Genomic DNA, 144,179 nt, shown 5'->3' with positions numbered 1-144,179 from the left:
ACTGCAATCTTAGTATCATCTGTAGTATTGGTGTAGCCATCAAAGCAATCTTTTTGTATACAATAAACTAATAAGGCTTTTTCAGCAAGAAAACCAACCCATCAGAGATTTATGAAAATTGATATCAAGTTAATCCTAGAACAAGGCTCATCTCGATATTTTGCTGCTCAAAATGTATCTTTTTGCTAATAAATCGAAAATTTGTCGCCAATCGGATGCTATCTATGAAGTGAAACGCATAAATCCATTTATTTGACTTCTATCAAAAATCATTCATTTTTTTTTCCAATCGGTATGCAAGGTCTAATAATATCAAACTCATTGTAATGTGTACCCACAGAAGATGCAGTTCCACAAAATTAAATCTGAATTGAAACATTTTTACACATTTGGCGGAGTTTTTTATATTTTACTAGCTTAATTTAATTAAACGGAATCATCAATATGTAGTACATGCTGAATGGGCGAAAATATTTCCAATTGCTTAAATAGCAGTTGTCCTTTTTGCTCCTCATGCTTTAGTTTTATATTTTAATACTTTAGTTTAATATTAATATCATGGTACACTCAATCCTGTTTTTATGAGGTCTTTTTTTTTTTTTTTTTTTTTGAGAAATCACGATTGCTTGTTGTTCTCATTTGACTGTTTTGGCGTGCTATCGTTTTATTTTCCCACCAGCACCGCCGTCGACCGGCTCCTCACGATGCTGCTCCTATAGCGAAAACCGTCTCCAGGTTGCGCCCATATCCAACACATACACGCATACACACACGCGCATACAAACTCACACACCTACACACATATCCACACACACATACGCACACTCCTACATACACACACACGAACGCCTATACACACGTGCGTACACACACAGCACTGCATACACAACATGCACACACATGCTTACATACACACACGAACACCTACACACACAGCACTGCGTACACAACATGCAGGGCCGTCCGAAGCTCTGACGGCGCCCGGGGCGAAAGTTTCCTTGCGCCCACCCACCCCAAAGATAGTAAAAGTAGAAGATTGGACACTGCGTGAGTGTATTGCCGAGAAAACAACGACTTCTAATAATGATGGTATGACACAAAAGCTAACATACAGGGAAAGTGAGCACGCGTTTGGCGCCAATGTTGAATTGGAGTTTCTCGGAATTGGCTCAGAAGTTGCTTGGGTTGCTATAGCTTTTGACTCGGAATTCCAAGAAAAAAGAGGGGCGCAAGGTTTGTTGAGGGGAACACATGACACAGACACGACGGGATACTAATTACCACCCCGATGTCCGATCAATGATAGCAAGATAGTTTGTGATCGTTCTCAATTCCTGGCTTTTTTTTCTGAAGAATGGATGCCAGATGTGTGCAGCGGGCATTTGCTTTGTTGAAATCCAACTGTGCAGTTAAATTGCGTTTGGAAGAAAAGTACACTTGCGGAATTGATGGACTTTTTACTCACAAGCATATTTCACTTCTATCTTTTCTTCTAATATTATACATAAATAGTCCAAAAAATAAACATATTTAATTTTTCAACATTTTTATCGGATGGTTGTGAAAGCACATTCACCTCCCCCCTTAGCCCTTACTTAACCGTTGTGCAATGCATGCTGTAACTTTTTAGTTGATGAATTTGACTCCCATCTGCTCACTTTAATGCCTGTAAAAGAAGCGTTCCCGAAACTAAAACATAAAGCTGACGCGGAGAACTATGACTTTTTCCAGTATTTTATTATTTATAGTCATGACAAAGCGAGTGCTTGTTTCTGATGAGATGAATTGAAAGAAATAATATAATAACAAAAAAAAAAAAAAAAAACGACTCACGGAATGCAAATGTCACAAGAATATCTGAATTAGGGAAATTAAATTGCAACCATCTGATTAACTTTTTGCATTAGTGTTTGTGAAAATTCAAATTAAAGCGAAACATAACGAGCTGAGAAATTACTATAAATTAAAGAAAAAGATTCATACAACAATGACTAGTGATACACAGGAAATAATTGCAGAGTTTTAACTTTAATAATTTGTTGCCTGGGACATACATTTAAAAATCTAATTTAAAAAAAAAATAGATTTTGAATTCCAACAAATCATACAAAATTTATAAATAGGTAAACATTTACATGAAAAAAAAATTTTTTTCTCAAAAAATCTGACGTGATACATAATAATCTTTCAATCAATAAACATAATTGAAAAGTAATTTCAATTACAAAATGGTTTTCAAAAGTAAAAGAAGCTGCAAACAGTCAGTAAAAATTATGCAACTACTGGTGAACAGCAAAAGTTGACTTTTATTCAGCTTTGTCTTGTGTGTGTGTGTTGAAATTTTTTTAAATGAATTTTTTAATTTTTTATGGTAAATTATAATTTTTAATTCAATTTTCGAATTTTTGTGTACATGCAGTAGAAAAACACGTGAAGAATGAATATATATATATATATATATATATATATATATATATACGAGTATATATTTAAAGTCACAATTCCTTCCGAACAGCAAATAGCCGCTGAACATTTTAGTCATTGGAGTCCGTTTCATTAATTTCTTGTTGTATATTGGCACTTTTAATTAAATTGCAATTGAAATGAATCTAGCAGCAGATCCTATGCCCAATATTGTAGAATGAAGAACTTTGCTTTTATATAAATTGAGCGGTAGTATTCCTTAACGCCATATCCAAATGTATACCATAAAAATTCCTGGTATATAATTTTTCTATAACAAAAGGATTTTACTCGTATGCTTTTGAAAAAAATCTTGTGATTCTCACAAAAGTGATTTATGTTAAAACTTTATTTAAAGTACATTCATATGAATACGAACTGAAATAAGATTAATTTTGATTATTGGCTCAATATGTAGTTCCAGAAAAATTCTTTAACCACTATTTTCTTGTAGCCCAATAGTTACTTCAATTAAAATGACATAACGAATCTCTCTCACCTAAGGAATCTTTGTCTAAGGAATGCCTAAGGAATCATTTATGTTGTAAGTAAGAAATATGTAATGAAAAAATAATCTAAATTTAGAACAGCAATCTTAGGAGATTCTCCTCAAATATTTTGATTATTAACTCAATATGTAGTTGAAGAGAAATTATTCCACCATTATTTGCTTGTAGCCCTATAGTTACGTTGAGAGAAACTTCATAAAAGAAACCAGGTCCGGATATATAAGTTTTGGGTCCCCCTACAACAAAGTCTGTAGGGCCCTTTCCCAGAGGTTTCTCTTCTCTTTTTTTTTTTTTTTTTTTTTCAATTTTTCGTTTCAATTTCTTAGGTAGTTGGGTTGAAAGTCTAAAAATTTCCAAATATAAGAAATCATAATAATAATAAAAATGCATTGAACTTTTTCAGAAATCACATTTCATTCAAAATTAACGGATGAATGATGAGTAGAATAATTTGGGTAATTTTTGAAACGTTGAACAAAGAAAGCTACGTGCTAATTTTTTAAACAGATAGAAACATTTCGCATGTGTTTTTGTTAAACAGAGAGAATAATATGGATTGCATTATATTTTTGAATGTTTAATATTTTTGATGTTTTGTAAGAAAAATAAACCGCATTTGATTTGTAAGAAGTTAATTTTTCTAATTATAGTAAATGTAATAAGGTATGAATTAGAAATTTTATTAAGTACTAAAATTTTTAGAGCATGTTCATACATGAAACATTTGCTTGACTCAAGTTGATGACTACTGAAATTTCCAGAGGCGATTACTGTGGTCATTTAGCGAGAAACATTTTGAAGTAATGTACAAAATAAAAGAGTGTTAAGACTCCCCCCTTACCCCACCACCATTTTGAATTTTGTAATAAAAGTGGACATTGTTATTAATGCAGTACTTCTGCTTAATACTGTTATTAGTATTTAAATTATTGATCGCTAAATAAATGTGTATAAAATGAACACAAAGATTACAAAACATCATTTAAGTTTTTAAATAGTTTTGGGGGGGTAATGCTAATGCAACTACTTAATAATGAAAAATTCGAAACCGAACAGAAAAATATTGTCAAAACAACAAATTCGACCTTCCAATTAAAACATTACATTTATTTGCATTATTAAAGGCTGTGAATTTAACAGATTTGCATTTCGTAACGTTTAAATTAATTAGAGCATGAATAAAGTATCCCACCACTTTAAATTTTTTCTAATGGAGTTAAGCCTATCGAACTGAGTCAATCATAAAAATTAGCCAATAATAAGGATTTTCTTTGTCGTTATTTAATGTTTTAAAATCAATATTTTAAGACCGCTAAAATCTTCATTCCCGTGACATTTTCCTTAAATCTTAGAACGCTTTCAGTAAAATTTAACCATTTGATTCACTCTGTTTTGGAACATTCAAATGAAAGTATTAAATTACCCGATTTATTTTACTCTTTACTTATTACAAACTAGGTAGGGTGTCCGAGAAAAACGGAAAACATCGGATAGCGGTCAACAGAAAGAGCTTTGGAACCTCTCTGTTTAGTTACAACTTGAGTTACCCGTTTGTGGCAGAGAAAGCAACGTGCAGGGGCACGCAAGATAATTTTCTTCTGCTTCTCTTATGTTCTTTATTCTGCTCTTCTATCTTTTAAGGTTAGAATTACTGCGTGAAGGAAAAAGTGTGCATTAAAAATTTTTTTATTTATCGAACAGATTCTTTTCTGCTCAATAATGATTAAAAATGAGTAAGTTATGATATAGTGCTTTCAGTTGGTTGTGATTAGCATTCAATCAGCAATAGGTTTAAAAGAGTCTTGAGTATTTGAAATTTTAAACTCTTTTGCTTATAATATTCAATTTTATCTCTCTCAAACTGTCTTTTTCTTTTTTATCCGCTACTTCTCGACCTAAAAAATTAATTTGAAAAAAAAAAAAAAAAAAATAAATAAATGAATGAAATAAAAAAAATAATTTAACAAGACAATGATATTAGTGTACAAACACGATATCGAATGCATAAGTATATGAAATGAACGGTTTTATCTCAAGATCTTTCTATTTTGATTCTTTGAAATCAGATTTTATGGTAATATATAATTTTTAATTTAATGTTTGTGATAAGCTGATTTGTAGGTTTCGTACATGCAGTAGAAAAACAGTGAAGAATGGGGGAAAAATACGAAATTAATAAAGTCACAATTCCTTCCGAACAGCAAATAGCCGCTGAACATTTTAGTCCTTAGATTCCGTTTCATTGATTTCTTGTTTTATATGGGCACTTTCAATTAACTCTTCATAAATTGCGCTTAAAATGAATCAGCAGCAGACTCGATGCTTAGTACTGTAGAATGGAGAACTTAGCTTTTATAATTTCACGTTTCATTCAAAACTAACGGATGAATTATGATTAGAATAAAATGGGTAATTTTTGAAGCTTTGAACAAAGAAAGGTACGTGATAATATTTTAAACAGAAACATTTGGCATATGTTTCTGTTAAAAAGAAAGAATAATATGAATGGCACATATATTTTTGATGTTTTCTAAGAAAACGAGCTAACTGCATTTTAATTTGTAAATATTCAAATTTTCCATTTTTCCAAAAAAAAAAAAAAAAAAACTTTTTGACAGCAAAACACCTCTAAATTTCCGAAATTTATCAAAATTTCCCAACCCTCTTTCCGTTTTTTCTATTTTTAAGCGTTTTCCTTTTAGTTTATTTACTTATTAATGTTTTTTATTTATTTATTTATTTTTAATAGTTATTATTATTATTATTTTACTAGAAAAGTTCTGTTCCAATGACAGACCACATACACACACAAACTGATTAAATAAATGAAATAAAAATGTAAACAGAATAAAATAAAAGTAAATATTTCAAATTAAAAAAAATCAGGAATTTTTTTAATTTATCTATTTGAAGAAATAAATTTAGGAATCTCCCCCCCCCCCCCGAAAATTTTTTTTCATGGCGGAATTCGCGCCATAATTCCCCCCCCCCCCCCCCCCCAGACCCCGGTGGGCACCCCTGTTGTTCAGAATAAAAAAAGTAATAAGTTTATGATATTGTCAATCTGTGATAAAATCTCATTGTAAGTCAAACTTGAAATGCGTTAAATTAGTTGCAGCTTTTCCAACTTTAAGCAGCATATTGTAATAAAAATAACGCACTAATAGCAAATTATAGCAACCGAATTCGCTGTTTTATTTCAATAATTAATATTCTTAAGCATCTAAGACTTTTAGTTTATAGCTTTTTCACATTCGCGAACAGATGAGACAGTAGATATTTTCGGAATCTTATTTTACAAACAGCTACTCTCTTGTGCTTGACGACACCCCGCTGGCGACCCTCCCTCCGAAAAACGGCTTGAGGCTTAATTACTTTCACCACCTCCAAAGACGCGGACGACACAGCGTAGCGAAAAGAGCAGCGCTTCCGTATTGGCGACGTATTGCCTCTACGACACCTAAACGCGACTTTCGCCAAAATTTTCACGCCAATCTTCTCCTAAATGTTGGCTTTTTTGTCATAATGTTCGTAACCAGTCTTCTCCGAGAAAAATAGCATAGGATTATGCTACAGTGTCCCGTCTGGATCCTCTTAAGTCTGTGGTGTCAGGTCATTTCATTCATTCATTCCACGCCGAGCGCCCGACCTTGTCGGACGTGTTTTCTCCTCTCTCGTTCTCCGAAGCCTATGCCCTCGACGCGGAAGAAACAGTGCGCAGCTAGGGATAACGGCGTAGAGGCCCTTGTCAGGGCCGGCGGGGTAACTCCCGTCAGCGAAACCGTCCCCCAGCTCAGCGCCTGGCCTTCTCCCGGTTCTCTCATGTCTTTGGCCACTATTAGGAAGAAATACCCATGCACCATTAAAAAGGGAATATCCACTCGCTTTCAACAACTTCTTGATCGCTACAAGTTTGATCTCCAGGCAACCAAGGAAAAATACGTTGAAGCTTTCGACCAGCCCACTCTAAACGGCATTGCGGACTACCTGTACGAATTTCTCGACGCCCTCTTCAATCTGACCGACCCAAGAACCTGGACTATGGAGGAACAAAAAATCTACGATGATGCTGATCTTCTCTCCAAGGAAAACCAAAAGAAGCTAGACGGACTCTTCCCCCCAGACATCCCCCTCGACAGCGAAAGCGACGAGGAGTTGCCCACACAGAACGATTTCGTAAAGGCTAAAAGAACCTGTCGGAGCCCTCCCAAGGAAAAAGTGACGGCTATCCCCACTAAAAACATGTTCTCCACCCTCTCCTCTAAAGATGACGAACCAGCCAGTCTACAGTGTGCTACTCCTAGTATGGTTACAGATCAGTCCGAACCTTCGGCCACCCAGGATGCTCCCAGAAAGACCAAGGCATGTTCTCCGCCTCCCATCACTGTCGCCAACCCCCCAAATCCAGTTGGTATCTTTGGAATTCCTGTCTAAAGTATGCGCCGGTGCTATCCAAGGAAAAATCACTGGCGATGATCTCAACATCTTTCCAGCCCTCGAAGACGACATCGACCTCATTGAGAAATATCTGCAGGAGAAGAGTCTCCAATTTCACAGTCGAGTCCTGCCCAGTAAACGCCCGCTGAAGGTAGTAATCCGTGGCCTGCCCATCAACTTCCCTACAGAGGATATTCTTCAGGATCTCAAAGGATACGGATTCGACGTTGTAAAGGTTCTCCAAATGAAGTCAGGACCCGAGAAAAGATTGCTGCCCCTATACCTGGCCGTACTAAACAAAGACGAGAAGGCCGACGACGTCTTTGGTGTTGGAAACATCGGATACCTCCGGATCAAGGTGGAGCGACTTCGTCCCAAGACCACTGTGATCCAGTGCTATAAATGCCAGCGTTTTGGCCACACGGCGGCCAAGTGTCATCGCTCCCCACGCTGCCTAAAATGTGCCCAGGAACACAGGACTTTCGACAGTACCAAGGACAGTTCTACCCCAGCCTGCTGTGCCCTGTGTGGCGGCCCTCATCCAGCAAATGCTCCTGTCTGCCCTGAAAGACCAAAACCCCGTCTACCCAAGCCCCCCAGGACCTTTTCTGCACAGGTCGGAAACGCATGGAAAGAAAGGACTCCACGCACAGCTCCCAGGACTACGGACTTCCTTCCCAGACCTGTTGCCCTGCAGCAGCTCTCTGCCCCCGACTCCAGCCAGGTCCTGGCACTTCTTACCCAGGTCCTCACACAGCTCCAAGCCCAACAACAGCAAATAGATGCCCTCGTAAGCGGCCTCGCAGCCCTAGCGAGGCCATAAGCTTTCTCCTCCCCCCCCCCTTTTTCTTTTCTTATAGGTGCGCTCCGGCGCTTTTTTTCTGCACCCACTTCTTATAGATTTCAGGTAAAAGGGGGTTCTCCCCCTCCGCCTGTTAGATATTACATGGCTTGGCTTGGCTTGGGTGTCAGGTGTGGGCAGTTGCCGTCGGATTTGTGAAATCAATGCAATTGACCAAATTTGTTATTCGAAATGAAGGAGCTGCGTTGAACATGATTGCATCGATCTCCAAACATTAAAGACAAGTTTTTGTCTGTGTGCTGTATGGAAAATCCTTTGAATCTGTCCATTAATATGATTTAAATTAAAATTAACCTTTATTTTTTGAAGAACAGTTTGAAACTATATCCTCATAACCGTACTTAGAAATCAGCTGATCCGCCGTAACCGTAGTTTACGCGTGTTTACTTTGTTTACTTCCTTCGAGTATGGCGACTTCAAGTGTGCGTGTTCTATTATGGAATGGTACAAGGATTTTAAGAAACAACTGGGTTTGTTATTCGTTCTTTTTCTTATCTAACTAAAGTAAATTTCCTAAATTTTGCAGTTTTAATTTTCATATTTTTAAGGGGAATGAGATTTCCTTAGTATAGTTATGTGTATGTTGTGAAATGTAGTTTAAATACCTATCAGACTAAATGCTTAATAACCAATTTGTTTTCTTTAAATTATTCTTCGAAAATTCGTTGTAAGGGAACTTTCAGATTCAACATTCTGCTAATTTTTTCTCAAACTGATAAGACTTCTTTCTTTCTTTTTTTTTTTTTTTTTAATTAGGCAAGGTTTTATGTTCATCAAGCAAAATTGCCCATAGCTAGCAGTCAGGTGTTTGTGAAAAGAAATGCTACCAGGAATATATTCACTAATTCACGTAAGTAGATTAATAGATCAAAAACTAAATGTCTGTTTGTGGACTTTTAAAAATGAGGCCAGTTTAAGGCAGTGAGCACAATTCATGTATGTCTTTGTATGAGTTATCTGCTTACTTGTAAGTACAGAAACGAAGAAAATAAAATAAAAAAGCTAATTGGAGCAAAAATGCCTAGTCTTTACCACAATGAAAAAATAGCATTTTAATAACTGTGATACATAATAGTTTTGGATGTTAATTTATATATATTCATGTGTAAAAAAAACAGGGTTGGCAAAAAGCCGGGTTTTTTAAAAAAGCCCATGGACCCAGGGTTTTTTGGGTTTTTTTAAATAAAACCCAGCTAAAGTTGGGTTTTTTAAAACAAATGCGGGTTATTTGTCTTTTTTAAGGAATATGTGGGGTACTTGTAGCATATTGTAGCATAAGTATATGGACAAAGTGCAAAAATTGTCTTTGGGTAAAAAAAGCTGGAAAACTAGTTAAAATTCAGCGTTTTCTGAATAAAAGTATAAAAGACAAAAAACCCAAGAATGGTAAAGTTTCAGATTTTTTAATTTTCATTATTACCAACAGTTAAAGGCTAAGTTACTTCTCAAGTGATAAAATCTATTGTTCGTTTTTAATTACTACATTTTTTTTTTTGCATTTTACTTTCTTGTATTTCATTTTGTTATGCAAAACTACTGTAGAATCTCAAGTAGTTTAAAAATCCCTTTTTACTGAATTCCAGCTTAATCAAGACATTTCTTTGAATTTTATATTGCCTGTTTTTCTATTTCTGTGTACAGAGTAAGAAATATTGAACTTTTTCGTAAGATAATGAAAATACTGTACCTGTTCTGTTTTCTGTCGACCGTTTGAAAAACCTGTTAATTTCTAAAAAAAATACCTTGTTTATTCGAGATTTGTGACGTGTTGGGACAGGACTTGGTCAAGATAATTTGAGTTATTTAGTGACCAGTTTAAGAAAAAAGTTAAATACCAGGGGTCTGTCCAGGATTTTTCACAGGGTCCGTTTTTTGTGAAAAATCAAATAATTTTGTGAAAAAAAAATAAATTTTGTGAAAAATCAAAAAATTTCGCAAAAAAAAAAAAAAAAAAAAAAAAATGTTAAAACGAAATTTTAGAATTTAGAGATGGCACAAACTGCATCAATTAAACTTAAAGTTGAGTGTTTTCCTCTTCTATGGCGAGAAAATCATTCTGGATTTTTTTTCTGATATTTGGCAGGGGTGGGGGCATCGCTCTTTCAAGTATCAATATTTATCTACCATTCTGCATTATGTTAAATTTTATACTAGATATATTTCTGTACAATATTTAAAATAATTGTAACAAAAATATAAATAAATAAAACAAAATTCAGAATAGGGTTCAGCATTCAACTTTTTGACCCAAGACACTCTTAAAAAGCACAGAATTTCGTTTAAAACTTATAAATTCCGTGATTTTAACAAAAATAAAAAGATATTTCAATTGTTTACCTCTAACAAAGCGTAATAATCATCAAAAATTCGAAAAATCGGATTCCCATAGCGGATGCAAAGAAATCGCAAAAAAGTATAAAAACGGCTTGTAAAAGAAATATTTTTTATAAAATTATTTTAAAATTGCATTTTAGAGTCCTATGATAACATATCATTAATATCTGTGGACACAGTTGACCCCCCCCCCCAAAAAAAAATAATAAAATAAAATAAACCATCTATTCAGCATTTTAATTTTTGACTCATAACAGAAAATGGAATTTTGCTTTAAAAACTTGAAATGAGAGTTCTAACAGAAATAAAGAGACTTTTCATTTATTTCAATCCTAATAAAGCGAAGTTAGCTTGAAAAAAGAACAAAATATGATTCTCATATCGGATGTTAAAAGATTGCATTTTTCAAAATGTAGACATCTAAAGAAAAAAAAATGGTAATTAAAAGAGTTTATTTAAAGTTAATCATTTTGTTAGCATCGAAAAATCAAAATCCATATAATTCTCTCCCAAAATAACAATTAAACATCGCACCGCACCATAAAAACGCAAATATTGACAAGCTGGTGAAATGATGAGAATATTTTCTAATCAAGTCATTATAAAGGTTCAACGCCAGACGCTAAGTGGTGATAGTTTTGAAGTTGGTAACACTATCTGAAGCGATCATATTTTTTCCTCATCCTTACTATCCCTTCGCAGTTATAAGTTCATTTCGCAGATATATATTATTGTTTGTTATATCATGAGCGGGGGGGGGAAAAGTGCTTACCAATGCCTTTTCAGAAAAGTTTACAACAACACCGCTGCTAATTAGCTGTGATAAAACAAACAACCATTATATTTATTTGGCAGTAGCCATTATTTATCGCTTGCAGGAGCATCGCAAGAGTGCCGATTTTTTCTTTTTTTTTTTTTTTTTTTTCAAAATTTGCCGATTTTGTATAAGCTGATCCCTCTAAGTTGACTTAAAAAAAGGTTCTGAAAATGATCGGTTTATACACAGAAATATGCGTTATTTTGCTTTCAGATTTGCTCTTTCAATAAACAATTTGTGAAAGATCCGATCTTGTTTATCAGAATTTTGTGAAGGGTCCGTTTTGTTTGATCGGGATTTTGTGAAAGGTCCGTTTTGTTTGATCGGGATTTTGTGAAAGGTCCGTTTTGGTTGATCGGATTTTTGTGAAGGGTCCGTTAACGGACCCAAATATCCTCTGGCCAGACCCCTGAATACATTTATTTAAAATCTTTGAAGTATTTTTTTTAATGCCGTTAAGAGTTAAGAAATACTATTTAAGTTCAAAATTCATTTTTCATGTTAATTGTCTGTGGTGAAGAACAAATAAAAAAGAAGTTTAAATTGTGAAAGTATTTAAATTAATAAATTTTTTAAAAAACTTCTCAGAAAATTTTTAAAAACCCAAAAGTGGGCTAAATAATGGGTTTTTTTAAATGGGTTTTTTCAAAAAAACCCATTGGGTCCAATTCGGCCAACCCTGAAAAAAAATGCTTGTTCTTGTCAGTTAAACTACTAATTTGAGCTTTAATACCCATTGTAGTAAATTCTTGTTCTAATGTGCAAATAAATCGATATGTTCAAGCTTCCTCATTGTTCCCGAAAATTTTAGTCTTCTGAAAATTTGACTTGAGTTCACTATCGCTCCTGATTACACCATGCAATAATACTAATAATGAATAGCAGTGCATTAATACTACTGTACAAGTAATAATAATCATAACTCAAAAAATGAAGAAGATGATGATAATTGATTTTGTGCAGGAGTAGCATATCAGATGGTTTTCAGTGTTTTCCTGCATGTAAAGGATCTTCACCTTTTCTTTAATCTAAGAAACCTTTTTTCCCCTTGCTTTAGATGAAGCAGCATGTTTAGGTACCATTATGTTAAATTAACTTTCTCATTTAAAATGAGAGAGAAAAAAGAAAGAATGAAAAATAAAGAGTGATGATTACTTGTACAGTAAAACCTATCAAGTTGACCACCTGTCTAAGCTGACCGCTGTTTTCAGGCACGCAATTAGCCCTAATCATATAAATCAACCTCTGTAAGTTGACCACTAAAGTAGTGCACTGCAACTGGTCAACTTACTTTAGGTTTCACTGTACATCCTAGCTAAAAAGAAGGTTTAAACTGAAGATATATGGTTTGGGACCTTCCTTGTTCATTATGCTAAAGGGATAAAAGTCCATTCATAAAGTAATATTTAGTTACCAATACTGGTCCCTTGCATCTTTCTTCAAAAGAATCTCGTGTTAGCTGCAAGATAAGTTACTCATGGAAAAACTCTCGTTATATTCTTTTTGTGTAAGTTGAATTTTGTTGTAGCGCTAGTCCATTGCATTGCAAAACTCAGGGCCGGATATAGGGGAGGGCAGGCAGGGCTGCTGCCCCGGGGCCTCCACAATAAAATTTTTACAAAATATCCTAACTTTCACAGGTCAAAAATATCGGATATATACATATATATCAAAATATTCGGATATATATCAGAGTATCGGATATTTTCCAAAATATGATGATCTTTTCGTACCCTGATTAGGGTCCTCCACTCCTTCGTTGCTCCGGGGCCTCCACACTTCTAAATCCGGCCCTGGCAAAACTTCTGGTCCCAAGGTCTGGTCTTCTATTGCGAGTTTTGGATATTGATACATATAATCGATATATATGTGTAAAAAATATTTTTTTAATCACAATATGTCCAGAAAATTTAATCCCCATTTTGTCTGAGGCATCAACAAGTTGCCGAACTTCGAAGGTCAACAACTGATATTAGTATTTCTTTCAAATAAGTAGAAATATTCGACGACAGGGAATTGAAATTGACTTTCTGGTGATACAAATTGTTCCATATTTGCATTAAAGCTGTTTGTATCATTCATACGTTTTTGGTTTAAGTGGTCTGTCAAGTTTGTTTCTTCATGGTTTTCCTTTTGTTTCTAGCTTTCTATGGCCAAGTGGTCTCATTCAATCTTTCGGACATCGGAGAAGGTATATCAGAAGTGACTGTTAAAGAATGGTAATAATTATTATCTATCTACTATGGTGTAATTTTATTTTGCAGGTTTTTTTTCTTTGCAATAATAAAATTATTTGATCAATTGAAAAACGGGATTGCATTGTAACACTACATTGTTGCTTACTCCAGTTGTAATCTGATAATTTATTATTTGTATTGTAAAAGCTTAGAAAATTCAAAGCAAAATTTTTTAAATGTACATAAGTCTAAAAAATTATTACTCTATATTGCCTAAAAGTTCTTTGTTTTGAAAAGAGGGTATGTACTAGGGTTTCCATTCCCAAGCTCGCAATTTTTTCCCCATTCAAGCATTTTCCAGCTTTTGCCGCTCATAAAACGGCTATTTTCAAAAGCATCATCTGAAGTTTGAATCTTCTTCGTATATCTGAAGAAGAGCAAGAAAAACTGTCTCATATGACCTACGATGGATTTACTATTTAAGAATACAATAAGAATTGAGTATATTTTTCTGAGAATGAATTGGTATTTTCATTCAAGAGTTCAGTTTTCATACGTTCAGCAATTGAAAAAATGCAAAAAAAACTTGATAAGCATTTTTGAAAACCATCATTAAAATTTAAAACTCGGCAAAAAATTGCCTATGCGGCGATACAGTCTTTTTTTCTCAAGTAAAAAGTAAAAGTTTATAAAAATACGTTGAATTCGGCGCGGGATTGGAAACTCTAGTATGAACACAGTAATAATACCATGGACGGATATGAGGGAGGGGTGATAGGGGAGATTGCCCCTCCCATGAGGGGCTCTACCAGCAATTTTTCAACATTGAAGTTCCAAAAGTATTTTTTAGACAACTTGCAAAGAATTTTAATGTGCTTTCAACCAGCAATGTTTCAGAATATTTCAAACTTGGAAGTTTTAAAAACACGATTTTACACCATGTTTGGAATGAGGTTGAAGCACTTTTCTCTAGTAATTTATCAAAACTGCAGTTCTTGAAATGCAATTTTAAACATTATTCAATTTAGTAAGGGGCAGAGGGTTTAGGAACTCTGTTATTTTACAAAATGGTTGTTCTAAAAATGCAGTTTTGCCCCTCCCTTGAAGAATTCCTGGATCCACTAATAATACCATAAACATTTAAACCCTTTTGCCACACTTGCTTTTTCAGAAAAAAGCATTCATGCAATTTTATTTTCATGAGTCAGGTTTTTTTCTTTTTAGAGATGTTAACATTTTGAAGTAAGCCATTCAATTCATAGATGTTATTTAAATTTAAAACTTATTTTAACAAAATTTATTACAGCCGCCCTGAGTCCTTTGTCCAAAAAAAATTTTTTACATTGTAATTTAAAAAAAAGTTCATGTTGCAGCTTTGTCGCAGAAGCATTTTGAAGAGTTTTTTTTGCCGTGCTGTGCTATCGAAACATTTCTTTCCTCTCCTAATGCTGTCCTCAGTTTTGTAGGCCCCAGAAACTGTCAACAGCACTAAATAGCCCATTTTTTAGGAGCATTAGGAGGGAGTAACTGACCCCCTCTCTCGGCTGTCAGAAAACAATGTATATATGGATTTTTCAAAGCCGGGTTTTGTTTTTGTATGCAAATTTTCGTATAAAAAGGCACGTTTTTTGTTCTTTTTTGATGTAATATGAATTGAGTATATACCCTTTGACCCCCCTCCCCCCAGAAATAATCTGCTTGAACAGTGTCAACCTGCAACCTGTGTTAATACCTGAAATTGCTTGATCAATCAAATAAAAGTTTCCAAACAGACAATTATGCTCAGTGACATTTATTCAGTTGATCAAAAGATTTCAGGTATTAATAAACAGTGGTAATATTTAGATTCAGGGGGTTTATTTTGCATAAAATTCTGCAAATGATTGTTGCCAGAAATATTTTGATTTTTTTCCCTGCTGTGCAGTGTAATTTAAACTAGTCTCTCTCAAAATTAATTTTAAAAAAATCTTTTTTACTTCCTTTTACAAAAAAAAGGAAGTATTGTATTCGCGAAAATTTTCACTCAAAAATCATCCTTAATTTCCATTTTTCTCACCCCCGAATGAATGTTGAGTTTTTTCGACCCAACCACACGTGGATATATGCCTAGGAACCTACAGACACCCGAAATATTCATTTTGACGACCCCCGAGTTAATTTCAATGAATTTTCTGGTGATGCACGTATGTATGTGCATTCATGTGTGTGTATATACAAATACAAATACAAAAGTGACGACCAGCAACAGGCTCTGGGACCAGCTAGACTGGTCCTAGTCAATTTACAATCCCCAGTGAAGATCAATGGCCCTCTTAAAACTATCTACTTCCTTGCTCATTACCACCTCTTCCGGTAAGCTGTTCCAAGGTTCCACTACCCTGCTAAAATAATAATTTTTTCTAATATCAATGTTAGCCTGAGATTTAAATAGCTTAAAACAATGACCCCTTGTCCTGTTTTCAGTGCTAAACTTCAGTCCCGTAACATCTTTCATTTTAATAAATTTAAACAACTGAATCATGTCCCCTCGGTCTCTTCTTTGCTCAAGACTGTACATTTTTAGCCTTCTAAGCCTGGAATCATAATCCAAGTGGGAAAGTCCATTTATTAGCCTTGTGGCCCGCCTTTGAACCCTTTTCAATACATTAATATCTTTCTTAAGATAAGGAGACCAAAACTGAACAGCATACTCCAAATGGGGTCTTACCAAACTTCTATATAAGGGCAGAAGAACTTCTTTAGATTTGTTTGAAATAGATCCATTGATAAACCCAAGCATCTTATTGGCTTTGTTGCTAGCAATGCTGCACTGTTGGCTAAACTTTAAATCCTGACTTATTAGGACCCCCAGATCAGTAACTTTGTCTGCCTGACTAATGGCTGAACCTTGCAAATAATAACTTGTATACTTATTTCCATGCCCTGAATGTAGCACTTGACATTTCCCAACATTAACAGCCATACCCCATTTATCAGCCCACTCCGTAATATGATCTAGATCCTCTTGCAGCTGATTTGCTTGTTCTTCATTTTCTACAGTCCCCATAACTTTGACATCATCAGCAAAACAATTCATGTTCCCAGAAATATTTTTGTGAATATCGTTCATAAAGACAATGAACAAAACAGGCCCTAACACTGATCCTTGAGGAACCCCGCTTAAAACCTCACTCCAATTAGAATAATTTCTCCTTACAACTACCCTTTGTTTCTTTCCGGTCAGCCAGTTTTTTTCCCAAATGAAAGTTTTCCCTCCTATTCCTATATCAGCTAATTTGCTAAGTAGAGCAACATGCGGTACCTTATTGAAAGCTTTTTGAAAATCAATGTAAACAACATCTACAGGCTTCTTATTGTCCAAAGCCATGGTAACTTTGTCATAGAAATGTAATAAATTAGTTGCACAAGATTTTTACCTTTCCTGAATCCGTACTGAAAACTAGTCAATAGATTATTAGTCTGTAGAAAATTTACTATCTTAATTTTCATCAATGTTTCAAAAATTTTGCAAACCACAGAAGTAAGACTCACAGGTCTATAATTTCCTGCACTCCCTTTAGACCCTTTCTTGGAGAGCGGTGTAATGTTAGCCAGTTTGTATCTCGCATAACTCAAAAACGGTATGTCCTTGAAAGTTGAAATTTGGTATGTAGACTCCTAGTGGGGTCTAGTTATGCACCTCCCCTTTTGGTTGCATTTGGATGTTCTTAAGGGATCTTGCCCCTTTTTGGGGGGAAATCCTCCTTAATTTTTGATGTAAACTCAAGTGGTGTTATAATTTGTTGGACATTTAGCGTTATATCGCCAGTCTTTTGGTCGCCAAGTTTTGTCACCAACTAGGTGACAAATTTGGCGATTTTTTAAAAAAAAATTTGGTTTCAATTTGGCCATTGTTGGTGATATTTAGAGAATAAACAATTGAATCACATTAAATTTGCGAATAATGAGGAAATTACATTAAATTGGAGTAAAAGGAAGTCTTGTGATGCACACATCAGCTCGTTTAATTAAAAAATGTATCAAAGTTCAAAATTTCAGGAGCTGATACTTCTCAAAAGTATGCTGAAAATTGTGTTAATAAGTTTTTCTCATTTCCTGGTTTTACTGTAGCTCATATCTTTGCCACCTATCTAATCAATATGCAAAAATCATATGACAGTGCAATTTACAGCACACCGACCTATCTCGATGGTTTTTCACCCAGGCTTGATTCTTCGAATAAGCACTTTACAATTTCTTAACTAATACTGAATCAGGGTTTCCGCTACGGTCGCATTTTTCTCAAAATGCGAAAACACTGTCTCAATTGCGCAAACAAAGTAAAGCATTTTCGCTTTTTTGCTCAAACAAAATTAAAGTATTAAAAAAAAAAGAGAGAGAGAGAGAAACAATGTATAATCCAAGAGAGGAAGCAGCATGACGATAGTCAACTTAATCTTTTTTAAATCTTAAGCCAAGATTTTAAAATTACTATGAAGTCACCAATACTTAGTCTTCCGGCATTATGCCCTTCTCAATAACATAGATAGTAACCCTCAATAACTGCATTATTAGGAGGAAGAGAGTACAACGTTCTAAAAACCAAATATGTAGTTTTTTTTTTTTTTTCATTTTACGTTAAAAAAAAGGATGCCATAGGGATGGAATAAGAATTTTATTTTGAACTGGAGATGAAACACACTGAGACATTTAGAAAGATATGCAAATATGTAACACTTTAGCATTTTGCTAAAACTTTTCCCCCAATTTTAGCTTTTATGCTAAAGAACTTTTGAACCCAGCTTAAACCCTGTATTTAATTGAAGCACCTAGAAACAAAAAATTGTGTGAGTGTCAAAATTTAAAATTTGGAGATGAGTACTATAAAACAGTAAAAGTGATCTCTGATCTGTTTTAAAGAAGGAGATGGTAATGCACTAAGTACAGCTGTATAACTTGATTTAGAAAATCTTTTCAGTGAAAACCTACCTCTAGGGTTTTAACTTTGCATGCGCTTTACTCAAAACTTTAAAATCCAACTACTGTACAACCTCAATCATGAGCGCCCATATGCAAAATTTTAAGGGGGGGGGGCTCAGATATTTCCCCCATGGTTTAGCAGGATATTTTCCCCATAGACACTGATTTCAGTACAGATTAGAAATAATTAAGGTTTGACATTTTTGATAAATTATTCATTAATGGCTGGAAAAGAAATGTTATTACATTTTTGCAAAAAAAAAGTACTAAAACCATGGAAGTTCTAATTTCAAGGGGGGGGGGGCTTGAGCCCCCTTGCCACCTATATGGGTGCCCATGACCTCAATGTCTCGAACCTCTTGGGAAGAGAAAAAAATCGAGCTTTTAAGTTATCAAGATTTTGAAAAATTATACGAGTAACTATCTTTATTACACACACAAACATTATCTATATATTTACTAGAGGACCTGACAGACGTTGCTCTGTTCAAACTTTGTAAATCGAAAAGTTAAAAAATTTCAATAAACTAACGAGTGTTTGAACCATTTTGTTGAAAAAAATAAGTAAAAAGAAAATGTTTTAAGCTGCTTGGTGTCAGAATGCATATATTTTTCTCCCATACTTGATGGTCTGTCCCTTCAGCCATACTCAAAGGATAAAAAGCGTCCTCAGATATTAAGTGTAAAAAACTAACTACCCATCTAGAATAAACTGGAAATCCCGCTGCAACATCCCCCATATGAAAAAGAATAAAACAGTCGAAAGGATATCGTTTAAAAAAATGATAAAGGTAAAAACAGTTCTCTGAATAAGCGAAAATCACTCATCCCCCCCTTCCAATGTAAAATAACACATTCTTTCATTAAAATGACTAAAAACTCTTTAAAAACGAAAAACAATTCTTTGCAATTTGAAATATTTTGCCAAATAAACAAAAAATACAATAAATTACATAAACAGTAGCTTTAAAATGTATACAAATGATCATTCAACTCTATTGTTTATAGCCAAAGTGGCCAAGCCACCACGTTACTGTAATCCAGCCGATCAGTGAGCAAAGCCAACTCTGACCGATTAGCGGTCCGATCTTTTGAACGGAAACTTTTAAAACTTCATATATTGCCTAATTTGTTCTTTCCATCAAAGATAAAGATCTTCCACTGCACTGATCTTTTATGCACAGAACGACTCTGTTGTAATTTATATGGACGAAAATAAACTTTGTTTTGTCTTTAAATAACATCATCTTTTCCTTTAATAATGTACTGATTAGTTTGATAATCCTTAAAGTATTCTTGCCATTGGTGCCAAAACTCAAATGGATTTGAGTTGAGAAACAAATGTTGCTAGGTACGGTACTTTTTGATCATTTGGTTAGGAAAACCTAAAGCACCAATCCGGTCACATGGTTCAACTACGACGACAGAACACACATTTTGCGTGAACCTTCCAGTACTTTACTTTAAAATATATCACGGGACCAAAAATCGTTGCTTTCAAGAAAGGAAGGCTTCACTCTCTCTCTCTACCTTTTATCTATCCTCAATTGACATATCACAGTAGGGAATTTCATTACAAAAAGCAGAGCTGGCTTTCTTATTGTCCTTTGGCAACGGGTTAAATATTTACTTCAGTTCTTGCTCAACAATAGATTAAAATAAATATTAATCATTTGGGAGTTGTAACCATCCAATGTTTAAATTAATTAACAAAAACGTTTCCGATTCAATCCATCACGCTTCTATGTAAACCATGCTTACCACAACTTAATTACACACAAAAAATTTGATATAAATTGGTCTAGCTTTTTAAAAGCATTATGGTGACAAACGTCCGCATAGAAGATTTTTATATATTTAAGATATATTGTTGCCTCAGAGTAATAGTAACATATATAATCCTAGAAATGACAATAAACTATCTTATTGTTGCTCTGAGGCAACAATGTGTACTATGTGACCACTTTTCATTGCAATTAACAAATTACTTTTCAATATTTTACAAGGTTTGAAATTTATTTACATTCCAGTTTCGATGTAGCTACATTCTAGCATTCGTTATTTTGACTGGATACTAGATATTGTTAAGCTGGATTAGTGTTACCCCCAGATTGAAAAATAGACTGGGTGCTCCCTGATAAAAAATTTTTTTCTTTTATTCAACTAAAAGGAGAAAGGGCTCTTGCTCAAAATAATTTTGTTGTAGAAAATTTTATTTTATAACAGTTATTTTTATTTCTCTGTACTAAATGCACACAAATCACAAGTACATTTTTAATAGTTATTATTTTCTTAAATAATAATAATAATAATAAATTAATGTTTAGTTTAATAAATTTTTGAGACATCATTGTTTGACTGTACATCCCTTTGCTTCTCACTGCTTTTTATACTTTTCTATACTATAAAATTGTTATGACTTATTACTTTTTTGTTAAAGGTACATAAAAGAGGGCGACCGAGTCAACCAATTCGATAGCATATGTGAGGTTCAGAGTGACAAGGCCTCCGTGACCATAACCAGCAGATATGACGGATGCATCAAGAAGGTCTATTACGAGGTGGACGACATCGCGAAAGTCGGCTCTCCTCTGGTGGACATCGAACTCTTTGAAGAAGACAGCTGTAAGTGAAAATCATCCCTGTAATCTGGAATTTTTATAAAGTTTATCATTGTTTTAATTCACATTTTAAGTTGGAAACAAAGGCTCAGTAGCCAGCATACTATTTGTGCCAGGAGCCTTTTTTAAATGAAAAGTCGACTCCGCAGCTACTGAAAAGTGGTTGCCAAAAAACATTCTGAAGGTTTAAAAATTTTTAAACCACCGTTTCAGACTCTCAATATAATAATTAACAGGCAAAATTTTTTCAAAATCAAACATAGTGAGCAACATGGCCTGTGTGATTTCACATGGATTTCTAATTTCTAATTCAAATTCAAGAGTATGCTTAGTTCACAGGTGTAAATAGGGAAAAGGGAAAGTAAGTTTCTCTGAAAATAATAAGGAATCACAGCTATCTAATAGATGAATTCCTTTTAAAAATTATGTTAATTTCATAATATATACATCACATATTTAAACTCATGCTTTTTTTTATTTTAAGTATATTTTAATGTGCACTTTTAATGCTGTATGTGATAAAATATATTTAACAGCATATGATATGATTAAATTAACATTGGCACTCACTTTTTTCAATTTCTTGACTTCTTTTTCAATGTGTCAATTTCTGGTTCATTGTGTTATCTTTTTTGTTACCTTTCTTCCAGTTGTTATAATGTATAAAAGGCAGTTTTGATAGTTAAAGGAAAATTTTGCTCTGCTTTATTTTCATTTTTCAAAACTCTTTCGTTAAATTGATTAGAATTTTCGAAGGATCTTGATCACTGAGGTCCTTTTTAATTGCTCTTGTTGCTAACCTTGTTTTGATGTCCTTTGTACCCACCAGCTAGCTCTGAAGAACAGGTGGATCAAGTGCAGGATCATGTAGCTGCTCCAGCCGGCTCTGAAGATGTTTTTGCTTTTGCACCCAAGGTTCTGACCACTCCGGCCGTAAGACGCATCGCAAGCGAAAACAATGTTAGTAGATCCGACTTTTTCAATCATCTTTTTTTCTCTTTCTATCAAGGCCGGATTTAGGGGAGGGCAGGCGGGGCTACTGCCCTGGGGCCTCCACAACAAAGGGTTTTTTTTGTAAGGGGGTTTTAAAAAAGGACAAAGGCTACAATAAAATTTTTTAACAAAATATCCTAATTTTCACGGGTCTGCAAATTTTACGTTTTTTCTCTCAGACATGTTTTTTTTTTTTTTTTTGTATTTCTACAAAGAATGCTTGCACAAAAATAATATTAGTATCGATATATCAGAAAGCCCTGATTGCAGGTATCCATTTACTATCAATTTTTTATTTGAACAAGATTTCAGTGGAAGTTTATTTTACTTTTTAATTCATTTAATTTGTAATTTGTACCTATGAGTGAAAGAGAAATAAAGTAAGTAAAAAAAAATCCTAAAAATAGTTAACTTTGCAGGTCATCCTTACAACTTCTCGCTTCTTGAGCTCAAAAATTTAAAAATTATTTGACGAAATGACTTGAATGGAAATTTTTTTAATGGAAAATATTGGATATATACATATATATCAAAATATTCGGATATATATCAAAGTATGGGATATTTTCGAAAATATGATGATCTTTTCGAACCCTGATTAGGGGGCCTCCGTTCCTTAGTTGCCCCGGGGCCTCCACACTTCCAAATCCGGCCCTGCTTTCTATACTTAAAAAGCTTTTCCTCTGTTGAGTTGGTCTGAGTAATTGGAAGCAAAATTTCAGTATTTCAACTTTAGATCCTTCCTTAACCCTGAGGATGAACTGAGAGATAATGTTCTGTGCATTGCATACAAGACTATATGCACTCCCTGACAGTAATTGTGTTTCCAAATGAAATCTGCTTCCATTTACCTCAACTTGTTCCCTATAAGAGACCAGGACGGTCATTCCAAGCTCGTCAGCTTGCGAGATCGGGATTTTTGCTCACGTGATCGGTTGTGACGTAGAAATGTCGCAAAGTAGCATTTTAATCTACTTGAACTTAGCTTGCGGCTACGTTCAAGTAAATTAGAATACTACTTTGCGACATTTCTACGTCACAACCGATCACGTGAGCGAGAATCCGAATCTCGCAAGTTGACGAGCTTGGAATGACTGCCCAGGGATAAGTGAAAACAGTAGAGGTTGATGAAGGTCAGGGCTGTCCAACTGGCGGCCCGCAGGCTGCATATGGCCCGCCAACACATATTGTGTGGCCCACCAACATCTTATTCAGCACGTTTCTTTTTTCAACATTTTATGGTGTCAAGAAGCATCCAAGACTACCTATCTTGGTCAAGTCGTGGTCCCCAAAATTTCCTCTTGATCGCTTATTTACACCTTTCATTGTATTGGGAGAAAAAGGTACAGGACATCTACAGGTCAAGGTCAAGTAGTCCTACCTTGCACGCTGGTGTTCAAACGAATTCCTAGAAATAGCATTGCCTCGTGTTGGTGGGGGGAGATAAGGAGGGAAGAGAGAAACATTTCAGATAAGCAAAACCTGCCTGCAATTGGTTAAAAATAAAGACCCCCCCCCCACTGACTCTATGGACTTTGTTGATTTCAAAAAAGAAATTGAGAACTTGCTCTCATCAACTCTCCGCTTTTTTCTGTTGTCTATTGATGTTGACATTCCTGCCCTTGTAAAGAATGCGGATCAGCCTCAGTTTTCCCATTAAAATGTAAGCAAATTGTTTTCTAATCCTTCTGTTTCATTGTTTTATAATTAATAATTCAAGTATTGATTGTTATTGTATAAGAAGTAAGAGGTTGTTGTTCAATTTTTTCAAACTGCAGCCCAAGGAGTTACAGAACTCACTCCATAGGAATCCAACCTCCAAATGCAACCTAAAGTAAAATTTAAGAATAAATTAAGTGTTAAATTTATATGAAATACTAGCAAAAGAACAATGTACTGAAACATCCAATCTGTATTGTCTTCCAAAAATGCAGGAAGTATGACAAGATTAGTTGTTTTTGATTATTCAATGTTGCAATATGTATGGGGGGGGAGGGGTTAGAAGTACCAAATTGCACAGCAAAAATAGCTGGGAAGGTGAAATTCACAACTACCGTATTTTCCTGCGTATTATCCGCGAGTGAGCTATAATCCGCAGGTCCTTAAATCGGCCTGAAGAAAAAAAAAAGCTTTGTATAATCCGCGGCTAATACGATGTAAAAAGAGAAAGTTTGAATTTAACATACCATTTGAGCAACTAAATTAAAAACGTGAAAAAGTAATTACTTTGAAGGCATAATCAAAATTAATCTGAAATATAATCTAAAATATAATTATTTCATTTTGAAATCTTGATTATAGTACGCTAATTACTTGAAAAACAAAGAGTCAAGACAAAGGAGCAAACGGTCAAATCTTGTGCAAATGGCTACCTATTTCACTGTAATCTTGCTTATTTTACATGACCTGAATCGCCGAGAGGAACATTCAAGCAACGTAAAATAACCAACATACAGGCAGGCAGCGAAGAAGAACATGCATGCTTCGTAAAATAAACAACATGCAGTCGGCGTACGGTCTCGATCAATCGATTGATCGGTGAATCCTACTGTAAAAATATTGAGATTCAATGCGTTGGTGTTAAGGGGAAAAAAAATCACAGATAGTCCGTGGCTGCATATAATCCGCGGATTATACGCAGGAAAATACGGTAGATGCTTTTGGTAATCTTCCCCAGGTTGGCACCGTTTTGGAAAAATCACAGTAGCAACAGTGGTTTTCACTGTCCTACCCTAAACTTTTGTGTCTAAAAGCGTTTTTCATGTCTTTAATATAAGGATTCAGACATGTGCAAATGATTTTATTTGCTCTAGCAAGCAAGAGAGCTTCAGATCTTTTGAAGCGGAAAAGTTATGCTCTTACATAAAAACAAATCATTTTTCATGTTTTCAGCATGGTGTGCCATTATTTAAGAGACTTCAAAAAGTGCGCTTTACTGTCTATTAAATATTAGAAGCAAATTTTGTTCTGCAATCTGAAAAATATTTCTGCAGAGATGGATCAAATTGTTATTGAACATTTTTCCTCAAGAAAATAATTGTATCTGTCACATGGGCTTTAAATAAAGATTACGTTGAAGAGGTAGCAAAATCTTTCTGGTTCATACGAAAATGTGAGGAGCATTTGAAACTCTTTGCAATTATTTTCAAGGGCGCCCATATAGGGGGCAAGGGGTGGGGGCTCGAGCCCCGCCTTTGAAATTAAAACTTCCTTGCTTTTAGTACTTTTTTCTTTGCAAAAATGTAAAAACATTTCTTCTCCAGCCATTAGTGAATAAGTTATTAAAAATGTCAAATTTTAATGACTCTAATCTGTCCTGAAATCAGTTTCCACTGGGAACATATCCAGCTAAACCACTGGGAAAATATTTGAGCCCCCTTGCAACTTTGCATATGGGCGCCCATGATTATTTTCATTTCAATTCAGTGATTAGACATTGATTTTCCATTTGTCCAAACTTGACAGCTCTTTAAAATGAAAGAGTAAAAGCATAAATTAAGATCATCTCTTAGTTGTTGAGAAAGAAATAAAACAAAATTTGCAAATACATTTTAAAATTTGTATTTTTTATGCATTGGTTATTAGCAACGCATTTGTCTTTTCTCTATTTCTCCAACATATTTTTAATATCATAGAGTGCGTTCAAGGTAGTGCTGCAGCAATGTCTGCAAGGCTGCAAACTCACAGCCTTTTTCTTTTTTTTTTTTCTGTTTTGTTGAATATCAATATGAAAGCTTGAAAATGTATGAGTAAGGGCAGCAGTTTCAAGTTTATGTGGCAAGAATATTTTTACTTAAGGCAAAATCCGTTATTTTGCACTCTTATAAGGTGATAACTTCAGGTTCATACTTTGTGAGTAATCATAAAATCCGTTATTTTAGGTTAAATTGAGTGAAGTTAAAGGGACAGGAAAAGATGGCCGTATATTGAAGGAGGATATTTTTGCCTATTTAGAGGAACTAAAAAGGAAAGAACCAGGTAAAGAGTATTTCTGTAGGCTCTAGTTTCTAAATTGTGCTTTTTGTTCCCAAATTTTCACCAAGATTTTCAAAGTAAAAGGAAAATAATTATGTGCTTTAATTTATTCTTTCAATCTTGTTTTTTTTTTTTATTTAGTGTACTCCTTGATTTTGGAATCAAAAGGAAGCTCAATTGAAATGTTTATATTCTTAAACTCTTTTTTTTTTCCAAGTTGGCTAACTGTACCCTTTATAGTATTGTTTTGGCCTTAATCAGCTTTAGGACTCGACCGATGCATCAGCGCCGATGGTTCAACAATTTAGCCATCGGCATCGGCGGCTGATGCTAACTTGCAGGAAATATCGGCCCATCGGCCCTAAAAACATCGAAAAGCCGATGGAATTGGCCGATGTTTTCGAAAAAAAAGGACCTTTGCTGTTTTACTTTTAATACAAAGTAAAGGAAGTTATTCTTTTTATATAAAATTGCTTACTTAAATTTCAGTATGAATTTCTATTTTAGTTACCCCTGAAAGACTTTTTAATACTGCATTCAGGTACCAAACAAATTAATTATTGCGTTTTTTTTTCCGACAGGATGTACGTATGTATCTGTCATAAGTCATAACAAAAATGGTAAGCTGTAGAAGGTTAAATTTCGTATGGATGGGGGGGGGGAGGGTGTGTACGTTCCAGTTGTGCACTCCCCTTTTTGTTTTCGATCGGGTGTTCTAAAAAGCCTATTTACTTATTTTTTTGTGGCTATTAATTACTTATTTCAATGCAAAACTAATATAGCGTCTCAGACTAGGCGATCATTTGGTGATACATTTTTGCTGGATTGGAGACCAACTTGGAAACAAATGTGAGATGGCGAAACTGTTTTTGTGTCATTTTGTTAGATTCCCGTTCAACCGACGGTAATTTTTAATTTTTCGATATTTGTAATATGAATCACAGTAATGAAGTCCTTTCTGTATCGCTTCGGCGGAGTTACAAGTTTGGGGCCAGTCGAAATACGTTTCGGGGCCCTATTTCTCCATTATGGAAGTTGTAAAACATTTATCATAAGCATTTTTGTAACTCCTACGGTGCCCCTATGGTTATGGGTCCTCTCGCGCTATTTGCTATATTTTAAATCCGCCACTGCACGTCAAAACAAACTCGGGTGCAAGTTTTAAAAGGGTTTTTCCGCTCAATACTTATGATTACTTTGAACACAATTTTTTATGAGTATTTTTTGTATTTCCGAGAACACTTGCGTGCCTCCTTCCAGTTCCTTCTATTTCTGAAATTGAACTCTATTTGTACTTCTGAGTTGTTTTAAAGCTAACACCATTCATAAAATTAGAATTTTTTTTTCAAACTTTATCTATTGTTTCGGAAAAATTTTGAACATTAATGTAAGAAATTGATTAAAGACGTTTTGAATAGAGACATAATTCGGAAATCAAAGAATCTTCTGAATTTTTTCTTCGGAAGTGTTGTAGTAGGTTCAGAAAACCTTCCGACGCACATAGGCGGATTTAGGCCGAAATATTTGGGGGTGCAACAATAACAGGGATCTGAGGGGGGGGGGGGCTATTTCCGGAATAACAAGGCAGTGGCGAAATCAGAAAATAATTTTAGGGAGGGACACACTTTTAAGTCTAAAAAACGCGATGTAAACCATATTTAGTAAGATTAGGGGATGGGCAATTCTTAACGTTTCAAACTGCAGAAAAAGTCTTAAACGAAAGTCGATATTAGAAGCAATGGGTGAATCTAGCTACTGGTTTGGAATGGGATTCACGCCCCAAAAAAATTTGAAATAGTAGTTTTGAAAAGGCAGTTTTACAGTTCTTGGTGATATTTTAGAGGCAAGAAAGGTACGTGTGGCTCCAAGGCTATTTTTAGAAATTTTAGTCTTATAAATGTGGTTATAGTCCATATTTATGGTTTGGGTTATGAATGAGACTCATAGACAGTCTCCAATCGAATTTTTGAAAAGCAGATAGAAATACGTAACCCCCTCCCCCACGCTACCTCTTTAACTTTTCATAATTGAAGTTCCAAAAATACTACGGAGGACAATTTTTGATGCTGTTACCGGACGGGGTGTTCTGGAGCTCTCGCGTGGAAAATTTTCGAAATTGAAGTCCTAAAAATAAAGTTCTTCTGCAATAATCCATGGTATTAAAAAAAAGGATTCTCCCACTTAAATGTTTCGAAATAGTAGTTTTCAAAACAAAAATATATTAACATTCTTTGATGATAATAGAGAAAGGGGGATCAAAGGCCCTTGTTCGAATATTTTCCAAAATTAAAGTCTTAAACACATGAGTGTAAGAACATATTTGGTAACGTTAGGGACACTGCAGTTTTTCAAAACTGAAACTCCAAAAACGAAATTTTAAACGATTTTCGATGTATTTAGGTGATTAGAAGATCTTCCTTGGAAATTTTACGAAAGTGAAGCCCAAGATTTGGAGAAGAAACATTTTGAGGACTAATAGATAAAATGAAAACGAAATCGAAAAAAATATAAAAAAAAGGGAGGGGGAGATATGAAAGAAAGAGAATTGTGCGAGAAGGCACACAATTCGCCGCCAATAATCTAAAGCTGTTGAAAAATTTATATGTCAATATTTCTTTTTGAAAGAGAAATTAAGATTTTTTTCCCAACATTCTTTTTTTTTTCCCGTAAAATAACTGCGTTTTCCCAAAATGAGATCTTTTCTTCTCTTCAATAATACAGAATATTTTTGTAAAAACTTCTACTCAGCATTTTGTGGGGAGGGTCACCAGTTTTGTGCCCGTTCCTCCCTGGATGCACAACTGCAGTAAATTGTCCGGTAGTCCTCCTTCAAAAAATTTTGATATTTTACCTTAAAATTTTTGGTTTTCGGTTGATTTCGGTGTAGATTTTATTGATCAAGTTTCTTGCAATAGCTATGTTTTTTTTTTTTTTTTTTGAACTTTATTAGCCATTGTTGTTTTAAAATAGAAGAATTTGTATTGATATACGAATAAATACCCAATTGCAGAACATGCAATTATTCTACACAATAACACGGCACTGAACAATAAATTCTTTGAGAAGTTTCTTTATTTGCATGAAATTATTTATTAGATTTTTTTTCCTCCAAATAGATAAATTTACTTTAATTCTTAATATGAGCACGGTTATGTTTTTCTTTTACTAGGGACGTGTGGTGATACACTGGATTTAAGTAAATTTACTAATATAGCAGCTATGATTTTTTTCCCCCAACTGCGTTTCTGAGTGAAATATACTAAACTAATTTTCTTTCAAAACCCAACCAAAAATGTTGGGGGTGCGGCGCACCCCCTGGCACCCCCGTAAATCCGCCTATGCCGACGCGTTGGTAGTAGCGGTTCTGTACTAAAAAAATGTGGCCGAAGTTGTGTGTGGGGGGCCGACGTTTAATGTTGCCATAGTTTCTCCAAAATCAGAGGGTGATTCTCCCCCCCCCCCCGCTGCTCGTTTCGAGAATTTCTTAAATATTTAGCGATTATTTATTTTGCTCAAGAAATGTCATTTTGCGTTGTATTTCTCATACTTGTTTCATATATATCTCGTAATGCGTTATCTTTTTTGCATCATTTATAGCGATCGAGTTTTTTCTATTGTAAGTTACTATTTTCATGTATTTTTATAAAATCAACAAATAAATTATTTTTATTTTCATCATATTTTTAATAATATGTTATTGAAAAGTTTCAAGGATTTTCTATTATGCATTTTTTTAAACTTCAGAAAATTATTGTTAAATTGAAAAAATTAATTAGAACCTTTTTATAGAGCTTCACAAAAGATTAAACAATCAAATTGTTCAATATTATGTGTGCAAACATCAGATCAAGTAGTACATGTATTCGGTTATTATTAACTTGGTATAAATATCGAGTTTGTTTATTGTAGCTGCGTATTAAGAACCTCGTTTTTTCCATGGCTATTTCTTTTTTCAGCAAAAAAATTATGTCACTGTTATAGCTTTTATGAAAAATAAACTTTTCTATTCATAAATTTTAAATAAGTATAAAAATATTCCTATTATGATTTAATATTGTAATTTATCTGTTACCCTTTTTGTTTAATTTGATGACTAAAAATGTCTACGTGCAATCTTTCCACTTTAATTGCATAATTTGTTGACAATTTCATATTTTTATTTATTTATGTATTTATTTTTTGAATGATTAAACAACCTAATTTATTTTTTTTAACTATGTATAGTGTACCTAAATCCATACATTATTACATTATTACTGAAATCGTAATTATGTGTTCAATTTAAAAAAATTAATCAATTGGTTATCTTTCTTTCTTTCTTTCTTTTTCTTTTTTTTTTTGGCTGTTGCTTTCTTTCTCTTTTATCATACAGCAGTCAAAAAAGGAGAAGCAAAACTACACCCTATACAGATTGTACGTAGTACGATCCAAAAGTTCGGGGACAAGATGTTTAAAACCTTACCCAGGATTAGTTCACATTACCGAAACATCCACCTTCAAAGGGTCACCTTGAGGGACTATGTACTTCTGCAAAAGTTCATATAACATTTGGAAACACTCCTGAAAGCCATTTTAATGTTTTTTTTTTCTTTTTTTTTGCTGGGAACAGGTAAAAGTCACACGGAGCTAAGTCCGATGAAACGTTATGTTATTTGTTTGTCATATCAGAGTATTGACCAATCGAATCGTGCATCCTTAACATGAAAGTCGCCTTCATCAGCAGGCAGCGCAAGAGGTCTTACAGGAGGTTGCGAAAAATGGCTGCCAGGAGTGCTTCTAAAAGCTATACGAAAATTGGCAGAAGTGCATAGTCATTCAAGGTGACTATTTTGTAGATAAATGTGCTTCGGTAATGTGAACTATTCAGGGGAAATTTTTATACAGCTTGTCCCCCTATTCGTAGAAAGGAAGTAAAGTGAAATGAATAAATGATCCTTTAAATCCCTGACAATCTTAGCAATTTATTTCTGTTAGATTTTTTTTTTTTTTTTTTGCCATCGGCCATCGGCAATCGGCCATTTGGAGAAAAACAATCGGCCATCGGCCATCTTTGAACAATCGGCCAACAATCGGCATCGGCCCATCGGCCAAAAAATGCCATCGGTCGAGCCCTAATCAGCTTATGGCAATTTAATGCTCTATAATCAAATGATGTATAGACATTTAATTTTTTTTTGTACCAAATAATAGCTTTATAAAACCTCCTAGATTTGTGTAGTCCTTGAATATCTTCATATGTTAAAGAAAAAGTTAACATATTTCTTTAACAGAAATATGTTAAAGAAAAGTTTAAATACTTAAACTTCTTAGGTTTTCTGCACTGTACCCAGAGCCGTAGAGAGCCAAGGTGGGCCCCTAGTCAATTTCTTTACTGTGGCAGGGCATCTTTTAAGGAAATTTGACTGTGTGGGCAACTCCAACTTCCTCGGAAGGGGGGGGGGGATTGTAAATGTACAGTTTATGTTCCACAAAAGGCTGTTTACGTATTACGTGACGCCATCTATGAGTTTTGGAGTGCGAGACATCGTTGTTTAATAGTTTTATTTATTTAAAAACCTTTTGCTTGTGGGAACGGTTAGGGATCACGCTTCCATTTTGTTTACAGAAAAATAAAAAATACATAGAAACACATAACCGATGGAAAAATTTAGGAAAATGTAGGTAGGCAATTTTATTTGATTGTGTGGGCAATTGCCCCAAAAAACCCCATTAAAATATGCCCTGTACTGCAGGCTCCCGTTCCCCCTCCCCCCTCAGAAAAAAGAAGAAAGAAAAAAAAAGAAGAAAAAAACAAAGGGAAAAATTAAAACTACTTGTTGGAAAACAGTTAGCTGTAATTTAAGTGAGGAGACAAGAGTGAATTTTTCTAAATATCAAAATTTTAATTCAGGAATATACTGTTTCCTAATTGATTCAAAAAAAAAAAAAAAAAGACGCAGAAATTCACACATTAAAACCAAATTTCCATACATTGAAACTATGCACACAATATTGAACTTATTTCAAAGCAACCTTCCTTGTATTTTGATTTGCGAAATGATTTATAACTTCATCAAAGTTCAAGTTTCTTGTGCTAAAACTCCAAGACCCGTTGCAATGTACATTAGGAACGCTATTTGACAATCAATCTAAAAATAAGAGTGTTTGATTAACAGGTAGTATTTTATCACTAACTAATCTTTGTTTATTATGTAAGATGAGAAACTAAACCAACTTATATTCAGTAAATTACCGCCTATTAGCCAGGGCTAAAGCAGAAATACATGAAATACACCGCCAGCTCAGTCATTTCCAGCCGAGGACTGCAGTTTCGTGCTTATTAACCAACTTAGTTTTAAAATAAAATGCCTTTTTACAATTCTATGTCTAATGTCTGAAGACAATCCTTTAAAGAATCTTCAATCTTGCTTTCTTTTATAAAGGATCAAAGTTATAAAAAGTACATTTTTAAAAATATTGAAGTTTTATTTCAGAGTGATAGACAGGGAGATTGGCCAAAATACATTGAGACGGGCCCCCAATAGTGAAAACATGCCCTTGACGTCAGTTATATACTATTTGCAAATCTCAATTCAACACGCTCTCATGAGTTTCATGTTCGTTTTTTTTTTTTTTTTTTTGCGAGGGTGTGGGGGGGCAAACTTATTATACATATATATATACAAAAGGTTGCATGCACGGAACGATCAACGTTTATTTCACCACACACTTTTACCCTCTCTATTATTAGTGAGAACAGAACATTTTGTTATTTGCGAATACTCGGGCAAAAAGAAAATTTTATTCCTGACGTTTTCTCTTATTCAGAGGGTTTTTTTCTCTTTCCCCCCCTTTTTCGTCCTTTCGATTTTTGAGCAATCACGATTGCTTATTGCTTTCATTTGACTGTTTTGGTGTCCTATGATTTTATTTTCCCACCGCCACCCTCTGCAGCATCACCGTCGACGGCTCCTCACGATGCTGCTCCTATAGCAAAAGCCGTCTCCAGGTTGCATCAATATCCTACACTCACGCGCATACATACACAACTACACACACACAGACACCTAAAAACACACACACCTACACACAAACACCTAAAAACACACACACCTACACACAAACACATACACATACACACATATACACCTACATATATACATAAACACATACATACACCTACACACACACACACAAACACAAACACATACACAAACACCTACACACACAACTACCCACACACTCACGCCTGCGCACAAACATATATGCCTACACATACATACACATACCCCCCACACACAAACACACACGCCTACACACACACCCTCGTGATTGCGAAAAACATAATTTGAATTCAAGATGTCAAAATTCTTCTTCTTATTTTTTTTTTTGAGAAGGTGCGTACGCATTTATACAAAGAAAAATGATCATTTCACATTAGAGGGGGAGGGGGGCGTTAATGTTTTTTATTCTTTCTTTTTTCCTTTCTTTTTTGCATCAGTGTCACGGGCCCCCTCAAGACTCAGGCTCCTAGTTTCCGACTAGGCAGACATGGCCTATCGTCAGGCCTCACTGTCAAGGCCGTAGCCAGGAATTTTTTTCGGGGGGGGGGGGGGTTCAAAGTGAACGAAATTAATCTGTGAAAAGACAGAGTTGTACAAAAGGTTACTATGTCTTTTGACACAATGGGATCATAGGCTGCTCGTACGGGAGAAGAGGAGGGTGCTGTTAGTATTCACTTTTAAAAATGGTGGGGGGGGGGGGGGCTTGCCCCGTTTTTTTTTTTTTTTTTGAGTGATAAATTAATGGTCCGTTGAAAAAACGATATTTTGCTGGGTAGGCTAATTTATTTTCCGAAAAAAAAAACTTAAAAATTTCAGAAGTTCTTTTTTTTCTCATGGCATTACACATGCACAAGTATGGAACTTTTAATTGGAATAGAGATTTCTATGGTGGTCATCCGACCTGTTTTTTTGAAGCTGTACTCCATTTTTAGAGGTCGTTTAATCAGTAATTCTTAAATCCAATAATATGACCAAATTGTACAAAAAAAAAACACAGCTATTAAATTCACAGTTTGCACTTCTTTTGACTCCCCATTTTTTTGGTTCACCAGCCGTCTATGATTGAGAGTATTTTGGACTTGTGATAGGAAGGAAAGGTAATGGACAACACTGTACTAGAGGCTTTTGGGAAGAAGGGGTTGAGTCACTCTCTTCCCCTGCTTCATTTTTAAATAACTGTTGAAATAATTATGAAGACTTCATGTTCAAAAAACGGAAGAAAAAAAAATAAGAAACTTCAAAGCTTTATTCTTTTTATGAAAATTTAATCTATAAAAAACTAAATATACTAGTCACAGAAGTGAACAACAGACATTCCTCATACATGCTCCTTAAATTCACACCAAACCAGTGGCGGATTTACTAGGGGGGCAGTGGGGGCAATCGCCCCCTCCATGACCGTCATTCGTTGAAACCAGTTACATTGATATTACTAGCAATCGATAGTATTTTAATGAAATAAATTCCATAGTTTTGCTATAAACTTGTTTTAGGCAGTTTTGTAGTCCAGGATGTGCGGCATTACCCATTTTTTCACGTTCGCCGAGCTCGCACCCTCCCTGTTTAAAGTTTAATAATTTTTATATTTGTATATGTAAGTCCACTTTTCCATCATCATCTTCCAGGACCAAACTATACATGTACAATAAGGCGTTGCTATGATTTAAAAGGTAATGTGAGTAGTGTGGGGCAAAACTAGTAGATTCAGACTGGGGGGGGGGGGGCAAACCCGTCATTTCGAATTTCTTCGGGGGTGGGGGCATTTTAAATTTTATCGAAAAACAACAAAATCCACGCTCACTTACATAAAAAAAACATTAATTTTTCAAATGCCGAGGTGAAGAGGGGGGGGGGGAGCAATATACTCCCTACCCTACTGTGTGACGGATTTGGGAGGATGGCTTTAACAGTTTTCAACCGCCACCCCCTTGAATAGACTCTAAATCCGCCTCTGCACCAGACGTGCTTATCTTGGGACAGAGAAGACCTGGGGGACTTTGCTATTATCATCCCTTCCTCACACCTGTTGTCCATCGGTAAACAAAGCATGAAGGTCGACTGACCGGTTTGGAATGTGGATTTTTCTTCTTTCTACTTTTTGAAGGGAAAAGAATCCAGAAAAATTTTCGGACAACGGGTGAGTTAGTGGTCGTTTGTGCGCGAAGAGTGAAGGAAAGATTTTCGACTGGTTTAGTGGACAGTAATCAAGTTGATTCCAATGATTTATTATTATTTTTTTTTATAGCATCAAACATTTCACACCTCCAGAAATTTCAGGAAGCTGGGAGGGGGGGGGGGGTCACACTCACTGACCATCCGACTTTTTTTTAATTTTTTTAAAGCATTTAAAATTTAAAAAATTTTGGGGAGGTTCTGACCCCCGGACCCCCCCCCCCCCCGCTGGCTACGGCCTTGCTCACTGTTCCCTAAAGTCCTTGATCTTGTTGCTTTTGAAGATTAGTCCTGCCGTGGGCAGGTTAACGGAATTGCCGGAAAAAAGTGCGATGTATGGAAACGATCTTATTTTATCATAAAAGTATCCTAAAACATTAAAATAAAAGCTAATTTTCGTGTATGGAACCCAATTTATAATTTATACGAGCATAGGATTAAATGAAAGTTAATGATTAAAAAATTAACAGAAATTACATTTTTACGCCAACATACATCTTCATATTCTTCAGCAATTCAACTTAATTGCAACAATTAGAGCATTTTCGTTTTAACAGTGTGATAGAGAGAAAAGTAAAAAATCATTCTACTTAACTTGAATTATTTTTACTGAAGCTAAATGGAAAAAAAATCTACGAATGTCTCAAATTTTTTTTCGATGTATAGAGATTTTTTCGATATATAGAAACAATTTTTCTGTATAATGAACATAGAAATTTGCTGGGATTTTGATGTATGGAAAATTTTGATATGTGGAAGTTTGATATAAGGAGGTTCGACTGTATCTGCAGAAATGAATTTTCAAGATATTTCAGGAAACGCGTTTTGGATTCCGTACTAAAAATAGGGCAATGTAGGAATTAGACGTTTTTTTGTGCTCTTTTTTTCAGTGGAAATCAAATAAGGAATCTTGTTCAGTAGTAAAACTAACGTACAATAGATGACAAAAATGCAAAAAAATGAAAAATGAAAAATTTGCAGTTACTGTCCTTACGCTAGAGTAGTAGTTATACTCTTGAAAAATTTGGAAAAAAGAACCATTTGTTTTCATTGACTGTTTATAAAAATTAATGTGCTAAACCTTTCAAAGCAAGCAAAGTCATACATTGTGTTACTTTTGAAAGTTTAATGATTCATTTGTTGCTGCTGAAATATTCCATTTATATATCTACATATAATGGTTCCACTGGAAAAAGGGCAAAAGGTCACACTTTGATGAAATCTTTGTTTTATGTTTTGTTCATTTATTTTATACCACAAATGTTAATTTTAATAAATTTAAAGTCTGCATTTAAACACAATTTTTTAATTAAATAAAATTACATTTTTTAAAATTCAACTAGGGGGCTCTGCCGCCTGCTCGCTAACGCTCATCAAGCCCTGAAGTTTGCTTTTCAATCTTATTTGATTCACGAAGATTTAAATCGTCAATTAGAAAGAAACAGATTAAAAACGCATTATGAGCTCCCTTTGGAACAAAAAACACCCCTTCCCCGGGTTTCAAAATAACTTATACCAACTTGCAGTGCCGTAAGGGCTAAGGGGCTCCTGAGCATTGCAAAACTGCAGTTTTGTACCTTTGAAAAGTCGCTTTCATATTCCTGGTCTCAAGTAATATATTCTGCTCTTTAGTTCAGGGCTTGAATTGAGTTGAGCCTAAGATTTTCTGTTAAAATCGAAACTCTTAAAGTTTGTGAATGAGAAAGAAGAAAAAAGCGAATCGAAAAGACGTAACTATGGCAACGCCAAATAAAACATCAATAATTTTAATGGAGATCAGATTATTCGAACTTGATTTTTAACGTCTTGTAACTTTTTTTCGTTTGGAGATAGAAGCCTAGTTTTTTGACCAAAGTTCGAGTTAGATCTGAAGTAAAAAAAGCTGCTTTTTCCAGTGGTTTTAAAAAGAAAACTGTGGGACCATTCCTTTGCTTTTTACTGATTGATTTAATGAAGAAAGTAATGCCTAAATTTTGCCTAAGCCTAAAAAAGTTCAAGGTGAAAACGTAAATAATTCCTGCCGTATTTAAGTTAGAGCATTGAAACAAATTGCGTAGAACACGGAAAATTCTACCCTTTCCAACGATATATAATACTAGCAAAAATACCTGGCGTTGCCTGGGTTAGCAATATTTATGAGAAACAATCGTTGCTTGCATTTGTTTTCTGTTTTAAGTGAAAGAACTTAAAACACACCTTTTTTAAGTGATTTAAAGTCTAGCTTCTTCCTTACTCATAAAACTAAAGTAGCAGAAGGAAAAAGAGCAAAATAAAATCTCTAATCATTTAGAAACGAAAACACGAAATTTAAGCGTATACAAATTTGAAAAATTTCCGAAATATGAAATTAAACTTCACATGTTTAAAAAGATTTATCAGTTAATATATTTTTTTTACATGGAGTCTTACCTTCTCTGTATGTCTATTGAAGAACGAACTGTTTAAAAAAAAATGTAGCCGCGCGCCCGTGATCCCCTTAAACTTGCTTTAGTTATTTTGGAAAATTTCAATTATTGTGGGTTCTTGGTGCGATTTAAAATGTTACCAAATTTGCGGGAATCGTTTTGGGATACCTTGGATAATGCTCCCCCTCCTTACTTTGTAAAACGTTATGTTACTAATTTTTGTTAAAGAGATATTGCTAAGATCTCTTATCCATATGCTAAGATACTTTTGGTCACCATAAAATGGCGCTAAACAATTTCATCCGAAATGTTTCCAAAATAAGTAGTAAAATTTGGAGATGGTTTGAATTTGTTCACAAAGTCACATTAATGGAAGTTTTTGTGCTGTTTATGGATTTGCCTAATTTAGTTGCTGGATTATTTTACCTATCAAAAAAAGTTTTTAAAGATTCTTTGATTGACGATATCTTTTTACATGGTGAAAGCTGACAAACATTATTACGTAGTCTTTGACTTCAAAAACCGCGACAGTTGAAAAAACTGCCAAATGCATCCGCTACTGAAATCTTTCTACATAAATTTTGGCGAGGTTTCTGCTGTTAGATTGGATAATGATTAAAAAGTCCAATCAGCACAAATAATAATAAAAAAAAACCATTAATTACACTAAAGTTCCGTTTAAATGGAAAATAATCAACCAAATCTAGTTATTATTAGCCAATCTTGGGGAAAAAACGTTACTTTAAGATTTGACTTGAGAAAAGCCTCAAACAGTCAAACGAAACACAAAAACATTCAACAATTCTAACTATGAACTGGGAGTTGAGATGATACACTAAATAATGAATTGGATTGAGGAAAGCCTTCGAACATGGAACAAAAAAAGCTCATAACTCGTTTTTCATACAACTTAGAACTTTCTAACAGATGCCATCTTCAGCAGAAAAATAAGCGCTTTCGATGGACACATAATTTTAATATGTGCACGTATTTTGTCACCGTCATATTGGGGCATTTATGCGAAAATTTGGACAAATTAGAATAAAAAAGGAACTATCAATCGGATTTTTACCGAACTGGTCTACAAACCTCCCCAGTACCAAAAAGAACAAACGGTGAAAGTTTCAGCCAAATCTGCCGGGTAGTTTCTGAGATCTTAGGGAACAAATTTACCAAAGTCCAATTTTATATATATATATAGACTAATACGTGCAAATAATTTTTCACCCGTTTAACTGGCAATAATAGGCAATTTATGCAAAATTTGAGCTTAAAAAAATAATTACTAAAAAACTAATTTGAATTTTAAGATACAAAACCCCAGATGCACACCCCGGGGCTCAAAGTAATTTTGTACGAAATTTCAAAGCTGTAGGTGCAATGGTTTCTCGTGGATGCTGGCCCGCCACAGACTTCCTTCCAGAATGTCTTTGAAACCTTTTATTTACTATAAAGAGATGATTGGACTTAGGCTGTTTTCTCTTTTGGACCTTTCATATATAATTGTTGTGCAAGTTCTATTTAAACTTAATTTGCTGAGTAAGTTGCAGATTGAAATGTTCTTGTTGGACATAATGTATTTTGTGATGGGAAGCGATTCGAGTGGGCTTAATTAATATTTTATCTCAAATACTTTTCTGAGATCTTCAAACTTTGCTTTGTCACACCGCAATCTCTCTACGCTGCATGATTTCAATGCAATATACACTTTTTCACTTTTACACACAGAGCCTGCCCGTCAAGAAATGGAGGAAATTAAAGTCCCGAAACCTCCCCCGAAAGAAGTGCCTCAGAGGCTGATGCAGGAAGCACCAACACCCTCTCTGAAGGACAGATCAGAAGTGATCAAAGGGTACAAAAAGGCCATGGTCAAAACAATGACCAACTCCCTCAGTGTTCCGTATTTCAGTTACTGTGACGAAATCGATGTGACCGATTTGGTACTCATGCGTGCACGGTTGAAACAGATAGCAGAGGGAAAAGGTGTTAAGTTTTCATACATGCCTTTTTTCATAAAAGTAAGATATTTTCCTGGGAGTTTTATTACTGTAGATGGTGCTTACAGTACCAATCTTGGTGACAGTTTTTTTTTAAATTGTATGTTGTAGATTTTATTATTGTTTTATGGATAGTTAACCACTTCAGACCTGGTTGTCCGGTATACCAGACATACACTTTAAACAGCTGCTAATCATTTAATAATTGATTTAATTAGTTGATTTTTTTCGTAGTTGACTCTTTACATTCTACTTATTATAATCTGCGAAATAATTTTTCGTTTTGGGATTGACAACACTGACATATAACTATTGAGAGATAGAGAATGACTCATTTTTCCAACCATGGATTTTCATCTGAAAAGCGAGGTTTTTTTCCCTGATTTTTTAAAAAATATATGATCTTTAATTAATCGTTTCAAACGCTTATATTGTGTTTGATAATTGTTTGTAGAATATTTTATAATGAAGTTTATTTGGTATTTTATCGTTTTTGTATATGAAATATTGATTTCAAAAATATAAGTCTGGAATATTGGACGTGCTATAACTCTTTTAATTTTTCTCCTACAACTTCAAAGTTTTTGTCTATAAGATACCCTTTACCATAGTACACTGTGTACCAAATATCAACATTTTTGGTCCAATATTTCATAATTCCGACTGAAGGGGTTAACTGAACTCATAAACAGAGTCAAGGACATTTGAAATCTTTAAATGCATATTTATTTGAACAGTATATAATACATCATTTTAAAACACCAATATAACCATTCATTATTGTACTGGATTAAATATTCTGCTTCATGGAAAGTAATGCCATATTTATTGTGAATTTTATATAAAATATATTAATAAAGCATGTAGCATAGCCTTTTGTGTTTTTACCTGATGGGTTGTTTGCTAGATGCATGTAGAAAGTAGGGACTGCGCCGATGAATTGGCAGAGCCGATTAATGATCATAAATATTATTTTTAATGCTACTAATTCCTCTGTCATTTTTTTTATTTTATAATTTTGACTTTGGAAATAGTTAATTCACCCTATAGTCAACATTTACCCTATTTCTGTGTGTGTGTGTGTGTTTTTGTTGAAACTCGGTTTAAAACAAAAACTTGAAAAATATGGGTAAGGGCCGTACTTTCAAGTTTTTGCCCTAATTTGGAAAAATGGTAGATGCAGCACTTTGATCTGTCTTAGTGAATTATCACCTGTCTCTCCATTGTTGGTTATTATCCTTTATGAAATTTTTAGAATTAGATTAATCTTTTTGCTTATACTTGTAATTAGACTCTAGTATATTCAGATTATGTTTATTAGTAGTTCTTTTTAAATATAGAAGGTATTTTATATTTTTTTCACAATTTCTCTGGTTATCGATTAGTATGAATAATGGCTAATATGAACTAATTGGTGAATTTTTGATTATTTGTATTAATAGGGTTCAACCCTCGTTGTATTAGATTATTTTGTTTGTATTGAAATTATTGTCAAAATGTTTCAGCTTTGTTGTAGAGTATTAAAACCTTTTATTTCTGCAATTGAATTTATGCATTAATATGTTAAATTTGAAATGTAAGTTAAGTTTTACCTGTAGATGCAGATTTGCAAAATTGTAAATCAGATGAACAAATTTGTGTGTTGTCTTCACACATTCCTTAGTAGTTTGGTGGCACTCTGTTATTATCATTATCAGGCTACCCATTCAAATTTGTTTAAAGTTGTTTTATTTTTTTTTTATTGAAAATTTAGAATTATGCATTAAAAGACAACATAATATTTTTTTTGGAGAAATAATCCTACGTCAACTAGGCTGTGGCATTATCCGCCATAAGCTTTCTAGCAGCCCAGTAAAATTTAGCCTTGGTAAAGTTGTTAGGAGTAAAATTCGTTAAAACACTGGTTAGTTCAGAGTAAATCGTCAAGTTCATAGTTTCGTCCGAGGAATACAAAGGACAGTTATTATTGTTTGTGTGTGCTACACCGATACGGTGAAGGTGTCCAGTAAAAAGTCATGTCCTGTAGTTGCTCTAAAATTTGCTCAAAAAAAGTTAATAAAAATATATACTGATTCTAATAGCTACTTTTTATAGCTATTCGTGAAATATTGGTATCAGCCACTTTATGCTCAGGGCTGTATTGTAGGGAAGACTGGTTGTTTTTCCTTCATAGACACTGAGCTGACTGATTTTTTTTTTTTTTTTTTTGTGGAGTGCATTTGTTTGTTAATTTTTAAAAACAGAGTTTACTTCTGAGGAATTTGACTCTTGGTAACAGAATCAGTGACAAAACCTTAATAGTTCTAGAAAAAGGGAGATATCAGTGGAATGTTCTAGAGCTAAGGTATGCAATTTTCTTCAGAATCTTTCTAAATTGATAGGCTACACAATATTTCTGTGGGCAAGTAAATGGCAGTATCTGTAGAAATAAGCTTTTGAGATATTTGAAATGCGTTTTGGAATCAATGCTAATGATAGGGAATGTTGGAATTAAACGTTTTTTTTTTTGTCTTTTCTTTCATCAGAAACCAATTGAGCAAGCTTGTACAAAAAAGCTATGTACAACAGATGACCAAAAAAAAAAAAAAAAAAAAAATCGCAGTTACTGCTGTTTGCCTGCCCACAGCAGAATACACATATAGAAGCTATGTGCCAGTGAGAGAACAAATTAGATGGAATTTTGTAAATACAATCGAATCTCTCTGCAATTGTTTCTGTACAAAAAATGTCTCCCTATAAACAATTTCAAATTGCAATGTAAACTAACATTAAAAATAATCTTAATAGAAAGATGTGGTTGCCTCCCTTTAAAGTTTTTGTCAGACATTTATCTTTTGGATTTGAGGGATTTTTGAAGATGATTTTTAATTTCTGAACCAATCTGTAATCAAATCTATACAGATTAATGACCTTTTCAAGTAAAATAAATGCAAATAAATACTAGCACAGATTATTTTCTACCTTTTTTTGACAAAAATTTTCACTTTTGTGAGCTTATTTTTTAGCAAAAAATTAGTATAATTATAATAGTATTTATAACATAAAGTAGATATTTTTTTAATTAAAAGTCATGATAAAAGACTTTGAATAAAATAATTGCAAAAACATCTTACCTCTTTTAGCAAACTTTTCTCTTTGAAGTCTGATCCTTCTTGTCGTCACCCAAAGGAGATAATACATTACAACGCAAAAGCATTTAAATATACTGCACAAGAAAATATTTTTTAGATACATCCCTAATTTTATAAAACTGTCCTTCATTTTGCATAAATATTCATTCGATTATTTTTTCCTCTCACCAGTACATATGACCTGTATGGGTCATTCTCCAGAAAACGTAACTTTTGAACGCAAATATTTTTCAATTTTGAAAACTTTTTTTTTTCATTCTTACATGAAAGTGTTACCTACTAGAAGTAAACATAAACAATGGGCTAGCTAAGTTCCAATTATTTTACTCATAAATAAAAAAAATTAAAAAAAATGTCTTGTTTACGGAAATAAAAAGAAGAAAAAACTTTTAATATTTAAAAATCGTAGTCAATTTAATGTCAAAGTAGTAGTTTTGTTAATTGTGCAAGCAAACAGCTATTTTAATGATTAGTGGGAATATAATATTAAGTTTACTTAATTAAAGTAGTAGTTTTGTTAATTGTGCAAGCAAACAGCTATTTTAATGATTAGTGGGAATATAATATTAAGTTTACTTAATTAAAGTACGTCTTATTAGTAGTTTCGAATGCATGTTAAAAAATAGTATTTAGTAAATTTGAGGATATACTGGCAATTTATAATTTTGGTAGAATGCCTATTATTGATGTATTTCCCCTCCATCATTTATTTTCACCTCAGAAATAATGACATTGATAAGGTCTATCACAGAGATGAGTATCTTTCCATTAATGTAGGCCTAATAGATACATTTTTAATGGAAATTTTTTTTTTTCTTCGCTGCTACAATGTGCACATGTTAAGCATAAGAAAACATGTTCTTTTCCTTTTTCACATTAATTTACACCCCTAAAATTCAAGTTCAGGGAGATCAGAAGTCAGAATAACTACACTAAGTTTTTTAAGCAAAAACTATCTTCTTGTGTTTCGACAAAAATCTCACAACTTCAACTGTGGCTGAAAATAAACAAGGGGGCTCCTTTGTATCAAGGAAAATAAAATTTGATGTATTTAGTGCCCTGTGTTAATGAGAAATGGCATTTTGTGTTTCGGTAACGGAGGTGAGAATTTATTGTGTGACATGACTCCTTGTGCTTCTAAAATGAACTAAAACACAATTTAAAAAAATTAAATTTACTAAAACAATTAGTATTTGAGACACTTGTGAAAGGAATAATAAATAAAGAAGTGTATACTTAAAATACACCACCAGCTCAGTTATTCCATCCGAGGACTGCAGTTTCATTCTTTTTAGCACTCATCAGCCCGGAATAGGAATCACATGAGCTGGTGGCAAAAATCACCAGCTCACCATCTCCTCTGATTTTCGCCACCAGCTCATGTGATTCCTATTCCGGGCTGATGAGTGCTAAAAAGCACGAAACTGCAGTCCTCGGATGGAATAACTGAGCGGGTGGTGTATTTTAAGTATTTCTGCCTTCGCCCTGGCTTAGGGCGGTAACTTACTACAAAATAACTTACTACAAAATAAGTGTATACTTTTAATTAAACAAGTTATTAAGCAACATAAACAGTCACACAAGGTGTGTGACATGCCAGGGAGGTTAGAATTCACATGTTGTGATCCAAAAATATACTAAAATAAAAATTACAGTAGAACCTCTCAATAAGGGACACTAAGGGGACCAGACATTTTGTCCCTTAAATAGAGGTGTCCCTTATTCGGAGGTGGATGAATTGGTGCATGCTGTGTACTAGGTAGTATAATATCACAATAAGCATTAACTATTAACGCTTAAGATTAAATACTGAAAACGTCTCATTATGTTAAATAAAATTCATTATTATACAAATGCCTAAGTTTATATTATTTTATAAAGAAAAATTTTATCAAAAATTTTGTAATGGCAAAGATTTGTAGCATACAGAAATAATTTTGAAGTCATTCATTACATGCTTTATGTTATGTAATTTACAATGTAATACTATGTGAATTACAATTAATGTTCAAGTTTTTAGTTTTATATACAAAGCTTATTAGTTGTTGAGCACTCTCCGTCGACCCTGAACCTACTTGAATAAATTGTTGAGAGGACAAACCATGCATGTTAATTTCAGCAAGTTTTTTTACAACACATTACTTGTTTCCTTCACATGTGTTTATGTCAATTTTTTAGAGAAAAAGTGAAACTTGAATTCTAGTAAATTCACTTTTTCTTTTGCGTTTATACATTATTTTTTCCATTTTTTTGCTTTGTGACTGTCCCTTAAACAGAGTGTCCCTTAATTAGAGGTAAATATATGGAAGTCCCTATTCAAAGGGACTGGGACCAGAAAAAATGTCCCTTAAATGGAGGTGTCCCTTATTCGGAGGTGTCCCTTAGCAGAGGTTCTACTGTATTATAAAAAAATCATCGGCAGCGTTAAATAGGTATATTTTTGATGAAATTAGAAATCATTGTTAAATTAATTCTTCTGTTTTTACTGTAAAAGGGGTGTGACAGAAAAGCTACACTTTTTGAAGAATGACCCGTATGTGTACATAGGAATGCATGCACTACATTTAAAAAAAAATGTTCAAATATCATTTCCTTGATTAGTATTTTGAGATGGTTGGTTTTTAATGCTCTTCAAAGATACATTATGCTAAAAATAAATTCATTTTTATTCTAGGCTTTATCTTTGTCCTTACTGGAGTATCCAATTCTTAACTCCTCAGTTGACCAAAAGTGTGAAAACATCGTTTATAAGGTGAGAATTCAGAAGTTAGGAATAGCATTATATTTACGAGGAAACTTTTGAGAGATAATGCAACTTTTACTGTATGATTTGACATGACTGATATTTACTTGAAAAACACCGCCAGCTCAGTCATTTCCAGCCGAGGACTGCAGTTTCGTGCTTATTAGCACTCATCAGCCCGGCATAGGAAAGTGACTGAGCTGGAGATGGAAAACCTCTTGAGGAAGCCAAGAGTGTGAAACAAACTGGTAGCTAATATAGAATTAGCAGACCAAACGAGTGACCGAAGCAATGGTTCGGTTCAACTCGAAGATTGAACACGAGGCAAGGTATATTCAGTAAATTACCGCCCATTAGCCAGGGCTAAAGCAGAAATACGTGAAATACACCGCCAGCTCAGTCATTTCCAGCCGAGGACTGCAGTTTCGAAACTGCAGTCCTGGCTAATGGGCGGTAATTTACTGAATGACTGATATTATTCTGTTAATTTTTCCCATGAACTTATTTATCAGTTCTCAATGGTAATGATTTGTCAGTTGTTTTAAATATTTTCATTTTAGAAATGTACACTTCGCAGCTCAAAGCTTTTAGCTAATATTTTTCAAGTCTAAAGATTGCTGCATTTATTGATTTAAAAGGAGGAGAATTAATCAGAAGTGCACTCATAGAATAAACCTTCCACTTTTTCCTAAATTTTTCTTGATTTTTATAATTTAGTACCAAAATAGTACTGTACTGTGTTGCTGTCAGTTCTCTAAAATCTGGGCAGTTCGAGTCCATGCAATCAGGGCTGGATTTGGAAATGTGGAGGCCCCGTGGCAACAAAGGAGTGGAGGCCCCTAATCATAGGGTTCGAATAGATCATCATATTTTCGAAACTATGCAATACTTTGATATATATCCGAATATTTTGATATATATGTATATATCCGATATTTTCAATCAGCACTTTAATAGTTAATACATCCTGAAGTTACTGCTATTTTTTTTTCATATTATTATAATTTATAGGGTAGAAAAAACGTAAAATTTGCTGACCCGTGAAAGGATATTTTGTGAAAATTTTAATGTGGGGGCCCTTTTGTTGTGGAGGCCCCGGGACAGTAGCCCCGCCTGCCCTCCCTTAAATCCAGCCCTGCATGCAATTTACAGGTTTTAGAATTTTGTAAATGTCAGGTCACCGATTTGTTAATGTATATTCTAATATTACATTTCACAATTATTGCCCTTTTTTTCATAAAAAAAAAGGATCATTCATATATTATAGAAAATATACTATAGCACCTAATAAAACTACGCTAAAAAGCAAGATTTTCACAAAAATATTTTAGTTCAAACCATTTTTAGTTTGTTGGCAGCTCTTGTTTGCTTGAAGATTCTGCTCTTGTCTTTACTTTTTAGTGTCAAGTATGTAGTTGACACATTTAAATATGTATTATTATGTTTAAGAAAGAATACATGTTTAAGAAAGTAAATGAATAAAGTGGAAATAAATTCTCTAAAATGACAGATTAATCAATAAAAGCTGTCATGTGGCGACAGGAAAGAAAAGCCTAAAAATAATTATGATTGACTTTTAACTCAAATTATATTCATGCAAAGTAAGCCTCAAAATAAAATTAAGACTTAAATAGAAATCGATTCCTTCTTTTTAACAATCAAAATATTAGATCCATCTTAAAATTTCTCAATCTGTCTTGCTAATTTTTTTCAAAATAGATACTAGTTGCTTCCTTGGCGGCTAGTATGTTTACATAAAAAGGTATAATGTAACTTTTTTTGATCATTTTTGTCTGAAGCTCATGATCCATTATTTCCACATCCAGGCATCTCACAACATAGGCATTGCCATGGATACAGAACAAGGCCTGATTGTGCCAAACATAAAGAATGTCCAGAATCTCAGCATCCTACAGGTGGCTTCTGAACTGAACAGGCTGCACCTGGCGGCCATCAAGGGCTCTATACGGCAGAACGACGTCACAGGAGGGACGTTTTCCATATCCAACATTGGAGCTGTAAGTGATTTTTTTTTTTGTTTCAGGGGACTGATCTGGTTTTTTAAGGTTATAAACAGGAAACCTCTCTCCTATCAGCTCAAGCGTGAATACTGTGTATATGATTAACCACTTTTACCTTGCTTTTGGATTCATATTTTTATTCCCCAATTTATTAAGAACATAAGAAGCAGTACACCCATCTTACTTTTAAATGCATTCTGTTGCTACGAGGGTTAATCTTTACTAATAATAAAGCTGAAAGTCTGTGTCTCTGGATCTCTGGATGTCTGTTATACGTGCATAGCGTCTACACCGTTCGGCCGATTTTCATGAAATTTGGCTCAAAATTAGTTTGTAGCATAGGGGTGAGCACCTCAAAGCAATTTTTTGAAAATTCGATTTGTTCTTTTTCTATTCCATTTTTAAGAACATTTTACCGAAGAAGTTATTCTAACTTGGATGAGCAAATTACCATAACATAGACAAGTAAATTACTGTAACATGGATGAGCAAATTACCATAACATAGGCGAGAAAATTACCATAAGGTGGATGAGCAAATTACCATAACAAGGGCGAGAAAATGAACATAGCAAATTGGCAAGAAATTCATCATCCATTATTTGTAAATATGCATGCGAACCAAATAACCTTTTCATTTTCTACTACGGGCAAAGCCGTGCGTGTACCACTAGTCAAATATAAACAGGAATTTCTTTTAAAAAATTGTTTGTATCAACCAAAAATTTTTTACACCAGCTATCCTTTTTCTACATAGTGTCCTTCCTCTAATACACATTTTTCATATAAAATTGCCAAGTTTTTGATGCCGTCGTGATAGAAAGAAGAGGAACAAGTGAAGAGGCAATTATGCACAAACTCCTCTATAATTGCATCATCATCAATTTCTTTGTCCTCCTAGGTCTTTTTTGAGTGTTCCAAACAAATGGCAGTCACAAGGCAATAAATATGAACTGTACTGAGGGGTTTCAGCTGCGTCCGATGAAAGTTCTAAAATGTTTCTTGCTTTAAAGCGGCAGTATGTCGCCTTGCATTTTCTTAGAGAAAAATGACATTACTTATCGCTTGGCGTCCTCGTCTGCTGAGATATGCAGCTTCTGCTTCATCCAAATGATGACATTAGTCGCCTGCATTAGTTGTCCTTTGTCAATAATGTCATGAATAGCAACAATGTTGTCTACAGTGATTCTTGTCTGCAGTCTCCTTTCATCAGATTTGTTTTTTACAGCGGCAATGTTTTTTTTTTTATCCTACTCATATGCTCGAGTGTGAAAAATGTTTCTTTTACAAACAGTGCATGAAACAGGCTCCAAATTTCAGAGGGTTTGGTGTCTTCTTTTGTGAGAAATTTAATAATGATGCGTTGCGCGACAGAGGTATGCACTTCTTGCTTATTCTTGGCATACTGAAGTAGCCCAGATCTCCAAAGTGTGTACAAATGCAAAAACCTTTCTTCAGATATCCTCACTAACATATTGGCAAAGTACCACCCCAGATTTATTACTAACAACAGCCTTAGAATCAAATTCCGATTTATATTTGGTCTACCCTCGTATATGGCAACATACCATCTGAGGATCAGTCAATAAATAACGACACAAAGGCTATAAAACAGATTTAAAACCGACATTCTTCAAAAATACTAACCAAAATTGTTTGAACACTTATACCCCACCACGAAAATAGTTGCATAATTCCATGCTCATACAAGTCCTTTGGCTGCTCCTAGCACCAATAACGCATGCACTCCTTTACTTCATCGTCCAAATGAAATCGTTGTCCCCAAAGTGCCTTCTTGAGTTCCCCAAAGATGTGGGATCATATGGGGATGGATCTGGACTATAAGGAGGGTATACGCCCAAAATGTCGCGGCCAAAATGTCGCGGGCCAAAATGTCGCGGCCAAAATGTCGCCGTCCCAAAATGTCGCCGTCCCAAAATGTCGCCGGTCCAAAATGTCGCCGTCCCAAAATGTCGTCGGTCCAAAATGTCGCCGGTCCAAAATGTCGCCAGTCCAAAATGTCGCCGGTCCAAAATGTCGCCGGTTCAAAATGTCGCCGTCCCAAATGTCGCCGGTCCAAAATGTCGCCGGTCCAAAATGTCGCCGTCCCAAAATGTCGCCGGCCTAAAATGTCGCCAGTCCAAAATGTCGCCAGTCCAAAATGTCGCCAGTCCAAAATGTCGCCAGTCCAAAATGTCGCCGGCCCAAAATGTCGCCAGTCCAAAATATCGCCAGTTCAAAATGTCGCCAGTCCAAAATGTCGCCAGTCCAAAATGTCGCCAGTCCAAAATGTCGCCGGCCCAAAATGTCGCCAGTCCAAAATGTCGCCAGTTCAAAATGTCGCCGGTCCAAAATGTCGCCGGTCCAAAATGTCGCCGGCCCAAAATTCGCTAGTTCAATTGGTACGAAAAATTTAAATGTACGTCGATGCTTTTCAGCATAAAAGTTGCGAAAGAATATTAGTTGCCTTTCAAAGTAAGTTCCTTCAAAAATTCCAAACGTTTTCTCCTGTCTTAATTCGTAAGCATCAGATAAATTCCAGAAAATTAATAGTTTTCAGAAAAACATACGTTTTTCTGTATACTATTAAGAACGTAAACATGCGAAAGGCTGCTGCAACGGATTTCTCTTTCTCGTTTAATCTGATTAATAATAATACTCAAGATGTAAAGCAAAGGACCAAGATGTGACGCAAGGATTCAGACAAAAAATTGGTATGGAAGTAAAACTAAACTGTTCTAAAGGCGAATGAAAGAATAGTGAGGCGCTATGTGAATATGGCAAGAGAATAGGCGGTTTGTATTTTTTAGCGTAATGAAGTAAAAACAAATAACTCCTTCACTCTAGCATATTATTACCTTAGCGACAAGTCAGTAATTTAGGGGATCAGGCGGAATGGCCCCCGACTTTGAATTTTTTTTTTATATATACAAGTGTAAGTGCTTTTTATAACAATCCTATGAAATTTGCATTGGTTATATGCCCGTTATCCTCCCTCTCCCCTTTCACTAGAAAAATTCGAAATCACGGGCCAGGGTGGAAATCAAGTAGAAAGGTATCTTAATGAAATTTAATTTTCTCATAGATTTTTTAACATTACCCTAAGAACTGTAAAAAAAAAAAAAAAAAAAAACTGTACGTTTTCAGTGAGATATACGTTGGTTAAAGTAAGATCAAAACTGTTCTGAGACTTTTTCTGGAAATGAAACTGAAGAAGTTTAACAAGACTGCTCGAGACCTTCCTCTGAGAGGACATTTGTATGTCCTTTGCGACCGGGATTTTGGGACAGCAAAACAAATGTTTAACAGAGATGACAGATTATTGCCGTGGAAACTCTGTCTTATGAGTAAATTTCTGAAATTACGTCGAAATCTTCACCGTCAAATCTTTTGAAATCAATGAAACCCGTAATTGCTAAAACAGGTGTCTTTCACTCAGATTTTTGAAAAACGACTCTACGCGATGACAAATATTTTCAATTCTCAACATTCATGAAATTTATATATTCGATAGAACATCAAGGGGGACAATTTCAGAACAGCTATTTTATTAGAGGTTTTCAAGAGGATACTTTCATGCTTGCGAAGTAGCGCTTGTCAGCTGAATCACATTTTCCAATTTTAAATAGAAAAGAAAAAATTTCACAATGTAGGGTGAAATAACTGATATCAATGAGATTATTCAGATCAATTTTGACCTAGACTTATTTTTAAAATGAGTTTCAAAAAGTAATAGTTCTAGCTCAATATAGCTTGGTAATTCAGAAAGAAAAGAATACTGATAATAATAATAATAAACAAATAAGTTTTTCCCTCTCAGAAAAAAATGCTGTTTTAATTATTGAATTTTTACTACGCAAATTGTATAAGAATGCAAACTCAGTTTTTATTTAACACCCACGCTAGTTAAAGTGCTACAAAAATGAGAGGAATACACGGCTAATTTAGATTTTATTGATATCTTGCTCAACCTCTCATATTTAAATTCAGTATATTTTTCATTGTTTATTTAATTACACTGACTCACGTAAACGATTACGAAACTCAACTTAGAACGAAAATAAGGCTTGTTTTCGTTTAATTACACTTGCATACTACATTTTTGTATGAATCCTCGCATTACTTCTTGAGATATAGCAGTCACATAAAACAATTAAAAATATTCGGTGATCCATCTTTTTGGGATGACTGAAGCCAAAAATAAATGAGCAACTCGCCCTTTAAGATATACCTGTAGACCAAATTTTGTCTTAACCCTTGTACAGTAGACCCTCGTTTTACGCGGGTGTTATGTTCCACGGAAATGCTGCGTAAATCGAAACCGCGTAAATTGAGACCTAATATCAAAAATAGGGAATGGGTTCAAAATAGGGATTAGGTTCCGTAGATAAAAAAATACTTCATTCTAGTGATGACTAATTGTATGAAAAGTTTAATGTGTACTTATATCGATTTTTATGCAGAATATGCATAAAGAAAACAAACTAATTTCGTGTTCTGTTTATGCAGAAGAGCTGGCTATGATAGTCTTTTGGTAGTCATTAAGAATTTTTCCTCTAATTCTTTGATGAGCATTAACGCATCCATGACCACTTGCGTCATTTCCTTGATAAAATCTTCCTTTACTAACAAATCAGAAAAAAGATAATTTCTATTGTCTACGAATGGTTCAAAATTTTCAATGTGAGCGTTTTTGGTTGTGTGTCACCGGAGTCGGTATCCTCGTTGGTTTTGACCTCCTTTGTCACTCCTAAAAGCTCTTCTTCCAGTGAGTTCTGAACTGTGTGAGTTTAATCACTTTACTTCTATAATGGAAAAAGCTCTGGAACCAATCGCATAAAATGTCTCCAAGGACCCAAGTTCGATTATTAGCACGCCAAAATGCAGTTAGTTACGAGTAATCTGCAATCTATAGGAGCTTGGGTTTTGAAAGAGAGGAAAATGTTACCTGTTTGCATTGCCGCATCAGCGTAAAACCGAAACTCATCTGTGTAAATAAAATAAAGGTGTCAAATCTTCAACCGCGTATAATCGAAACCGCGTAAAATAAACCTGCTGAAAACGAGGGTCTAGTGTATTACTTTTTGAGATATATCAGTCACAGATAAAAAAAAAAAAGAAAGGAAAAAAAAAACATTCGATTGCTCCACCCTCTGGTGTTATTGGCCCCAAAATCTGTCCCCCCTGCTGCTTCCTAACATTTTATTTGATTCCGTTCATCATTTTTTGAGCAATGACAGTCACGCATATCGATGAAAACGTTCAGTTACTCCACTATCTTGAACGAATTGACGCAAAAAAACCACGCAGCCCTAAATCATATATGGGTACTTGCGGGTATCGTTCGAATTCTTACCACAGGTTTTGACGTAGAATGGCCCCAAAAAATCGGTCACATACAAACGCACACTATTCTTGAAGAAAAGTTTTAAAAAATTTATCGAACGTCAGAACTGAACGCCGTCAGAACGTTTTACAGTTGGTAGATAGCGAGTCACAAGAAATAAGATAACGTAACGCTTGTATTCTATTTGTTTGCTGAAAAACAGCCGAGAGTTGCGAATCAAAACGGAATAATCTTTTTAGAATTCATCAAGAAACTCAGTTAGTTCAGTCCCATTTTTAACGAAGGCATTCATTAAAGGCAGTAATCATTTATTCTGCAAAATTTGGTGTTAAACAGCATTTTTGTACATTTGCATTTTTCTTACCAACTGAATGAGCGAATTTTGGTTCTACGACATTTTGGAAAGGCGACATTTTGGCCCGGCGACATTTTGGCCCGGCGACATTTTGGACAGGCGACATTTTGGCCCGGCGACATTTTGGACAGGCGACATTTTGGCCCAGCGACATTTTGGCCCGGCGACATTTTGGACCGGCGACATTTCGGCCCGGCGACATTTTGGGCCGGCGACATTTTGGCCCGGCGACATTTTGGACAGGCGACATTTTGGCCCGGCGACATTTTGGACCGGCGACATTTCGGCCCGGCGACATTTTGGACCGGCGACATTTTGGCCTGGCGACATTTTGGACAAGCGACATTTTGGACCGGCGACATTTTGGCCTGGCGACATTTTGGACAAGCGACATTTCGGCCCGGCGACATTTTGGACCGGCGACATTTTGGCCGCGACATTTTGTCCCGCGACATTTCGGTGGCGACATTTTGACCCCAAACCATAAGGAGGTGGTTCAGGATTTCCCTCATAAATTTCCTTAAAAGTTCTTTTTTTGCATTGGCTGTGTGTGATCTTGGTAAACTTTCACTTGCTGCCATTGGGTTACACAACAATGCTAGACCATCGTCAACAGAGAAACTTTTCTGCAGTCTCTGGATGTGATACCAGGATGTTGGTATTTTGCATATAGTTTTGCATTGGCCCTGGCTTAAGGGGGCTAACTCAAAGCTTAATAATTACTAATCAAATAAATCACTATCAAACTTATTCAATTATTGCATCTTTTGAATAAAAAAGTTTTTTTTTTGAGCAATCACATTGCTTATTGTTCTCATTTGACTGTTTTGATGTTCCTATGATTTTATTTCCCCCCCGCCTCCCTCTGCAGCATCACCGTCGACCGGCCTCACGATGCTGCTCCTATAGCGAAAACCGTCTCCATGTTGCGTTCATATGCTACACACACGGTCATACATACACAACTACACACACACATACACACACAAACACATACACTCAAACACATACATACACTCACACACAGACACAAACACACACACAAATACACACATACTCACACACACACAAATACACATACCCCATGCACATATATACACACACATACCCACACACTCATGCCTAAACACAAACACACGCCTACAGGCACATACACACACACGCCTGCACAGACACACACACACATACCCACACACACACAAGTACACACATACCCACACACACACAAATACACATATATACACACACATACCCACGCACATGCCTGCACACAGACACAAACACACACCTACATACACACCTACATACACACATACCCACACACACACACGCCTGCACACACGGAAAAAAACACATGATTGCGAAAAACATAATTGTAATTCAAGATGTCAAAATTCAAATTATTATTTTTATTTGTTTTTGTTTTTTATGAAATTGAAATTTTTATATTCATATGTATTAATTCCTTTTTAAATTTAGATTGGTGGAACCTATGCAAAACCTGTAATTCTTCTTCCTGAGGTCGCTATTGGAGCAGTAGGAAAAATACAGGTAAGTTGGTTAAAGTAAAAAGAAAAAAGAAACACATGATCATAATTAAAATTGTGATAAGAAAATAAAGATGGGATCAGCACAGTTTGAGACAGATTATTGATATCTGTTTTTGGATGCTAACCCACCCTTTCACACACCGTCTTTAATACATTTTTAAAGCTATGTTCAAATTTCATTGAATTCTTTAGAAACTACCTAGTAGATTAGTATTTCCCAGTAAATCAATCCTCGGCCGACCATAGAATTCTGCTTAGAGTAATTTACAAACTAGATAAGTATGTTATAGGTGCTTTATTTACACACCCCTAGCCCTCCCTAATAACCTCCCTATTCTAACTGAAGTAATGTAAGAAGATATCATTACGGAAATAATCAATACAGCACCAGGCACTTGAAAATACTTAAATAGATTATTACAATCACCTTTTTTTTTTTTTACAAACAAAGGTTTAGCTTATCTTGTATCAATTGTTCACCATTAAAACACAGAAAAGAATCCCATCTGTTAAATTTTGTTTAAAAGAAAGTATTTAATTTTTTTTTAAAATTAATTTCCTCACATTTAAGTGATATTATTTCCCAATCATTTTTGTAAAAATTAGTATCTATAGAAGCTATGGGGCTGTGACAGCCGTTTATGCCAGGGCCGATTTCTTTAAGCAATCTGCCACTGTACATGCCTTCCCTTTTATGCACAGAGAAACATTAGTCACTGATCTTTGTCTTCAATAAAAATGTTATGTTTACCATGTATGGATTGTTCTTTTTTTTTTTCGGTGACAAAAGTTTTGGAAAAGAAAGAGGTAAAATATGATCAAACCAATTAAACAATATTCGTTTTTATTGCTTGATTAAAATTAAAACTGGCCCATGATTTTGATTTTTTTCCCCCGGGAGTGGTTAGTGAAGGATGTATACTAAATGCAAATTTTATCTGAAAACAACAAAAACCGCACAAACTTGAATGGTTAAGCATTATTTTTCCAAAGCTGGGGAGGGGAGAAATTGGCCCCCACTGATCCTCATAAAAGACGTGCCTGAAACAAAATTTATGTTGAATGCTAAAAATACATAACATAATACAAACCCACTAGTTTACTTATTTCGTTATTTATTTCTTTTAATTATTTTGTTATAACTTTTATGTTCCATATTTAAAAACAAATTTTATTTTATAGTTCTGCATTTTCAGTCTTTTTCCTTTTTTTTTTTCAAATTCAAACATCTGCCCCTGTTTATGCAAGAATGCATGTCAGCTGCTGATTATTTTTAACTAAAACTAATTTAATATTTGCTTTGCTTTTGTATCATAGTTTATGACAACAGGAGCTGAAAGTGTTAGTATTTTCAAAGGATAAATGGATCGCAAAGGAATTATTTCGTTTTTGACAAAACAAATCTTTAACAAAAATGGTTTTATTGCACCAAAATAGGAGTTTTATTATTATTATTATTATTATTATTTATTTATTTATTTTTTTATTTGCGATCGCTATATTGCATTTTATTCTTTCAAACTTAACATTTTTATTACTGTATTGTTGAAAAGTGTTTCTGTATCTGGATTTTATTTTCATATTTTTGTAATTAATATCTTTGTTTCCACCAGTTTATTTTTCATACTGATGATTGTCAGCTTGTTTCTTTCGTTTTGTTTTTGCGACTCGGTCTTTCATTAAATCCTTTTAATACTTCAAAAGCACTGTTATTTTATTTTTGGGACAATTTTAAATCAACAACACTGTTAGTTTATTTTACATTAGGAATAAAATTTATGCTAAATTTGTTTCTTCTTGACGTGTGTGTAGTCCTATCTCTTCGTCTTTTTTCCTACCTTTTTAAGTGATTTCTTTTCCTACTTTTCCTACTTTTTAAATTTTTGATTCCTTATTTCCTACTTTTCCCCCCAAAAAAACTACTTTGGGGTCTGTTTAATTATGTCAAGGGACAACACTCCCCCCCCCCCTGGAATTAATTTTCTAAATTAAAATGCTAAAAGCCTATTTCTTGGCTTTTTCTTGATGAAGTTAAAGGATGGTATGGGGTTTAGGACTTACCATACCATCGGGGTTTAAAAAATCTCCCACAGAAGTTATTTGAAATTGAAGTTCCAAAAACAATTTTGGATGATGTTAGAGGGAATGGATTTGGGACTCGTTTTGCAGAATTGGTAGAGATTGAAGTCCTTAAACCAAAGTTTAAGATAATCTTAGAGGACGTTAGGGGATCAGGTTCTCTAGCATGAGAAAGGGGGGGGGGGGGTTCAGCCCCATAGCTCTTCTTCTAGATTCGCCATTGTGCTCAAGGATTGATGCTACTCTAAAATCAAGCTACTTTTCCCCTATGTATTTCAATTTTTCAACTATGAAATGAAATGATAGGGATAATGTTGTGACCCCCTAATAAATGCTTCCCGACCACCTTGGGAGTTGCGACCCACAGGTTTTGAACCCCTGATCTAGTAGGACAGGAGACAGGACTGAATAGTGGATGATCAACAATTGATTTTACGCATGACATGTGGCATTGAAGGAATGTGAAAATAAGCTTTAAGTACTATGTTTTCAACAAGTAAAACAAATGTTTATAATTTTAGGCATTTAAAATGTAGAAAAATTCAAAAAAAGAAATATCTTTTTTAAAGGTTTTTCTTACCTTTTTCTCTTAAGGGAAAAAAGTTTTGGGATTCTGAAATTAGTTATCCCATACCATGGGCACCCATATGCAAAATTGTAAGGCGGGGCGACTCAGATATTTTAACCATGGTTTAGCAGGATATTTTCCTCATGGAAGCAGATTTCAGGACAGATTAGAGTCATTAAAATTTGACATTTTTAATAACTTATTCATTAATGGCTGGAAAAGAAATGTTTTTACATTTTTGCAAAGAAAAAAGTACTAAAAGCAAGGAAGCTCTAATTTCTAAGGGGGGGGGGGGGGGCTCGAGCCCCCCGTGCCCCCTATATGGGCGCCCTTGTCCCATACTGCATGCACAGTTGACCTTAATCTAAAATGTAAGAAAATTTAATGTTTCACCCAGAGAACTAATCGTGACACTGTGTTTTGTTGTAGGCTCTTCCTCGCTTCGATGAGAATGACAGAGTGGTGAAGAGACACATCATGCAGGTGAGCTGGTCTGCGGATCACAGGGTGATCGACGGCGCCACCATGTGTCGATTCTCTAATCTCTGGAAATCCTATCTCGAGAGCCCCGTGACCATGCTCATGCACCTCAAGTGAGACCGCGGGCAGTGCTACGATTCACTCCCCTGTGAAGTTTTCTCCTTTTCCTTTTTCCCCGTTGTAAATCTGTAAGTTTTGCATAAAAGATATTGAACCGTTTCAGAAGAGGTATTCATATTCCTCTGATTGAGTTGTTTGCTAGAAAATACTTGAAGTTTGAGACTCGTTCAATCTCAGTAATACACTTATTGATGCATAACAATGCATGTCTCATTTTGTTCCTTCAAAAAGAGAACAATCAAATTATTCGATATATGTGCCTAAATTGTAGTCATTTTGTAAAACTAAATTTTTACAGTCTTCTATGAGATATTTTGTTTTAACAGTAAAATTTTGTAAAATTACTGAGAGTGAAATTTGAATCAATAATGTTTCAACATTTATGTTACCTTTTATCAACCCAAATCTTTTCTCTAGAATCCTATTTGCGCTTCATTTATGGTTGGGGGCAGTTAGTTTGAAATACAAATTAATCTTAATGATCGTCCAAAAGAGAAAAAAGAAAGTTTTTGAATTTATTAATAGAAAACTGTTAAATCCGTTTCAAAAAATTTTTTTTTTCATTTTTTTTTTAAAATTTAGAGATATCTTGTTGCTTTTCTAGGTCAAAAAGAAGACTAAATTATGAAAGCATTGACGGCATAAGCAAAAAATATACAGTAACTTCTCATTAATCCAGACCCAATAAATCTGACTTTCCTTAATTCAGACAGCCACTTAGATGTACATACTGTATAAATAGAAAGTGAATTAGCGCAATAATGTATTTTTGTAGGCAGGGGTGCCCATACCTCCCAAGTTCAATGGTGTACATTCCCTCCCCCCCAAATTTGTTCAGTCCTCTCTCCCTTTTTTATTTTTAAAAAAATATTTTTATTTATTTTCTTTAAATATTTTTTTTAAATTTATTTATTTGTTTTTAATTATTATTTTATTAGAAAAGTTCACTGCTACGTCAATAACACACACACACACACACAAACTAAATAAATAAATGAAATAAAATGTAAACAGAATAAAATAAAATAATTTAAATTTAAATAATACAGGGTTCGTACGCTCCTTCAAAACTCCTCCAATACTCCTTCATTTAGGGAAAATTTTTGAAGCGCCCTTCAAACTCCATCATTTTGGTTTTAAATCCTTCAAAACTCCTTCTTTTTTTAGTTCATGACTACATAATCTTCCTCTATGACAGTAACTTACAATCCTTTGATTGTAGTAATTTCGTGTATATATATATATATATATATATATATATATATATAGATAGATAGATAGATAGATATGATTTACAAATTGATCATAGAAGTCATAAAAGTTGAAGGTGAAAATATTATTAGATGACTAAGACATTTCATAACTGAAGTAAAACATGCTTAAATGGCGCTTGGCTGTTATTTTCAAATTTTATGATAATTGCTTTTACCGCCACCACACTCTCAGCAGCAAAAGTCAGTTTGTCTAATTATTATTTAAATATTTAAAAATACATAAGTAACTATAAAGTAAGACAAAACAACGTTCTATATTAAGTGAGTGTTTTAAAAAACAATTGTTTAGTAAATCACAGTTATGATACTGTACAAAGGGTCATTCACAAGTGATGTCATCCCTTGAGGGGGAGATGAGTTCACGAAATTGTGACAAGGGGAAGAGAGCGGGTGACAAAAAGTGACATCACACAGTTATTGTAACAATATGTTTTTAAAAAATATGACATATGACAAGAAGAGGAGTAAGGTGAAGTGTGACAGAGGGGGAAGGTTGTCGAATACGTTGAGAAAAAACTGCAACATCATTTAATGACAGCCCATTAGTACTCCTTCAAAATCTCATTCTACTCCTACAAAACTCCTCCAATACTCCTTCATTTTATTTCTGAAATTGAGTACGAACCCTGTAATAAATGAATGAAAATAAATTTAAAAAAATTAAAAAATCCCCCCTTAAAAATTTTGATGGCACAACTTTCACCATAATTCCCCCTCTGTGGGCACTCCTGTTTGTAGGTCTGTAAAATAATGTGTGTACTACACACTATACTTAATTTTCTCTTATGTGGTTTTATATTTCATTCTCTTGAATTAAAAATACAATTTTTACTGTGTACAATAGCTTTTTTCAGCACCTTGGCTCAATTAAGATATTTTGTTTCATCTGTACTTGCATTAATTTCAAGGGCCTGGATCCTTGCCTTTAATTAATACAGAGTGGCGACAGATCAGGGAATCCTACATGTTGATTTCCTACAATATTTCTCTGTCGATAATTTAAAATGCTATTTTTACCAAAAAAAAAGAGCATCTTTTCAAAATATATTTTTAATTAACAGCTTAAACCGTTTTAAACACTGCATTTTATTTAAACTGAAATACTTTTCAGGTAGGGCAAATAAATGGAACCATTGTAATTGGTAACGTAAATCAGGGAAAAGTCGGGGAACTTTTTTTTCCAGTTCCTGACGCCACCCTGTAATATTAATGTCATCAATAGAATGCTAACACACGAACCCTTCTACTGTAAGATCCCTGTTAATGATTTTTCTTTGTTATTGCATGCTAGCTGCCTCGCACGACTTTGCATGGTCTACCTGGAAAATAAAAGTTAGGTCACGTGACGCATGTTCAACAATCAGCCTTAAATAATGGAAAAAAGAACAACAAAAATACTGCTAAATTTCCCTTTAAAATGCCGAATAAATTGATTGCAACTCTCCATTAATTCTTGATTATCTTTCGCTGGCTGTACATTGTTTATTTACTACAGTATAACCTCGATTTAACGATTTTCAGGGAACTGGAAAAAGTTATCATTAAATCAAGGATATCGTTAAATCGATGAGCATAGACAGCCAATGCAGTCAAATCCAGACCAGTGAAATGTTTCTTTAAATTGAGGAGGAAATCTTTAAATCGGGTATCGTTAAATCAAAGTTATACTGTGTATTATTATTTTACTATATTTATAAATAAAACAATATTAATGATGCTGAAGATTATATTATTCCCTTTAACGTAGCATCCTTTTAGGAAAGGTGTTTGTTTTAAAAAGAAATATTGGACAATTCATTTTTGCATTGAATAAATATATTTTAAACAAGCCCTTGACATATTCTTGTTATCTCATTAAAATACTTTTTGTCAAGTGTTGCACTGTTATATTGAATAATTTTTGTTATCTTTTTGAAAGTATTTTATTTTTCTTTTAAAACTCAATTAAATACTGCTGGAAAATGTTCTTGCATCACATGTATGAGTTGAATTTCTGCACTATTTGTCAAAGCAATGCATTTATTAGTCTTGTTGCTTTCTAGTCCTATAGTTGTTGTTTTATTGAAATAGATTGAAAGCTAATTTTTATTTTTTCTTCAATTTGTTTCGTTTGTGTGTAAGAAAAAAAATAAGATCTTATTATCAAAGTGCCAATTAGAAATATTTCAGATATTGCGCATTTGAAAGAAGAGTGCCCTAATACGAAGAAATGAAATTTTACAGGAGTAGCGTCTGAAGTTGAGACTCTTCATGCAATTTGCATTAAGAAAAGTAAGTTTGCTATGCTCTCCAGTGGTTAATATTAGAAAAAAAAATCTCATTATTCTCAGAAGAAGATAACGTCCTTTGAAGGCCTTTAACCCCTTCAGTCGGAATTATAAAATATTGGACCAAAAATGTTGATATTTGGTACACAGTGTACTATGGTAAAAGGTATCTTATAGAAAAAATTTGACTTTGTAGGAGAAAAATTAAAAGAGTTATGGCACGTTCCGGACTTATATTTTTGAAATCAATATTTCATATACAAAAGCGATAAAATACCGAACAAACTTCATTATAAAATGTTCTACAAACAATTATAAAACATAATATAAGCGTTTGAAACGATTCATTAAAAATGTGATGAATCGTGATTTGATGTGTGATTAATCGTGATTGCTCAATAAAAAATTTCGTATTGTGGCACTCGTTTTCCAAACGAGCGATATGAGGCAGTGAGAAGCAAAGGGATGTAAGTGGACATTTTCAAGTTTTGAGTAAAACGCGCTTTAAGTTCTAGTACTGGGTAGGCTTTCATTGAAAAGTTTTTCCAAATCATGCTGTATAGCAGCACCTACCAGGGTTTCTAGTACTATCTCTTGCCCCAAAACAGAGGAGAGGTTAACCTACCATTTGTATGGATTATCTCCAAATTTTTAATTTTGTCACTTACATCCCATTCCTTCTCACTGCTTCATATATTGAACTAAAAAACTATTATTAATTGGTAAGAAAGTTTCCAAATGTGTTTAAAATCGTTTTTTAAACTACTTTTCATCTTGTAGCTCTTACTGTTTTTTTTTTTCGATACAAGTGTAAATTCTTTCCCATTTCCCTTGAATAAAAGTTATGGAGAAAATAATGCTTTAACAAAATGTCTTAGTCGTGTTTCCAGTTCTTGTATTTAATGTACAACATTGTTGTACATAAATATTTCTATCACTTTGTAAATGATGCCGTTTCAAATTGTTTAAAGAGATATATTCTGTTTGGTTTGATTATGCAGTTTATTTCTCTGTATTACTTTTCATTAATAAATTGACTATTGTTCTGCTTTTTCATACCTTATTGCGATGAAATGCGTACAAGTGAATGTTTAATAATGTGAACACATACCCCTTATTTGGTCAGAGGCGATGGATTCCTTGCCTCTTGCTCTCTTAATCAGAAACGTCATAATGATAATCAAACCATAAAAATGATTTTTTCAAAAAGTTGAAGAGTTACTGAATTCTTATCTCTCTTATTTCTGAATCTACAGAAACTAAAAATATAACACTCCTGTGGTTAAGGAAAACTGAATCGTAAAGCAAATTAAGAAATTCAATGAAAAATCTGTTTTAATGAACACTTTCTAGCCTAAGTTGTTTTATCTACATGGGTCATTCTTCAAAAAGTAACTTTTCTGTCACATGGCTTTTACAGTAAAAACTTAAAGGAACAATTCATTTAACAATGATTATTAATTTCATCAGTAATATATCTATTTAACCCTGCCAACAATTTTTTAATAATAATTTTTATTTTAGTATATTTTTGGTTCACAACATGTGAATTCTCATCTCCGTGGCATGTCACACACCTGCAGCTTAATAACTTGTTTAATTAAAAGTATACACTTATTTATTTATTATTTCTTTCACAAGTGTCTCAAATACTAATTGTTTAAGTATATTTAATTTTTTTAAATTGTGTTTTAGTTCGTTTTAGTAATACAAGGAGTCATGTCACACAATAAATTCTCACCTCTGTTACGTAAACACAAAATGCCATTCCTCATTAACACGTGGCAGTAATGACATCAAATTTTATTTTCCATGATACAAGGGAGCCCCCTTGTTTATTTTTAGCTATAGTTGAAGTTGTGAGATTTTTGTTGAAAAACAAGAAGATAGATTTTGCTTTAAAAACTTAGTGTAGTTATTCTTACTTCTGACCTCTGTGAACTTGAATTTCAGGGATTTAAATTAATGTAAAAAAAGAAGTGAACATGTTTTCATGTGCTTAACATGCGCAGATTGTAGCAAAGAAGAAAAAAAGTTCTCTGAAAAAATGTATCCATTAGGCCTATATTAATGGAAAATTCCTCACCTCCGTGACCGACCTTATCAATGTCATTATTTTTGAGGTGAAAATAATTGATGGAGGGGAAATACATCAATAACAGGCATTCTAACAAAATTATAAATTGCCTGTATATCCTTAAATTTACTAAATACTACTTTTAACATTCATTTGAAATTACTAATTAAGCCGTACTTTAATTAAGAGAGCTTAATATTATATTCGCACTAATCATTAAAATAGCTGATTGTTTGCCCAATTAACAAAATCACTACTTCGATATTAAATTGGCCTCAATTAATATCGAACACATTAAAAGTTTTTTTTTTTCTGTGAACAAGGCATGTTTTAATTTTTTTAATTTATGAGTAAAATAATTGGAACTTAGCTGGGCCATTGTTTGTGGTTACTTCTAATAGGTAGCACTTTCATGTAAGAAAAAAAAAAGGTTTCGAAATTGAAAAATATTTGCATTCAAAATTTACGTTTTCTGGAGAATGACCCACATATAACTCTCTAGACTAGGGACTATCAAAGTTATCTTTCTGAAAAAATACACAATAATGCACTGAATAGTGCATAATTGACTTCCTTTTTGATTGAATAAAAGCTTTATTTTATAGCGTTTGATTTACATGTTCAGCGGAAATGATGGACTATTAAAACTTGTTTGTTACTCACTGTAAATAACGTGCAGGAAAGGCCTCCATGTGTTGTGTAATAAATTATTATTCGTAGTGTATAATGAAAAATGGTCAAAGTGAAGCTTGAATTAAGAAAACTGTTCTTGTTTGTTTTGTTTTGTTATTTGTTACAAATGAAAGCTGTTTTGAATATGAAAATAAAAATATTTTTATACTGCATAATTTTTGTGTATGAGTATGTTTTCAGTTCAATGTTTTATTTATTTTTTAAGATTTTATGAACTTTATTCTTGTGGCGATCTGTTTTCTTCCCTCCCAAAACTGGCCCTGCAAAAAAAGTAAAAATTAAATAAATGAAGTTAAAAAAAAAAGTCTAATGAAAAATATTATTATAAATACTATATCATTTTCTCATGTTTAACTTAATATTGAAACATTATTTTTTACACATATTTTTTATGAAAAGAATTATTTTCAGATTAACCACATTTAGTTAAAAAACTGCCAAATTTATGTATTAATAAATATTGTTAAATTTATTTAAGTGAAAGGTGTTAATGGGCTTAAAATCGACCTCCAAGAATTTCAAGATGAGTCAAGGCATTCCCCAGGGCTCGGGTTTGAGTCTCTTTTTATTTACACTTTTCATTGCTGAAATCGAAAAGGCTATTGGGAACTGTGAAGTAGGTCTGTTTCGCAGACGATATTGTTCTATGGAGTTCAGGCTCTGATATTCAAAAGGTTGAAGAGACTGAATCTGGCTCTGTCCGAGATATGGAACTTTGCCTTGGACCACAAACTGGACTTTAACCCTTCTAAATCAACCCTGTTATTCTTCACCAACCAACCGAAAATTATATAACTTTCAATTTCATCCAAGCATCTTTATGAACGGACATCTCCTTGTGGTGGAGAAACACCCAAAGTACTTAGGCTATATATTGGATCCTGAGATTTTGAGTAATGGTTACTTGAAACATCTTGCTTTGAGAGCTAGGAAGCTCTCAAATATACTTAAATACATTTCAGGCCGTGATTGGGCTGCCGACGTTAGTACCCTTAGAAACACCTATGTTACTCTTATTCGACCCATTTTGGAGTATGGTTTTCCCATCTATCACAGTGCTTCCAATTCAAACTTTGAGATAAGAACGTGTTCAACTGAGCACTGCAAGGATTATTGCGGGTTTACGTAATTCTTGTCCAAATGACATTGTAGGGTAGACCGGGGCACGTTTATGCATTGGGCACGTGCCCTTTTTCCAAAATGAGTTATAACTGGAGAGCCAAGAGCCATACCAGATTAATGCTGCTCCCTAGCAAATATTCTCCCAAGTTTTTGAGCATCAGTCGAGCTTCGATTAAGCATGTGGATAAGAAAATCTGTTTTCTATCAAGTTGAGTAAATTTTGTGTTGAACGTTTTGAACCTTATTGTGAATAAATAATACTTGGTTAAGAAAAAATAAAAATATAAAAATTAGCAGAATTTTATCCTTTTTTGAGAATTGTATTTGTATGAACCGAAAAGTTATTAAATTTTGTTGCACGTTAAAATTAAATCCAAACTTGGCAACGAGGCACATTTATACGCACGTTCTTACTGTGTCTTATTACTCTGTCTTACTTCTAAGCGGGCCCCGGACGCTTTTTTCGCTCTGTACTGTCTCAAACCTTTAGTATTTTCAGGTCATTGAGTTTTGAAAATCACTTTTAATTTTTAATGAAGTAACAGATTTGTATCTTATAGCTTACAATCATATAGTGTTTTCTTCATACCTGTTCAGCCTTAACTTCATACACTATTCAACCAATTATACATTTTCCTTATTTTAAAGTTGGTAAAACATTACGTTCAAAACACTAACAGAACCATGTTAGATGTCAAAATAATGAAAAGGCTTATTGATAATCCAAGTATTTCTCTCACTAAACCTTCCACATCGTCACATATGGACTACCCCAACTGAGACCATTTGAAAAAGTAGGATCAAAGCTTAGGATCCAGGAAAGGATTGTGAGCATCCTCCTTTTTTCCTTAACTGATACTCCGATTAAAGAAGCCCTCAGACAAGAGCAGTTAGAAGCTACAAAGAAAAAAACATAATAGTCAGAACAAAACAAAAAGGAGAAATTACTTTAAGAATTACAAGTTTCTATTTAAACAGAAATAGAAGACATCAAAGAAAAAAGTATGAAACCAAAACCTACGACAGGGAAAAAATTAGTAAGCACTCTGTAAAAAGGAAATTAGTGAACGATTCTGTTTACGAAGTAGAAAATTGTGCTTGCAGCTATTGTTTGAAAGTATACAATCAATTGAAAAAAGGACACAACAGGGTTCAATGTCTTAGATGTCAATACGCAGTCCCATGACAGGTATGCGAATTTTTTTTTTTAATTTTTGTTAGTAGAATCTAACAGTGATGAAGAAGATGACTAAATAGTTTCTGTTTTTAATTAGCAGTAAGCCCAATGATTTTAGTTTAGCCTATAAAATGTTCTTTAATTAATTATTTGTGATTTTCTTATTTTTAAAGTGTTTTAAGATAAATAAAATATTTAAATTTGGTTAAATATATATTTCACTTACTATTCAGTATAATTTTTACCATGCGTAAACGTGCCCCGGTCGATGCGTAAACTTACCCCGTATTCGGGGCAAGTTTACGCAACCGACTTGCTCTCAAAGAACATTTTTTTACGGCTAAAAACACAAGCTGAGCAACAACTGAATGTACAAATTTTGACTTCATACCCTGCTTCATAAAACCACAATGTCTAAAATTTCCTAGATTAAAACATAAAAATTAGAGAACTCATTTAAAAAAAAAATCCTCGTAACGTGCTCCGGTCTACTTTACTCTTTCAGACTAATTTGCAGCCTCTGAGTCTTACAAGAAAAGCAAGTTTGGCGAAGTACTATAATAAGCTTTCTGGTATTGGCACAATAGATTTAATTCTGCGTTTTGAGACCTTGTAAAGCATAATTCTGTAACTACATTTTCCAAATGTTCAAGGTTTTCTAGCACTTAAAAATGAAAGTTTTTTTTTTTCTGACATTTTTAGGAACGAGTCATGCAGTTTTTCCTGAGTTGGAGTCCCCCAACAAAGCTGGGTCTCTAAGCTATAACTTGTGCTGCTTATAGATAAATCCAGGCCTGCCAGCAACAATTCGTAAATTTGGAGACAAGTGCGGTAGAGGGGTGGGGAGTCGGGAGGAATGGGACAGCTGCATTAATAAGCCGAAGTAAAATGAGAAAAATAAATTTCTAGCTGATCCGGTAGTTGTGTAACAGCTTTAAACTCTTGAAGGACTCGACTCTGCATCTGCAACAGCTACTGGACAAGATAGAAATACTTTTTCACGCTTTATTGCGGCTTAATGCAGCTGTCCCACTTCTCCCGCAGTCCGATTCTTCCCACCTCTCCCGTAATTACTGTAATTATTAATACGTAAGTAAATAAACCGTTGAGGAAAAAACCCCCCAGAAAATTACAAAAAGTAATCACAAAATTAACGTAAAAACATTGTATGAAATCTATATATATAAAAATGGAGTTTGGTAAATTTGTTCCCTAAGATCTTAGAAACTACCCGGCAGATTTGGCTGAAACTTTCACCGTTTTTTCAGTTTGGTACTCAGGGCCCGATCAAAATAAAGTGGTGCCCAGTTCCTGAGTAAAAATTGGTGCCCCCCCCCCCCAATGAGAAAATCAACACAATTTCAAAGTCAATGCTTTATACTAGAAACCTAATACACTAGAAACCTACACATTACTACAGAAACCTGGGATTTGAATACCAAACACTTGATAGTCACCATACTAATCATAGTTAAAATTGCCTTACCTTAAGCTGAAAATAAATTGAAAAACAATTTAAAACTGCAAAAATAGCAAAAAAAAAACTAATTTTGACATTAAGCTTTAAAAGGGCTTCTTTCTGGCTTTAACAGAGGCAAATGTGTCGATCACATCATCGAAATCTAATTTTGATGTCACAGAATTTTCAATGGTCAATAAGAAAAACGCCTGTAAATTATCCTGAGAACCGCAGCTTCTCAAACGATTTTTGATTCTTTTCAAAGCTGAAAAGGAACGTTCACTTTAACAGAAAAAAAAGGAAGTAAGTAAGTAAGTTAATTTAGGCTATTTTAGTGCCCCTAAATTTGTGGTGCCCAGGTCCGCGGACCCGCCGGACCGTGCGTTAATCAGGCCCTGTTGGTACTGGGAAAGTTTATAGACCAGTTCGAAAAAAATCCGATTCCTTTTCATTCCAATTTTTGTCCCAATTTTCGCATAAATGCCCCAATATGGGGGTGGAAAAAAACGTGCACATACTAACATTATATGTCCATCGAAAGCGCCAATTTTTCTGCTGAAGATAGCATCTGTTCGAAGTTTCTAAGTTGTATAAAAAACGAGTTATGAGCTTTTTTGTTCCCTGTTCGAAGGCTTTCATCAGCCCAAGTGATTATTTAGTGTGTCATCTCAACTCCCAAGAACTGTTGTATTGTTGAATATTTTTGCGTTTCGTCTGACTTTTTGAGGCTTTTCTCAAGTCAATTCTTAAAGTAACGTTTTTCTACAAGATTGGCTAAAAATAAATGGATTTGACTGATCATTTTACTTTTAAACGGAACTTATGTAATTAAGGGGGTCCGGGACACATTTTGAAAAAATTTTTATTATGTACTTTAGAGTTTTGAAATTTTTTGAACTGATTCATCATTTATTTAATAAGCAAAATCATAACAATAATATGAAAAAAAATTATTTTCTTATTTAAATTTAATTAGTTTTTTTCAAAAAAATGGGGTTGCTTTAAATTGCTATAGCTCAAAATATTGTTGGTCAATTTTCAATTTTTTTTCAAAAAAGTATGCACAAATATCTAAGCTTTAATTTTTATTCGGCGATTTTAAAAATATTGATTCAATAAAAAATAAAAAATATTTGAAGAAAAATTTCGAAAAATTCGAAGATACTTTTTTTTAAAAAAATCATAATTTTTGCAGTAAACGTTTCTTTCAAATTCGCCGAATAAAAATTAAAGTAAATTGCTTGAAAAAGATATGCTCCAAGTTTCATTACTTTATCTCTATCGGTTCCTGACTTATAAGAGTTTGAATGCAGGAAATCGGGAAAAATTGCATCATGGAGAAAAACGCGCTTAAAGTTTTAAAGTTATGTACACATTCGTTAGATGCATGCAACAAAAATAACTATAACTTTCGTTCTATTTAAGGTAGAAACAAGATTCAAACGTCCTCTTAAGCAGAAAAAAACGGAGCAATTTTTCAAATTATAAAAAAAATTTGCAAAATTTGAGGATTTTTGTGTCCCGGACCCCCTTAATGGTTTATTATTATTATTTATGCTGATTGGACACTTGCTCGCCAGAATTTTTTCAGAAAGCTTTCAGTAGCTGATGCATTTGGCAGTTTTTTTCCACTGTCGCTGTTTTTGAGCCCAAAGACTACGTAATAATGTTTCTCAGCTTTCACCATATAAACAAAATATCGCCAATTAAAGATACTTAAAAAAAAAAAAAATACTGTGTAAAATAATTCAACAACTAAATTAGGCAAATCCATAAACCGCACAAAAACTTCCATTAATTTTTCTTTTTGCACGATTTCAAACATTCGCCAAATTTTACTACTTATTTTGGAAACATTTCGGATGAAACCGTTTAGCGCCTTTTTTTTTTTTTTTTTTTTTGACCAAAAGTATCTCAGCATCTGACAACAATATTTCTATAATAAAAATTAGTAAGGAGGGAGAGTATTATCGAAAGTGTCCCAAAATGATTCTCGCAAATTTGGTAAGATTTTAAACCGCACCAAGTGTTCACAAAAATTGAAATTTCCCAAAATAACTAAAGCAAGTGTAAGGAAAACACGGGCTGCTACATTTTTTAAAACAGTTCGTACATCAATAGCTATACAGAGAAGGTTTTAAATTAAAAAAAAAGTACTAACAGATAAATCTTTTTAAACATACTATTGCTATTTTAGTTTAATGAGTAAGGAAGAAGCTCGATTTTTAATCACGTCAAAAAGGTTTGTTTTAAATTCTTTCGCCTAAAACAGAAAACGAGGGCAAGTAACGATTGTTTCTCATAATTATTACTGACCCAGGCAACGCCGGGTATTTTTGCTAGTATTACTATATAACTATAACTTAATAAGGAAATGGTTTTAACGCGGGCCAGGTAAAAAGCTCCCAGATGCGATCGCATTTTTCGCAGACCGTTGCCCAATTTCTGGAGCAGAGGTTGAGAATCCCTGTCTTAGAAGACATGTGAAATTTCAAGGCAAACACAAAAATATTCCCCCATCCCACATCTTTCCCGAAAACAACATCTGGGATTCCTATTCCTATTCAGAGTCACAACTGACTACAACTGTATTTATGTCGAGGACTGCATACTAAGTGCCTTGCCTCCATTATTTTATGTACCGATAGATGGCAGCACCATCACCGGATCGAACAGTTAATGAGAATTTAGAACTAGTCCAGGAGCTAATAGCTACCTGGTGCTAGCACCCCCAGAGGTATCGTTTCACTTGGAGGACATTGAGACCACGAGCATATTTAACGTCGCCCAGTCCCCTTTAATGACGACGGTGGGTCTTCGACCATCGAGGTTCGAACGCAGGACCCTCCGGTTCCCGAATCCGACACTCTACCGATCGGGCTACCACGGCCCCAACATCTGGGATTAATCTTCAGGGCCAACGAGTGACAGCGTCAGCCTATAACTAGAAAATTGGGGCCTGACCCTTGGGGGAAGAAGGTGCACATTGGAGCTGCATTACTGCACAGGTGAAGGGGCCCTACCAGATCGAAGGACCCTGTTCGCTCTTGTTTTGCATGCACTTATAATGGGGCCTCACGTTTAACAGAGCCTTCAATTAGGTCAAACTTGTTCTAAATAGGCATAAAAAAATCGGGAAAAAAGTTTTTAAATACAATTCAGCGCGGGGCCCTCTAGCCGCGGGGATCTGTGCGGCCGCACGGATTGCACGGCCCTGGAGCCGCCCCTGGTGATGTTATAGGGTGCTAGCATATACGAAGCATGGACACCCCCAATATTGATCCACAGCACCATGACAACCTAACGGCACGTCAGTGTCATGCTTCAGTCACATGTGTTGGCACACATGGCGAGGCTCCCCAGAACCATTTTTTAGCGGGATAATGCTCGGTCACATATGGTAAGGGTGTCAGGGAACTTCTTCTTCCACATTATCACTTTCTCTGGCCTGCGCGATATTCTGATTTGCCACAAATAGAGCATATCTGGGATCACATGATTACGGTAAATTGGACAGCCTTTGAGTTAGATCGAATTAGTCGTGAGTTTACAGTAACTGTGGTACGAGATGACGGAGGACATCGTTCGAGATTGTTATGCTTCGATGCTGGCCTGTATTGCCTGGTATCTTCAAGCTTAGGTGGCTCAACAGGGTACTTAAACCTCCATTTATTTGGGGTTTTTCCAGTAATAAATCAGCATTTTGCTTTCATTTTGCAATCAGTTTTTAATATCAATGCTGCCGTATCGTGTGTAAAATTTAGTTTCATTCTGACTACTTGTTCTAGATGTCTAATTTTGTGTGGCTAGAAGTACATAATTCCAATCGAATAGGGAAAAAGCCCGTTTTCAGGGTGTACCGACGGATAAATATGTTTATATTATGGCTCTTTAAGCTTTTTAGTAGACGTTACTGGGAGACTTTCAAAAGCTTCTAGGGTCGCATGCGGCCCGCAGACCACACGTTGAGTAAAGCTCTTCAATTTTGTATCAGCTTTCGGTATTTGAAATGCGGAAAAGGAAGTCTTGCTAATCTCAAGGAAACCTCTTTTCATGATTTTGTAACTGATGACTTAAAATTTGTTTGATTTGATTCATACTAGTATTTCATATTTCCATAGCTTTCAATTCCAGCTGACATTTCACAATCTCCGGATTCTTTGAGGAGCGCCATTTCTTCAAATAGTCATCTTAAGCAATATTATGTCATTATGTAAAATCCCTACTAGCAAAATTTCTTGCATCAACCTTGACAGATCTTGATATTATACTGACGGCGTCAATATTGACGTGTTTCATACTGCATAAAGCTTGCATAAAGATTAAAAAGCAATATTACAATAACAACACGTATGCAACATTGCATTCATCTTAAAATATCAATATTGATATTATCTTACAATAACAACATTGCATACATGTTGTCGCCGTCAAGATGATATTGATTTCATGCTGTCGCCGTCAAGATGATATTGATTTCATGCTGTCGCCGTCAAGGTAATTAGTACACAATAGAACAGGTGGACCTTCGTTGATACTTGCGCATGCGCACAGTTCTTTCTGCCCATGCTGGCACATTCTTCCTGCTTCGACCTCAATCGGTTCAGAGGTGCTGCACGTGGCGTTGCATTCTTTTAGGCTTCGTTAAGTTGGTTGCTTAGATATTAGTGTGGAATAGTATTGTTTTAGGAAAAACTTATGAATGACTGATAACTATATTTGTTTATTAATATAGTACTAAACAAGTCATATCGCAGACGATGTGCGATCAATGTTAGAAATGGCCGAAAATAACTTTTTTCGTCCCTAGACTTTGAAACAAAGGACATGAAGCCCAGAATTTCGTATTATCACTTCAATCTCATGAGTAAGATTAATTTTATTCAATGGTTATTTATGTTATTCTTTAAGATAAATTCATGTGTTTTGTCCATGGGATATTTTCAATGCTGACATCCATTTGGAAATGTACTTTATTGTATTTATTTACTTATTTATTATTTTGCTTTCTTTATTCTTAAATGTGTTATAAAAACTTCCGCAATTATTCCTAACTAGGCATTTTATGTCTTTATAATACAATTAGAAGCATGAATTTATAAAATAAGTCAAGTATTACGCAAAACAAAGAAACTTTCATTTTTTAAATTAAACTGCGAGTACTATTAATATCTTTATATGAATTTCCGATCAGATGTCAGCTTTAAGAAAATATTCTCAGGCTAGAAAACTATCTTGAAGAGTAACAGAAATAATTAAAGAATGAAATTTAATTCTCGAGTTTGAAGTGAAAATAATACAAATAAATAAATGGATAAAACACCTTGCAAACGTGCTGATTTCATACTGTCATGTCAATGTATCCTGATATTTTCCTGTCATATCAATACGTATGCAATATTACAAAAGCAAGATCATCTTGCCTAGACCTTGATTTCATGCTGTCATGACAACATCTTGATATTATCCTGTCATATCAATACGTATGCAAGATTACAAAAGCAAGATCATCTTGCCTAGACCTTGATATCATGCTGTCATGACAACATCTTGATATTATCCTGTCATATCAATATGTATGCAATGTTACAAAAGCAGCCTACCTTGATATTTTCCTGATATTATGCTGCATACACCTTGTCAGTCAATATTGTGGCAGCATGCTGACAGCATAAAGGGAGTAACATAACAACATTGAGGCAGTATTAATGCAAGATGATTTTTCTTGCATGTCAACCTTTATGCAATACTGAGGCAAGATATTTTGCTTACTGGGATGTAACATGCCTTGGTGTCTTCTGACCTAAGAGGCAGCTGCTGGTCCAGAAGCGTAATCCTCAAACAATCCTTACCTTGTCCAATTTGCGAACCTCAAATACTTTTACTTTTCTTATCTTAATTAATCCCCCTTTGTAGGTAGAAGAGGATTCCCCATGAAAAGTAAATTTGCTTCGATTCCATTCGACCCAGCTAATTGTTCCTTATTAGCCTAATGATGGCAGCTGGCTACATACCGAACGATTGCTTTAAAGGTAGACCATCCATGGATGCTATGCGTTAGGGAATTTGAATGTCCCAACATGAGGTCGCTACTTTTCGTAGTGATCTGTTCTGTGATCTGCAACGGTAAGTCCTGTAGTAAATCACAATTTTTTTCAAACATTTTTCAGTGTCCTCCGGTGGCTAGATTATCCTTTTCCTTGCACAGTAAATTCTCTGTGTAACGAATCTCGTATTAAAGAATGTATGGGGGACTCTTAATTTGTTTTTAAAATTCCAATTATCTGGCATTTTGCTGCTCGATCTGTTAATTAGTTGAACATGCAATCTTTCAACAACGAACTCATAATTAGAATTCCATTAGAGTCCATTTAAATTTCTTTTAAAGTGCATGCAATAAATTTTCTGTTACAAGCGTGCAAAATATGCACATTCAAACATATGCCCATAGTTTTTATTTATTTGGCAACACTAAATCATAGAAGTATCTCATAGATGAATTAGTGTTCTGCAGTCATGTTGATTTATTGTTTTCAGGTACTTTCTCTGTCTCTGATAACGATACTTTTCTTTTTTAAAACTTTGCAAGAGAAGTACCGTTTGACCCATTGTTTTCGAAGCTACATTTTTCAGCTGGTCTACAAATGACAGCTTCATTGCCAGAACAAATGCAGAATTGCAAGCAAGAACCAAAAAACACTTTACAACATCCAGTGACTGCAGTTTCGCTCTTATTTTGAGCTCAGCAGTCTAAAATAGTAACCTATATAATATATAGTATATATGTATATATATAGCATAAGAAATAGAATCCATCATTGCTACAAGCAAAAACCTTCAATGCCATTCCGTGTTTGCAAACCTCTACTGGTGTGATAAAATATGAGGCAGTGAGAAGCAAAGGGATGTAAGCGGACATTTTCAAGTTTTGAGTAAAACGCGTTTAAAGATAAGATCATGGGTAGGCTTTCATTGAATTGTTTTTTTTCTAAATCATTCTGCATAGCAGTACCTACCAGAGCTACTTGTACTATCTATTGCCCAAGACATAAGAGAGGTTCACCTACCATTTGAACTGGTTATCTCCAAATTTTAATTTTGTCCCTTACATCCCTTTGCTTCTCACTGCCTCATATGTTTAGCCAGAAATGTGAGGATATACTCAGCTGTTTTGTGAAGTGTTTTCCTTCAACTCTGCCATGGCTATTGCAGGATGATGAACCTAAAATAAAGTAAAAACCTCAGTTTCACCAGCAGGTTGCAAAGAGTTGTTTGGTTTTTGCTTGCTTTTTCAGCTGTTGAGAGTTTTTCATCTTGTTTGATCAAAAAAAAAAAAAAAAAAAAATATTAATTTGAATTTTTGGCATTTTGAATTTAAATTATGTTTTTCGCAATCACGAGCGTGTGTGTGTATGAATGCGCGTGTGTGTTTGTGTAGGCGCATTAGTGTGGGTGCGTGTGTGTGTGTATGTATGTATGCATGTATGTGCGTGTTGTGTATGCAGTGCTGTGTGTGTACGCGCGTGTGTGTAGGCGTTTGTGTGTGTGTGTGTGTGTGTGTAGGAGTGTGTGTTTGTATCTGTGTGCAGGCATGAGTGTGTGTATGTGTGTGTACGCGTGTGTGTAGGCGTGTGTGTGTGTAGGATATGGACGCAACCTGGAGACGGTTTCCGTAAGAGGAGCAGCATCGTGAGGCCGGTCGACGCGACGGTGGAGCTGGCAGAGGGTGCTGGCGGGAAAATAAAATGATAGGAATTCAAAACAGTCAAGTGAGAACAATAAGCAATCGTGATTGCTCAAAAAAAACTTAACTACAGTTTGTACTTTTAATTTGTGCTCTGGGTTCTGGTGCTACTGAATGACATTTTATTTTTAAATGCCTCATGTTTTTTTAGTTTTTAGTGTTTTTAAACATTTTTATTAAGCATACGACGCCTGATATACATTTTAAAATACATATCGCACACACTTCTAAATAAGAGCGACATTGAAACTTTGCATTTAGCCTCATATACGATGAAAATTTATCTCTATAAAATTTTATTTTATATCTCTCCTTTTCTTTTCCCGATTTCAAGAGTAATTTTCATGTAAATTCGCTAATATGAAATTGAACACAGTGCAGCTCATTTTCATATTCCACCATTTTAAAACCCTCTTAAAACTACAACAAGCGATTCCCCCCCCCCCCCCCTTTTTTTAGCCTTGTACGATTAGAACGAGCATAATAGTGTTTAAATCCTTTAAACAACACTAGTTAACTTTTAGTCTAATTCAAGGGTTCCCAAACTGAGTGACACGATACTCTGGGGTGTCTTAGGAGGAGGTGAGGGGTGCCGCGAGGTGTCCATGGTATCGATGTATGTGTATGTAACAGAGACAGTGTAGCGTGCCGTGAGAAAATTCTAACTCTTTAAAGTTCGCTCTCCGTGTCGCGAAACGGAAAAGTTTGAAACCCCTAGTCTTATTCATTCAAAATCAGAAAAAAGACTGGGGGGGGGGGGCAACTGTTAAGTAACCTTTCCTGCCTATAGTTGGAATGAATTAGTACTATAGTTTATAATGTTGATTTAAAGGTTTGAATAAAGAAATAATGCTATTAATACTTTCCTGCTGCATGATTTTCACCCTTTGTGAATTCAGTTCAAAACTTCTACTTGCACTCTCAACTTTATACTCTTGGCCAAAATTTTTATTCGTAGTTTTGTGGTGCATTTTCAGCAAGAGTGCATTAACAAACCGTTTTTCACATATATATTTTTTTCTTTCTCACTGTCGTTTGGGGAACAATGATTCGATTAATTAGGCAAAAAGCACCTTGCAGTACTAGGGCTGCCAGGTTCGACTACTATTAACCATTTTGGCTATTATCGATTACACTTGGCTAGAAAAAAGTTAAAAGTATTAGCCAAACCGATCTACATTTTTGCTTAGTATTTATCATTCACAACATGATTAAGACTAAGAAATGTAAAATTTATTGATCAGAAGATTTAAATATAATAATGAAGCAATTATTTAACCAATATATTGAGAAAAATGTTCAAGCATGTAAACAATCATATCAATCAATATATCTGGCACATAAAAGAACAGGTAATGTCTCATAAGTCTTTTGGTAGCCATTGAAGACTTCCAATACCCAGAAGGGATAGCGATTTTCCTACAGATTGATTATTTTTGGCTAACTTTTTCACGAAGCAGTTTGGCTATTATGGCCAATACAGGGAACTAACCTCATACATATGTTGAAGTGTTAAACAAAAATTTCAATTCCACACACACACACACACATGACGTTTTCAAAGTAAAACAATCTAAAAATTGGTATACAAATTTTCTGGTTCAACTAGATCAATTCACTTGTCTTGTCAAGAGACATTTTTTTTGTTCTATTTTATGGGGAGCTGTGCAGTGTTGCAGCTAGTCATTGATATAAGGTAGGGCACTTGACTTGCACCAACTTAAATTAAAATATTCAGGGGGGATTGGGAGGGGCATACCGGGGGTCTCGTCGCGGGAAATTTTCTAAATTTGAGATGAAAAATAGTGAGTTAAAAAAAATAAGCATTTTAAAGTCATATAATTAAAATTAGAGCCCCGAAAACTCGACAAGCCTGACACATGTTTTTTGGCTTTGAAAAAAGGAAAAAATAAATACAAACACGCATAGTATTTTTGCAAAAAGGTACTTTAATTTACGCATTTTTTTAAGATCAGTTGTTTTTTCTTTAGTGATATCGGCTAACGTATTCAAGTGTAAATGCAGTCTCTCACAAAACACACACACACACACACAAAAAAAAAAAAAAAAAAAAAGGCGAAAAATTTTACCCCATGTATGGGCCAAAGTGAAAAATTAAATATTTTTCAAATGAAATATTTTCTACTTTGTTACTGAAAATATTTTTTATCAAATGAATTGATAAATAAACGAATGAATGAATAAGTAAATAAATAATGAAGTACAAGTAGTTAGTTAGTACAAATTATTCAATAAGAAGTTAATTACTTACTAATATGGGAAACAAAAATGAGTAAATAAAGTATTTAATGAATTAAAAAATAAGCGAATTTGAATTTGTTAATTAATGAATACATAATTAATTGAATAAGTAAACGAAATGAGCCATTTCACTTTGCCCAGTGTGCACTTCAGAAATTCTGAAAACATTTAAAGTCAAAACATGCCTAATATTAACTGAATAAGTACTGCACTAGACAACAGTATGCCTCAATCTTAATATATAAAAATCTTCTGTGCGGACGATTGTCACCATAAGGTTTTTAAACGGCTAGACCAATTTTGATCAAATTTTTTGTGTGTAATTAAGTTGTGACAAGCATGGTTTCGAAGCGCGATGGATCGAATCGGAAACGTTTTTGTTAATTAATTAATTAATTTAAACATTGGATGGTTATATCTCCCAAATGATTATTATTTATTTTAACCTATTGTTGAGCGAGAACTGAAATAAATATTTAACCCGTTGCCAAAGGACAATAAGAAAGCCAGCTCTGCTTTTTATAATGAAATTTCCTACTGTTATATGTCAACTGAGAATAGATAAAACGTAGAGAGTGAGAGTGAAGCCTTCATTTTTCTCTCTTGAAAGCAACGATTTTAGGTCCTGTGATATATTTTAAAGTAAAGTACTGGAAGGTTAACGCAAAACGAATGTTTTGATTGGCTGGATTACAGCAACGTGGTGGCTTGGCGACTTTGGTTATAAACAAGAGAGTTGCAAGATCATTTGTTTACATTTTAAAGCTATTGTTTATGTAATTTATTGTATTTTTTGTTTATTTGGCGAAATATTTCAAATTTTCAAAGAGTTGTTTTTCGTTTTTAAAGAGTTTTTAGTTATTTTAGTTGAAGAATGTGTTTATTTTACATCGGGAGGGGGGGGGGATGAGTGATTTTTGCTTATTCAGAGAACTTTTTTACCTTTATCATTTTTTGAAATGATATCATTTCGATTGTTTCATTCTTTTTCATACGGGGAATGTTGCACCGGGATTTCCCGTTTGTTCTAGATGGAGTTTTTTTACACTTAATATCTAAGGACGCTTTTGATCCCTTGAGTATGGCAGAAGGAACAAACGATCAAGTACGGGAGAAAAAATAGTTAATAAAACAACTGCTCAGTGGGTATTAGATAAAGCAAGTTGTAATAAATATACGCATTCTGACACCAAGCAACTTAAAACATTTTCTTTTTACTTATTTTTTTCAACAAAACTGTTCAAACACTTGATAGTTTATTTAACTTTTCAATTTACAAAGTTTGAACAGAACAACGTCTGTCGGGTCCTCTAGTTATTACTTAAAATGTTAATTACGAAAACTTAATCCTTTTACAGACCAAAAATTATTTTTGAAAGACCACAAAATATTGCAATTTTTGTGTCGCTTGTTTTGAAAATTACAGCACATAAAAAAAAAAAAATAATGTAGTATTTTAAAATAAAACTTGCATCGAAACGTATTTCATTTTATTTTTGGCAGTAAATTTGTATTTTCTAAATAATTGGAAAAATTTCCTTCTTTTCTTCATGGGGCAAAATGAAAAATAAAATATTTTTTTCATGAAATATTTTATATGAATTTATTGAAAATATTTTTTATTCGAAAAAAAAAAAAAAAAAAAAAAACGAGTAAATAAATGAAAGACTGAATAAATGAAACAATAAACGAACAAATAATTATATAAATTAATTAATATATGAGAAAAAATAAATGAACGAATAAAATAGTGAGTAAGTAAGCGAATTATTAAACGAAGGAATGCAAATGAAGTAATAAATAAATGAATAAATAAGTGAATTAATAAATGAATAAATAACTGAATTACTAAACGAAGGAATGCAAATGAATTAATTAATAAATGAATAAATAAGTGAATAGATAAATGAATAAATAAGTGAATTGATAAATGAATAAATAAGTGAATTACTAAACGGAGGAAATCAAATGAATTAATTAATAAATGAATAAATAAGTGAATTAATAAATGAATAAATATGTGAATTACTAAACGAAGGAATGCAAATGAATTAATTAATAAATGAATAAATAAGTGAATTAATAAATGAATAAATAAGTGAACTAATAAATGAATAAATAAATGAATGAATTAATAAATGATTGAATAAGTAAACGAAATGAAATATTTCACTTTGCCCCGCATGCACCTCATCTTCACTAATTTTACAAAACATTTAAAATAAAAATAAGCTTAGTGTATTAAATAAATAAATACTGATCCGAATATTAGTAGGTCTCAATTAATATTAAAATGCTAACAATAAGAAGTTGATCATTTTTCAATAGCAAAACTAATTTTTGACTTACAACAAAATATCACAGTATGAGTATCTAATTTTGAAAATTGTTTGTAATATTATATGCTTCGATCTTTTAAAAGCTAAATAACTGACTAAAATAAAGTAGGAGAATGCAGGGCAAAGTGAAATAGTGCAATAGTTACTCTGGTTTTAGCTCCAGCTATCTAGTAATAGTTTAACTATGTAGTATTAGTAACACGTGTAGCTTACTCCAGTCAAGAAAACGTAAAGGCGATAAGGGGCTTTCAGATGAGTAAAAATTGGTCAAACAAACGTTTTTTCATTCATTATATTTCTAAAAACTACACCTTTAGCTGTACCGTAAAAAAAAAAAAAAACTGAATCGGTTGAAAACTGGCGAAGTTATGACACTTTTTGTGGGAGCCACGCCCCCCTTTTTTTTACTAAAAAATGCATATAAAATTGCATGTAAGAAATGCATATAAAATGCATGAGTAAAAAAAAAAGCATATAACATTTAAATTTTTAATACTAATACCATTTCTAATGAATCATAAGACCTTATTTGTGGTGAATTAGTATTAAAAACTAAATTGTTTATTCAATAACGAAATTTGCAATAGTAAAACAGAAAATGCTGATTTCCTCAAAACCTAATTTTCGACATAATTACAAAACTCAAACTGCTCCTTGCAAACGAATTATTATTTGAATCTGCTGAAAATTTTATGCCAAGTATTTAAGTGGTTTGTTTTGTGAAAGATTTTTCTGTTTGATTTGTTTTGTGGAGTTTATTTGCTATATTTTATTGAAATATGAACATATTTTATCGAAAACGCCTAGTTTTTGGTTTTTTTTCTCATTATTTATCTTTATTACAAAATTTTGAAAAAGTAATTCCAACATCCTAATTTCGGTTGTTTTACGTATCATATTTAGCTAGTATTTTATAAATTTGATGAATTTTCGTTTGCAAGGAGTAATATGACAAAAGCGTTATAAAATCTAAATTTAAATTTAAAAATAAATTAAATTTTAAAATAATTCAATGAAATTTTATATTTTAGTTGGTATTAGCATCATGTAACTATGCTGAAAATTTCAAAGAAATTCATTGAAAATTACTTGAAAAAAAATTGAAATCCCCGTATCGCCTTTATGATAGTGAAAGAAATACCCGATAATGAGTAGCTCTCGCATATGTTCAATGTAAAACCAAAATTTCCTTTACAATTTTCTTCATTAATATCCGAAAAATGTTTACCTTGATTCGTTTTACGAAAAAATGTACTTTTTAAAATCGTTTGGTCGAGGAATTAATTTTACTTAGGGAAACCATTTCAACATCTACAAGTAGTGCTATGGAACGCTTTTCAGGCAATTAAAACCACTTCCGAAATAGAACAAATTCTTAGACTTCCGTACTGATGGTCATGCTGATTGAGTAATTATGAGAAGCGAATCTTCTTTTACATTCTAGGAACTCCGTGATTTGTTCTAGAATTCTTTAATCTCATTAGAATCCCGTGATTCACAGGAAATGAGATCTACCGACAAGCAAATGTTCGAATTGACATCGTTTGAACAGATGATTAAATAAAACTTTTTTTGTGATCCACTGTAGTTTTTCTCGAGTTCTTAGATTAGCATTAACATAATTGCGGTCTTTTAGAATATGTCTTAAAATTTCCTCCATTGACAGTAAGATGCTGTATCTGGATTTTGGTATACTTTTCTATCCATACACACAGGCAGATCAGCTAACTTCAATTTTACTTGCCCATAAAGTTATACATTGCTTACTGTTAAGACTTGTATAGTGCGTTCACGGGAAAGATAAATTAGATGTAAGCAAAGAAGTGCGCTATTTGACAATGTCAATCACATATTTAGCTAGGAAAAGAACAAATTAGTGCAAGTAGATTTCAAATGTGAATACTTCTTGGTTTATTTTTTATTTTTAATTCCATAGAAAATCTCCAAAAGTAGCATAGGGGTAAACCTTCTGGCAAACTGTTCGTTTACTTTCAGTCCATCTTTTCCGTAAACAGAGTATAGAGGCATATTGTGTGTGTTCGACGCATTTTGGGGTTTGATGTGAAAGTGGTAATAACTGAAGTGGGTGAAGACGCATTATTGCCTCTTCTTTCTAAAAATTTTAAAGTCAAACCTTTGTATATATTTTAAATATATAGCTGTTTAGTTTTAGTTGAGTTTTAGTGTTTTAGTATGACATAGGTGGCCCGCAAAGCTGTTCCATGCTGCCCGTTGTTGTGATCAATGTTACAAATCAAAAAATATATTCTGGAACCTTATTCCGAAACAACCGATCGTGTTCATTCGGTATTACGAATGACTGTTGAGGTTTCTTCGGCCTCGGCAATTCTCGGCTTGTCATTTTCTTTTCCCTTTCCACGTCTTCCCATTGTTATCTAAAGAAATTTAGCGTATTTAATTTTATATCAACATTGGCCCTTCAGATTCATCTTTGTATGAAGTACGGCCCTCGGGTAAAAAAAAAAAAGGAAAAGAATATTTAAGGGATTTTGGCACTGGAATTTTCATGCATATAATTCGGCTTGCAAAAGGGCGCTTTGATTTTTTTTCTATAACAAATTAATATGATTTCAAGTGGATTTATTATTGTGAATTTATTTTAAAATGAAGTGGGAATTTGGATGGCATAACTTTGCAGACGGGGATTTTTACATTGGAACCATTTATATGTGTAATCTCATCTTGGAAATCTAGCACTAAATGTATTTAACTTTTCTGTGCTTCTTACACATGTGTGTGTGTGAAATACTATGTTTTCCTTTCCAGAGGCTGTGACGGGCACTCACAAGAGCAAGCCCGGAGGATACAAAAAAAGTAAGTATTTTTTTTCTTTTCTTTCTTAAGAAAATAAATAAATAAAACTCACTTATAGAATTTTAAACTCGTACTCTATTTTCTCCTTTTATTGTTGCTTTATTCATATGGCGAATTGTTCTACAATAGGCTTGTTTTATTTATTTGGAGGATTTATTCAACATTTTATAATGGTTTCATTTCTTCAATTGGCGGATTATTTTATATTTTAATTGAAATTTTCTTTATTGAATCTTTTTACTTCCTTTTACAAAAAAGGAAGTATTGTATTTGCGAAAAAATTTTCACTCAAAAATCGACCTTAATTTCCATTTTCTCACCCCCGAATGAATGTTGAGTTTTTTTTTCCTATCCGACCGCACGTGGATATATACCTAGGAACCTACAGACACCCGAAATATCCATTTTGACGACCCCCGAGTTAATTAAAACGAATTTTCTCGCGACGTCTGTATGTACGTATGTATGTGCGTATGTGTGTATGTATCTCGCATAACTCAAAAACAGTATGTCCTAGAAAGTTGAAATTTGGTACGTAGACTCCTAGTGGGACCTAGTTGTGCACCTTCAATTTTGGTGGCATTCGGATGTTCCTAAAGGGGTCTTTTGCCCCTTTTTGGGGGGAAATCATCGTTAATTTCGATGTAAGCTCAAGTGGTGTTATAATTTGTCGGACACTTGGCGATATATCGCCAGTCTTTTGGTCGCCAAGATTTGTCGCCAACTTGGCGACAAATTTAGAGATTTTTTAAAAAAATTTGGTTTTAATTTGTCCATTGTTGGTGATAGAGAGTAAACAATCGAATGACAATAAAATTGCCAATAATGGGGAAATGACATTAAATTGGAGTAAAAGGAAGTCATGTGATGCACACATCAGCTCGTTTAAAAGAAGCCTATCAGAAAGAGAAAATAATCTATGCTCTAGCCAAATAAGTAGTTTTCATGTAACGAAAATATGACGAAGAATATTCAAGGCTGCCGTATACAGGGCCTGATTACCCAACAGGCTCAGGAGCTTAAATTTCCCCTCAGAACTAACAGGTGACCCAGAAACGACTCAAAATTTTCAGTTTCTGCAATTGAATGTATTTTTAAAATTTTCCAAACATTATTACTCGCTATATAAACATTTTGGAAGAATTTTATAAAGTGAGGAAACAGTTCATAAAATGTGGTAGCAAGCTATTCGTAACTCCAAAAAACTATAGGGGGCGCTGCAGCTACTGTATAATGGCGGATGAAAAAGGTAAAACAAACAAATGCCGTAACTTATAACTTGCTTTGACGCTTAGTGAATGAGTGACGCTTAGTGAATTCATCGTGTTTGTGGGAAACTTTCTTTTCTATTTTTCTGAAATTACATTACACCACAAACTGGCTGAAGCCTGTAATTTACCCCAAAGAAAACACGTGGAATGGAATGTTTTACCTTTTTCGGTAGTAATGTTAATCACTGCAAGGTAGCATATTCGAGCTCTGGAGTTGCGAATTTTCATCTTCGGAATTTGCCCAACGTGCTATCAAATACTTTATCGCACTTTAAATTTTATAAAGTGATAAATCTGAAACAACTAACCTTCTTTATCTAGTGCGAATGGAAGTACAAAAATATGCAATGTACAAAAGTTCGATATGTCTTGGATGTGGGGGGAGGGGGGATAACTTTAATTGATAGTCTGCTTGGCTGTTTTTGGAAAAAATTAATATAGCATATATTAGGGAGTTTTGTATCAAGTTTTAGAAAATATGCACTGAAAACAAAAGGTGGGGGGTCCTGAAACGAGACTTAGCTTCCCCCAACTCCAGAGGTTAATCGGGCCCTGACCGTACACAGTACGTAGAATGTTGCCAACGTCATAAATGCTTTATGTAGTCATGTTCCCCTGATTTGTGCTCTAACTTTCGGGTTGTAATGCTGACGTTTCAGTCAACAATTACAGTTAAAATTCAATAAATTACCGCCGTATAGCCAGGGCTAAGGCAGAAATACATGAAATACACCGCCTGCTCAGTCAATTTCAGCCGAGGACTGCAGTTTCGTGCTTATTAGCACTCATTAGCCCGGCATAGGAGTGACTGAGCTGGAGGTGGAAAATCTCTTAAGGACGCCAAGAGTGCCAAACAAACTGGTAGCTAATACAGAATTGGCACTGATCAGACGAGTGACCGAAGCAATGGTTCGGTTCAACTCGATGATTGAAGGCAAGGCAGGTATATTCAGTAAGTTAACGCCCTATAGCCAGGGCTAAGGCAGAAATACACGAAATACACCGCCAGCTCAGTCAATTGATGAGTGCTAAGAAGCACGAAACTGCAGTCCTCGGCTGGAATTGACTGAGCTGGTGGTGTATTTCATGAATTACAGTTATAGATAAGCTGAGATGAAATGTCTGGGAGGTCTTTGTGACCACGAAATATTTAGTGTGCGACAGTCACCATTAGCGAACACGGAGAATCGCCAACCGGTCGACATAGAACCCGGAACCCCCCTGTTTCGAGTCCAACGCCTACTGATTAGGTCACGACTACAGCCTTACAAAAATCTATTGTTTGCTAAACTGGTGTTTTCAATTGCAGAGCAGTGCGGCCGGGACGAGCAGTATTACGACCACATACCGGACTGCAAGAACACCTGTGAGAACTACGACAATCCGGCCGTGCTGTGTGCCATAGGAAAACCGGGATGTTTCTGCAGAGAAGGTTTGGTCAAGAGGAAGGACGGCAAATGCGTGCCTCCCAGGGAATGTCCGAGAGGCGGACGTAAGTACCCTCTGCCTCAAAACTTTTTCTTATTTCAGGTCTACAAGGAAATACATGTTTGAACAAACTTTTAAAAATTCCAGTTGCGTGTAAGTGGTGCTTTGGTAACTAACTGCTTGACCTTGGACGAGCTCATTGACGTTTGGTTTGAAAGAAGGAACTCATAGATTGGTACACGCCTATAATCGGTATCGCAACGTAAACCGGTTTTTCACCTAGCAAACTAAAACTTAAACAAATTTAATTTGTTTAAGTCTCAGTGGATCGGAAGTCAACACATCAAAGCCTGACTATACACACCTGTTCATTGAGGATCAATCACGTTATTACAAAATTTCTTTCTTAATTGGTAGGGAGAACGCAAATATTATAAACTAGTGGTACCCGCACGGCTTTGCCCGTAATTGAAAAATTAAAAGGTCTTTTGGTTCGCCTGTATATTTGCAAATAATGTATGGTGAATTTTCTCGCTAATTGGATTGTACCCATGTTACGGATCCACGTTATGATAATTTCGTATCTCGCCAATTGGCTTGTGCCCATGTTACGGTTCCACGTTATGATAATTTCGTAATTTATGATAGTTTTTTTTTTCTTAAAATTGGAATAGAAAAAGAACCACATCGAATTTTCGAAAAATCGCTTCGAGGTGCACACCCCCATGCTACAAACTAACTTTGTGCCAAATTTCATGAAAATCGGCCGAACGGTCTAGGCGCTATGCGCGTCACAGAGATCCAGACATCCAGACATCCTACAGACATCCTCTGGACAGAGAGACTTTCAGCTTTATTATTAGTAAAGATAAAGAAGTCGGCTAAATTAACTGAAAGGGCGCATTCCCAATGCCATAGCATTGAGTTCTTGCAATATTGTACCTATTGAAGTGTATGACGAGATGTTCAACAACCGACCTTTCTAAGCCGCTTTGTATATTTGTATGACACAAGACAGGACGGGTTCGGAAGAAGATCTTGGTCCCTGATCAGCTAGAATGGGAGGAACGTTGTTTCATAACACTCAAGGCGCACCCTATAAGCCGCGTTCATAACGCACTTTTCGACCCGGTAAATCCCCTCTCTGGCTCGACAAAAAACCGATTAAAAAGTTCCCCGCTTCCATGTAAAAAGAGGTTCTCTCATTATACCAGAGAAAGCTGTTTTTACCCATCATCCTGAGCGGCTAGTAGACGAACTTGTTTCGTGTAATGCATTCTGGGTAAAAACACCGCTTTCACTGCAGAAGCTAGCAGGAAGAGAAAGATTCCACATAAACCCTGCAAACTACAGGAATGCGGTGAAAAGCAGGTTTTTTCCGGGGTCGAAAGTGTCCATGGAAACGGCCCTATACAGTTAGCTCAGAGTTGCGTCTCAATCGACAATACGAAACAGGTTTTTGATTATCGCTAGAAATTCCTTTCAATGGAGTTGGAATGCTATTGATGGCTTTTTTGGTGCCAAATGTTGATGATTTGAATTGACATAGTTGAAATCGAGGGGATTGATCGCGCCTAGGAGAATGTGAGGCATGCCATGTGACAATGAATCGTTTGAGTAAACATTTGCATCTAACCCCTTAGCATGCAATGACGTCTCAGAGACGTCAAAGATTATGTTATGGCTCATGAAATGAACGAGGACTAGGAAGCATCGAGATCCACCCTGGCACAAGGAAGGAATGACGTGTTGCAGGATGTCTGCCTAAATCGAATGAATAACGTCTCGAAAACATCGAGGTCCACAGTGTCCCAAGAAACTAACGACTTCTTGGAGAGGTCAATCATAAATGACACTAGAAACGAACTACATCTCGGAGGCATCGAGATCCACACTGGCACGAGGAAGGAATGACGTGTTGCAAGATGTCTGCCTAAAACGAATGAATAACGTCTCGAAAACATCGAGGTCCACAGTGTCCCAAGAAACTAACGACTTCTTGGAGATGTCAATCATAAATGACACTAGAAATGAACAACATCTCTGAGACATCGAAGGTCCGCACTGACAAAGAATGAATGACGTCTCGGAGATGTTTGTCTACAGTGACGAAACGAATTAAAAACGAATGACTTTTCGGAGATGTTCATCAGCAATCATATTTGGACTGAATGACGTCTCGGAGAAATCAATATTTACAATGACACATGAAACAAATGACGTCGCGAAGATGTCCATTCACAATGATACTTGAAATTGGTGACGTCTATGATACATCAAAGTCAACAATGAAACATAAAACGAATGATGTCCGTGAGACTTCATTCTATGCGAGGTTTCAGTCATTTTAAGTAGTAATTGTAACTGTAAATAATTTAATAGTATGTTAAGGGATGGAGCTTAAGTACTGTCCAACCACGGATTCTATGGAATTTTCAAACGTCCAGATAAAACGAATCTACCTGAATGAGAGGGAAAAGTAAAATATTGATGCGCGTATTCCACTCATCTGAATGAGACTCTGCTTCTGCAAAAGCTGACATCACTAAAAATAATAGATTCGTCCTTTTCCGGCTGTAAAACGGATGTTTGTCTTTCCATACAATCCGTGGTCAGACAGTACGAAAGCATATCTTTGCTCGGTAATATTCAATGTTTGGGAACAGGGGCGTGCACAAGAGGGGAGAAGGGAGACCTGTTGGCCCGGGCCCGAGCCTGAAGGGGGCCCAAAATTTTTGAAATGAGGGAAGAAATATATATAGGGACGTTGGGGTAAACAATTTAAAGGAGGGCCCGTAAAAGTCATTGGTGATGGACATCAAAATTTCTGTGCACATCCCTGTTTGGGAAGTAACTTGAATATTCCTATAACTTTTACTGAAAATTGCATATCATTTTCTCTCTCCAGAGAATTGCAAGAAGGACGAACAATATTACGAAGCCATGCCGAGCTGCAAGAACACCTGTGAGAATTACAACAACCCGGGTGTGCGCTGCGCACCCGGTCCGCCCGGGTGCTTCTGTAAGGAAGGACTGGTGAAACGGAAATGCGGGAAATGCGTCAAGCCATGTGACTGTGGAAACGGTAGGAAATTACTTTAAGTTCTGTCAGTCATAATAGGGAAGTTTTTGATTTTTCAATTTTATTTTTATATGATAGAGTAACATGTATGAACATCATAGGTGAAAAAAATTTTGCGATACGATAAGTAGTTTTTTTTTAAAAATAATTTTTTAAGTTCAAGCGATTATGACGTCAAATGGCACAGGAAGTGAAGTCATGCGCGCTTCCGCCGCGGGAGAAGCCGAAGGACGTGCAGTTGGCTACGAAGACGAAACGTAAGGCTTACCTCCTCGCATTTAACTCCTCGCGTTTCTGGAACATTAAACCTCTCATCCCTCTCGGAAATATTCGAACACCATCATTGATGTTACTTGAGGAAGATTATTAGATCGTGCTTTAACGAATCCGGCCTCCATAGTTTGTTCAAAAGGATTATTGAATTTCTAAAAAATAAAAATATCAGCGGGCTCAAAATGTCCGTAGCGAAAACAAGGCATCTTCGGCGGAAGGCTGCCCATTAGTGCCCTGTGACGTAAGCTCGTAACGTTTCAGAAGAGCGCACTTTTGCGCGTGGATTTTAAAAAATTCATTAAAAATCAATCACGGTGTTTTAAAATTTGGCGATGGTGAATTTTTTTTAGTTTTGAGGGTCAATTAACAATATCCAATAGTCAAAATATGAACATTTAATAGGTTGCAACTTTCCTATTAAACCTATCCTAAGTTATCATTTGCTTCAGTTGTGATGAGATACGTACCAGCTCTTATCACCATATCTTCTGTCTTAACTGTCTGCAGATTTTTTTAAATTATTTAATGCAAGAGAGTTTTAGGAATGTTCCTTATGTGCATTCTATGCAATGTGTAAGCGATGTAAAATGAGTTTGTTTGATGTAATAATCCAAAATAAAATCTGTATGGTAAATGGAATATGTCAGGTGCCGCTACATAAACCAAAGTTAAAGGTTAAAACGAATAGTTATTAAAAACTGATGTCACTTTTCCAATGTCCCTATTTGCCGTATATATAAAATTAAATGTAGGATACAATACTTTAAGATGTTATTATTAAATTATGATCGAACAATCTGGTGATGAACAAAATATGGACGTTTCTGCAGCAAATTGCTAGTATTCAGGAAATGAACTAATACATGGGACCAAAGTAAAAGAAGAAAAAAAAAAAATCTGTATCTTTCTCTTAGCAAATGGAAAGTTTTATTACAGTACAATCATATTACCTGTCGAGATTTTTTATTTCTGCGATGGCTCTCGATATTGGTAAGCATTGAATGTACACTCTTAATTCAAAAGAGTGAAAAAATAACTCTTAAAAAGAGTGAAATCTATTGCGGGTGCATTCATTCTTTCTGAGTGCTAGTTTTATCGAAAAAATACGCTTTACGAAAAAACCAAGATAAAACTTTTCTTTATTCGCGTGAAATTCGGAAACACTCCGTTGATGAGCGAAATATAAAAACATCCTTTAAAAGAAGGACTCAAAAACATTTTCATTGGTTCGATTCTGTCACGTGATTTTGTTTAGGGAGAATCTTCTATGCCTCCACGTTAGGCTTACCCAACGTTAGTCGCGAGTAACAAGTGGATGTCGCATTCTAAATGTCTTCATTTAATGAATTAAAACAATATTTGTTGCCGAATGAGGTTTCTGAAGGAAGTGCACAAAAACTGCATGGTAAGTGCGAAGAATTTTCTTTTTTATTAAAACTTGTAACTGTTAATATTTCTTGAACTGCTCGTATATCATTACAAATCAACCACGTGCAATGTTACGGCGAACTTTTTGCAACTTTTTCTTCCAAATGAATGAAACTTTCATCAACAATTTTATTTCGATCATCGAATCAAAAATATGACATTTGAAGCAGTCGTTACCATCTTTGGTGTGTGTGTACTGTATATATATTTTAGGCAGGTGTTACAGACCCGACCATGCGCAAATCTATCGGTCGGATACCGAATCCGCTCCCGATGGTCGGAGCTCCAACCACTGCGTATAAACTGTAAATGAAACGTGTAAAATATAATAAAAGAATCGCACTGTGTTTTGCATGTCTTATTTTTGATTATTATCGCATCATATACAAAAATTATTTGTCAAAAAACATTCGGTCTAGATTCCTTAAAAAAAATTTGAAAAAAATGATAGTTAATTTAAGAACGATCCCAGTGATGTAATATTTGTTATTTTATTATTGTGAAGAAAAAAAGAATCTTACCTAAGATGGGGGGGGGGGGAGTCTTACATACCCTTACATAGGGGGAAGGGAAGGTCAAAAATTGCCAAAATTGTCCTTACGTAATTAATGAATTGCCTCGAAGAAACAAAATTGAATTCAAACGTATCTTGTCACAATTTATGAGTGACTTTTTAAATTAATTTGAACTGATGCAACTTTTAAAACATTATTAATGTTAAAAGGCACACCAAGAATATCAATATAGAGTTTCAAAATTTTAAATCTATTTATTTGGAACTGTGTGGGTTTTTTAGTTTTATTTCAATCTTTAGATTCGGAAATGTACGTAATATTGCACGTGGGTGATTTGTAACGATGTACCAGTAGTTCAAGAAATATTACCAGTTAAAGTTTTAATAAAAAAGAAAATTCTTCGTATTTGCCATACAGTTCTTGTGCATCCTCTTTGGAAACACTAAAAACATTTTTTTTTTCATTTTTTAAATTAAAAAACTAAATTTTTTTCAAATGAAATAAGTTTTAAAAACAGTTTTAAATTCAAATACACAGCATAAGCACATGAAAACACGTTTAAAAACCTATTTCACCAAAGGAAAGTGAAATGATTTTACCTATTTTATTCTAAAAAAAGAGTGAAATAGCGGCTTTCCAAAACAGAAAGCAACCACTCATTTAGGATATTAATTTAGTCTTAAAAAGAGTGAAAAACACTTATCAAAAGGGAGTGAAATAAGCTTATCCAAAAGGAGTGAAAATAACCGCTCCGCAAAAGGAATGAAATTCACTCCTATAAGGAAAGTGCGTTTTCGACACTGGAAAGGAGTGAAAATTTACTCAGTCTGAGTTAAAATCGCTGGAATTTTTTAAGAGAGTAGGCTCGTTTAGTCTAAGACGAACTTTTTGCTTCTTTTTAAATTTGCTCTTAGGTTTTATAAAACATCGTAACTATAAAAATGTAACCTTAAATTGGTTGTCCTTAAATTCTTGTATTGTAACATGCTGTAACAATTTTGTTAGATGTCTTTTCCTTCATAAGATAACCTCTTTTGTATTGAAAAAGGGATTCCTTGTAAATTCGGAACCAGTTTATGTAGTTCTTAATAAATTTGATAATTTAGTGTTGTAATACTTTTTTTTCCAATGGGTCGTTTCCAAAATTTTAAAAGTATTTTTTTTCTAAAAGAGCATGCTTAAAAACATCGGATCCGACCATTTTTTAAGTAATTTATTTAAGTTTTATATTTTTGAAAAAGTGCTTAAATCGGTGCGCTTTCATTGTTTACACTTCAGTCGTGTGAAATCACAAATGATGAAATGCCATTCAATGTTGCCATTCACAGAACAAAATATTTAATTCGCATCTTTACTCACGTGTATTGGCAACGATAGGGTTGATAGCAAGTGTAGAGCGCAATTTTAATTCGCTGCTTGATTATCATAAGGTGGAAACGCGGTACAAAGATGCGCCATTGCATCATTTGTGATGTCATAAAGACTACGATTTGTTTGAAAAATCGGACATTTTAAAAAATTAATTAAAAAGAGACTGTTGGGAAAAGGAAAGTATTTTCTGGGTCCATGTAATTTTTTTTGCTCATTCTATCCATTTCAATGACTAAAGGCAGCACTTTTGACTGAAGTGAAACCTCCATTCTGTACGGAGGTATTTCTTTATTTCTTATGTTGGTTTAGTCGGTTTTTTCAATTTTCAATCGATTAATGCTTAAAAGTTACTATGTGAGAAAGATATAAATATCTTATCGCATAATCGATGGTGCAACTTGTAGTGTTTCACCTGTTGCCTGAATTAAGGATCGCCTTACGTTAAGCTTAAGTGCTCAGCTGCTCGTTCTATTGTTATCACATCTGAGTTAAGGTGCCAAACTATTTGCAACCGACATTTGCGATTTAAATTTTTCGCATGATGAACGCGCTGAATCCAAGCATTCTGCTATAACATAAGTTGCAGATACGATTCCAGTCATGCTAATTTTTTATCGAAAATCGTAGCAAAAAGATTACCTTTGTACAGAACAATAAACACAAAAATCAACGCTTGATTGAAATAGCGAGTAAAATTGAAGGGCTGGGGGTTAGAATGTAAAATGCGACATGATGTGAATTTTTCAGCAGGCCAATTTCCAACTCATAAAAAATATTTGTAGGACCCAGATATGTTTTTCTCCAAATGACATAACCCATTGTCATTTGGATTTCAATTTTAGTTATGAGAACTAAAAATTTTGATCGAAAAGTCACTCCTTGTGGCTTGTCACATTTCTGCTACGAGCCCTTCAATTGCAGACACGCGTTTAGGGGTTACATTTAATCTCCTTTTAATTAAAGCAAAGATGTGATTTAATGATGGAGGACAAGACCTACGACAAAAGCGATGAGACAGATGCAGGTTAAATAATTTTGAATTTGATTGAGTATGATTATCGCAGCAGTGAGTGGTATTTTCAGTCAAAATTGAAAGAAGCTTTATTCCGCGGTACGATTTCAAGTTTATTTTGTTCTTTTCTAAGTAGAGTGCAAAAAGAGCAAAATACATTTTCATGTGACTCCTACTGTCTGAGCACGGATTGTATGGAAAGACAAACATCCGTTTTTCAGCCGGAAATGGACGAATCTATTATTTTTTAGCGATGTCAGCTTTTGCAGAAGCAGAGTCTCATTCAAATGAGCGGAATACGCACATCAAATTTTTATTTTTCCCCCTTATTCACATAGATTCGTCTTATCTGGACATTCGAAAATTCCATGCAATCCGTGATTGGACAGTAATAAACTTGAATACTGAGCTTTTATCACAGTGGAACTATCAATGAATATTCACTGCCTATTTAAAAACGTGCTTCGTAGAAAAAACGCTAAAAATTTTAGTTTCGAGATCGAATGTGTCGCTTTATTTGTTAACAACTCCCTCTTTACGAAGCCGTGGCCTTATCTTGCAGTTATTTTTATTGTGCCAATATCAGCAAAAGATTCAGCAAATATCTCAATATTAATCAATATTAATCAATGGGTGTGGTACATCTGGGATGTTTCTGGCTTTGATATTATCGCTTTAAGATCATGTCTAAATGAAAAAATTGTTTTAAAATGTATCTTCGGCAAAAAAATATTACTTATTTTTTAAAAATAACTTCCCCTCTCACCCTAACTTCTGCTTCTTTGCTAGCATCAAATTAATTTCCAAAACGCTTAGCATACACTTATTTCTTACATTTTGCGCTAAGGAACCGATAAAGACAAACATAGGAACCCCCCTCCCCCTTATTTAATCTTTTATTCTTAGTACATATAAAAAAGTAAACCAATATTGATTTTTTTGCTTGTTTTGCCTATTTCGGTCTTCACAGGTTACAAGAAGAAGCCAACACACAGCCCTGGTACTCGCCCCCCGAAGCCCCAATGTTCCATGCCCAAATGCGACGAAGGATGCACCATCAACTACAAGAGCAAACCTTGTCCTTCTTGTGACTGTAAGAACAAACCGCCAGGTAACGTACGCTTACGAGTCTGCCTTTGCTTCAAGTGATGGAAAAGTAGATGACTTAACTCATTTAGAAACACAGCAGATTCAATTACCGAAACTAAAAATAATTTGCACTCACATATCCTGCAATTAATGCAAATATTATAAGCACATTAAGCTCAACGGCAGGCCGCCTTGTCTAGTGGTCAGAAGAATCTGACTGCGATGGGGAGGTCTTGGGTTCGAATCCCGGCTCGAGCACGGATGTACTTTCTCTCTCCTGTCCTTGTACGTTCTTTGTGGGAATGTATTATTGTGTTGAGAATGGTTGCCCACCCTCTAAACGGGTTCTTGGGGCCTGTGTGACTGTGGAAGTCGGATTTCACACCATATTACGAGACAGGTGGACAGAGGCGTAGGAATTATATAAAAGTAGGGGGAGCTGGGGCTCATGATACGGATCCAAGGGACAGAAGAAGTAGCGCCACCAGATTTTTTTTGTGGGTGGGAGGGGCACTTGAAAAACTTTTTTTTATTTGAAATAGTCGTAGAGCCTTCCATTTCCATCTCTCTTTCTCCCAGTATTGTTTTCAATCATATCTAATATATAAATTGTATATGGAGAGAATGAGGTGATAAAACTTCTGGTTTTTGGAAGGGGGTCGCCGGTCAGTACTCGAAGGTGAGCACGTAGAATAGGTGGGTCCTGTTGCTTCATCCCCGGAATATTTCCGAAATTTTAATTCTAGAAACGTAGTTTTAAACGATTTTTTGGTGATGTTAAGGCGAAAAAAGGTTCGAGGGCCCTTCCTGGAAATTTTTCGGAATTGATGTTTTCAAAACGCAATTACAGACCATATTTTTGACGTTAGGGAAAACGATATGACTTAGGGATTGTCCTCGATCGATTTACATCTGTTTCCCAATGTTTCAAAATTGAAGTTCCAAAAACGCAATTGAAGACAATCGTCAATGAAGGGGAAAGGTCAAATGTCAGGGAAAGGGGGAGGTTCTAGGGCTCTCTGGAAATTTTTTGAAATTGAAGTCTTAGAGAGCGTTCTTCAATGAGGTTAATGGAAAAGGTTCTTTCCCTTTAAAATTTTCGAAATTGTAGTTTTAAAAACTCATTTTTCATCCTTCTTTTGGTGATATCAGAAAGAGAAGTTTCGGGTGTCGTTCTCCGAAAATTATTCGAGATTGTAGTCTAAAAAACACGACTGTAGATCATTCTTGTTAATGTTCAGGCCCAGCAATTTTTTGAAATTGAGCCGATAATATTATATAATCTACCATATTGTTGGAGGGCATGATGTTTAGTCATGGGTTCTAGAGGAATAAAATAAGAGGAGGGTGTAAGGAGAAATAGTACGCCTGAAATGTGTTTAAATAAAATGTTCGTTGTATAGTTCAGATAAATGTTCATAAAATTACTTCAGAGAAACTATAAAATATTGTTGGTGCTTTTTTCTAACAGTAATAAGTGAAAACTAAAATTTTTAATCGTGAAAATGGATATGAAAAAGTTACCCAGAGCCTCAAACTTTTTGAGGAGTGCTCGAGCGCCCTCGTCCACGTGTATTTTTTAAGCATAAAAATATGCCTGTAAAAGACAAAAAAAAAAAAAAAAAAAAAAAAAAAAAAACCTGAATTTTGAGAAAGCAAAAAAGAAGAATAAATGTAATTTCATTCAGTCTATATGTTCAAAAAAAAAAAAATGTTTGTCTTCAATATACTCGCAATATTTAAACTGTTTTTACTATCGTAAGAGTGTTTACAATTATTAAAAGTTTTTACGCATGCCTTGTCTAGTGGTCAGAGAAGTCTGGCTGTGACAGGAGGGTCCGGGTTCGAATCCCGGATCGGGGATGGACGTAGTTTTTCTCTCCTGTCATTGTCCTTTCTTTGCGCGAATGTGTTATTGTGCTGTAAAGGGTTACCTACTCTATAAACGGGTCCTTATGGCATGTGTGTACTGTAGAATTCGGACTTTACACTAAATTACGGTACAGTTGGAAAAGTGAAACAGCGCACCCCAAATTGCCTGCCTAGTTGGCACACGACAACAACATTAAAAGTTTTAAAAAAATATTCTAATGAAGATTTCACCGATTTTGATTAGTGAGAATTTTTGTTTCTGTAGTACCTTAGAATTCTTTAAATTATATTTATCTTAGCAATTTTATAACTTCAGGAAAAAGAAAAAATCAATCTCTCAGCCCTCTCGGTTTTAAATACAACAAAAAATGGATAAATAGTTTTTTTTTTTTTTTTTTTTTTCAGTTTTTACCGTGGGATAGTTCTGGAAATTGCGTTTTTTTTTTATCACAGCAATTATATGCATCTGCAAAAATAATTTCTGGGTATGTTACTGATTGAGGTTGGTTCTTTTGGTAATATTTCCAATCAAAAATAATAAATGTAATTTTTATAGTATTTAAAAAATTGCTCGAAGTATATATGTATCTCAGCCTTTTAGTCTATGTCCCCTGACAACAGATTAGTTTTGGTTTCTAAAGATCATCGAACAATGATATTTTCGCTATCTGATCGTGTCTTTTGATCAAAACATAAAATTTAAAACCCGAAACATATGTTCATAATCCCTCGATAATTAGTTTAGGACTATTTTTTGTTCTGTAACTACATTATTTGATTTTTGGGAACTCGTTACAGAATTTTCTTTGGTCGGGGCTGAACTTTTTATGAAGAAATGAAAAAAATATAAAAGAGAAAGAAACGATGGATAAAAAAACCTAAATTTTGTTTGTAAATTGGGTTCTTTTCTTTTCTTCCTCGCATTCTGCGTTGTTTTGTTTTTTTTCTTTCGTTTTTCATTCTTTCTTTCTTTTCTTTTTCTTTTGATAATTTGAATAAACAAAAATATTGTGTGACCACTCGGTATTTTAGTTTAAATTCCGTGTCATATTTTGCAAGTTTGCTTTAATTAATGAATTTAAAAGGATTCCCTGGAGATTCCTCAGATAGCGTCCGGGAGATCAAATAACTTAAAATGAGATAACTTTCTGGAAAGTTAAAGTTGAATTAGTTGCTTACCTTAAAAACCGTTTTGATACGTGTCTAGAGCACCTTCCATAGTATTCATATTTATATGCCAAACTGACACTCACGATTATTTCTTTTTTGTGAAAGTGTGACATAAAAATGGTCTGCAAAACTATGAACATAAACTGAGCTGCAGTGTAATACACTCGCGAAAGACGAGCTCTTAGTAGGGAGGGAGGAAAACATCCCTATGCAGATAACTTGTCTTTAATACTTTTCTTTTATTCCGGGAATTGAGAGGTTTGTAAGAAAGAGGGAAACCCAAGTGTACTGACCGTACTGACCACTCCATCTCTCTCCTTCCTTTGTTGGTTATTGCGTGGAAATTCGTAGAAAAGGTAGATCGTATTTTTGGAATCAGGTTTGAGGTAGACAATGTACTGCAAAAAGCTATAGTGTGAGAATTTTTCTGGGGGAGCTGAGTCGGTGTGAAATATTATGGAGAGAGCTCAAGCTCCCCCAGCTCCCCCGCTTCCTACGCCTATGTAGGTGGAAAAGTGAAGCAGCGCACCCAAAATTGCCAGTCTGGCTGGAACCCGACAACAACAACAGTAAGCACAACGGTTAGCACGTATTTATACAGGATGTCCAGGAAAGAACTCCCTGATTTCAAGATTAAATATCTCGAAAACAAAGACAGATATTGGAATAAAATAAACGGTATTTTTATTGTGAAACTCATAAAAATTGTGTACAGAAACACAGAAATTAGTAACAAAAATTGCCGACAGGGAGCGCTGCATGCTGTAATTGCTATAGAAAGCCCATAAATAGTGCTGCGAAGGGGTTAGGCGCTTCGGCAATAAATTTCCCTCTCACAACATATACGCTAGGAATTATCATCCAACCCCTTCGCAGCACTATTTATAGGGACTTCTATAGCAATTACAGCGTGCTGCGCCCCCTGTTGGCAATTGTTGTTACTAATTTTTAGTTTCTGTACATGATTTTTATGGGTTTCACAATAAACATACCGTTTGTTATATTCCAATATCGACCTTTGTTTTTGAGATATTTAATTTTGGAATCAGGGAGTCCTTTCCTGAACACCCTGTACATCCAAGTAAAATAAAACACTAAGACTCATTTCAGCTTAAACAGCATTTATGCAACAGAGCTAGGTAAACACAATCATAGCAATTGAAAACTAGACTAAACTAACTAGCATCTGAGCGGATCCTTATAACCGAGAGAAATTATGCAAACATTCTAATAAATTCTATTCTTTAATACTATTCTAGTTAATTCTAGATGTACTGGAATTAGGTTCGAAAAACTAAAGTTATAAGTTAGGCTCGAAATGTCTGCAAGTTCGGCTACATGGTTCGATTTCTCGCCAAATTTGGTTTCAAAAATAATGATGCCAACTTGGCGATAGTTCTTAATTTTTTCGCCAAGTCCATTGACATAATACTAAATGGCAAAGTACAGAAAATCAACATGCAGGTACAACTTCAAGAGCTAAAGTAATTTTGTATGAAAATAATTGCAATAATGCCAGATTTAGCAAGGATTACTACAAATCAAGCACATAGAACATAAAAATATCGAATGTATACATAATTTGTAATAATACCTGTTGCGAAGGGGTTTTAGGTCCCTTTATGTTATTCCTACAATGTACGATAAGTTTAAATTCACAATACTGGCCGACCTATATCAACCCGACCTACCAACTGTTAGGCCTGACCTACCAATACCTGGTTCAACGTAAGAAGCAATCCTATATCTTGTAGAATGGAACACAGCAGAGGATGAGAGGCAAATACACTATTCCTTGTGTTAATTTTTGGGTTAGAATATTCTTTAAAAAAAAGAAATCTCACCTTCACGTATACAAAGTCTTTTTTCCAAAACTGTTAAAGTGTCTTGAGAACGTTTTAAAGAAAGTGACTCCGACAAAATTTAAAAAGTCAAAAGATTTCACGAATCCTATAATATTCCATAACACTTTGAACACAGAAGAAAGTACAAATTTACGTTAAGTGCGAACCAAAAACGCAATATATCATGTTTTGGTGATTCTTTTGGTTTGTCTATAACAGGTGGCAAGAAGCCCACACACGGCCCTGGTACTCGCCCCCCGAAGCCCCACTGTTCCATGCCCAAATGCGACGAAGGATGCACCATCAACTTCAAGAGCAAACCTTGTCCTTCTTGTGACTGCAAGCACAAACCACCAGGTAGGAATCCTTCTCTTATTGCAAGTGAACTTTATATATGTCTTCGTGTTCTTCAATGGCGCATCTAGCTTTAACACATTGACTGCTAGTCCTCCAGAATTATGTTGTATGCGCTAGAGACGAGATAACTCGTCCTCTAGCCAACACGTTGCTATATTTTTTCAGCGGGTTCCATTGGATTTCCTGGCTGTTCTGCCGCGCATAGACGAACATTTAGACAAGGTTCAAAAAGAGAACACAAGATCGGGTCTCTACTGCGTTTGCTAGGAAAACATTTTCTGATGCAAGGAGGCGTGCGCGCGATCAAACGAGATAGCGCGTGAGTTTTTTTGTGCTGTAGTCTGTGAGTAAATAAAAACGTAAAATGAGCAATCGTAAGTATATGTCTTACATATGAGGCCCCTAGTTTCAAAACCGGATACTTGTAGAAAACCAAATTTTACAGGAGACGTAAAAGTCCGGTTTTGAAACTGAGGCAGACCTTCCCGCCCCATTTCAAGGGGGAAAGAAGCGGTTTTTGAACCTAATATTGAGCAGGCAAATAGGCCTTATGATTCTCTACAAGATTAACAAAAAAAAAAAAAAGAAAATCGAATTTTTGCAAGTATCCGGTTTTGAAACTAGAGGCCTTATATGTAAGTATATGTAAGAAAATGCGTCGTCTGCCATTCTCTGAACATTCGAAAAGAATTGCGTTATCAATGCAAAACATGAGAGTCTAAACCTACCTTATGTGTTGTCCCTTGCTTTGAAAATTATCAGTGCGGAAATTTTTTAGAAAAAAATATATAGAATTTGCTTTGTATGCTGTATTATTCATAAAAAAGTCCAATAAAACTGTTTTCCTTGAAATTGTTTCAAATAATTAGCTTAGCGCAAGGAGTCCATATATAGGCTGTCGACGACGCAGTCAATGTGTTAAATTTGTAGGATGGGGTGTCGTAATAGGGAAGTTGCAACCTATTAAATGTTCATATTTTGGCTATTGGATATTGTTAATTGACCCTCAAAACTAAAAAATTCACCATCGCCGAATTTTAAAACACTGTGGTTGATTTTTAATGAATTTTTAAAAATCCACGCGCAAAAGTGCGCGCTTCTGAAACGTCACGAGCCTACGTCACAGGGCGCGAATGGGCAGCCTTCCGCCGAAGATCCCTTGTTTTCGCTAGGAACATTTTGGGCGCGCTGATATTTTTATTTTTTAGAAATTCAATAATCCTTTTGAACACACTATGGAGGCCGGATTCGTTAAAGCACAATCTAAATAATCTTCCTCAAGTAACACCAATGAGATATTCGAATATTTTCGAGAGGATGAGAGGTTTAATGTTCCAGAAACGCGAGGAGTTAAATGCGAGGAGAAAGCGTTTTACGTTTCGTCTTCGAAGTCGAATGCGTGACCTTCGCTTCTCCCCTATCGGAAGAGGGGATGACGTTACTTCCTATGCCATTTGACGTCACAAGCGCTTGAACTTTAAAAATTAATTTAAAAAAAAAACTACTTATCGTATCGCAAAAATTTTTTCACCTATGATGTTCATACATGTTACTCTATCATATAAAAATAAAATTGAGAAATCGAAAACTTCCCTATTGTCGTTCGGGGCATACGGAGGGGCGGAGATTGCACTATCAAAACAGGTTGAAACATTTAGTTAGTTTAAAGGTGACAAAGTGAAATTTAAAAGCTTGTCATACACATTGTTGATCAAAGATGTCTTTTGTGAAAACGCCACAACTTCGTCAATAATTCATCGGACTTCATATGTTCGCTGAATTATTGACGAAGTTATGACGTTTTCATCATTTTAAAGATTCTTTTCTCCGCTTTCGGCCAAAAATAAAGAGGCAACTAAAATTGTGGTCTTTTCCCGAAAACATCGTTTTTTCCTATTTTTTTTCACTAAGCATTGAATCCTCCCTCCCCCTTTCTTTGTGAGTGCTTTCTTAATAAAAGTAACGCACAATTTTATTTTATTTTTCGCAGCCTTTTCGGCGGAAAATAAACAAACAGTTCGCATTGTGGCTCTTTTAAGAAATATTACCATTGAAGAAATTCGGATTTTTGAATTACCGCTGTCAAGAGTGAATGCTAGTTCTAAATGAATTCTTCATTTGAATTTCTTTAGTTTAAAGAATTCTTAGGTCAAATATGATAAAAAAAAAAAAAGTCAGGTATAAGTACTGCATCTAAGCATTTAAATTTAAGTAATAAAAAAAAGTGAAAAAACATCATGAAATTGCCCCCCCCCCCCAAAAAAAAGATACTAGTTTTATTTGGGAAACGCAAAAAATCTTCCAGTTTCAATACCGTTCCGGTAAGTAACTTTTAAAGCATATAGACCAGACAAAATTCAGAAATCGAAAAATTGTACGTGTCCATTACTTTACTTCATTACAGTGAACTCTCGATAACTCGAAGTCCCTAGGGACCGGCTAAAACGTTCGAGTGTTTGGTAGTTCAAGTTATGGGAAGTTTCCACAACAGTCTCAAGAGTTTGGGACCCAATCAAAGCTTCGAGATAAAGGATTTATCTGGTTATTTACAAATTTTAGATTATGTGAAATTCTTAATAATAACGATAATAATAGTAATTAAAATAATAATTAACAAAATGAAATGCTATCAGTTATGCCAGACGTATCTATAAATTAATAAGAAATGCTTCACTTGGATAAAATCAGATTCTTTGCTAATTTGATACAATTTAAAATTACAACTAAATTGAAACCTTATAAAAAAAAATTTTATAACCTCAAAGGCATTCGTGTTTCCCTGAAACATAATTAATAACTAATATAAATGGCATTTTTGTTAGATAAATATTCCATTTCATTACAATTAATTTTCTTTCGGCTGGCTAAAGTTGAAAGAAAATATAACAATGGTAAAAAGAATGATTTCATTCACTTACACTGTTAAAACTAAAAGTTGCATTGTGCACCTTTCAGGGGTGAAATGCTTGTAGCATCAGCGGCACCCAATACGGAACCGAAATGGCACCTTTTACCAGGGTGAAAAAAAAAGGAACATTTTAAAAAATAGGCAGCGGGGGTGAAAAGAAGGAACCTTCGGAGAGAAAAATGGCGCTCATACTGATTCCTACTGTAGATCCTCCTCCCCCCTCCCCCGTTTTTTAATACAGTTGTGTAGTTTGTTTTTCTTTTTTTTTATTGTTTTGATTCATGATATTCTAAGTTTTGGACATTTTTCAAATTGAATTGCATTCTGGAAATGATTAAAATTACGGATATTACAATTACGGAAAAATAAAATCGTTTCATAAACGTTCAAAATTTCAATAAAGAGCAATAAAATAAAATGCACATGAAGCTTTTCGACAGTTCAAAACCAAAAGAAATTTCTAACGCTATATTTAGGGGCCATTCATTAATTACGCAAGGGTCTCGAGGAGGAATATTGTTGGGATTTACTAGAGGGTGGGAGGGGGGTCAGACCCATTCTTACGTAATATTTTCCAAGTCGATATTTTATTTTAGAAATCGCGCGGTCAATTGGTTTGGCAGGGATCATAATTCATTTGCTTCTGAAAGGTAAAAAACTTATTGGGCTGAGCTGTTTTCTACTTGTTTTTCAAAGAATGAATAGGGTAAAAAATTTGTAAAAGAATCGCACTGTGTATGGCATGTCTTATTTTTAATCCCTTCAGTCGGAATTCTGAAATATTGGACCAAAAATGTTGATATTTGGTACACAGTGTACTATGGTAAAGGGTATCTTATAGACAAAATTTTGAGTTTGTAAGAGAAAAATTAAAAGAGTTAGGGCACATCCAATATTCCGGACTTATATTTTTGAAATCAATATTTCATATACAAAAACGATAAAATACCGAACAAACTTCATTATAAAATGTTTCACAAACAATTATAAAACATAATATAAGTGTTTGAAACGATTAATTAAAGATTATATCTTTTAAAAAAAATCAGGTAAAAAAACCTCGCTTTTCAGATGAAAATCCATGGTTGGAAAAATGAGCACTCTCTACCTCTCAATCCTTATATGACAGTGTTGTCAATCCCAAAGCGAAAAATTATTTCACAGATTATAATAAGCAGAATACAAAGAGTCAACTACAAAAAAAAAAAATCAACTAATTAAATCAATTATTAAATGATTAGCAGCTGTTTAAAGTGTATGTCCGGTATACCGGACACCAGGTCTGAAGGTGTTAATTAGTGTCGCATCATGTACTAAAAATATTTGTCGAGAAAACATTCAGTCTAGATTCCTTTTAGTAAATATTGCTTTCCATCAAAATATTTTTAAAAATATTTAATAATAGTGAATTAAAAAGGATTCCAGTGATGTAAGATTCGTTATTTTATTAAATTGAAAAACGAAATGGAATCTTACGTAAGATAGGGGGGTGGGTGAAGAATCTTACCCTTACATGGGGGGAGGGAGGTCAAAGATAGCCAAAATCATCTTTACGTAATTGGATGCCCCATTTGCCAAATTTATTAACTCCATGAAACAAAAAGTCGAGAAACGTGATGAAGAAGATAGTAAGATAAATAAATACCTTTGTGCTGATCAGTAAAGTAAGAGAAACAACGTTAAAAAAAACACACAAATTTGCCAGTTACAGCACACGTGTTTCGGCGCTACGGGGAACGCCTTTTTCAATGCAAAAAGTAATGAGCTTATGGATGAAAAGACATCCGACAAAAGCCAAGAGCAGATAAGCACGCAGCTTAAAAGATAAAAATAGCGGATTAGCCAAACACCAATGAGAAAATTACAAACCGATCAGGAACCAATAGGAATGCAAGCAAAGGCCAAGAGCTTTCTCTTACGTACGGAACCCAGAAAGAAAGAATTCAATTGGACAAAGATTAAGCCGAAGCGTAAACAAAAAGACTGGCAAATTTGTGCTTTTTTAATGAAGAAGATAGTGTTATCCATAGGAGTGAATGGGCCCTCGCGTAACATTTTCTGCCATCACAGGATCAGAAATGTACTGAACTAAAACTTTAATATAAATCCACAAGCTAAGCATTGATTAAGCACTATTAAAGCAGAAATGAGGATTTTTTTTCAAAAAGTGGAGTTAATCGCTTTGGCAACTGAGGCATCCAATTAATGAATGGCCCCTTATGCCATCGGCTTCACAAAATGACACCATTGAGATATTAAGCGCTAACAGGAAATGACTCAAACACTTGAATGAAAAAGCAAAAAAAAAAAAAAATATATTAATTTGAATTTTTTGCATCTAGAATTCAAATTATGTTTTTCGCAATCACGAGTGTGTGTGTGTGTTTGTGTAGGCGCATGTGCGTGTGTTTGTGTAGGCGCATGTGTGTGGGTGTGTATGTATGCATGTGTGTACGTGTTGTGTATGCAGTGTTGTGTGTGTACGCGTGTGTGTGTGTGTGTAGGCGTTCGTGTGTGTGTGTATGTAGGCATATGTGTTTGTGTCTGTGTGCAGGCATGAGTGTATGTATGTGTATATGTGTGTGTGTATAGGAGTGTGTGCGTGTGTGTGTGCGCAGGCATGAGTGTGTGTGTAGGATATGGACGCAACATGGAGACGGTTTTCGCAAGAGGAGCAGCATCGTGAGGCCGGTCGACACGACGGTGGTGCTGGCAGAGGGTGCTGGTGGGAAAATAAAATCATAGGAATTCAAAACAGTCAAATGAGAACAATAAGCAATCGTGATTTCTCAAAAAAAAAAAAAAAAAAAGCTCGGCAGAGAGTTTTTTTTTTCAGCTTGTTTTTTTCGCTTGCTCTTCTGTTATATCTACGAAGCATGAGAATTAGCATTTTTGTTCAGGTTCTCACCAGTTGATTATTGCTAATCTTATTGCCGGTTATTATTTTGATGATTAAACGTTGTTTATCAAGTACTCAAGAAAATAATGACACATATTTTTAATAGCGTTTTGAATGATTACAATAAAACGGTAAACTAAACAATAGGAAGCATTAAACGTACTTTTAAACACTTTTAACTATGTTTGAAAGCTCTAAAAGCTACAAAGTGATCAAAAGCTGTACTTTCTTGTTATTCTGGAGATTAATCCTTGAAAAGTTGAGTTTTAATCCCATATTGTACTTCATTCAATGTAAAAGTCGCATCGTTATTGCAACCTATCCTTCGTCCGCCATATTGAATTGGTTGAATGTATGTCAAAGCCAAAACGCATGAGCAAGCGGGTCGTTCTGCGGTTGCGTGATCTTTTGGCACCCTTACTCAATTTCCTGGCCAGCATAGCACCCTTGGGCACCATGCTTTCACCTTAGGGGGAATATTCACTCGGCTGGAACTTGTAGTTCTAACAGTGTATGGGTTTGATACACATTAGTCATCACATCAAAAAGACTCTATCATCCAAGGTGCACATCGCTATTCAGATATGTACCTTCAGAAATTAAAGGTCTGTCCAATCTGTACAGGCTTTTAACTCTATAAAAAAAAATCCATATTCACTGTGACTGAGCATACAAGCAGTCTTGGGCTGATTAGTATTAATAGAAATATATATGTTTAGTTGGAAAAAAAAAACCAGATACAGTGTGTTAGTTAAGGCTCATTCTCTTAATTTACTGTTAACAGGAGGAAAGAAGCCTACTCATGGCCCTGGAAAGAAGCCTACTCATGGTCCTGGAACGAAGCCTACACATCATCCTGGAAAGAAACCAACTCACGGCCCCGGAAAGAAGCCTACCCATGGCCCTGGAAAGAAACCTACTCATCGTCCCGGAAAGAAGCCAACTCACGGCCCCGGAAAGAAGCCTACCCATGGTCCCGGAAAGAAGCCAACTCACGGCCCCGGAAAGAAGCCTACCCATGGTCCTGGAAAGAAGCCTACCCATGGCCCTGGAAAGAAGCCTACCCATGGCCCTGGAAAGAAACCAACTCACGGCCCCGGTAAGAAGCCAACACATGGCCCTGCTACTCGGCCCCCGAAGCACTGTTCCATGCCTAAATGTGATGAAGGATGCACCATCGACTACAAGAGCAAACCTTGTCCTTCTTGTGACTGCAGAAACAAGTCGCCAGGTAGGATTCAATAATTGTTTGCTATCGCTTACAACAAGCCCTGTTTTAACGAGAACTCTGACTTAGTGAGGAAATCAAAAACTTGGTTGGTAAAATGGTAAGTCTGTGGGAGCATAACTCGCTTTAAAAGAGCTCACCCCGCTTAAAGCGAGCAATATTATTGTCATTCATAAATTTTCTGTTGATATTCTAATCAGAAAAAATTATTTTATTTTTGGAAAATTAAATTAACATTTTGAATTTAACCGAAAGAGTTGAGAGATAAGACATTAATCCTAAAACAAGCGATAACGCCGCCTTTTTTTTTTTTTTTTTGAAATTATGGAGTAGAGGAGTATTTAAGAATTATATATTTGTTGAAGCGAATGTTATCATTTATTAAATATACTTCCGGGGGGGGGGGAGGATATTGTAGCTCAAAATCAAGCTCATGCAGATTAAAAAAAAAATAATGAAAGTAATCACAATAGCGACAAATATAAAGAATTTTAAGTTTAACAATTTTCGACTATTCAATGGCTTCTAAAATGCAGAAAACTATTTTGAAGCCACGTATGCAGTAACCAATTCCTTTGGTGCTGTGGAGAAATATAAAAATAACAAAGCAAGCATGTATAAATTTTTATGATTTTGTTCTCGAATCCGTTTTTTACGAGCACTCGGGTATATTGAGCAATAATCGCAGTCCCTTCGCGCTCCTTATAAGAGAGTTCGACTGTGTTAAAACTTGTAGAGACACGATGTACAATTCACGGGGTGAGTATACTACAGTTAAGTAACTAAAAATTTGGCAAAATGGACTTTTTCATTTTTGTTGTGTTGAATGTTGTGTTTTGTTTTTTTTCGACTGAAGACATAAATGCTTCTAATTCAGAAAAATTTAGAAATAATAGTCAAATAACATTTAAATAATATTTAATCAAGTTTTCACATTCTCCAAAAATCTTGAAAAGAAAAATCGTTTGTTGAGTTTTTCTCGAAATATCTGAATGGTAATTATCTAGTTTTAGTATTCACCCCACGAATTCATAGCCAGTATTTCAAGGTTAGAATGGACATTTTGAATAGTAATCTGTCTTCTGCAGGTTTTATGTAAGGTTTTTCTGAAAATGGGGTGGTTTCCTTCAGTCAAAAGTACTACTTTTAGTCATTGAAATAAATAGAATGAGCAAAAAAAAAAAAAAAAAAAAAAGGACTCGGAAAATACTTTTATTTTCCCAACAGTTTTTTTTTTAATTATTTTTTTTTTAATGTCCGATTATTCAAACAAGGCGTTTTCTTTATGACGTCACAAATGATGCAATTTGGCGCATCTTTCTACTACGTTTCCACGTTATGATAATCAAGCAGCGAATTAAAATTGCGCTCTACGCTTGTTATCAACCCTATCGTTGCCAATACACGTGAGTAAAGATGCGAATTAAATAATTTGGACCGTGAATGGCAACACTGAATCGCATTTCATCATTTGTGATGTCATCGGCAGAAGCGTTAAACGATGAAAGAGCACCGATTTATGTAATTTTTTAAAAATATTAAACTTAAAGAAATTATTTAAAAAATGGCCAGATTCTATATTTTTTAAGCATGCTCTTTCAGAAAAAAATACTTTTAAAATTTTGGAAACGACCCTATTGCAGAAGAGTTTTCCTACGTAAATAAGTCATTTTCAACCCCCAGACACACAAAGGAAGGTGGTTATAAGTTTGACGTGTCTGTGTATCTGTTTGTCTGTCTGTGACACTCTAGCGCCTAAACGGATGAACCGATTTTGAAAAAAAAAAATATATTCGAAAGGAGAGTTGATCGAGAGTGTTCTTCGCTAGGTTACATCTTTGGATGACATTAATTAACGAAGATATTAATTAAAAACCTCTAAAAGGCTTTTCGCTATTTTTGCAATGAAAACATAGTTAACATTTTAAAAATTTAATACCAAAATAAAGATAATTTTTTCCACCTCTGATAGAATAACTTTGAAACTTCCATGTTTCATAGAACTCGAATTATAAGGTCTTTTTAAAGCAGATTTTAATAACAGCTAAGCCTTTATTCACGCGATTGATAACCGAATTGGACCGACAAGGAAGTAAAACGCAATGATTTAAAATTTTTATCTGTTGCTAGTTTCTATTTAATAGCAAATAAAATACCTGACATTGATTTTTAATAACATAAGGCTTTTTAAAGGATTTTCAATTTTCCCTCTTGATTCTACAGATGCGACTCAGTCGGGGTTTTTAAAATTTTTAATTTTATCGTTGCTTGTGTAAGAATGGTTATAGAATAGACTAGCTGCGTTGCCCGGCTTTGCTCGGTCTACCTTGTAAAAAAAACAAAAAACAATTGCGTCACGTGAAGTATCTTCAAAAACCAGGATAAATGAAAGAAAAAAAACCATCATGCAAAATTTTCTCGCCAAACAGTGACGACAGACACTAAAATACTTTTAAGAAATTAAAATAAAATGAGAAAGATGGATTTAAAAGGCGTAACCATAGAAACACAAAATAAAATAAGTTTAAGAATTGAAAATGAGAAAGATGGAAATAAACAATGGATTCAAAAAGCGTTACCGTGGAAACGCAAAATGAAATGGTTAAAAACTTGAATAGAGAACAGATTTTTGAACTTCATTTAATTCGCTTGTAACTTTTTTTCTAATGGAGATAGAGGGTTAAACTTTCGACCTTAGGTCGAGTTAGATCTGGAGTAAAAAAAGCAGCTCTTTCCAATGCTGTCAAAAAGAAAACTGTGGGACAATTCCTTCACTTTTTATTGATGGATTTAATGAAGAAAGAAGTGCCTAAATTTCAGCTAAGCCTAAAAAAATTCGAGTTGAAAACGTAAAAAACTCCCGCCGCAATTAAGTTAGAGCATTGGAACAAATTGCGTAGAACGCGGAAAATTCTTCCCTTTGCAAGGATATATAATATTACTATTTGCGAGTAATTTTTCACCCCCACATTCCGGAATTTATGTGAAAATTGAGCCTAAATTGGAATAAAAAAAGAACTATTTATCGAATTGTTTCCGAACTGGTCTGCAAACCTTCTCAGGACATAAAGGAACAAATTGTGAAAATTTCAGCAAAATCGGCCGGGTAGTTCTCGAGTTTTGCGAGTTCAAACACACAGACGCTTTTTGGAGACTTCATTTTATACTATGTAGAGAAGAGGTGTTATACAGGGTGCCCGCTGAAGACCAATGAAGTGATCAAAGCTAAGCGAGGACTCGAGGGATCTTTTTCGTGCCGCATACTCGAACGGCATGAACACTGTCGATTTTCTGGATCTTGAATAGAAACCGACTGGAGTCAGGTTCGAACCTGCGCCTTAGGGTATAAGATGCCAACGCTTAACCACTACACCACTCCGTCAGCGGTCACAACCAAAGTACCTCAGTATAGTCTGACCAGCGATGAGATGGAAAGGCAAACATCCGGTTTATAGGCGAAAATGGTCATATCTTTTAGGTTACAGGAGTGGTAAAGTCAGACAAGACAACGTAAGTAGAAGCACAAATTTGTAAATTACAGCAGACACGTGTTTCGGCGTTACAGGGAACGCCTTTTTCAATGCAAAAAATAATGAGCTTATGGATGAAAAGACATCCGACAAAAGCCAAGAGCAGATAAGCATGCAGCTTAAAAGATAAAAACAGCGGATTAGCCAAACACCAATGACAAAGTTATAAACCGATCAATTTATCTTACAGGAGTGGTAGTTTCTTCGTTGGAGATGCGCACTTTTGCCTCTCAATTCTTTAGAAGCAGTTGTGTAAAAGTGACAATTTGGTCACGGCAGTAGTTTTTAAAATCTAAACTATATTCGCTCTATATTTTCACTACAAAAATTAATTGATTTGTTTTTTTACTGCATATTTTTGAGCTTTCCATTCAGCTTTTTTATTTCCGGATGAAATCAAAAACATTTTCTTTTCTTTCTGCCGTTTCCACACAAATTGTTTTTTGTTTCACCTCATTTTCAACTTTGAGAATGCAATAAATTAATAAGAACCTAGTGACATTATAAAACACGTGTATCAAAATCCCATCGCTATTTTCCCTTCTCTCCCGATAAATTTATTTAAATGGAATCGGCTTAAGTCGGCCGCTTGCCAGATTCCACGTCTCCTGTGGGTCAGACTGTACATTTATTCACCTTTAAGGGGTTACAGTACCTCAAAAATGATGAAACAATCAAAAAATTTTTTATTGCTTATTTCAAAACTAAAAACTATTCTAAACACAGGGGGAAAAGTTTCATTGCTTTAGTTCAAATATTTAAAAAGTTGTGAGTGGTTTTAGGCCATGATCGCTATGTGTTCTTATGCAAAAAAAAAAAAAAAAAAAAAAAAAAAAAAACTTTAAATTGCTTTTTCTCGATGATGTTTTTTTTGTGTTTTCATGTCATTAGAATTCCCTAAGGGTTTTTTTCTATTAAAGATACAACTTTGAAGTAATACTTTTTGCAATTGGTATAACATATTTGACAAAACTGTGCATTGGACAAGCATTTTATAAATTACTCAAATGTTTAGAGCATGTTAAACCTTTAAAATCCAAATTAAAAAAAAAAAAAAACTTTTTTACATAATTAATCACAGAAATCTTTTTAATAAACTCATAAGCAAATGAATGCACAGGTTTTTAGAGATGATTATAGTGATCGTTTAGCATAAAACCTTTTTAAAATTAGTGCAAAAATAAAAAAAGCCTTAGGGATTTTAAAAAATTGAAATTTTCTTCAAATTTTTGAATTTTTGAAAAAAGTAGGCAATATTTTTAAATTTTGAAAATAAATTATTGATTAAGAAATAAGTATGCATGTTATGGTTTCAAAAAAATATAAAATTTACTTAAATTTAAAAAAAAAGTTTGAAAGGTACTGTGACTCCTTAAACATAACTAATAATAAGTAAGTATTAATTAATTTATCTTCCAGAGTCTTGTGGAAAGAACCAAGTGTACAAACCATGCGGCAGTGCTTGTCCGCCGACTTGCGAGAACAAGGGAAAGTCGGTTCGCTGCACCAGACAATGCGTGGCCGGGTGCTTCTGTAAGAATGGTCTCGTGAAGGACAGCAATGGGAAATGTGTGAAACTCTACGATTGTAAGAAAGGTAAATGGAATTCTAAGACGCTTGCCCCACAATGATGTAAACCAGGGATTTACGATGGATTTTATTAATTCATTGAAAATCTTGTTTAGTTCAAAAATATGACATTTTATTAATCGTTATAATTGCAGTGAACTATTCATACAATTTGGTTTATTCATTTATTTATTTTTTGCTTCACGTCATCTAGTGCCAATTTGATTTGCTGTCGAATGTCGTTTTTTTCGCACTTGTATTGTGCGGCTCTGTTACATTGAAGCTTGCTCTTGACAGTGTTTACTTCGTTTTGGGGTAGTTTGGAAGGGCTGACTTGAGTTAGGTTACGTTTGTAGTTGTTTTAACCCCTTCAGACCTGGTGTCCGGTATACCGGACATACACTTTAAACAGCTGCTAATCATTTAATAATTGATTTAATTAGTTGATTTTTTTTTGTAGTTTTGACTCTTTACGTTCTACTTATTATAATCTGTGAAATAATTTTTCGTTTTGGGATGGACAACACTGACATATAAGAATTGAAAGACAGAGAGTGGCTCATTTTTCCAACCATGGATTTTCATCTGAAAAGCGAGGTTTTTTTCCTGATTTTTTTAAAAATATGTAATTAATCGTTTCAAACGCTTATATTATGTTTTATAATTGTTTGTAGAACATTTTATAATGAAGTTTGTTCGGTATTTTATCGTTTTTGTACATGAAATATTGATTTCAAAAATACAAGTCCGGAATATTGGACGTGCCATAACTCTTTTAATTTTTCTCCTACAAACTCAAAGTTTTGTCCCTTTACCATAGTACACTGTGTACCAAATATCAACATTTTTGGTCCAATATTTCATAATTCCGACTGAAGGGGTTAAGAAAGTATTCCAACTCGAATCTGCGCCAATAACACGTCCCTATTTTACTGAACTTCTCAAGTAACTGTTTCTCCCCTTGACAAGTGAACATTGTCAAGCTCAAGCTTCAACTTATTAGAGTCACACAAAACGGAATTTCTCAAATACTACACGTGTAACAATACACTAAAATTGCGTTTGAATTTCTGCTTCAATAACATTGTGTTTTTTCACTTATTCATTTTTTACAAAAAGTGATTTTTGTCACTTATTTTTTACTGTTTTTATTGACAGCCGGAAAGAAGCCTCCTGGTCACCACCCACCAACGCACCGCCCCCCACATTGCGACAGGCTCAAGTGTGGAAAGGGCTGTCACATCGACTACAGCACCAAACCATGCCCCAGTTGCAAGTGTAAAGGTGGTACAGGTAGGTACCGATACAGAATCGAAACTGACATTTTTTCGGTCGGGCGGAAAAAAACCCCACCAAAAAATAATTTATTTATGATTTTCTGCCGAAGTAAGATTGTTTAGCTTTGTATGCTGCCCCATTTTAGAGTTTCAAAGCCCCGATGCTAAAAAAGGGGTGTTGAAAATATAACGTGTGTCTTCCTGGTATCGTAGCTCCTTAAGAGATGACTTGATTCTGAAAAATCTTCTTTTGCTTGAAAGGTGACTTGATCAAGAGTAGTAGTTGTTATGATTAATTTTCAGTTAAATAAAAAAATAATTTGAATTTTGACCTCTTGAATTCAAATTATGTTTTTCGCGATCACGAGTGTGTGTGTGTATGTAGGCGTGTGTGTTTATGTGTGGCGGGTATGTGTGTTTGTGTGTAGGGGGTATGTTTATGTGTGTAGGCATGTGTGTTTGTGTCTGTGCGCAGGTATGATTGTGTGGGTAGTTGTGTGTATGAGTGTTTGTGTGTGTGGGGGGGGGAGAATGTGTATGTGTGTGTAGACATATGTGTTTGTGTCTGTGTGCAGGCATGAGTGTGTGGGTAGTTGTGTGTGTATGTGTTTGTGTCTGTGTGCAGGTATGAGTGTGTGGGTAGTTGTGTGTATGAGTGTTTGTGTGTGGGGGAGGGAGAATGTGTATGTGTGTGTAGGCATATGTGTTTGTGTCTGTGTGCAGGCATGAGTGTGTGGGTAGTTGTGTGTGTATGTGTTTGTGTATTTGTGTATATGTGTGTAGGTGTATGTGTTTGTGTGTGTGTGTACGTGCGTGTATGTATGCGTGTAAGTGTAGGATATTGATTCAACCTGGAGACGGTTTTCGCTATAGGAGCAGCATCGTGAGGAGCCGGTCGACGGTGATGCTGCAGAGGGTGCTGGCGGGAAAATAAAATGATAGCACATTAAAACAGTCAAATGAAAGCAATAAGCAATCGTGATTGCTCAATAATGATTAATTTAATATTAGCTCTTGTGACATTCACGCAATGCATCTAAAGGGTTCTGTATCTGAAGGTTCAATAACGAATTCTACAATTGATTCACATAGACAACATATTTGAGTTTTTATACGACTTTGAGTGAATCAAGATTTTAAGGATAGTTAATTAAAATTTCAGACGCTTTGCACGCATTTCTGACGGAGTAATTGCTTTTTAATCAAGGATGACTTGTGAGGAACAAGGCATTAATTTCGTTTGCACTGTAGGGTGATTCGTCCAAGGAGTTTTGGATATCTGCAAGTCATTTTGTTTAAGGGATAACTGAAGTCTGTGAGTAATTTCATCAGTGCCAGGAAAATGTAACTTAGCTATTATTGCAAGGCAAACGTTTTACAATGGGCCGTCGATGTAAATTACTTATAGTTACTTTTTTTTCCTTTTTTTCCTCCACTATGTATAATAAAAAAATTCTTGAACCTGTAAAGTATTATGGCGCAAACCGCATATTCATCCGACAATTTGTTGTTTTTTTAATTAAATTCAAAATGTGTCAGGGGCTCTTCAAACACTCTATATATTGTTAAGAGGTCGTGATACAACTTCAAACTTTCTTGAAATTACGATATTCTTGAGAAAACACAAGAGATTTATTTACAGCTATGTACAGGAAAGATCGTTAACAACTGCTAAATTAATCATCAGCAATTAAGCAAATATCACTCAACACCGTAAACTCAACGGTTACACACGTATTTTCATCCAAATACGCAAAAAATACAGCTCAAAGGCTTAGCAAAACAGAGCTAATACATGCTCTCCAGCAAACCGCTGACACGATTCACAAGCAAAAACTCACTCGAGACTAACTTTCTATCATGTGGCACGGCTGTTTATAGACATCGAAAGAGAGCTTCTCAGATATTCCAGAAAATCCTACTGGGCAATTCCACAGAAAAGGGGAAAAGGTGGCAGAATTTTAAAATAATCTTTTTCTCACAATTTTGGTACCAATGGAAAGGTAATTATCTGAAGTGTACGGAAATAACAAAAATATGCAACAAAAGTAAAATTAATTAGAGTTCTGAGGCTTCAAATCAGGTTGTTATGATCATGTTCTTACGAGTAACTTTTTTATACGACTTAAGAATGGCTGTTTGATACTTACATTGTCTCATTTTTCAAATATTCTCTCTAAAATATGCTTCTCAGAACTCTCTAGAAGAGTTATATACAAAAAAAATTGCACTTTAACTGCAAAACTTAATTTTTAGGGATTTTTTCATATAAGGCATTTTTGTAATTCTACGTCCGACACCAAATTGGCTGAAAGTTTATATTATGTAAAACTGAGTGGAGATTTTTACAAAATATTTTGTCTGCATATAAAGATTTTATGTGCAATTAAAAATAACCATTTAAATTAAATTTCAAAAAACTAGTTATGCTTAAATAAATGGTCAGAAAAATTTCTACGTCCGACACCAATATTTTCCTAACTGAAACTAGGTTATTAAGTATACGAAAATTCCTGGTTAAATTAAATAATTCACACATACTATTCATGCCTAATTATGTATTTATATTTATATTTTACAAAACATAAATTTAAAGAACATATACACAATATTTTGACTGGGGAAAATATCTGAAGATAAGAAATGAGTCTCATATGTTTATCAATAGCGATTAAAGTAGTTATGTATAAAATTATGAATATTTAAGAAGCATTATGGTTCTCAGTTCAAAAATAACACTCCTCCCTTCCCCAGTTTTCACTTCAAAACTCTCAGGTATTTTTGGTGAACTCACAACAACCCCTGTTTGTGTCTAGAAATGCTCAGTTTCGTTTTCAACAATTTGTAACCAACATCCAAATTTCTTATTATTTGTTAATAAGTTAGATTTTTCTTCATTAAAATTCTACAAATCAATCTTTATTTCTTTACACCCTAGAGATTGAGTTTTTTGTTGTTCACATAGAGATTGTAAAAAAAAAAAAAAAAACTTGACAAAATGCATCTAATCTCTCTTTTTCTCGTTATAGTATTTTCCTTATTTTATGAGTGAAGACTTAAAATACAAATTTCCTGGAATGGTATACAGATATTGATACCTTAGAGGTGTCCATCTCCCCAAAAGCAATGAGATCCCCCCTGCCCCCCCCCCCAAATCCCTGAAGAACACTCAGAAGAATAATATTTTGTCAGAAAAACAAAGAAATGTCTTGAAAAACATTCCTTGTAAACAAGTTCTATGACATAACTTGGGCCATGACCCCCCCCCCTCCCTACATTCTTTTTGCATAAAATTTTTAGTTTCAAATTATTTCAATTTTCACAAAATTATTTGATTTTTCACAAAAAATGGAGCCCTGGGGAAAATTCTGCACAGACTCCTTTTATGCATATTTTCCCCTTTTTTATGCTTTAAAATACCATAACATATAATTCCATAAACAAATTAAGAGTTAAACAGCTTTTTAAGATGTTTTTTTCATGTCGGATGTTGTCTGCTTTGCACATTCTACGTCCGACACCAACTATTCTACATCCGACACCAAGGGAAAAAAAAAATTGTGCTATTTATCCGTGAATTAATTTGGTGAAAAAGAAAAAATTATTCATATTTCAGCTTTACTTTTCAACATTCAAGTAGTCAAAAAATCTGAAAACAGTTCATTGAGCTGAAACTTGGGTTTTTTCAACGCACGTCAATTTTCAGTTCCCCTTTCATCTATGTCCGACACCATGAGGTTTTTTATTTTTAATATTTATAGTTTGAAATTTTTTTCAGAAATTCTATAAGTTTTTATATTGTTCCTACATACATAAGTATTGAGAAAAAAAATTGGCTCAGTTCATCCATTTTTACTCTGAAAAATATGAACCTTTATTGGTAAATTTCGTGCAAATTCTACGCCCGACACCGTGGAATTGCCCTACTCCGTTCTACAACTTTCTTATTTCTTTCCATTCACAAATTTTATTATTCAGAAATGAGGGGACCGTATACTACAGCCGAAAGTACGGGGGCTGTATATTCATTACAAGAAACTATTTACAGGTTACGTTACTACAATAATTTTAGATGAAAGATAATTTAATAAACGCCAAATTTAGCTAGATTACGACAAATTAATCACAAAAATAATTACTATTTACAGAATTTGTGACAATATATTAATTTTATATTGAAAACAAACAGCAATCCATGCTTACTTTAATAAATCCTATTTTATCAAACAACTGATTTTAAATGTTTTAGAATGTTTGCTTATAATTATTGCTCTTTCTATTTCCAAAACATGTGCTGGGTTGATGATCCTGTCTAAAATACTCATTTCTTCTAGCTTATGAAATGATTTTTAAAAATGAGTTACTATCAAAGATCAGTGTTTCAGTAGTAATATGAAACTCAAAAATGCTCCATTATTTATAGCTTAACGTTCTTACGTAAGAGAAACTTAGAGGTTTGTTCCCCAATGCCTTAATACTTAAGTCATTCATAAGGTATGTCAAAGGATCGAAATGCTAAACTCCTAAAAGTAGTAACGATTATGCAAAATTTTAACAATTATGATACAGGACTTGAAATTATTGTCGAATACCCAGTCTCCGTACACCTCACAGTTTTCCGCATATTGTTATACTTTTCAGTGATTTCTGCAAAACGTGTGTTCGTAGGTTCCTGTGGAAAAGAGGAAGTGTACCAGCAGTGTGGCTCAGCTTGCCCACCCACATGCAAGAGCCAAGGAAAACCCGCGAGGTGCACCATGCAGTGCGTGGCTGGATGTTTCTGCAAGGGGAAGATGGTCCGAAACGAGCAGGGAAGGTGCGTCAATCCGAGAGACTGCAAAAAAGGTGAGAAGACCGCTAGACGAAGATATTATCAGATGTTTTATGCTGTTAAAGACCTAATCTTAGCTATAAATTACTTTATTAATGTCGAAACCTGTGCCAGCTGCTGCAGGATAAACACTGATGTCGGTGAAAGAATACATTTTGCGCACTTAGCTCGATAGTTACGGATTCGAGTGAGCTCTTTGTTCGCCAAGTATGTTGCTGAAATGGAGCTTGAGTTCGATTCTGTTTTTATTGTTAAATCATGTGTCGTATTCTATTTTTCTAACAGCTGAGGCCAGTGCATCCTATACAAAATCAAGTAAGATATTTTCCCTTTCATTTGATGTAGCTTCAGTCAGCGCTCTTTTTCTTTTCGCGTATCAGCTGACCTTAGAATTTTTAACGCTCAGATCGATTCTCAGATAATACATACCGCAGTATAGTGTTTTCATTGAAAACGTAGAATCCGACGCATCCCAAAAGAGCGCTGACGCAGGTTTTCGTAGCTTAATAAGCAAACAATTTATGTTATCAATTTTAATGGACCTCTGTTGATATTTTGGCTCTGTTTACGAAGTCAATTGAACAGGCGGATTGTCCTAAAACCCCTATAACTGGAGAGGCCGACGCATCCGCCATTTTGGAGCAAGCGTACAACAGGGAAAGCTACCTTTATTGGCAATCATTCGCCAAACAGGGAACGAGAGAGTCGGAGAGCGAAGGTGAACATTGGCGGAATTTTGGGAACGGTTGGCGTCGTTTCCAGGCTGCCAGTCACTTCGCGGGCTATTATTTATCCATTTCTTTTTTCTTTCTGCATCTGCTGGAAATCTGAAGAGCTGAAATACTTTTTTGGAGCTGTTAACAGCCGAACAACCACCCATTTGACTTAATTTGACACATGCTAAAGAAATGTAAACATCAGCAGCAACGCTTTGCTTCCGGTGCGATTTCAATCGGTGCCCTGTGTGTTACTTCCTTCTCTTAAGTGCTGCAAATCTTTCCTGTGCTGACCGACGAGAGGCCTAGTAAAAAACTAGGGGCCCGGGTAGACAACTTTTGTTAACTTTAATTTGTCTCTTTCATTGCAACCCAATAAGGAGGACAGGACAATAAATGTGAGTTGTCTTTTTTGACAACGTCATATAACATGACATAAGTCACTTCTCCTGTTTTAGGTAACAACTGTCCTGCCATTGATTGTGCTGAAGGCTGCTGGCTGGATGAAAGTGCGAAACCTTGTCCTCGCTGCGTATGCGACGACGATGGAGAAGGTAAGACTTGATTTTTTTCAAGTACAACAAGTAGTCCTTTTACTACTACTGATATTGAGGGTTGACTTTACTGCAGAAAAACTTATTTTCTAGAAAAGAGGTTTCCAACCTTTTTTTTTTTCAGTGGGCAACCTGCCGAAATTTGCTATTTTTCGTGGAATCCCTATCTAGGGCTAGCTCAAAAAGTAGTAACGGTTTTTTAATATTTTGCATTAGAACATTTTCAAATAGAGGGAATAGCATAGTAAATTTTGTCTCAATGTATTCCAAAATATTCATTTGAAAAACTAAACCAAACAGAGGATTATTTTTCTTACAAAGAGAGAGAAAGAGAAAAAAGCACGATTCTTGAAAACTTTAAAATAAAATTACTTATTTTGATGAAGTTCAGGTTTCTGATGTTCGAGATCTAGAGTATAATTAAAAACGAAGTAGTCACTGATGGAATGATTCTTTGAGCACTCGATCGACAAAATGCGGCAATGTGACGTGTCGATCAACTCAGGTAAAACCAATGGTGGTTTTCAATGAGCCTCATAATCTAGTACACTCGCTGACAAAAGTGATACTGTAAAGAAATCTTGAAACTTTTGGTACAAAGCTCACATGAGCAGAAGCATCACTGTTGTAATTCTTCTATTCAAAACATTATAATATTTTATTTCCTTTTTTTGAACACACTAATACACAATTTCCAATGTTTATTTATATTTTCTGTCATAGAATTGTAGTTATGGAATTTATATTTGTGTCCGGGCGTATAACACTATTACTGGAGCAAAGAGTTAAAATAATAAGAAACATTTAAAGATGTACCATTTTCATAACAAAAATCCTACCTTGTGTACATCCCTTTATTCTATTCTATTCTGTGTTCATTATTTAACCCCTACTATACCATTCTTCTGATGTAAAAATTATGTTGAACAATTGGACTAACGCATATATTTTTTAAAAACTTTAAAAATTCTTCGTGAATTTAATTAAAATAGGATTTCCTCTCCATAAAAGAATTTTTGATATTTAAAAACTGATAAATGCGTTTCAGTTTAATTTTGACAGGGACAAAGTACTTCCTTGACAAAAGGTTCAAACTTTGCAATCAGAATCGTTCTTCTCTTTGATTTTATGCATTTGTCATTTGCAGGTGGACAAAACCCCCCTACAGGTCAACCTCCGGTGCAATGTTCACCGCCCAAGTGCTCTAAGGGTTGCAAGATCGACTATTCCACAAAGCCATGTCCAAGTTGCAAATGTCACAATTCACCAGGTATGTTTTTTTTTTTTTTTTTTTGAAAATTTACTAGAGTTTACCGTAAAAGTTTATCTCATCAAAAAAACCCTGTTGTAAAAATTTCCCCGCCAAGAAAACCTTTAACTTTTCCGCACAAAAAAGAAGGCCTTCATTCTAAATCCAAAAACCCTCAGCCTTAAAAAGTTATTTCTAGTTTGCCCGCCAAGCATCTACCAAACTATCATCCTCCCTCTTCTCCTCTTTCATCACACCTACTCTTCCATTAGAACCTCCTTCTGCCTTCGACTCCTCTAAAATATGGATAGATCCTCTAAATTGTTTATCCTGTTTTGTGCGAAGCTTTTCTTGGCGGGGAAATTTTTACAACAGGGTTGTTTTTGATGAGATATCACATCTTTTTCGCATTGATATTATTAGTGTCTGTATTTTTAGAATTGAGAGCTTCAAGTCAGAAAATGTTCAATTGAAACAACGCTGTTTTGTGTTTTTAAGGAACAATAATGGCAAGCCTAATTTTACGTCAAGTTATTTTCTGACCATTTGAATTCTATGTTCGTTTTCGAGAATTGGGCCGTTTAAATTTTATTGCAATCCTCTCTGTTGCAAAGAAAACTTCTTGGATAATAAAATGCTATATTTAAAATTATATTGCTTTCGAGTATTTTACAACTTCGTAAGAAATTCTATTAGTTTCTTTATTTGACGGATTGTTCAACATTTTCATGAAGGTTTTTTTAAATGTTTTACAACTTGCGGGCTATCTTAATCTAACTTTTCCCTTTTTATTTAATGACTTTTTTTTCTTAAACCTTATATTATTTTACGTTTTATGGGATAATTTTAATTGTTTGGAGATTTATCTTTCTTTTGATAGAAGTCTTTGTTAAAGAGACGAAAAAAAAAAAAACCTAAGCCATTAAATATTTTAAATTTGAATGTGTCAGAAGATCTATACAACTGTACTCCACGTCAAATGGCGGATATCCCAAATTTGCCACAGTGACTGCACAAGATGCACGCAGACTTAGTTCATTAAAAGTCCTGATTGAATTAATTGCAGAAATTTTGTCTGTTAACAAATTACTGCAAAACACGGATATCGACACACGTATTTCATATTTTCAATTCATAATGTGTTATGTTTGTGAAAAATGCATTAATTTAGAAAATAAGCAAACCAATGAAAAAAGGGCTATTTTTCGCTTTCAATTATAAAGTTAGATGTATCATTTTCATACGCGTCTAGTTTTCATATAATATGTCACGCAAAATATTCTAATAGTTTAACCCCAGTTTCGCGCCGAGATTCAAAATTTTTCCCCTCCTTAAATATATCAAAACTGAAAAACAGGGGGAAGGAAATTTCGTATCGGCAAAACTTAAAGGGGCAGCATTCTAATCCCATTCATTAATTTGTTTCTCTGCTTAAATATAAACAAACAACATGGAATCTTAAAACAGAAAGCCCAATGAGTTTTGCGCGCATGCGCAGTCGCTGTGGCAAATTTGTGATATCCGCGATCTAACGTCTAGTTGCAACTTTTGGATCTGTTTTAGTCTTGATTGAATTTCATTTCCTAAGACAACTTTTGAATAACTATTAGATCTGTTCTAACCTTGCAATTGCAGTCAGAGATTAACAAACCCTATGAGCTGAGAGTAAGTAAATAAAAATTTAGGTGAAATTAGTGATTTTCAAACTTTCATTGCTCCGGCCCATGATGTCCCTGAGGGTTGAATTTTCGTATGTGTACTCAATGGCCCCCCAAGAATATGTATACCAAAAATCATTACCATAGCCCCCCCCGGGGCGCTGTGACAGGAGCCCCGGGAAGGTACAATATGGGGGTAAAAACGAGGGGAAGGGGGAGGGAGGGGTGTCAAATGGCACGAAAGGCACATCAGTAGGGCACAAGGAATGTGTGTGCGAAATTTCAGCTTGATTTCTTTTTTCGTCTAGGCTGTAGCCCTGTCAAAGAAAGCGAAAACTTTTTTGAATAGCGATTTTCTAACTTAAATTCCTCCTCCCCCTGATGGTCCAGGGGATCGTGTTTTGGTTTACGTCGTCAGGGGTCACTAGAGATGGAGTATACCAAAACTCAACTCCGGGGGTCTTCATGTAGCTGAGATACAGAGGGGTGACAAACCCACAGAAAACCCCAACTTGTTCTGTCGTGCAAATTGTAACTTAGCCGTGTTTATTTTCTTTCGTCTTTCTTGGCGGCGGATTTGCTTTCGTTGGCTGCTGACGTTTGGTTTTCTTGGCGGCCGGGACGCTCCCGCGTCCCATGATGTGAATCTAGGATCCACCGTGGGTGTAATGGGGATGGATCAGAACAAATCTTCCCTTTCGGCGTAATACTGCTGAAGAAATGCGCAATCAGTTTGTATCTACAGGACTAGTTTTATTAATCATGTACTTTTCTCCGCACACACCCCACCACTTAGCTGTAAGCCTTAGGTTCCACCGTCCGGGAGGTCCGCGTAGCGGGCCCCCGCACGGCTGGAGGCGACGGTCGATAGTTGTCTGGTTGCTACGGACGGTCTTGGTGCTCATTGCGCCGGGGAAGGTCCCCGTGCTGGGCGTCAGTCCAGCTGGGAGTTTACCCCTTAATGCGTGAATCTTGCTCGCCATGAGATACGGGATACCTCCCCATACCTCTTTGTATTAATCATGTATTGAGTCTCTTCATGTTGAAGAAACTGCGATCTCTTTAAAGATAAGCTTTTGAAGTCCTCCGGATTGCCTGCAGATTTAACAGCGAACGTCTGGAAAGTTTAATAAAAATTAATAAGGAATACCGTTTTAACGATTCATTTCTCATTTTAACTTTCAATTTTACGATTTAATTAGTGAATAGCTAATTCAAATTTACATTTCGAAACACATTTTTAAGTGATTTGATAAAATATTTCCAATTATACGCTGTATTTCAAACAATCATTACAAATGTTCCTCCAGACTGTTAACAAAAGGGAAAAAACAAACTAGAAACAAAATTTATTTGAAGAGTCAGTCAATAAAAGGAAAATATTTTGAGATGGGATAATGTATATGCATATCGAAAATCGTGGAAAAGGGCGAACTTTTTCTCCCATTGCAAAACAAAAATTTGGAAAGAACGAACAATATAGCACCTACGTGAACCATTGCAACAGATATGACATCATGGACAAGAAAGCTGAAGGTAAGGTTCCAGATAAGGTGCATTTTGTGCAAGTGTTGATTTGCTTATCACGTGTATTTCCCTCCCCATTTCCTACAAATTCCATTTTTTTGGTTCTTTACACCAAATGGCATCAATGTTGAGCCACAATTTACTGTTTCAAGGTAAAGATGTCAAAGACTACATGTAAACAAAATGAAATGCGGCATTTGTAGTAACCATTTGTCGAAAGTGGCCATAGTGACAAACTTTCTGACAACCTATTTATTTAATTTCGGTCTATCTTCTCAGTGAACAGTGTATAGATGTCTTTTACTTTCCGTTGACCTGCCTTTCTTCGTGCCCTGGCCTTCAACGAGCCATTTCCAGACGCGGATTCCATTTTCAAAGAATTCTGGTTTTCCTGCCCTCCTTTAAAAGTTTGGCAGATATTTCCTTAGCAGCCTGTACACTAGGGTGGAACGAAAATGACCTTAATTTTTTTGAGCAATCACGATTGCTTATTGCTTTCATTTGACTGTTTTTGACGTTCCTTTGATTTTTCCCACCGCCACCCTCTGCACCATCACCGTGGACAGGCGGGCTCCTCACGATGCTGCACCTATAGCGAAAGCCGTCTCCAGGTTGCATCCATGTCCTACACACACGCGCATACATACACAACTACACACACACACACACACACACACAAACACATACACACATACACTTATACACACCTACACCTACACACACAAACACATACACACACAAACACATACACACACAAACACACACGCATACATACACACAACTACCCACACATTCCTGCCTGCACACAGACACAAACACATATGCCTACACACACATACACATACCCCCCCCCCCACACACATACACATACTCCCCCACACTTATGCCAGCACACAGACACAAACACACATACCCCGTACACACAAACCCCCCCCCCACACACACAAACACACATGCCTACATACACACACTCGTGATTGCGAAAAACATAATTTGAATTCAAGATGTCAAAATTCAAATTAATTTTTTTTTCAATTTTTTTGGTTTGCCGTAGGGGGAAAAGTTGTCATTTAAGTTTAAAAAGAAGCAGAAGAAATTTCATTGCTTTACTACAACATCTTTAGGTGCCGCAACGAGCTTAAAGTTTGATAATAACCGAAATTTCCATTTAACAGTGAAATTCCTTTTTATGCTTTCCTACTGTATATAACGGCACAAAATATGACAGTAAATACATTTTTAAGCATTATACTAGGAAAACAAATACTAATTACAAAATACATTTTTAAAAAAAATCATAATCTTTACTAATAATAAAGCTGAAAGTCTGTCTGGAGATCTAGATCTCTGTCTGGATCTCTGTGACGCGCATAGCGCCTAGACTTTTCGACCGATTTTCATGAAATTTGGCACAAAGTTAGTTTGTAGCATGGGGGATGTACACCTCGAAGCGATTTTTCGAAAATTAGATTTTGTTCTTTTTCTATTCCAATTTTAATCACATTTACCCGAGCAAAATTATAAGATGGGCGAGTAAATTGCCAAGTTGTCATAACGTGGAACCGTAACATGGGCAAGCCGATTGGCGAGAAATTCTTCTTACATTATTTGTAAATATACAAGCAAACCAAATGACCTTTTATTTTTTCTACAACGGGCAAAGCCGTGCGGGTATCACTAGTATACTATAAAAGACATTAACAATTCCATTTTTACCATTTAAAGTGTTCTTAATGATTGTAAATAAATGGTTAAACCTGTATGATGCTTGTGTCTACTTCTTTGACACATTAAAGTGTTTTAAAGTGTTTTTTTTTTTTTTTTTTTTTTTTGTACCAAATAACTCTTTCTTCCAAATAACTCTTGAGTCAATTTTTCGTCTCCTGCAACTGAACCATACTTTTTAAGAGCCGCTTAGGGGTTACAAGTTTCACTTTGAGGGATTCACTAGAGAAATGTTTTACCAAGGGGGGCTCGGTTATTTCATTTTCACCCCACGAGATCAAATCGTTGTAATCTTTGGCAGCAAAAATTATTTGTTGAACTTTAAACTTCTTAACCCCGCCTCTACTTTGTGTTCTTGCATTCAACACACGTCGTAATCAAAGTTCTCCTACATTTCTACGCTCTTTGCATAACATAGCCAAATGGAGATTATTCTGTTGCATCAAAATACCCATTTCTTTATATAACCCGGTCTATAATGTTCTTAAAATTATGAGAGAGGTATCGTGAATGTAAGATAAGTTTAAATAAATGTTTAGAGCCGTAAGTACGAGAAGGTTTTAACTTGATCTTAAACCACACAGGAGCATACGCTTTGCCCACTTGATCCGTACAAGAAATGGATCCTTTCTTGAAAATGTATGAATGAATAATGATTACTATTAATATATTTCAGTGTTATTATTTGTTTCAAACCATTTTAGCGAAATGCCACGCCCATATAAAGAAAACTATACTTTACTACACTTTAACAATGTACTGAGTCAGAGTCTTGAGATTTTCAGTCGGATTTTTAGTTGCCACGTACAATGGAAACATACGGTTTGCAAATGTATGTCATCTGGAGTGGGGAAGTTTTCCCAGGTTCCTTGAAGGTAAATCTAGTGAGCAAGTCCCACTTGATATAGTGACACACATATCCAATACATATTTGTGATCGGTACTTATGTCCTGTATGTTCTCAAAAAGAACGTTATTTTCAATAGGTAAGGAAGTAACCACAGGAAGATTATAGAACAGGTTTCCAGCTGTTGACCTATTTTTCTTTAAATTCGTTTAATTCTTTTGTTTTACCATCTAAGAATCCATTAGGTTTCTATTCTGTTGTCTCAAAGATGCTCTTGACCAAATGTAATCTATTCTGGAAACTAAAAAGTCATATATTTCACTTACAGAAAGATCTTTTCCAGCCGCACTTTTTAGGCCGTGTCTAATAAAACAGCAACATTTCATTACATCTTCGTAAGTAGGTATTAAAACTTCATTGAAATCGCTAAAGATTCCAAAAATGGGACATTCTGACGTTTATCTCGTCTGCACTTGTTTAGACTGAGCCATTGCAACTCACGACAATGAAGTATCTTACCAACTAACGAAATTTTACGTTACTCACTAACTCAACTCGACAAAGAAATTGACACCTGATCTGAGCTTGGCCCCACTTACACAAATCACTGCTGACCAACCCCGCCCCATTTACACATCTGCTGCTGCAATGACTCAAGCTCCCAGATGCCAGTGCATTCGGCAAAAAGTACGTTTTTGCGAAACCTACTTCGCTCTTGCGGCACCTCAAGACATAATCCGAACAACAGAAAAAAAAGTTATTTTGCGACCTGTTGAGCATAAAAATTGCTTTTCGACAGCATTTGAAGCATAAAGATAGATTTGAAATTTAAAAAAAAAAATTTTAATGTCGCAAAATTGCAATTTTGCTAAACTTTATGCTCTTTGCGGCACCTCAAGACGTGCTTCAATATTTTTCATATTTTTTTAACATCTTGTTTGCATGAAAAGGCCCGCACTACGGCAAATTGAAAATCAAAAACTTTTTTTTTCGTTCCACCCTACTGTACACCCATATTCATTTCTCCAATACTTTCTTTAGGTTCCTGTGGAAAGGATGAAGTGTTCCAGCAATGCGGCTCAGCTTGCCCACCCACATGCAAGAACCAAGGAAAACCCGCGAGGTGCACCATGCAGTGCGTGGCTGGATGTTTCTGCAAGGGGAAGATGGTCCGAAACGAGCAGGGAAGGTGCGTCAATCCGAGAGACTGCAAAAAAGGTGAGAAGACCGCTAGACGAAGATAGTATCAGATGTTTTATGCTGCTAAAGACCTAATCTTAGCTATCACATACTTTAATGTTGTTACCTGTGCCAGCTGCTGCAGGATAAACACTGGTGTTGGTGAAAGAATACATTTCGCACACTTAGCTCGACAGTTACGGGTTCGAGTGAGCAGAACATCGCGCTTTGTTCGCCGAGTATGTTGCTGAAATGGAGCTTGAATTCGATTCTGTTTTTATTGGGAAATCATGTGCTTTATTGTATTGTTCTAACAGCGGAGGCCAGTGCATCCCATACAAAATCAAGTAAGATATTTTCCCTTTCATTTGATGTAGCTTCTGTCAGCGCTTTTCTTATTTCACCTATCAGCTGTCTTAAGAATTTTTGTTTTTAATTTCCTATGCGTAACAAAGACGGCTGCCACAGTTTTCGTAGTTTAATAAGTAAGCAATTTATGTTATCAATGTTAATGGACCTTTCATGAAATTTTGGATTTGTTTACAAAGGCAAATGAGTAGACAATCCCGACAATTTCGCTACAATCCATTCTTCTCTACATAGCAGCAGAGCGGGTAGAGCTAGCGTTTGGGGCCTCCGGTGGCTAGGTTCTGTTTGTTAGGCCGGAGGTCTTCTGTTCGATTCCAATCGATGCCCTGGGTGTTATTTTCTTCGATGTTGTACATCTTTTATGTCTTTCTCCGGAGACAAAGGTGCTTTCTCGCGGTCGACGTATGTGAAGCTGATTAGTTTCTGTACAAATACAAGTAAAATAAAATTTGCCCTCCTTTCGTCTGTGTACACATGCTCATTAAGTCATTCGACAGACTTTTACCATTGTCATCCTAGCATCTACTTTTGAGCGGCTTTTACTTTACATGCTTATTTCTTATCAATAACTTGTTAATTGAAATCTGCGACAGTTGATTGAGGCTGGTTCAGTGACTACAGGAGATTACAGGGTTAAAAATTTTCCGGAAAATTTACGGTAATTGTTACTGGCATCCATGTTACTAGTAACTATTACCGTAAAAATCAAATGTTACTGTAAAATTTTACGGTTTCCGCGGTAGGCCACAGCAACCAATTAGATCTGGGATCGCTTATTTCTCCGGTATAAATTACCGTAAAAATCAGCGATGCTGTAAGTCCGCCATTTTACAGTAACAATTACCAGAAAATCTTCCTGAATTTTAACCCATCTAATGTTGCTTTATTTCTACGCCGTCCTTCAATGACCCCAACATTTGGGATCTGAATGCACGGTTAAGAAATTTTCGAATTTAATAATCATATACTGATTTCTTTTAATTGAAAAAAAAAAATTGAATTTTGACGTCTTGAATTCAAATTATGTTTTCTCAATCACGAGTGTGTGTATGTAGGCGTGTGTGTTTGTGAGTATGGCTGCTGGGCTGGGGGTTTGTGTATGTGTGTGTGGGTAGTTGTGTGTATGAATGTCTGTGTGGGGGGTATGTGTATTTGTATGTGTGTGTAGGCATATGTGTTTGTGTCTGTGTGTAGGCATGAATGTGTGGGTAGTTGTGTGTATGTGTGTGTGTATATTTTTGTGTGTGTGTATGTGTAGGTGTCTGTATGTATGTATGTGTGTATAGGTGTATGTGTTTGTGTGTGTGTGTGTATGTGTGCGTGTGTAGTTGTGTATGTATGCCCGTGTGTGTAGCATATGGATGCAACCTGGAGACGGCTTTCGATATAGGAGCAGCATCGTGAGGAGCCGGTCGACGGTGATGGTGCGGAGGGTGGCGGTGGGAAAATAAAATGATAGGACGCCAAAAACAGTCAAATAAAAGCAATAAGCAATCACAATTGCTCAAAAAATAAATAAATAATAATAACATCATATTCTCTAGAACTTCAACTTGAGAACAAATTTCTGATCATGGGACATGACCTGCGAAAAAGGATGTTAAGGCGATCATTTATTGTTTTTCTCTTTCTTCGCATGTAGTTTACTGGAGTTAGACATATTTTTTGAATTTCATATGTGTAACATTACAACCTATCTCGTTTAAAGCACCACTTTTGGTTAACTTCATTTTTTGTATTTCATTGCATCCCAAAGGAAAGGACAGGACAATAAATGTGAGTTTAGTCACTTTTGACAACGTTGCATAACATGACACAAGTCACTTTGCCTATTTTAGAAAACAACTGTCCTGCGATTGATTGTGCTGAAGGCTGCTGGCTGGATGAAAGTGCGAAACCTTGTCCTCGCTGCGTATGCGACGACGATGAAGAAGGTAAGACTTGATTTTTTTCAAGTACAAAAATAAGTAGCCTTTGTATTACTACTGGTATTGAGAGTTGGAAAGGTAATCAAGGCAGTGCACTTTACTTCAAGCAAACTTATGTCTTAAAAAAGTGGTTAACCTTTCATTTTCAATAGAGCCCTTGCCGAAATTTTCCAGTTTTCGTGGGACCCCTTTCTAGGGCTAATTTAAACAAAGAAAGTGACACAACTTTCACACACACACACACACACACACAAAAAAAAAAATGCTTCGGAGGAAATCAAGGTGAAATAGTTTTGAGCGACTGAGCGCACAAAACATTCTAATGTGATGTTTTTTGGTAAGTTTTATTTTGCCTAAATTAATAATGTGTACTTAAAGTTAAAAAAATTTCTACTAAATTATAATGTTTTAATGATGATTTACTACTGATTATATCGTTTTTACGGCACCACGCATCAGTTATGTAAGCTATTTTTGTGCGAATTTTATGGAAAAAAGAGCATTAAATGTAAACTTTAAATCAATAACTTGTACGTTTTTCCCAATTTTTGAGTTGTATCACTTTCCTTTCCGGGATGCGATATGATAAAAAAGTACATAATATATACAAGATGTCATAAAATTTACCTGGTTGCAATAACATTCAAAGTATCTATAAATAAAATAATAGTGTAAATCAGGGGTAAATTTGTAACTTTTTCACTACAGGAACGTCAATGAGAAATAATTAAATCATTCTGAATGGTGGCTAATTCACCCCAGTGAAAATAAAGCGTAAGTTTGGAACGATCTTGGGATTTGTGAAAGAGATTTCAAGTTTTAAGGAGACATTTTATTTTCAGATTTAACGCCAGCACTTTGCTTTAGTGCGACATAAAATCACTCCATCGCAAAAAAAAAAAAAAAAAAAAAAAAAAAAAAAAAAAAGAAACACATATTTTGTGTCTCCCAAATTGTTATGCCCTGAGCCAGTAACCCACGTCTTAATCTGACCCTGATACCGAAGCAATAAGTCAAATTATTAAGGAACATTTAAGCATGTGTCATTTTTTTTAACGAAACACGTCTCTTGTGATCTTGTGAGCACCTCTTTATTGTGTGTTCATTCTTTAACCCCTATTTTTAATTTAATTTATATATATATATATATATATATATATATATATATATATATATATATATATATATATATATATATATATATATTTGATAGCAATATAAGGATTGAACAAGAACGAAAAATTCTTATAAAAGATGGAAAAAATGAAAAAATCCCAAAATACCCTGGGGCCTCATCAGGGGGTACTCCCCAAGGGTAGGGAAAAACCATGAGATGTTTCGTGAGTGCTGCAGGCGAAATTTGCCTAAAAAAACAGCACTAGTCCCCTACATCTCACAAAACAAGCAATTGGGTTACTGAAAGTCCAGAATATCAGCATGACATGAAATACAAACATTGAACCTTTAAAAAAAACGAAAAATACAAGTTTTATCTAAAGAAAATAGAACAATATATAAGCTACAAGATTTTTATATAAAGAAAAGAGAACAACATTTAAACCACAAGAGAAACAAAATTCATACCTGAACTCAAAATCAAAGGAAAGAACGCACAACCATCAAATTCATGGAACAGAAAAATCAAGGATCTGACAATTGACTATCGCTAGTCCTCCACAAGACTGCAAATGAAATGCTTCGTAAGATGCTCCGGATATTGGTTTTCAGTTAGGGTAGCAGTTAAAATTCGAATCGTTTTTTTTTTCAGATTTGTTTTATTATTGCATATTTTTTTATATCTAATAATTTGTGAAATGATTATATTTTTGAACACTTTTCTACTGACACAACTGTGAAAATGAATTAAAGAATACACTTTAAAATCAAAATCCTGACGTTTATCATACAAAGCTATACTGGGAACTTTATTATTCAGTTGAATATTGAGATCAAGGAAATTAACTGACTCATCCTTATTTGTTTGTTTCAGCAGTAGTTCATTTGGGTGAATTTCTTTGTGTAAATTGTGAAAATCATTGTTATTGAAAATAATAATGTCATCAATATATCTAAATGCTTCTATATTGTTGTTTATTAAAAAAATAGATTCATAAAAATGCAAAAATAGGTTTGCAAATGCACTAGAAAAAGATGTGCCCATCGGTATTCCATTGATCTGTCTGTAGAAATTGGAACCATTGTATAAGTAATTCTCAAAAATACAAAATTAACAAGGTTAATCCAAGAGTGTTTTTCTAAATTGATGTGTTTTTCATATCTGTCGAAAAGTCTATTTGAAACATCGATTATGAGTTTGTGGGGAATGTTAGTGAAAAGATTTTCAAAGTCAAAAGTATTAATACTATGAATATGGTATTTACCACTGTTTATGAAATCCAGAACTTTCTGGTTATTCAGAATTATAAAACTTTTTTCTTCTGCAATTTTGGCCAAGATCTTTTTTAATTTTTCGAAAAAAATGTAACCTGCTTGATTATTGTAGGAGTATGTTTCACTAGTAATGAAATCTGAACTTTATTGGATTTTTATGAAACTTAACCGTTATAAAAAGGAAAGGAAAATTGAAATTGAGATGCCGTGTGTTTAGAATTTTTGTCGAAGGCTAGGATTCTTTTCTTTAAACTAGATTCAGCTTCTGCGACTTTTTTGTATGTATTGATATTCGTATATTCCTTTTGAAGCATAAGTTTATAAAAAAATTTGCACATGATGGCAAAATTATTTGCCGCTTTGTCAACTGTGGTTATAATAAAACTATTTTTTAGGTCCTCTATACTTTTTTTAGGTTTTTTGTCAATTATGTTGTTGTTCTGAATCTCCTGAAAATTATAGCAATAACTGAATTCATCCAAAGATTCAGAACAACAACATAATTGACAAAAAACTTAAAAAAAGTATAGAGAACCTAAAAATAGTTTTATTATAACCACAGCGGCAAATAATTTTGCCATCATGTGCAAATTTTTTTATAAACTTATGCTTCAAAAGGAATATACGAATATTAATACATACAAAAAAGTCGCAGAAGCTGAATCCAGTTTAAAGAAAAGAATCCTAGCCTTCGACAAAATTCTAAACACACGGCATCTCAATTTCAATTTTCCTTTCCTTTTTATAACGGTTAAGTTTCATAAAAATCCAATAAAGTTCAGATTCGTTACTAGTGAAACATACTCCTACAATAATCAAGCAGGTTACATTTTTTTCGAAAAATTAAAAAAGATCTTGGCCAAAATTGCAGAAGAAAAAAGTTTTATAATTCTGAATAACCAGAAAGTTCTGGATTTCATAAACAGTGGTAAATACCATATTCATAGTATTAATACTTTTGACTTTGAAAATCTTTTCACTAACATTCCCCACAAACTCATAATCGATGTTTCAAATAGACTTTTCGACAGATATGAAAAACACATCAATTTAGAAAAACACTCTTGGATTAACCTTGTTAAATTTTGTATTTTTGAGAATTACTTATACAATGGTTCCAATTTCTACAGACAGATCAATGGAATACCGATGGGCACATATTTTTCTAGTGCATTTGCAAACCTATTTTTGCATTTTTATGAATCTATTTTTTTAATAAACAACAATATAGAAGCATTTATATATATTGATGACATTATTATTTTTAATAACAATGATTTTCACAATTTACACAAAGAAATTTACTCAAATGAACTACTGCTGAAACAAACAAATAAGGATGAGTCGGTTAATTTCCTTGATCTCAATATTCAACTGAATAATAAAGTTCCCAGTATAGCTTTGTATGATAAACGTCAGGGTTTTGATTTTAAAGTGTATTCTTTAATTCATTTTCACAGTTGTGTCAGTAGAAAAGTGTTCAAAAATATAATCATTTCACAAATTATTAGATATAAAAAATATGCAATAATAAAACAAATCTGAAAACAGCGATTCGAATTTTAACTGCTACCCTAACTGAAAACCAATATCCGGAGCATCTTACGAAGCATTTCATTTGCAGTCTTGTGGAGGACTAGCGATAGTCAATTGTCAGATCCTTGATTTTTCTGTTCCATGAATTTGATGGTTGTGTGTTCTTTCCTTTGATTTTGAGTTCAGGTATGAATTTTGTTTCTCTTGTGGTTTAAATGTTGTTCTATTTTCTTTATATAAAAATCTTGTAGCTTATATATTGTTCTATTTTCTTTAGATAAAACTTGTATTTTTCGTTTTTTTAAAGGTTCAATGTTTGTATTTCATGTCATGCTGATATTCTGGACTTTCAGTAACCCAATTGCTTGTTTTGTGAGATGTAGGGGACTAGTGCTGTTTTTTTTAGGCAAATTTCGCCTGCAACACTCACGAAACATCTCATGGTTTTTCCCTACCCTTGGGGAGTACCCCCTGATGAGGCCCCACGGTATTTTGGGATTTTTTCATTTTTTTCCTTCTTTTATAAGAATTTTTCGTTCTTATTCATTCCTTATATTGCTATCAAATGTGTTGTCTACCAGTATCATAGAGAAGCCTGTGGCGTGTATTGAACTGAGTAGTGAAGTTCATTTTGGTTGACTTGTCCAGATTATAAATACAATATATGATAGTGTTTCTTTATATATATATATGTGTATAACGACTTTAAAATTATATTTCATCTCTCCACAAAGGAATTTTAGATATTTATAAATGTGTCTCAGTTTGTGTGTTTTTGACAGTGAAAAAAGTAATTCCTTGACAAAAGGTTCAGTTTTTGCAATCAGAATCGTTCTTCTCTATGATTTTACGCGTTTGTCATTTGCAGGTGGACAGAATCCTCCTACGGGTCAACCACCGGTACAATGTTCACCACCCAAGTGCTCCAAGGGTTGCAAGATCGACTATTCCACAAAACCATGTCCAAGTTGCAAATGTCACAATTCAATAGGTATGTTTTTCTTTGAAAGTTTATCAGATTTTGTTTTCGAAACGGATGTGAATCCACTATAAGTTTAATCGGGATGGGTCAGAACACTTCATCTCATTGAGCGCAATATTGTTATAGAATACGCAATCTGTTTGTGTCTACACTACTAGTTTTATTATTCACGTACTGGGAATGTTGATGGTGTAGAAACTCTGCAGATCTTTTTGAAGATTGCTCTTGAAGTCTTCTGGATTACCTGGAGATTTGATAGCAAACGTCTGAACAGTTTAATGAAGAATACCGTTTCAACGGTTCAGTTCTTATTTTCACATTCCATTTTACTACTTAATCAGTGAATAGTAAATTCAAATTTTTTGGAAAAACATTGTATCACCATATATACGCTGTATTTCAAGTAACCATTACAGACATTCCTCATAACTATTGACAAAAAAAAAAAAAAAAAAACCTTTCAAATTTTCAAAATTAATTTGAATTCTGAAATTTTAAATTCAAATTATGTTTTTCGCAATCACGAGTTGCGACAGGACCCTACTCATTGGTTACTACCCCATTCGCTTGTTTCTAGAAACGGTTCCTGTCCCTGCTCTTGGGCGGTTACGTGTGTATAGTTGTGTATGTGTAGGCTTGTGTGTGTGCGTAGACCTGTGTGTATGCACGCTGGCGTATGTGTGTAAAGGCGCGTGTGTGTGTATGAGCGTTCGTGTGTGTAGGACATGGAAGCCACCGACCAGGAGCAGCGGTTACCGGGAGGAGTCGCGCCTGCAGAGGACGGTGGGGTTGAAAAAGGAGCCGGACATCAAGGACGGTCAAATGAAAACAATTAGCAATCGTGATTGCTCAAAAAAAATCTTTTTTTGAATCTACGAATAAAGTTTCTTTTTTGTGCCAGTGAATAAAAATAACATATTTTGAGTTGGAATAACTTATACGCATTTAGAACCTCATACAAAAGTGCAAACTTTTTCTTCCATTACAGGACAAAAATGTGGAAAGAACGAAAAATACAGCACCTGCGTGAACCCTTGCAACGGATGCGACATCAGGGGCAAGTGCAATTTCCTGGTTTGCAACAAAGGCTGCGACTGCATCAAAAACTATCACCGAGATTCCAAGGGCAAATGCATTCCTCTGTCAAAGTGTCCTCCGAAAGGTAAAAAACGAGATTCTAATTAGGGCTCTCACAAAATATAACAATAAATTTTTCTAAAAATTTCAGCGAAATTTTAAGACGGGTCCTTAATTGGATTTCAGCTTCATAAAAGAACTTCAGATTCCTTATGAATCGACAAATGCGTTTTAGTCTGTTGCTGAGAGTGACAAAAGTAGTTTTTTGACAAAAGAATCAGTTTTTGTAGTCAGAAGTGTTCTTCTCTTTGATTTTCTGCATCTGTTATGTGCAGGTGGAGAGAATCCTCCAACTGGTCAACCCCCGGTGCAGTGTGATCCACCCAAGTGCCCCAAAGTTTGCAAGATCGACTATTCTACAAAACCGTGTCCAAGTTGCAAATGTCAAAATTCACCAGGTATGTTTTTTGAAAGTTCATCAGATTTTGTGATTAATTTTGACTAGTTTAAGTGACTAGCTAATTTTGCCAACACATTTCCAAATATTTCCGATTAGTTTACTGGTATCCTTTACACTTGAGGGAAGTACTCGTGGGTGAAAGCTTATGGAATCGTTCTTTATTTTATTATCAGAGATTATTTCAGAGTTTGCATGCACACCTTAATTTCAAGTTAGGTGTTGTAGACGTTTTGAATAAAACAACTTCAAGCTAAAAACGAGAGGACACAAAAACACTTTCTTTCCGACAATGACTGCCTAATCTGGGAACTTACAATGACGATCTCTATGTGACAGTGCCGATTGCAGGTTTTCAAATCTACAATTTTCTAGAGATATTTGGGTGAGTGGAATTACCCACTGGGGGGAGCGTACTTACCCTACTCCCCTTAGCTCTTTAACTCAAAAATTGGTAATCCGAATCACGATTGCTATATGGTATTTTATGGCTGCAATATGTGTCTCACGAAAATTGCAATTTTCACTGGTAAATCGCGATTGCTAGATGGTATTTTATGACTCCATTATGTGTCTCACGAAAATTGCATTTTCACAGGTAAATCGAGATTGCTATATAGTATTTTATGACTCCAATATGTGTCTCACGAAAGTTGCAATTTTCACAGGTAAATCGCGATTGCTAGATGGTATTTTATGACTCCATTATGTGTCTCACGAAAATTGCAATTTTCACAGGTAAGTCGAGATTGCTATATGGTGTTTTATGACTCCATTATGTGTCTCACGAAAATTGCAATTTTCACAGGTAAATCGAGATTGCTATATGGTATTTTATGACTCCAATATGTATCTCACGAAAATTGCAATTTTCACAGGTAAATCGCGATTGCTAGATGGTATTTTATGACTCCATTATGTGTCTCACGAAAATTGCAATTTTCACAGGTAAATCGAGATTGCTATATGGTATTTTATGACTGCAATATGTGTCTCACGAAAATTGCAATTTTCATAGGCAAATGCGGCAAAAATGAAGAATATTCAGATTGCGGCACTCACTGTCCCTTGACCTGCAAGGAGCCGGAGCCCAGACCTTGTAACAGGAAATGTGCCAGGGGTTGCTTCTGCAAGAAGGGATACGTCAGAGCAGACGATGGAACTTGCGTCAAGCCCGAAAACTGTCCAAAAGAACAGAGTAAGTGATTGCCTACCGTCTTTTTTACTTGACACTTGTGCACGTCAGTATGTTTTTATTTCCAAAACATCATGCTCAATTTTGCTGTAAAAGGTTATAAAATTAGTTAAGAAATACGCGTGAGGAAAGCTCATAGCGTTTGTCAAAACCATTCTCTTCGTTTAAAAGGTCTATTTCCCTGCGACACACAGACACTAGTTTCAATATTGAAACTTCGAAAAACGGCAACCCTATGATTGGACTTTTGCTTGGGCAACCCTATACCAGTGGTTTTGTAATATTTTTACCTACATTTTTTAAAATATAATTTATGTGGAAACTCGACGAGGGCAAATTACTCATTTTTGGGCAACTTTTGGCCCCTGGCAACAATGACTAGTTCACACGCAACAGGTAGGTGTTAAAGTCTGATTCTTTGTAATGTTAAAGAATCAGACTTTAACAGTAGGCAACCTTACTTTAACGTTTTATTTACAGCTTTTACTCGTCATTTATCATAACAATTTTTGGAAACTCGATGAGGGTAAATTACTCATTTTTAGGCAACTTTTAGCCCCTGGCAACGATGATTAGTTCACACGCAACAGGTAGGCAACCTTACTTTAACGTTTTCTTTACTGCTTTTACTCGTCATTTATCATAACAATTTTTGGAGACTCGATGAGGGTAAATTACTCAATTTTGGGCAACTTTTAGCCCCAGCAACAATGATTAGTTCACACGCAACAGGTAGGCAACCTTACTTTAACGTTTTCTTTACTGCTTTTACTCGTCATTTATCATAACAATTTTTGGAGACTCGATGAGGGTAAATTACTCAATTTTGGGCAACTTTTAGCCCCAGCAACAATGATTAGTTCACACGCAACAGGTAGGCAACCTTACTTTAACGTTTTCTTTACTGCTTTTACTCGTCATTTATCATAACAATTTTTGGAGACTCGATGAGGGTAAATTACTCAATTTTGGGCAACTTTTAGCCCCAGCAACAATGATTAGTTCACACGCAACAGGTAGGCAACCTTACTTTAACGTTTTCTTTACTGCTTTTACTCGTCATTTATCATAACAATTTTTGGAGACTCGATGAGGGTAAATTACTCAATTTTGGGCAACTTTTAGCCCCAGCAACAATGATTAGTTCACACGCAACAGGTAGGCAACCTTACTTTAACGTTTTCTTTACAGCTTTTACTCGTCATTTATCATAACAACTTTTGGAGACTCGATGAGGGTAAATTACTCAATTTTGGGCAACTTTTAGCCCCAGCAACAATGATTAGTTCACACGCAACAGGTAGGCAACCTTACTTTAACGTTTTCTTTACAGCTTTTACTCGTCATTTATCATAACAATTTTTGGAGACTCGATGAGGGTAAATTACTCAATTTTGGGCAACTTTTAGCCCCAGCAACAATGATTAGTTCACACGCAACAGGTAGGCAACCTTACTTTAACGTTTTCTTTACTGCTTTTACTCGTCATTTATCATAACAATTTTTGGAGACTCGATGAGGGTAAATTACTCAATTTTGGGCAACTTTTAGCCCCAGCAACAATGATTAGTTCACACGCAACAGGTAGGCAACCTTACTTTAACGTTTTCTTTACAGCTTTTACTCGTCATTTATCATAACAATTTTTGGAGACTCGATGAGGGTAAATTACTCAATTTTGGGCAACTTTTAGCCCCAGCAACAATGATTAGTTCACACGCAACAGGTAGGCAACCTTACTTTAACGTTTTCTTTACAGCTTTTACTCGTCATTTATCATAACAATTTTTGGAAACTCGATGAGGGTAAATTACTCATTTTTGGGCAACTTTTAGCCCAAGCAACAATGATTAGTTCACACGCAACAGGTAGGCAACCTTACTTTAACGTTTTCTTTACAGCTTTTACTCGTCATTTATCATAACAATTTTTGGAAACTCGATGAGGGTAAATTACTCATTTTTGGGCAACTTTTAGCCCCAGCAACAATGATTAGTTCACACGCAACAGGTAGGCAACCTTACTTTAACGTTTTCTTTACAGCTTTTACTCGTCATTTATCATAACAATTTTTGGAAACTCGATGAGGGTAAATTACTCATTTTTGGGCACTTTTTAGCCTCTGGCAACCCTGCTTAGGGTCCGGAAAAGGGTAGAAAACCTTACTTTAGCCTTTTATTTACAGCTTTTACTCTTCATTTATGACAACAATTTAAGGAAACTCGATGAGGGGTAAATCATCTCCCTCTTTGAAAACCTTTTATCCCTTGTTTAGGGACCCGAAAAAGGAAGGCAACCTTACTTAAGCGTTTTATTTCCATCGTTTACTCTTCATTTATGAAAACAATTTTCGGAAACTCGATGAGGGTAAATTTCTGATTTTTAGGCACCTTTCACCCCCTGGCAAATCTGATTATTTCATGTGAAAGAGGTAGAAATTCTTACTTTCGAGTTTTATTTTCAACTTTTATTCTTCATCTATGGAAACAATTTTAGGAAACTCGATGAGGATAGGTCTCAAGCCTAGTGGGATCTTAGACTATAATAGCTTCACCGGCAGATCCGCCGGTCGATCGCAATTTAAGCTGGTTGATGGAACCACTTGACATTTTTGACCAATAGTAAGTATTTTTCACCTGCGCGTTATTCGTCTGCGCAAGTAACCGGGAATCAACCGAAAGCGTTCGATGAAGCATCGGTTGGTGAACAGCCGGTGAATAACCGCTGATGTCATTAGCTGTCATGTGATCAACCGACCGGTAGCGACCAGTAGCGGTACGAACGAAACTTATACAGGTATAATGGTTACCTATGGCAAATGTTTTCTGCACTTGCATCAGCCATATTACCCCCATTTCCTTTTTTGTCGGTTAAAATTCCGTGTCAATTTCTCAAATCGTTTTACCTTTTTCTTCATCTTTATTTTTCATTAGCCTTTTGCGACTATTGAGTGTCCCCAACTTTCTGCTGCTAAGAGTTCTGCTGACGCGTTCTCTTAGCAGTTATATTTGTTCCCGATTTTTATGAGCTATCACAATGTAATTTTTGCCCGCTAAAATATCTGCCTACACTGTTAAAACTACAGGTTGCGTTTGGCACCTTTCAGTGGTGAAACGCTTGTTCACCAGCGACACCCGATAGAGAGCCGAAATTGCACCCTTAGCAAGGGTGAAAAACTGGCTCCCTTCACCCAACGTGCACCGTAGGTGAAAGATGGTACTCTAGGTGAGAAAAATGGCACCTTTATTGCTTCCTAGAGAGATCCCCCCCCCCCCCCCGTGTTTGCGTTTTTTAATACAATTCTGTTTTATTTATTTTGATTTATATATACGAAGGCATTTGATCACATTTCAACTTTCGAACATAGTTTAGAAGTGTTCATGACTTTAATTTGTCTGTTCGTGCACTAACTTTCTTATATTCACACTTGGATTGCTCAGTAATGAATATGTTGTTGACAACTTTTACTGCATGATCCGGAAATGAATAGGGAAGGTAGTTATCAATCATTTGCCGGAACAACCAGAAATATTAGGTAACATTAGATTAGAATCATGGGAAAATAAAAGCGTTCATAAACGTTTAAAATTTTAATCGAGCGTAACATATCAATACTTAGTATAAGGTTCGATATTTGAGTATCCTTATGCGTACAAGATAAATACTGATATAAAAGCCCTTCTTTCCAATGTCAAGTTTTCCGTCAGATTAAAAATAAAAACGAGTAGATAACTACATTCGCTTCATGCAATGACGCCTAAAGAAAGATACTGTTACAAATTCTGTAAATAGTAATTATTGTAGGAACGTAACCTGTAAATAGTTTCCCGTAATGAATATACAACCCCTTTTTCATATGGCTAAAATATACGACCCCTATTCCCTTTTTGTTCATTGATAAAAGTTGATAACGGACAACGCATTTCGAGAAGCGTGTGGAATATTTGAGAAAATTCTTTTCGGTGTATTTAAGCCGTTAGCGATGGATAAACAGTTAGTTTCGATTGAGGATTTCGAGCTGAGCGTGTGTATTTGCTCTGTTTATAGCGAGGCATTTCGCTGTGTTGTTTTCGTATTTGGAAGTAAATACGTGTGTAAACGTTGAGTTTACGGTGTTGTGTGATAATTGCTTTATTGCTGATGAATAATTTAGCAGTTGTTGACGATCTTTCCTGTACATAGTGTAAATAAATTTCCTGTGTTTTTATCAAGAACTGTGTCTTCATTTCAAGAAAGCGGAAGTCGCACCGAATCCGTTACAATTTGGCGCCCAACGTGGGGCTTCTTCTGGACTTTCTTGGAGTAAGTTTGACTTTGGACATTTTTTCATAAAGACTGTTTGAATTTATAGACTTTGTTTTTATGGTGATTACTCGCGCAATGGATGAACAATTAAAACAACTTCTTGACGCAATCACCTCTGTGAAAAGTGATTTGACTGCAAGTTTTACTGCAAATCAGGAACAATTGAAAAAGGAATTAGCGACTAACCAAGAACTGTTAAATAGTGATTTAACTGCTAAAATCACTACAAGTCACGATGAAATGAAAAGTGACCTAACGTCGATGAAAACCATGATGGAGAATCAACTAACCGCCATGGGAGATAAAGTCGATGCCCTGGAAGAAAAATTTGATACTGTGGAAGAGCGCATCGCCAATATGGAAAATAAGTTGGAAGAAGAAGACAAGAAATTGACTTCATTTAAGGAAGAAATAATTAAGGACGTGGAAAGGAGATTGGCGACCGCGGAAAGCAGTTCTGTACAGTTTGGCGCTCCCACATCGGTTGCTCGACCGTCCATTAAACTTGCCACATTTGATGGGAAAAGTTCGTGGCAGGTGTACAAGACCCAATTCATGATAGTGGCGGAAGCGAACGGATGGGACTCTGCTACCAAGGCCTGCCATCTTGCAACATCCCTGAGAGGTGACGCAGCGGACATTCTCCAGACCCTTCCGGACAGCCAGCGCCTGGATTTCGCCGCCCTCACAGCTGCGTTGGAGCTTCGCTTCGGTGAGAAGTGCCAGAAAGATTTCAGCCGACTCCAGTTGAAGTCCCGTTTCCAGAAAACTGGGGAAACCGTGCAAGAGCTTGCGGCGGACATCGAGAGACTGTCTCATCTTGCTTTTTACGACTGCCCTGCGGATGTTCGAGACAACCTGGCACTCAACTACTACATCGACGGGGTTCGAGATCCGGAAATCCAGAAAGCTCTACGGATGGCGGATGTCAAAGACCTGAATTCTGCCGTTGTGTATGCGATGAGATACGAGGCCGCCCAAGAAGCAACCCGTGTGGATCGCCATCTAATCCGGACTCAGGAAGCTGATGAGTCTGATTCCAGGTCGTCCCACCTCGCTGAACTTGAGAGACAACTCGGTGACTTGACAAGACATCTGAGCAGCATAACAGCCCAAAAGAAACAAGAGCAGAAGTGCTGGAAATGCGGTAGTGAAGGACACCTGCGAAGGAGTTGTCCGGCTCGCCAAACTACGCGAGGGAAGGAAATCACCACCACTAAAGCTCTGCAGATTTCCTCTTCTAGTAGTGGCAGTGATGGACTTTTCATTTACGCACATGTAAATGGGAACCCCTGCAGACTGATTGTTGACACTGGAGCCAATGTGACAATCATTAGGACAGATGTGGCTCGTGAATTTGGATTGAAACTGCTGTGGACATCGCCACGCGTAAGTCTCCAGACTGTGACAGGTGACAAGATCGAGATTGACGGTAAAGTGGACTTGGAAATAGTGTTTGGGAATGCCACCTACCATCATACGGCATTCGTTGCTAACATCACGGACCCCTTCATTCTCGGATTGGACTTTTTGAAGAAATATGACTTCACTCTCGACTTCAAGACTAATGAGCTGCACTCGATGAGAGAAGACATAGCCGTTTTCCCTGCAGAAAGTGATGTAAAATCCGCTCATCAAATAATAGCTCAAACAGATTTATCGATTCCCTCAAGGTCAGAATCATTAATACCTGGCTCCCTTGAAGAAAGCAATAGTTTTCGATTTGGACTCATTGAATACCCTAACCTAAGCAATAACCTAAAAGGAGTGCTGGTAGCATCTACGCTTGTGGACCTTTCCAAGGATGTAATTCCTGTAAGAGTCGCCAACGTGAGTGAAAGGCCAAGGAATATTCGGAAAGGTGAAGTGTTAGCAACTTGTACTCCAGTAAACTGCATCATTAGAAGAATCAATTCCCCCGAGACTGTGTCTTCTGAGTCCTTGACATCGAAGTTAATTGGGAGTGCACCCTTATCGAAGGATCAAAGAACTGCTGCGGAACAATTGGTGGACGACTTCAAGCATCTGTTTTCATCTACATCGGAGGATGTTGGCCGTACGAATTTAACGCAGCATAGGATTTACACTGGAGAACACCCCCCTATTAAACAGCATCCAAGACGA

At 35.0% G+C, this 144,179-nt stretch overlaps 2 protein-coding genes across 2 annotated transcripts; both read left to right on the top strand.

The window, feature by feature from the left end:
• The first annotated feature begins 8,675 nt into the window (after nt 1-8,675).
• LOC129223940 (lipoamide acyltransferase component of branched-chain alpha-keto acid dehydrogenase complex, mitochondrial-like) lies at nt 8,676-58,154 on the top strand. Its single transcript, XM_054858323.1, has 11 exons — nt 8,676-8,741; nt 9,028-9,121; nt 13,566-13,641; nt 20,999-21,183; nt 22,009-22,139; nt 26,054-26,150; nt 39,496-39,785; nt 45,570-45,647; nt 47,465-47,656; nt 54,840-54,911; nt 57,987-58,154. The coding sequence occupies exons 1-11, from the start codon at nt 8,679-8,681 to the stop codon at nt 58,152-58,154; spliced, it is 1,446 nt and encodes a 481-aa protein (XP_054714298.1). The 5' UTR covers nt 8,676-8,678.
• Nucleotides 58,155-74,286: 16,132 nt separating this feature from the next.
• Nucleotides 74,287-137,761, top strand: LOC129224153 (SCO-spondin-like). Its single transcript, XM_054858569.1, has 18 exons — nt 74,287-74,352; nt 83,359-83,406; nt 85,987-86,169; nt 89,014-89,190; nt 94,757-94,897; nt 99,981-100,118; nt 106,710-107,156; nt 112,103-112,279; nt 113,411-113,545; nt 118,198-118,374; nt 119,535-119,630; nt 120,778-120,900; nt 127,678-127,854; nt 130,023-130,118; nt 134,908-135,030; nt 136,010-136,183; nt 136,434-136,556; nt 137,574-137,761. The coding sequence occupies exons 1-18, from the start codon at nt 74,307-74,309 to the stop codon at nt 137,759-137,761; spliced, it is 2,769 nt and encodes a 922-aa protein (XP_054714544.1). The 5' UTR covers nt 74,287-74,306.
• The last annotated feature ends 6,418 nt before the right edge of the window (nt 137,762-144,179 follow it).

Source organism: Uloborus diversus, chromosome 6, assembly GCF_026930045.1.
Source record: "Uloborus diversus isolate 005 chromosome 6, Udiv.v.3.1, whole genome shotgun sequence".
NCBI classification, from domain to species: domain Eukaryota; kingdom Metazoa; phylum Arthropoda; class Arachnida; order Araneae; family Uloboridae; genus Uloborus; species Uloborus diversus.
Note: the sequence above shows the minus strand (reverse complement) of the source record. Positions and strands in the feature narration are given on the sequence as shown.

Coding starts and splice junctions, on each gene's coding strand:
- LOC129224153 (XM_054858569.1), top strand. CDS start 74,307: ATGAGGTCGCTACTTTTCGTAGTGATCTGTTCTGTGATCTGCAACG. Junction 120,901..127,677: donor CAAATGTCACAATTCACCAG/GTATGTTTTTTT, acceptor TACTTTCTTTAG/GTTCCTGTGGAAAGGATGAA. Junction 130,119..134,907: donor ATGCGACGACGATGAAGAAG/GTAAGACTTGAT, acceptor TGTCATTTGCAG/GTGGACAGAATCCTCCTACG.
- LOC129223940 (XM_054858323.1), top strand. CDS start 8,679: ATGGCGACTTCAAGTGTGCGTGTTCTATTATGGAATGGTACAAGGATT. Junction 21,184..22,008: donor ACTCTTTGAAGAAGACAGCT/GTAAGTGAAAAT, acceptor TGTACCCACCAG/CTAGCTCTGAAGAACAGGTG. Junction 26,151..39,495: donor ACTAAAAAGGAAAGAACCAG/GTAAAGAGTATT, acceptor TTTTACACACAG/AGCCTGCCCGTCAAGAAATG.